The sequence below is a fragment of the Delphinus delphis genome, chromosome 14 (genome assembly GCF_949987515.2).
Source record: "Delphinus delphis chromosome 14, mDelDel1.2, whole genome shotgun sequence".
NCBI classification, from domain to species: Eukaryota; Metazoa; Chordata; class Mammalia; order Artiodactyla; family Delphinidae; genus Delphinus; species Delphinus delphis.
Window position 1 is genome coordinate 7,980,371 of NC_082696.1, and position 124,518 is coordinate 8,104,888.

At 45.3% G+C, this 124,518-nt stretch overlaps 5 protein-coding genes, 1 long non-coding RNA gene and 2 other non-coding genes across 13 annotated transcripts; 4 read left to right on the plus strand and 4 right to left on the minus strand.

Annotated features, from left to right (window-relative positions):
- Positions 1–22,878: 22,878 nt before the first annotated feature.
- Positions 22,879–42,086, minus strand: PNLDC1 (PARN like ribonuclease domain containing exonuclease 1). Of its 2 annotated transcripts, XM_060030478.1 has the most exons (19): positions 42,011–42,086; positions 41,551–41,608; positions 41,194–41,267; positions 39,187–39,226; positions 38,314–38,437; positions 38,043–38,131; positions 36,655–36,755; positions 34,822–34,898; positions 34,487–34,630; positions 33,854–33,923; positions 32,172–32,257; positions 30,655–30,710; positions 27,677–27,741; positions 27,190–27,243; positions 26,965–27,007; positions 24,876–24,975; positions 24,395–24,570; positions 24,193–24,291; positions 22,879–23,006 (listed from the first exon to the last, which is right to left on the minus strand). In XM_060030478.1, exons 1-19 carry the CDS (start codon positions 42,084–42,086, stop codon positions 22,943–22,945), a joined length of 1,596 nt encoding a protein of 531 aa, XP_059886461.1. In that variant the 3' UTR covers positions 22,879–22,942. The 2 variants fall into 2 exon arrangements, with proteins under 2 accessions (XP_059886461.1, XP_059886460.1); XM_060030477.1 differs by lacking the exon at positions 42,011–42,086 and having other exon boundaries at positions 41,551–41,834.
- Positions 42,087–43,654: 1,568 nt separating this feature from the next.
- MRPL18 (mitochondrial ribosomal protein L18) lies at positions 43,655–50,800 on the minus strand. 2 transcript variants are annotated; one of them, XM_060030481.1, is made up of 4 exons: positions 50,663–50,800; positions 49,953–50,139; positions 44,920–45,002; positions 43,655–44,254 (listed from the first exon to the last, which is right to left on the minus strand). In XM_060030481.1, exons 1-4 carry the CDS (start codon positions 50,712–50,714, stop codon positions 44,187–44,189), a joined length of 390 nt encoding a protein of 129 aa, XP_059886464.1. In that variant the 5' UTR covers positions 50,715–50,800; the 3' UTR covers positions 43,655–44,186. The 2 variants fall into 2 exon arrangements, with proteins under 2 accessions (XP_059886464.1, XP_059886463.1); XM_060030480.1 differs by having other exon boundaries at positions 43,659–44,254; positions 44,771–45,002.
- Positions 50,801–51,657: 857 nt separating this feature from the next.
- On the plus strand, positions 51,658–62,359 carry TCP1 (t-complex 1). The gene is made up of 12 exons (XM_060029688.1): positions 51,658–51,884; positions 53,024–53,109; positions 53,320–53,448; positions 54,670–54,767; positions 55,153–55,263; positions 55,571–55,752; positions 56,150–56,276; positions 59,857–60,032; positions 60,407–60,530; positions 60,842–61,034; positions 61,180–61,343; positions 62,065–62,359. The coding sequence occupies exons 1-12, from the start codon at positions 51,821–51,823 to the stop codon at positions 62,279–62,281; spliced, it is 1,671 nt and encodes a 556-aa protein (XP_059885671.1). The 5' UTR covers positions 51,658–51,820; the 3' UTR covers positions 62,282–62,359.
- Positions 54,935–55,072, plus strand: LOC132437473 (small nucleolar RNA SNORA29). The gene has a single exon (XR_009522056.1). It is a non-coding gene; the product is annotated as a small nucleolar RNA SNORA29 (small nucleolar RNA).
- LOC132437472 (small nucleolar RNA SNORA20) lies at positions 60,598–60,729 on the plus strand. Its single transcript, XR_009522055.1, has one exon. It is a non-coding gene; the product is annotated as a small nucleolar RNA SNORA20 (small nucleolar RNA).
- Positions 62,304–75,790, minus strand: ACAT2 (acetyl-CoA acetyltransferase 2). Its single transcript, XM_060029689.2, has 9 exons — positions 75,657–75,790; positions 74,838–74,972; positions 71,635–71,816; positions 69,554–69,671; positions 65,746–65,889; positions 64,466–64,588; positions 63,768–63,922; positions 63,088–63,198; positions 62,304–62,671 (listed from the first exon to the last, which is right to left on the minus strand). Exons 1-9 carry the CDS (start codon positions 75,709–75,711, stop codon positions 62,501–62,503), a joined length of 1,194 nt encoding a protein of 397 aa, XP_059885672.1. The 5' UTR covers positions 75,712–75,790; the 3' UTR covers positions 62,304–62,500.
- A 145-nt stretch (positions 75,791–75,935) lies between these two features.
- On the plus strand, positions 75,936–79,428 carry LOC132436807 (uncharacterized). Its single transcript, XR_009521890.1, has 3 exons — positions 75,936–76,428; positions 78,153–78,231; positions 78,972–79,428. It is a non-coding gene; the product is annotated as an uncharacterized lncRNA (long non-coding RNA).
- A 1,741-nt stretch (positions 79,429–81,169) lies between these two features.
- Positions 81,170–108,017, minus strand: WTAP (WT1 associated protein). 4 transcript variants are annotated; one of them, XM_060029691.1, is made up of 8 exons: positions 107,403–108,012; positions 100,777–100,814; positions 97,358–97,413; positions 94,059–94,117; positions 92,896–93,023; positions 88,984–89,162; positions 83,864–84,018; positions 81,170–82,448 (listed from the first exon to the last, which is right to left on the minus strand). In XM_060029691.1, exons 2-8 carry the CDS (start codon positions 100,804–100,806, stop codon positions 81,865–81,867), a joined length of 1,191 nt encoding a protein of 396 aa, XP_059885674.1. In that variant the 5' UTR covers positions 100,807–100,814; positions 107,403–108,012; the 3' UTR covers positions 81,170–81,864. The 4 variants fall into 4 exon arrangements, with proteins under 4 accessions (XP_059885674.1, XP_059885675.1, XP_059885676.1 ...); XM_060029692.1 differs by lacking the exon at positions 107,403–108,012 and adding an exon at positions 107,109–107,263; XM_060029694.1 differs by lacking the exons at positions 81,170–82,448; positions 83,864–84,018 and adding an exon at positions 87,537–88,766 and having other exon boundaries at positions 107,403–108,017.
- Between the last annotated feature and the right edge of the window lie 16,501 nt (positions 108,018–124,518).

A 124,518-nucleotide genomic window follows, 5' to 3' on the forward strand; every position in this document is an offset into this window, starting at 1 on the left:
CTCTTGCTGTGGAGCACAGGCTCTAGGCCCACGGGCTTCAGTAGTTGTGGCACGCGGGCTCAGTAGCTGTGGCACACAGGCTTAGTTGCTCTGTGGTGTGTAAGATCTTCCCGGACCAGGGCTCGAACCCGTGTCCCCTGCATTGGCAGGAGGATTCTTAACCACTGCGCCACCAGGGAAGTCCTATAGTCTGTTTAATCTTAACACAAAATGAGGGATTTAACTTTTATCATTGCCTTTTTTCTAATTATAAAACAATATTTGTGTTCATTGAAGAAAATTTGAAAAATTCAATAGGAAAAATAAATCACATAAAACCACTACTTAAAATTAACCTGATCTAACATTTTGGGATGTTTCTTTTTAGTCTTTTTTTCTCCGTCTCCCACACACTCTCTTTTAAAACTGAGATTGCATTTTATCATCTGTTTTGATTGCCTGCTTTTTTTTTTCGCTCAATATCATACTGTAAGCATTTTCTCTGTCAGCCTTTACTTTAAAAAACATGACTTTAATCATCGCTATTTGGATGTACCATAATTTATTTTTAATAATCCTCTAACTTCGGACATACCAGTTGCTTCTGATGTTTCACCATTATTTTTTCAAAATAACAAAACACTGTAATGAACTCTCTTGGATGCAAATCTTGTGCACATCTTTCATCATCTCCCCAGGACATATTTCTAAAAGTGGAATTGCTGGATCAAAGGGTATAAATATTTTTCAAGATTTTAAAACATTTTAACAAGTTGTCTTCCAAAAACGGTATCAATTATACTGACATCACGGTATGAGAATGCTTTTTTCACAGCATATATACTTTTTTGTCCCCATAACGTCTCCATTTAAAAACATTCCCAACTTTGATAGGTGATTAAAAAGGTATTTTGACTTAATTTGCATTTATTTGATCTCTCATGAGTTTGAATATTTTTCATGATAACAGTCCTTTGAATTTCTTCTTCGACATTATTTTTTCATGTTATTTTTTCATTTCTTTTACTGAGTTGCAAGAATTCTTCGTAAATATAATACTTTGTCAAATACGTTGGAAATTCTTTTCCCCAGAAACTGGGGTATTTGATAGAAGAAGTAAGAGGATACAGCTTGCAGTTTTCATAAAAACACTTCCTGACTGTTACAAGTCTGCCTGTCCTCTGTTGATAATTGAAGTTTAGAAGTTGAAGGAATCATGTAGATACTGCAATCCACTCTTTGTTTTACATGTCAGGAAGCTAGCTCATAACTAGCTCGAGATTACATATTTACTTAGCAGCCAAGCCAGAACCAGAATTTAGATTGCCCAGGTCCAAGTGGGCACTATGTCTCCTCCCCACTCCAGTCTTTTGTCAACAGTTCATCTATGTGTGAGGTTCACTCACCCAGGCATGTGGCTAGTGGAACTTTGGGGACATTTAACAATGGCCTTAATGTCACCAGAAGTGATTATCACAATCAATTTGACTGTTAGTAAAGATTTTTATTAAAAGCCTCAAGGACTGGACTCTTTGTTTATTAAAGAACGCTATTATTTATTAGAAGATGGATTTTTATTTATTAAAGCACCATCTCATCTACCCAATGCCAAACACTGAACAACAATAAAAACAGACAGGGATGAGCTGTTTTCAGTTTCTTCTCATCCGACTTTCTTCTACCAAGTGGAGTGACCACTTTGGTGATAGTAGTCATCTCCACTATCACAAACACCTCTATTAGAAAACAATAAAAGTGAGACGGTCCAGACAGCAGCATCATGCTTTTAGACAAGTCCCCCAAAAGGGAGTAAGATGTAATCTTGTTCTCTCACCCCTGCCCACACACAATACAAAGTGTGTTCTGAGATTCTGCTCCATCTCCTCGCTGTGGTCTCATAGACGACACCATTGCCTAGACACGCTTTCTCCCCTCTGGCTCTCTTGTCTCTTTGTAGTTTCTTCTCTGTCTCCTTTCCTGGGTCTGTTCTCACCCTCCCTTTGGGCCACCAGGCTCCATTCCTGGCCCTCCTCCCTTCTCACCCTCCCTGGGTGGCTTCATCCAATCCCCTCATTTCAACTGTTACCACATACTAATGAAACCCAAATCTACAGTTCTAAGTCAGACATCTCTCCGGAATATCAGACCCTATAACGAATAGCCCTGGATATCTCTAACTGGGCCTCACGTAACAGCACACCAACCTCAGCTGATCCAAAACAGAAATCAGCCCTTCGCTGCTGTTCCGTACTTCCTCTGGTATTTTCAGTCCGCCAAGCCAGAACACTGGAGGTTTTAGGAGGCACTACTCATCTTGTATGTTCCCTGCACCAGTCCCTAGAATCCGCCATTTCTCCAAGGAGCCCTGGTCCTTTGAGTAGAGATGAGTATATAGAAGCCAAGATCTGGATGTGGGGTGTACCTGTTGCTATTGAGGTGTCACTGCTCCCAGGCCCTCTCAGGGGACAGAGCTAAGGAGTATGTGTATATAAATATATATGTACAGGCATACATATATGCACTGACATCCATATTTCCATAACTTTCTACATATGTACTGATTACCAATGACTTCATACCAATATCTCCAACTTTGATCCAGCATCACTGAGTCCAGTTTAGTTTTCTTCCGCTCCGTATCTGCAGTTCCCATCTCTGATGGGAAGAAACCTGACTCCCATTATCCTCAAGGCATTTACCTGTTTGATCAATCCACGAATAGGGAAACAATCTCCTCTGTCCACCACTGCCCATCCTCCACCCCTACCCAGATGTCCTCCTCATTTTGTTGGGCCTTTCACCTCATGCCGCTGTCTCCTGCCCTGGGACATACTCCTGCCCCAGCAGAAGCTCTGAACTTGGCTCCAGGTCCCCTCCCCCGCCGCGCAGGTGCCCTCCTCGTCCTGCCACGTCACTGCTACCTCTCTCACCCCAGCTGGGCTGCACAGGCTCCACCACCTCACACAAGCCCCAGGCTATGAGCGAGGGTGTACTTAACACCCATCTCCCTCCCCGCAAACATCTAAAGAATTGTGGGCAGTAAGGCATCTGAATGCAAAAGAGATGTTTGAAAAAAGAGGTTGCACATTGTTCAAACTACATTGCAAGGGTGACTGTCTATTCTGCCTGTACTTAGCCTGCTTTGTCTCTGAGCCATGCTTTCACTCAGACTGACCATAGATGTGAGTCCTACACAGAGCAGCTTAGCCCCTCTGAACCTCAGGTCCTTCACATAGTTGGCATATAGTTTATTGGATTTCTGGAAGCCTGGGGTGTACAAGAAGCTAGAGACCGAAAAGCATTTTGCCAATACGAGTCTCGTGGAAACGCCAAACTGAGATCATAAATCAGCAAGCAGGGAAAACAAGAATGGTGGTTTCCACAGATGTTTAAGGATGTGGGCTGGCAGGTCTACTCGAAATTGCTACCTGCATTCACTTCTCAACGAAAGTTAAGAGGAGCAGACGAGCAGCGGAGGTGATATAAAAACAAGAAGAATGAAAGAAGGCAGAGTTGTGGGGCGTTTCAGCTTGAATGAGGTATAAGGCGGAGTCTTAAATGCTCTACGTACATGCTTGCTGAAGTTTTCTCTAAAGGTCTGAGAAGCAGGCATCCTCTTCCACATTCCCATTCAGTTGCCCACAGTGCTCCCATGATCCTGAGGTCCCAGTCTACCACGTCAGTCTTAAAAGGAAGGAAGGAAAGAAGGAAGGAAGGAGGGAGGGAGGAGGGGGAAAGAAAAGGAAAGGAAAGGAGAGAAAAGCCAACCAAATGAGTGTCCGGGGTTGGCCATCTGAAACCTTGTATGTTCCTAGGCAACAAAAAGGAGAGGCCTGACCCTAGGCTGGACCTTCCAGGTGTGCACCTCTAGAGGAAAAGGAAATTCTCCCCTCTGTGTGTGTGCAGTAACCTGGACAAACAGAAACCCACCTGTGAGATGGAATTTCCATGGCAGGTACGGGACCTGATGGGAACGTGCCAGCAGGAACATCTGTCCTGATTTTAAACACCTCATTCCCAGCTTCCTAACCCTGGTGCCATCTGCACAGAGAAGCAGGAACTCCTTGCTCCCTTTCCACTCGTCTCAGAAGTGGGGGGACTGGGGGTAACTTTCTCTCCTGGGGGACATTGGGCATCTTGATGGTCCCACTGAGAGGAGGAGGCTAGTGGCATCTAGTGGGCCGAGGCCAGTGATACTACTAAACGTCCCACAGTGCACAGAAGAGCTTCCCCCAGCAAAGCATTTCTGGCCTCACATGTCGCGGTGCCAAGGCTGAGGCAGCTAGAGGCAGGCTTGTTTCCACCCTCTCACTGCTGCCTACATAGCGATCGGACAAAATCCTGCACGTTCTCTCCCCAGTTTCCCCTCCCCACCCTGCCTGGGAAATATTGCCAAGATACATCAAAGAGTAGGAGATTCTTTTCAACAGAACCTTGCCACCCGTGGGCCATACACCTGTCTTTAGAAGCCACAGAAACCAATACTAATGCCGGTGCCCCCTGAGGAAAGGCAGAGGAACATCAATGCAGCCTCCAGCCAAGAGATTTCCCCAGAGGAATCAAATGCACTAACAATCCCTTCACACCCCAACACCTTTATCATTTATCACATCCCATTAGACAACCTTGAGCACCTCCAAGTCCACCATCAGATTCGTGAATGGATTCTAAGATTCTTGTCCCCTGTCACGAGTCAAAGAGAAAAAGTTAACACAGAAGTTTCAACCCCGAAGTTGAAAAACGACGTCTGGGGACAGCTAACGCAGCAAAGAAGCAAATTTTCCAAAACGAAGGCAGGAGGAGACAGAGGTTTTTGCCAACAAACACCAAACATCTAACACACTATGAAAACAACCAGCACAGAAGGAGTGGCCCGGGCAATAGCTTTTTGAAGAGGGAAAATCTTACTCTGGTTGTCAAGGTGCACCATTAGAAACTGGGGTGCTGACTCACTAGGTCCACTTGCTCAGGGAGAGTCAGAGGTGGCAGCAGGAAGGCTCGTCATTCACATCCTGGGGCACTGCTGCCCCATCAGCCTGCAGGGTCTCCGGTCCCAGCATGTCCTCCCAGGATGGCTGCAGCCTCCCTTCTCTGAAGAAATCAGAGCTGCTCTCCCACTGCTGAAAGTATTTGAGAAGCGCCGAGCAGATGGTCCCACGCTTATCAGCAGAAGCTGTGCTTCAAACGGCATCGTTCAGTGACACACGCAAGTGAAAATCTTCGCGCTGATCCACAATGGGAAGAAGCTGGTGACCACGTGAGGTGGTTGACCCCCTTGAACCACCAGTGCCGGCCAGGGCTGAGGAGGCAGATGGCCCAGAGACACGCTGCATGGAAGGGCAGAATCGCGAGTGCAGCAGAAAGACAGACCCAGCTCGAATTCCTGACTCAGCCTGTAACTAACCAAGTGATGTCTGCCAAGCTCTCGAAGACTCAGTTTTGTCCCCTGTAAAATGGAGCTAATCATGACCACCCAAAGTTGCGATGGTTAGGGACTTCCCTGGTGGTCCAGTGGCTAAGACTTTGCCCAATGCAGGGGGTGCAGGTTCGATCCCTGGTCGGGGAGCTAAGATCCCACACACAGCTAAGATCCCACATGCCTCGCGGCCAAAAAAACAAAACATAAAACAGAAGCCATATTGTAACAAATTCAATAAAGACTTTAAAAATGGTCCACATCAAAAGAAACTTAAAAAAAAAAAGTTGCAATGGTTAAATGAGGCATAGGTAGACACCTGTACAGCGAGGGACATTTTGTTAAGTAATTAAATATCCGTTCCCTTCCTACAACCCATTTGCAGAGCGTCTCATGCCCACATGAGACTGTAAGTGTGATGCAATGGAGGAGAGCGAGCGAGCGAGCCCAGAAGCTACGTCCCAGGCGTGGACGAGCATCAACGCCCAGCTTGCTTCTCAGCCTGGTTCAAAGACAATTCCTGGGAGCAGCTGTTTCTGTTAGGTGCAGATTCGCACCCAGGCAGTCAAGCTACTTCCCTGCCGCCACCCCCGTTCCCTTTGTCCACAGACCCGAGGTGAAGGCGCAAAGGCAAGCCGGAGGCTTCTGGATGGTCTGAGTAGCCAAGCCCTGTGGTCAAGACCCTCCCCCGCTTCATGGCAGCATTTATTTCTTCTTTTTTCAAACGTATTCCTTCATGGTTATTGTGTCAAAGTAGTCATGGACTCCCGGGACTGACTAAAATCAAAAGAGGGCAAGGATGCAATTTCAGATTCTGTGGGAAAGCCGACTTAGGAACCCACAGATGAAGCTTTCCTCGGACTATTTTCATAAGCAGGAAGACGAAAGGCGAGCCAAACTGGTCCTGTGGGAAACCTGACCTGGGGCTCTGTCCTCCGTTGGGAAGAGGAGAGGGGTGACCAGGGCACGTCCCTGAAGACCTTCAAGCCACAGGCAAAACAAGGTGAGGTCCAGGCATTTACTAGGTCGGCAGGTGCTGAGCAGCAAATCAAAATCGGGTGAACTCAGTGCGTTTTCATTACCTGGATTTGATGTTCCAAGGGAGGAAAGGTCAGCCCCCTGAAGACCTTTACATTTCCCAGGGGATCATCGAACCTGCAGGGAAAACCAGGACAGCCTAAGGCAAATGGCCAGGCCCAGGGGGAGAAGCAGCCAGAGGAGAGGGGATCAGACACGGGGAAGCAAACACAGATCGGGAATGAAGGAACAGGCTGGCTGAGAGAGTGCCAAGGTCACGGGCAGGAAGGAAGAGACCGGAAGGGAAGGAGGAGTGAGGGAAGGAGAGAGGGAAGCAGTTGGCTGCTTCTCAGAAGCTCAGGGACCGTCCAGATCTTATGAGCGTTTCACCCTGTCCCTTCGGGGGCTCTGAAACCCTGAGCCGAGGGACCAACGGGAAGGAAGCCTCCAACGTCATGATTTAAGTCAACAGAATAGAGGGCCTCACCGATCTGCTTCTCCCAGCTCCTAACAGAACAGAGGAGTCTGTCCATCCTGCAGAGGACAACAGGTCGCCCCATTTGGAAACTGGTAACGGTCAGCAGGTAAACCTGCTGGAGCGAGGCAGCAGGAAGTGATGCCTGGAGAGGTCGGGCGGGGTCCAGGCAGGGGGAGAGGACCCGGGGTGGCGGGTGGCCGCTCAGGGGGAGCCCGGAAGAGGTGGCGCTGTCTGCCCCCAGATCGAGTGGGCAGTGGAAGGCACTGATTGTTTTGTGAGTAATTGGCACCACTAACGAAAGCAGGAACTCTTGCAGATGGAGCCGGAATTTCACTGTGGGAGCTAATGATTTACACTTAGAGAAAATACGGCAACTCTGTAAAAATAAAACTGCTTTTGCATTTAAGCCACAAATAGGTTGTCTATTTCTGTGCTGGCTTGTCTTTGTGAGTAAACATCCTCCTCTTGAGAGGTAGGGAAAGCTTGGGCTGAGGGAGGTGTAGAGAGAATGGGTGACGGAGCCCACGGAGCCCCAGAAAATGAAGAGTCCCAAACGTCCAGGGTGGAAAGAGGTTCCATCTTTCGCCTCCACAAGTTCCCTACAGAAACAAGATCCCTCTTTCTCCCATCAAACAACAGGGAAACATGGTGGAGGAGGCCTGGGGAAGGACCTTATGGGACCAAGGAAGGAGGAAGCTTGGTAACCAAGGAGGCCGCAGAGTGGATCTATGTGTGGGAGAACCCATGAGTGGTAGACCCATTAGGTGGTGGAACCCATAAGTTGACCCCCACGTGGGAGAATTCCTTTCTTCCATCAAGAGTTTACTCTTCCGTTTTAAACCCTCTCAAGGCCACATATGCTTTGCTCAGGGTTAACCCCACGGACACCCAGTGAATTCCAGTCACGTCCTAGAATGTTCTCCTCATGTGGAAGGACCTCTACTTTACCCTAGACATTGAGCTCTTGGTTATGAGGAGACAGCCATCAAGTGCTTCCCAAAAGCCCAGCGCTCCCCTCAGTGTTAGAAAAACGGAGTTAGCATAGCAAGGGGGTAGGCCGCTCAGACTGAGAGAAGGGCAACGGTGGGGCAGTTGCGGGCGCTCAGGCCCGTAGGAAAAGGACAGAACTCAGAGTCAGGGCTGGAGACGGCAGGTCCTCGAAACGGTGGGCAAGTCACTTAGCAGCAATTGTCTTGGTTCACCATTTGGCCTCAGAACAGCTTCAGGTCTGCTAGAAATTTGGAGCGAGCTAGACTGGAGTGGTGAGTGAAGCTTTATCCCATCCATTTGATTGACAGGGTCTCAGAGCAGGGCTGGCCCCGCCCTCTGTCCTGCAGTCCTGCAAAAGGGACTTCAGATCTCACTGGCCAGATAAAAGTCCAAGATAAAGGCCTGAGAACAGAGCTCTGATCTGAATCCCATCAGCCTCGGGGACGCTTCACCCTGCATCTCCTCGCCTACCCTGGCCCCGCATCGGTTGGGTCTCTCCCAAGTAAGGATCTGTACTTTCAGGGCGCATTTCTAAAACGTCAAATCTTAAAGAGAAATGCATTTTCTACTCCCTGCCCTTTGTTTTCCTCCAACCAGACAGGACAGCGTGGCAGGGCCCGTGAGAACACCGTGGAGCAGAGTCTATAGCAGGTGCTGCATGGGGGGAAGCAGCCCCACAGGAATCTGTGGAAGCAGCCCTCCCGGGTGGACCTTGGGAGGAACCTGAACCCAGATTGGACCCAGCTGCGGGAGGCTAGGTCCCCAGCCCTGAGCCTCCCCAGACCTTCCCTCGGTATTTGGAATGTTCCAGAAAGACTCTTCCTGCCCAGCACCTTTGCAGGGAGAATGTAAAGTGACCCACAATGGGGTGAGCGGTCCTCCATCAAGTTGGCTCTCAGCACCGAGGGGCAGCGGGGACACTCACGGTGCGGTGGTCACCCGTGTAGACCCAGCACCGGGCAGTTTCCTTAACGGTAATAGATGGACCGTCTCCTGCTCTGAGTCAGCAGCAAATCGGCAGCACAGACACTTTGCCCTCTAGATTCCTCACCTAGATTGTAATCGTGTGCTCTCTCTTGTCCAAACATCATGAAAAAATCCACTTGTGAGAAAGAGTATTTCTGGAGCGTTGCCTTGGGACACGGAATCTGTCCATCACTCAGGATGTTCTAAATATTACCCTGGGCTCAGCCCTGCATTCTTGGCCAGCATTGTCTCGGCCCTTCATAAAACTGCAATTTCTAAATTACCCTTTGGAGATATTCATCAGCCAGCATTTAGAGGCTCTATAAGAAAAGAGACATAAAAGGATCAAAACCGTGTTCGTGTAGGAACTGGCGAGCACCCTTCCCGCCGTACCTCCAGAGCCTCCTGTTGGAGATTCCCGCGTCAGGAGCAGCTGAGTTTCTTCTGAGAAGCAGCCACTTTGTTTATGTCAATAGGACACAATAAAGAGTATAACTGGGGGGTTTTCTGTCCCTGCTAGGAAGCCTGAAGACACATCTTTGATCTGCCTTTGCAAATGCCCCACATGGCTTAAAAGAAGAATGTTAGAAATAACAAATTTAGTCAAAGGTCAGATTTGGGCACATTAAACTTGTGTTCATTGTCCTTTTTCTGCCAATGACTGTGGATTTTGGCAAACAATGTTTTTCTACCTACAGTTTCCTCAAGGAGACTGAAAAAATCAGTCACCTTCAAATGACAGAAACTTAAATGTTGGGACTACCACAAGTAGCGAACCTAAATAGCTGTGACTCTGGACCCACGCAGAAGAGTTCTCTAACTTCTGTGACAGCACCTACTCAATTATTTTATAGAGGCACTTGTTTATGTGTCTGTTTTCCCCCAAACACTTAGCTCCTCAAGGCAGAGGCCACGCCTTTCTCATTTGAGAAAAAGAGTTACTTGAATAAACCAATTATGTGTAAAGTTGGGACCACAATTTTAAGTATTGGTGGTTTATTAGTTGTTTCTTGAGTATTAGTCTAATTTCCCCAGCTGGACAGCACGTCATCTGGAGAAGGAACCACATGTACACTTCCTGAGAACACCAGGGGCTGAACACTGCTAGATGGCTTGACAAATACCCGGCTTCACGTAACTGAGAGTGAAACTCCTAAGCCCTCGGGTGACACTTTGCTGGACTAATCTGTCTCCGTTCATCACAACTAGCACCTCGCAAACCCTTCGGAATATATCACGATATCATGCTGCTGACTTCCATCTGTTTAGGGTATGAGAGGGTCCTCGGTCATCACTCCTGCCGTGTTTTAGAGGGACTTGCTACTCTCTTTTTAAAACCAGAGTGCCCTATCGTGGCCTACTGTGTCCTTGCTAGGTGATTTAGGTGGCAAGTAACAAAGGTGAAAGTGCATCCCACTAGCTTTGCTCCAGTTGTCTGAAAATAACACGTGCGACAGGCTCATTACCGGTAAGTCAACCTCCATACGTTGCCCTAATGAAGGACGCTCAGCGTCCGCGGCCGAGAAAACAATAGTTAAATATTTCTGGCAGCCATGGCTCCTTTAGACCTACCCAGCGGCCCTATGCTTGGTTATAAAAATCGTATCAGACAAAAATGAAAACGTCCAGCCTACAACAGTGTAAATTAGGCAAAATAACTAAAACCAACCTTAATTTGTCCCAACTTTAATCACCGTTCTGGGTAAAGAGGAAAGTACAGTCAACTCCCATTCCTTCCGACTTGACCGCTAGGTGTGTGGTTCTCCAAGACCTTGACCTTGTGCTTTCAGTGTTTGCTCCTTCCTCATTTCCGCAGACGGATCACCATGCCAGGGTGAGCCAGGGAAACAAGGTGGGGGGGACGCCCACTGAACTCATGTTCTTAGCAGAATGTGCTGAAGGAGAAGGAGGTTGTGCTATTGGCCAAAATGAGATTAGGGATTTTCAACATTTTCCTTTGAACATTCTTCCTGTGCTCTGCTGACAAGGATGTGTTAGGTCACCTCTGGTCACCATCCCTGAGTCAGAGAGGTGGGCTTTCAGACGCCCTCCGAGCCCCGAGATGGGTGGCGCAGAAGTGGTCCCTAAGAGATGAGAGGAAAGCAGTGGGTGATGGAGAAAGCAGAGGCCTCCGTGCACAAGGCAAAAATGAGTGACCCCTGGGACGTGCACTTCCACCCCTCAGAGAATCCCTGAAACCCCTGGGGAGAGGTCGGGGTGATGGGCAGAGACCTATCGATACAGGTCAAGCCAAGCACAACCTAGGTTAATTTTATCATTAATCTGAGTTGCGTTCCAATCCCTTAAATAGTTCTGATACCCTGGAATTGTAAAAGGAGTAACCTGAGGTGAAAGTTCTAGAAAGTTCTAGAACAGGAACATTCTAGGCTCAAGAGCCTTTCCTGAAAAGAGAAAGAGGGAGAGGGTAGGAAACTCAGGCATATTACCCACTGGGCATTTTTGGTGGATGGCTTTGTAATAGCAAATATGTGGTCCGTGTATCACCTGACCAGCCACAGAGAGGCTCTATTTTGTCCCCCCCAAGCTGGGATCAGGGTTTTCCCTGCGTGCCTTTATCAGTCCAAAGATGTCAAGTGTCCCACTCTGCTCTGGAGGATTGCGGAACCGAAGGCTGTCCACGCGGCAAGGGGCTGGCAGAGCAGGGCAGCGTCCCAGGCACAGATGGACAAGCGCCTCGCTGTGCCATGGACGACAGCTGAGCTTGGGGACAAGAAGCCGAGAGGGACGGCTCAGGGCTGAGTCCTGCCCAGGTGGCTTTCCCCTCCCCTGCTGTAATCCGGCGCCTGCCCCCACCTCTTTGGTCCGCATGGTCCTTCTTCCTCCCAGCCTGTTACCGTCTATCTAGTCACTGTCAGCGGAAAAATTGCTCTGCAAATAGGCACCTGATCTTTCTGTCTTGGGCAGACTGCAGCCTCTTGTTTCCCCCCGTAACTTCAGTCAATGATTGTACTGAGCAATGCGGGCTGGGGGCTGGGGAGGAGCCTTCAGGGCACAATGGTGAGAAGTTGGATTATCAGAAAACCCGTGGTCCCAGGGTTCCCCCAAGAGAGGGGCTGGGACTCTATCTCCAGTCTCTGCCTCCAGAAATGGACCAGCAAGGGGCTGCTTGTGGCCCTTCCACTTGACTCCCCAGCGGCAGCAGATAAGCCAAGGTGCACGATGGCTTATTGCACGCCCCCCTGCCCCCTGAAGGGCCCTTAGCCCTACCTCCTGCCCGCAGGTGCTGACTCTACTTCCCGAAGCAAGGGTAGGACGCTCCCTAAGGGCAGCAGGTTTTTCTGTGGATTATGACGTCTTGCCCTCTTTCATCCTCCTTCCCTACTTATGGGTATATTCATTTGCTAGGGCAGCCATAACAAAATACGACAGACTGGGGGGCTGGGACAACAGAAACTTACTTCTCACAGTCTTGGAGGCTGGAGGTCTGAGGTCAAGGTGTCGGCAGGGTCGGTTCCTCCTGAGACCTCTCTCCTTGGCGTGTAGACGGCCGTCTTCTCTCTGTGTCCTCACGTCCCTCTGTGTGTGTCTGTGTCCTAATCTCCTCTTCTTATAAGAACACCAGTCATCTTGGATTAGGGCCCACCCCAAGGACCTCATTCTAACTTAATCACCTCTTTAAAGAACTTGTCTCCAAATACAGTCACATCCTGAAGTGCTGGGGGTAGGGCTTCAACACCTGAATTGGGGGCGACACAATTCAGCTCACAACAGTAACCAATTAGGATAAGGCCCTAAACTGTCCCAGGACAGGACACAGAGGGGCTTCAGCAGTTAACCGTCTTGCTCCTATACTGTAGCCCCTGGGTCCCCAGCAGCACTCTGTCCCCCGACAGCCCCCAGCTATTGCCTATTCCCATCTGAGCAGCTCCAGGACGCGGCAGCAGCTACTCACGCAGTTCTTGTCCCTAAAATTAGCTGCCATTGGATGAGGTTTCCTGCGTCTTGACTCTTTCCAGGCAGAGACGGGCAGCCTAGGTTCCCCCCATCCCCCAACCTGAGACGTCTGTGGCATCACTGCTATGGATGTTATGGACAAGCAATAGTCCAACATCTTTAGGAAGTTTACTTGAATCTCCCTAGTTGAGGCCCCCTTGGGAGTGGTTGCTGGACAGTTCTGGATTTCTGCCCTTCCCCAGCTGAGGTCCATGCCGTGTGCATCACCCCATGTGAGAGGATTCTAGCAGGAGGATTCTTACCCTGAAATGTTGGGATCCTGGCCCAGGGGGGATCCGACTTGTGCATGATGCGTGACCGGGGCAGACGTACCAATGCATACCCAGGCTTGTGCTCTGGAGTTCCTAGGAGAAGAGGCTTGGACACATTAATACCTGTGACGTGCTGTCTTGAAGAGTCTACACCCAAATGTCCCTGGGGTCAATTGTCCCCCTCTGGATACAGCAAGCTCAAGGTGCTCAAATACAATCACCACATCCTGCCAGCTTGAACCAGGAGCGTGCCTTCCGGAAGTCCACAATCATAGTTTGATGCCTCCAGAACCATGAACATTTATCAGGAGGAAAAACCACCCTGGAACACGGCTCTGAAGCCCTTCTATTCTACTCTAGTTCGCAGTAAAGTGTTGAGGTTCCCGGAGACAAAAGCTTTACTAACACCCTCAGCTCAGGGCCATCCCCCCTGCATCCGCCCCCATCTCCTGCCCTGGCTGAAGTGGGACAGAGCTGCCTAGTTCCACAGAGTTCTCAGCTTTGGGGATGGGGGCTCTCAGCCATGAATCCTTACCAGACTTCCAGCAGGAATATCTGCTGACCTCTTTGAGTCCCAAATGTTCTCAAGCCTTTCCTGAGGAGGACAGTCAGCGATCTACACACGAGACCTGCAGGAATGGACATCCATAGCTTCGGTGCTGCAGCTCAGTCCATGCTGAATCCTGAAATAATAGTTAGCTAAGACAACCGCATCTCAGACCGTCTGCGTCCGTTTTGGTTCCAGTGAGCAGTTACGTGAGGGGACCACGGCCGGTCCTTACCGCAAAGATGGCCCATACACATCCTCCTGCAACCAGTTTCTAAGGGCCAACTTGACTTAGGAAATCTAATTTGATGTAGGGTTCAAGTCTCACTATCAGACAGACTCTGATACACAAAACCTTCCCTGTGGAGGACATCTTTTTTTGTATTTTTTGTGTTAAAATACAGATAACATGAAATTTACCATTTTAACCATCTTTAAGTGCACAGGTCACTGACATTAAGTACATTCATGTTGTTGTGCAACCATCACCACGTTCCATCTCCAGGACGTTTTCCATCTTCCCAAACTGAAACTCTGCCCATTACACAAAGACTCCCCACTTGCCCTTTTCCCCAGGCGCTGGCAACCACCCTTCTACTTTCTGTCTCTATGGGTTTAACTGCTCTAGGGGCCTCATATAAGTGGAATCATAGAGTATTTGTCCTTCTGTGTCCACACAATGTCCACCTTAGCACGACGTCTTCAAGGGTCATCCATGTTGTAGCATGTGTCAGAACTTCATTCCTTTTATTATTTTTTAAAATATTTATTTATCTATTTGGCTGCCCCAGGTCTTAGTTGCAGCACGTGGGATCTTTTAGTTGCATCATGTGGGATCTAGTTCCCTGACCAGGGATCGAACCCGGGCCCCCTGCATTGGGAGCGCAGAGTCTTAGCCACTGGACCACCAGGGAAGTCCCAGAACTTCATTCCTTTTAAAGGCTGGCTAATAGTCTATTGTATGGTATGGAAGGTGTATGTAGCCCATTTTGTTTCTCCATCCATCCAATGGTGGACACTTGGGTTTTTGGAGGACGTCCTTTTTTAAGAGTGCTACGTTACAGATCAATGCCCAGATACCCTTCTTTCCATCTAGTTTTCAGGAACGTTTCTGCAATCAATAGCTTGGTATACTTCACTTAAAACTACACGGGAGGTACTTTGCATATACTTCCGGCCCTGGACTCCACACGTGCCGAGGGACCTGTATCAGGGCTCTTAACTGCAAACCACAGAACTAGACTCCAGCTAATTTGAGTAGAAAGGGGATTTATTAAAAGCACATTTGCTAGCTCACAGAATCTCCAGGAGGACAGAAAAATCCAGGCTAAGTAAGGACACCCAAAACAACTGTGTGATGCTCAAATCGTGCAGCAGAATGAGTCCATCAAGACACCGCCGCATCCTTCGCTAAAGCCACAGGCGATCCGGTTGCTGCCTCAGCCCTGCAGGCGCCCAGTCCCGCTGCCCTGGGGCCCCCTGAACACCACCCCCACCAGAGAGGGTCCTCAGTGTTCCTTCTTCTTGTCACCAGCTGCCAGGCAAAGCCAAGACCAGAAAAATCTGGTCAACTGTGCCAAGGTCAACTGCCTCGATTCACGGGAAGGGAGCCTGGGAAAGTGAGACTCTCATGAGGTGGGGAACGCCCCCAGGGTGGGCAGGGGTCCGGATTCTGCGGGTCCAAAAAGAGAAACAAAGATCCAGGTCAGGCTTAATGGCCTCTCCAGTCTGAACTGTATCCTCATCACAGGGAGCGGGTGTCCCAGACTGTCCTATACTGCCTTAGGCCTGATGAAGTGGGGCCCCTGCCCTGAGCCCCGCACCTAAAGGCCCCCAGCGACCCTTCCCTATCCAGTCCCACCCACCAACGTTCACGGACCCGGTCCCTGGGTCCGCCTGCAGCCGGAGGTCATCCTCTGGGTACCCAGGACCCTGGAGCACCAGGGCACCGATGGCATTAACTACAATCACCATACCGTGCAACCATCACCACTATCTAGTTCCAGAACTCTTTCACCTTCCCAGACTGAAACTCTGTGCCCATTAGACACTAACTCCATCCCTCCGTCCTCCGTGCCCTGACCTCTAATCTGCTCTCTCTATGAGTTTCACTGCCCTGCGTACCTTCTGTAAGTGGAGTCATACAGTATTCGTCCGTGTCTGGCTTATTTCACTTACCATGTTTTCAAGGTCCATCCGGGTTGTACCACGTGTCAGAATGTCCTTTTCAAGGCTGAATCATATTCACGTATGGACAGACCTCATGGTGTTTATCCATGTGGCAGTCGACGGACACTTGGTTGTTCCCACCTTTTGGCTACTGTGAATAATACTGCAAACATGGGTGCAGAGTCCCTGCTTTCAATTTGGGGGGTATATACCTAGGCGTGGGATGGCTGGATCAAATGGGAATCCCATATTTAAGTATTTGGGGACCTGCCCATTTGTTCTCCACAGCAACTGCACCATTTTACATTCCTACCAGCAATGTACGAGACTTCAGTTTCTCCACACCCTCACCAGCACTTGTTATTTTGTAGTTTTCTCTTTTTAATAATCGCTATCCTGGGGGCTTCCCTGGTGGCGCAGTGGTTAAGAATCTGCCTGCCAATGCAAGGGACACGGGTTTGAGCCCTGGTCCGGGAAGATCCCACATGGCGCGGAGCAACAAAGCCTGTGCGCCACAACTACTGAGCCTGCGCTCTAGAGCCTGCAAGCCACAACTACTGAGCCCACGTGCCACAACTGCTGAAGCCCGAGCACCTGGAGCCCGTGCTCCGCAACAAGAGAAGCCACGGCAACGAGAAGCCTGCGCACCGCAACAAAGAGTAGCCCCCGCTTGCCGCAACTAGAGAAAGCTCGCACGCAGCAACGAAGACTTAACGCAGCCAAAAATAAAATAAATAAATAAGTAAGTAAATGAAAGCTATCCTAGTGGGTATGGAGGGTAGCTTGTTTTATAACATTTAAATATTTAGATGTAGAGGGTGTGGGCTTCCATTGGTACTTTTATCTGAGCCTCAAAATTACTAGGGCTGGGCCTGTTCTTACCAGTATAAATTTATTAGAGAGGTGTACTAGTTTCCTGGGGCTGCCATAACAAATTATCACAATATGGGTGACTTAAACAACAGAAATTTATTTTCTCATCGTTCTGGAGGCCAGAAGTTTGAAATCAAGGTGTCAGCAGGGCCTGCTCCCTCCTCAGGCTCTAAGGGAGGAAGCTTCCTGGCCTCTTCCAGCTTCTGGTGGCTGCTAGCACCCCTTGGCTTGTGGCAGCTTCACTCCACTCTCTGCCTCTGTCTTCACGGCCTCCTTCCCTGTGTCTGTGTGTCCTTTTCTGTCTCTTATAAGGACACCCCCATGGATTTATTGTTATGCTTTAATCTAGTATAACCTCAGCTCGACCCTCAGTTACATCTGCAAAGACCTTATTTCCAAATAAGTTCTCATCCTGAGGTTCTGGGTGGTTGTGAATTCGGGAGGGACACTGTTCAATCCACTGTAAGAGGTAATTCCCTTCCCAGTGTTCCATTCCACTAGCGACACGGAGCCAGCCCATCACGATGGTGCCACAGAGGTGAGGGGTAGCTCAGGTGGCCCCAAGTCCACAGTCAAGAGCAGCCCAGACAGGCTCCGTGTGCAGTGAATCAGGCAGAGGTAGAGGCACTCTGCCTCCGGTACTGAGAAATACATCCGTCTTTAACTTTCTAGAACAAAGCTTAAACTCCCGTAACCACTTTGTTCTGGAAAAATCCTTAATCTTGGCACCCCAATGTTACTCATCTCTTCTACCTTAAATTGTTTCTTTCAGGTAAGCAGGCAATTAAGATTTTCAGTTCAGTCACTTCAAAGTCCCACCCAGTCTTTCTCTCCCTTCCCCTCTGCAGAGTAAAGACAGCACTGCACGTAAGGGCAGCTTTGGGACCTTGTGGTGTCAGGGGGCTGTGTGAGCCCAGGGCCTCTGAGAGGCAAACAAGAAGGTAGGATTAACGTACAAGGACAGCATGGGGGGAAATGCCTGTGTAGAGGAAACGGGAAGGGAGCAACGGCTGGGAGAGTTGCCAGACCACAATCAAGGCAAGTCTGACCCTGAGTGAAGGGACGGGAAGTTGGTGGACATGTCCTGACCTCCTGCAGAAGGCTCAGCAGGGCCAGTGGGGCATCCCTGAGCCCAAGCTGGCTGTCAGGGGAGTCCCATTTGCCCCAGCATCCTGCAGATCAGCCTTGGCTGGGAGCGGGCCCAGGGAAGTGAGGCCTCGGGCGCACATGTAGGGGGAGTCCCTGCGCTGGACACAGCGCTCCTCGCAGCTGTCACCTGAGCTGCTGGTCTGGGAGCCTCCGCAGCGCCCTCCTGGCCTGGCTCTGGAGTGCCTCCCTGCCGCATCCCACCTCTAGCCCCAGCGGAAATGTAAGCGCTTGTTCTCACCCTGCACAACGAAGCAGGGGCTCATCCAGGCTGCTACGGGACACCCGGCCCACCATGGTCACCCCCGGGTCTGTGCAGGACGCCCAAGGGCCCCTGCAGCCAGGAGGAAGCAGCAGCGTGGGACCACCTCTCCTGCAGGTCCCACACCCTCTGGGCTACCCTCCCCTTGGGGTCCGTCTCAGGCATCCCCCTGTCTGGTGCCCCTCGCCTTCCCAGGCCCCGTGCCAGCTCTGCTAGGACTTCCTGACCAGCACTAGCCCCTGAGTGTCTGCAGTCTGTCTTCAGATCGACACTCCAGGCTGTAGTCCTCCAGCCCAGACCTACTGACATTCGCAAGCCCCGCCTTCAAGTACCCAGGAAACCTCCTCCTCGCTGTCTGAGCCATCATTTTCTAAACTGTTTTAAACTCCAGCCTGGGCAGTGATGTCCGTCCCAGGCAGGGGAAGAGAGAGTCACAGGTGATAAGCTCTTCCGAGAACAAAAATACATCAAATCATATTTCAAAGAATAGCATCTCACACTAGGGAGAAATGGAGCTCTAAATGGCTCTACGGGCGGGCAGGAAGGAGCCCTTTGGGGTTCCTTAGCTTTTGGTACCATCAAGTGGTGGTTGAGGTTTTTACAGAATGGACGTCATCTAATGAATATTTTCATTCTTCTGTTTCCCTGCTTCTATAGGACATTGGATTTTTATCTCTTCAACGGTTACTTAAGGGAAAATTTTCCCAAAAGACAAGGGAAGGTCCCTTTACCTTGGCAAACCCAAAATTAGTTAAATAGGCTATTTTTAAAAGTCGGTGACTGAGATATTCTGAATTTCTAAGAGGCAGCACTCAAAAGGGATTTTTTTTTTTTTTTTTTTTTTTTTGCGGTACGCGGGCTTCTCACTGTTGTGGCCTCTCCCGTCGCAGAGCACAGGCTCCTGACGCGCAGGCTCAGCGGCCATGGCTCACGGGCCCAGCCGCTCCGTGGCATGTGGGATCTTCCCGGACCGGGGCACGAACCCGTGTCCCCTGCATCGGCAGGCGGACTCTCAACCACTGCGCCACCAGGGAAGCCCAAGTTCACCTCTTTAATTAACTGTGATCACTCATATGCTCAGTTATAGGTACTGACTTTTTAATAGTACATTTCCTTTTTTTTTTTTTTTTTATGGTGCGCTGTACAGCTTGCAGGATCTTAGTTCCCCAACCAGGGACTGAACCGGGGCCCCAGCAGTGACAGCAACGAATCCTAACCACTGGACTGTCAGGGAACTCCTTCTTTGCTTTTCTTTTCTTTTTTTAAAGTACATTTCCATGTAGAAGGGATACATGCTGTTCTACAAAATTTTCAGAATACAGGAAAGTATGAGATAGAACGTTAAAATCACCCCAATCTCCCCTACAGATATCGTTCTACTGTATCTCCTCAGTCTTCACAGGGTCACAGAATGTGATGCATATGTACCGCTTTGCCCGCACACGGACAGTCACAGGCTTTAGATGGAAGAGGGCACAGAGATCATCGATTACGTCTGCCTCCAGCCTGTTTACTAGTGACGCAGGCCAACCACCACCATTGCCCCAAACTTCACCACGAAACGGTCCAAGTTATTTATTAAAGTTTTAAGGATTTAGAAAATCATTACCCCAGTTCTCTGGCCATAAAAATAGACATCATGGGCTTCCCTGGTGGCGCAGTGGTTGAGAGTCCGCCTGCCGATGCAGGGGACACGGGTTCGTGCCCCGGTCCGGGAAGATCCCACATGCCGCGGAGCGGCTGGGCCCGTGAGCCATGGCCGCTGAGCCTGCGCGTCCGGAGCCTGTGCTCCGCAGCGGGAGAGGCCACAATAGTGAGAGGCCCGCGTACCGCAAAAAAAAAAAAAAATAGACATCATATGATACCAGATAGCTCTGCTCTCATGGAGAAAAGAAAGAGCCTTTGGATAGAAGGTACCCATCCACGCAGGGAGCCAGGGGTCCTCCCACGGCACTGGGGCCGCAGGAGCTGGGGGAGAGGCAGGGGGAGCGGCTGAGGGCGCCCAACAGACTTGTACTCCACCCGGGGGCTCCGGCCAAGTTCCAAGAACTGGTGCTGAGCCAGTTCTTCAGATGTCGGCCACGCGGTCTTGTTTTTAGAACCTGCCTAAACCCACCATGTATATTCACGGCGGACGAGTGGGGCATTAAAGCACGGAGGGTATGGAACAGGCTCCCGACCCCCACAGGTGGCGCGGCAGGAGGACAGCACGCGTGGCCCAGGGAGCGCCCCCCACGTGTCTCTGAGGCCTCGGTTCAGGGAAACGGTTTAAACTACAAACAAACGAGATTCAAAATTCTGGGAGCAAGGACTAGAGTCACATCACTGGTATACGATCAGGACGCAGAGGACCGTAGAAGCTCCCGGGGCGGAGTCTGGGGGCTGCCACGTGTCCCTTTTCTGTACCACTGAGGCAGAGCCACGTGGATTATGCAAAACGATGAGGCCTGTGCCACTTGCCATGTGCCTCCGAGCAGCACCGAAGAATCCGAACTCGTTCCCACAGTGCTAAGAGTCGTCATAGGGGCAGAAGGAGCCCAACCTCTGACGGGGCATCGGGGCGGCAAAGCTCCAGAACCTGGAGGAGACGCCAGTTGAACTGAGTCGAGAGGGGCGAGGGCCGTGAGCCGCGCGGAGGGAAGGGGCTGAGGGACGGTAGGCGTGGAGCAGCTGGGGAGGCCAAGGGCTCCGGGACTTGGGTGCAGAACCCACGGAAGGGCTTCGGGCAGGAGAGGGGAGGGGACCAGATCTGCCCTCAGATCCCTCTTATGTCCCTCTTATGTGAGGCCGTAGGAAGGAGGTGGGCAGGGTCCCAGGAGGCTCTGAGCTTGTCCCAGACGGAGGTGGTGTGAAGGGGGCCCGGATGAGGCCAGCAGTGGCGGGATGGCAAGGAAGAGAGAGGCTGAAGGGGGGACACCCGGTGGAGACAGGGCAGGGTCTGGGAAGAGTGCCCCAGTCCTGCCCTGGAGCCAACAGCGGGGGACCAGAGGGATGGCCACCACCTTCCTCAAACAAGGCCGTCAGGGAAGAAACATAGCTCCGCTCCGCTCCGGCCCGGATGCACTGGGCCCAGAGAGACACCAGCCGGGGCACAAGCTTCAGTCACAGCAGGACACGCGGACAGCACCCAGTCCCTCAGCACCGAATAGCTGCGGAGACCACGGACGGCAGAGGGCGGGCCGAGCTGTGTGGCTGTGAGCAACTCAGCGGCGAAGGGAAACGTGGCTGGAAGGCGGGGGGACAGCCAGAGCCGCAGGGAGAGGGGCACAGAGCGGAGTACGGGAGGCTGGTGTCTGTTCCTTGCTTTGGTTCTTTCATTTAATGACGGAGAAAGGGCTGCACGAGAGGCACCGACACGAAGAACTAGAGGAGATGAGGAGAGAGCAGGGTGAGGGACCCGGGCCCACGGGGTGGGAGCTGGTATGAGATGGGCGCTCTGCTACTCAGCACCTCCGACCATGCGGGGAACCTCAGGGGAAGTGAGTAGACAGAATCCGATCCCAGTCATGGGCTTTCAGCAGCTCAGATGTCACCCCCACCCGCCTCCTCGGGGAGGGACAGTGGACGGTGCGGTCAGCCAGAGTCCCTGTGGGTGGACGGCAGGATGCTACCAACAGCACGGAGGCCCCGCTGAGCGTGCACATAGCAGGGACTCGAGAACAACCTATGAACAGTTTAAGAGTTTAATGAATAAATGAATAATGTCTGATAAAATTACTATAGGGTCTCTCGCCCCAGAACGAAGACAGCTCAGTGCTCAGGCCCTGCCCCAACCCCGGGAAGTCAAAATGGTCACTGTATACGCTCAGCTGAGAAGCCCGTTTTCACTTTTCAGGTTTGCTTACTTAATGCAGGGCTCACATCCATGAGATGGGGCCCCAAAAGCCCACAAAAAAGCCTCCCCCCCAAAAAAAAAACTTTTCCTTAGCGTGCACAAAGGAACATCCAATGGGAAGACAGACAAAACAACAATCCCACTAGGAGGCTGTTTGGACAAACGGGTAAGACCTCCCTCCCCTCACCGAGAGCAGGGTTTCATTGGTCTGACCACAAGAGCTGCCCCGAGCATCGCAGGGACAGCAGCCCATCGGTCGCCGTGTCACTCACACCCCGGGACAGGCGTGTGACTTCTGGGGTGGCTCCCAAACTCTCCTTCTGGGTGGCTGCCAGTACTAACACTTCTGTTTTATACAGAAAAAACTTCTTCCACAAGGAATTTAAGAAGGCTTTGCTGAATCCTTAAGTTCAAGGCTGAACACAGCCCAGCCAAGTTCAACCCCTCACAGAGAAGAGCTCCTGACGAAGCCGAGTGAAGTGCCCGCACTGCCCAGGAAAGAAAACCATCCGATTCTACCTCGAGCTCAGGGTTCACACCCGTGGTACAAGCCACTTTGTTTCTAAGGTGAGCTGCTTCATGGTTTATGGCAGTTACCCAAAACATGGACCAACACCGGCGCCCATGACACCTGGTTTTATTTTTCCCTTTACTAGAGCTTCGGCCGTTTCTCAGGCCTAAACCCCTGCCTATCAGCTATTGCTTTCTCTCTCAGCAATAACGGAGTCTTCTGCCCACCTGGTGTCCAGCTCCTATCGTCCCAGTTGTCCGTTCAGAAGACACTCTGGAACATTAGCTCAAATTCCCAGAGGTGTGGCTTCTCCCCAGTCATTTATAGAAAGAAAAGTTTTGGCCACATACAAAGGATTTATCATTGATAATATTTACAGAATTTCACATTCAACACATAACAAAACTCCTCGTAAGGACCGCGCAGATCCATATGCAAGTAGGATGTGATTTGAACAAACAGAAGCCAGGACGGCAGCCCCGGGATCGCGCGGAGACGGGACGGGACTGCAGGCGGCCTTGCTGCGCTCAGGGGCGAGCTCCTCCCAGGAGAAACGCGATAAAGGCCCAGGTGGTGACTACGCCACAGACCCTGCAAGACAATGACACCGGTCAGCGGCCTGGATGGCTCGGGAGGCCCCGCGTGCGCCCAGCAGGTGTGAGAGCACCAGCGCAGGCTGGCCCCTCTTCCTTCCCGGCTACGTTCGCCCGGGTGTTATTTCCTTTCCATCCCTCTCCCGGCGCCAACATCCTCTCGAGGCTAGAATGGCTCTGGGACACAGAGGGCACCTTCCCCAGTGATTTATGTTGGAGGTTGAGGGGGAGAAGACTGCCTAGCAGCCAAGCTTTCTTCTTCAACGATGTGGTTTTCGACGGGTCTGGCTCCTAACAGGAAACCAAAATCCTTCAAGCTCATTTAACAGCAGCTCTGTCTTCCCAGTTGCTCAGACCAAAACCCTGGGTTTAAACTTGACCCTGCTCCCGTCTGTCTGATCCCACCTTCAGCACCCCCGACTCCCCCGACCTGCCACCAGGCGGTCCAAGCCGCAGCCGCACAGTGTGACCAGGTGACCTGGCTTCCTGACGTCCCCCTGCCCTGTGTCCCCCAACGTCTCCACGCAGAGCCCTGCGCCACGGAACCTCCGGCGGCCGACCCAGCTTCTCCCGCAGCCCTCAGCCGCGCCCTCTGCTGGCCGCAACCCGCCGGCTTCCGTAGCCTTGCCTGCTGCTCCTTGTTTCGTCTGGTAGCTTTGTCACTGCCCCTCCACACGCCAGGAGCACCGCGCCCCCAAGAGGGCCCCTCCCCGCTGCCTCCTCTGCCTGGACACCGTCCCCCGCCCCGCGTCGCCGTGCCTGGCTCACTCCCCACCAGCGACACCCCCCACCCCCGCCCTGGGCCTTCTATGAGGGCCCCGATCTTCTCCTTTAAAGAGCAACCTGCCCCCAGGCCAGCCCTCCCGCTTCCCGACCCTGCTCGTTTCTAACACTCATCACCTAACAGACCGTGCAGGTCACTCGTTTATTACCCCCACTCCAGTGCGAGCTCCACGAGAACAGGGGGTTTTGTTTCATCCACGAATGAAGCCCTGGAACCTAGGACAGTGCCGAAGACAGCACGTGCTCGATCAACGTCTGCTGAGCGTCACTGAACGACGTTTGGTCCAGCGTGCTGGTCAACGACCCCTTGCCCAGCGCACGCCGGCTAGCGAGCTGTGCTCGACTCACACCCAGCTGGGACCACCGGCAAGTCCAAAGCAGCCTCAGTCCCGGTCACTTACTGTAACAGGCAGCTGACGTTTGGGGAGTGTCTCCAGTAGCGGTACACGGAGACCTGCAGGGTGGGGTGGCACCTGTACTCCTTCAGGATGCTCCGGGTGCTGCCGAAAGAAGGGCTCGGTCAGGCGCGCAAGCACCACAGCTGCTCCGAGCGGCTGGAGTGGCTGCGGTTGGAGGGCGGGGGCTGAGAGCCGAGGCACCTACTCCTTAAACTTATTGGTCAGAAGCAGGAAGTGGCTCCCCACCAGTCTTCTGACGTCAAACTTGCAGAGGTTCTGAAACTCGCGGTAGACTTGCTGCTCGCTGACCCCGGGCCACCTCCTGACGGTGACAATGAGGATGGGAGGGCGGATACTGGGGTAATCTGGACCCGAAAAATTCTAGAAGACAGGGAGGAGAACAGATTTTCCACAGTTCCTACTGACTGACTACCTACCCAGCTGGAAAATCCTGCGAAAGAAACTAGGACAGGCCCTGCGAGCAGTGGGGAGGAGAGGAGAGGAGGAAGGAACGAGCGAGCTCACCTTGGCTCAGGCAGGAAAACACAGGAGACAGTCACAGGCTTAGTGGGGCATGAGCGCCCTCTCTGGCCACGTTTGGTGGCCGTCAGAAGCCCCTGATAGCCCCCAGAGCCCCAGGCTGCCTCCAGCCTCTGAATGGGGGGAGCAAAATGAAGTCTACTTACGATCTTGGGGACCCCGGCTCGGATAAGATTCACCTGGTTCACATAGGGAGCCAGCACGTCGAGGTACAGCGGGAAGGAGGGCTTGGGGATGGGAAGAACCCTACGAGGACAGAAAACCCCAAAGCCTTCAGGCCCACGGGGGGTGTCCCACGTCCTCGGCCGCAGCTGAGGTTCTGGTGACAACGGGCAAGGTGCTGCCCGAGACCCCCCTCCCTCCTCCCCTCACAGGCTCTGGGACTTCTGTTGATGGGCCTCCCCCACACGACCAGCGAGCTCTCACCACGGCCCGAGCCAAGGGAGAACTTCCAGGGGTCACCACCTGTTGGTGGCCGTCTGGTAAAGGCCCCTAGGCTCACCTACATCAGCCACAGGCTCAGGGGATGAGCGAGGCCCCTGTGCAGGGGAAGGTCCACTCCATCGCCCCTCGACGAGACTGCAAATGGCCGTCCCTCGCCCCACAGCCTTGTCCTGACTCAGCCTCGCCTCCACCCAGACACCACCACGTACCTGAGCACAGGCCCGCGAGAAAGCACAGCCCTTGGCACCAGGCAGGCCTGGCTGCTACGGAGCTTCTCTAAACCTAGGAGGGTTTCTAGGTTTTGAGGATTAAAAGAAATTGGGGCTTCCCTGGTGGCGCAGTGGTTAAGAATCCACCTGCCAATGCAGGGGACACGTGTTCGAGACCTGGTCCGGGAAGATCCCACATGCTGCGGAGCAACTAAGCCCGTGCGCCACAACTACTGAGCCTGCGCTCTAGAGCCCACGAGCCACAACTACTGAGTCCACATGCCACAACTACTGAGCCCGTGCACCTAGAGCCCGTGCTCCGCAACAAGAGAAGCCACCGCAATGAGAAGCCCGCGCACCGCAACGAAGAGTAGCCCCCGCTCGCCGCAACTAAAGAAAGTGCGTGCACAGCAACGAAGACCCAACACAGCCAAAAATAAATAATTAATTAAAAAAAATTTTTAATTAAAAAAAAGAAATTAAGGACACAAGGTCCAGGTACTAAGGCACCAATAGGCTCCACTGTCTCAGCTGCCCTCACAGTCAGAGCACAGGGAAGAAGGAGACGGGGTGGGGGTTTCTTACTGAAGCTATAAGCCTTGCATCAATGTGTCATAGGCTATTTCTGTGTATAATACCCTTTACCAAAAGAGACAAATTAGGCAGTACCCACATTAACAGGGTAGAGTTTGAAAATGTTTAAGTCAGTCCCAAAGAACAGTTTTGATCAGCTCCTTCCCCTGGCCTGCTAAATCCTACTTTTATTTTTTTAAAAGAAATACCCCCTTGAATTTATGGCACGAGGTGTCTCATGTTGGATTTTTTTTTTGTTTGTTTCTGTTACTTGATTTTGGCCGTGCTGCACAGCATGTGGGATCTTAGTTCCCTAACCAGGGATCGAACCCGTGCCCCCTGCATTGGAAGCACAGAGTCTCAACCACTGGACCGCCAGGGAAGTCCCTAAATCCTACTTAACACATGCACGCAGCAAGGATGGAGCCACAGAATGCCCAGTTCACGTGTGCAGCTGTTGCCTACGAGCCCAGCACCGCAGGCATCCAGGATGGCGACGCCCCGAGAAAATGCATTTAAGATTGCAGTTTGAGGCTTTAAGAACCTTTCCCCTGTGTGCCTTATTCCAAGTCACTGCCCTCCTCCCCAGCCTGACTGTGTGAACCCCGAGGACGGATCACTTGTTGGCCTATACGCTTTGCCCTCCCACCTCACTGCAGTTTACTAGACACGAGGAAACAGGAGGGTAACAGACGGAGCAAGCATACCACCCCGGGAACACTGGGGCGGGTGCGGAGTCCAAGCCTCACCCACTGTCTTGGCGTCCTGACAGTGACTTTTCCCCAGGCCGACACAAGAGGCAGGGGGGCCAGGACCAGCCCCAGGGTGGGAGGAAGGCTGGGAAAGGCTGCCTATGGAGGAGGGCTGCTTCCATAAATGTGTCATTTACACAATGACACTTGCATCCTCCTTCTTTGGGAGAGTGTGGGAGCCCCGAGGTCTTGGTTTACAGTGAGGGCTCAACAAATCCTGACCACTGATGAGATCACAGGATGAAGGGAACACTCACCCGTGCGCTCTCCATAGGAGCAAGTGGGCCACTTTCAAAAGAACTGGAAAAGAAGAAGCTAGAAATGTGACAGACGTCAAGGCGCAATCTGATCGCGTTTTCAAAATATGCAAACTCAGGCCTTATTTCCACATGTGCCACCCACCTGGAAGTAAAGGCGGTGGGGGGGGGGGGATGACTGAAAATAAGACAGGGGTCTCCCTTTAAAAGGGCAGCAACTCTCACCTGATCCGCACAGGAAGGCATCGTATGCTGCTTCATGGGGATACTTTGTCTCAACTGAAGTGTTTTCCCAGAAGCAGGAGAGACGTTAAGCAGAGATTAGAACACAGCCCAGGAAAGGACTCTCCCCCAACCCCGCCCCAGTTCCACACCCACGTCGGCTGTGCACACACAGCCAACTAGCGGTTGTTCCTGCAGAGACCACGCACCCTTCTCTCAGCCACACCCCACTGTGACCTAGGACCTCCCCACGGCAGCAAGAGCGCCCAAGGGAGGTGGAAGCACAGGGCTTCCGGACAGACGGACGCCCCCGCGACCTCCGACGCCTTCCGGGACGGCTCCTTTCGATCGGGCGGTTATAATATGGACACAGCACGGGAAAAGCCCCACCCGGCCCTCCCACACCTGCCACGCGGAGACCCGGCTTGAGCTCCAGCACCTCAAAGCCGTGCCAACCTCGGAGGAGCACAGCTCAGGCAAACATACGTACCGTATTTTTCACATTTGCTTGCGTGAATAATCACTGGCCCAGAATTCTTGGTGGGATTCAAGTCACTATTAGAGAAGAAAGATCGATAGAAAACGTTCGCTGACAATCCTTTCTCGTTCTCCCCTCATCCTCTTAACAAATAAAAATGTCCTCAGTACTGGGACTCCTTGAAAATCACAACGAAACACAGCTCTAATATAAAATAAGACAGACAAACAAAACAAAACACGGATCCAGGCATGGGCAGACAGGTCTTGGTAACCAGGCAACGGGACAGATGAAAGAACGGCAGAGCCAGAGGCTCCAACCGCGTCATTCTGAGCGTTTACCAGACGCAGGACCCCAGCCCGGGCATCAGGATCAACCCTATGCTGGCTCTGCCCCCGGGAGCTTGCTGTTCGGCGCGTCCTACAAATGCGACGCCCGAGGCGTGAGCAGTGCACGCCTGGCTATCGAGGGACAGGCCTTCGGGAGGGAAGGCTTCCTGAAGTCGGTGGTCCTACAGGAGAGTCCTGAACCCCAGGGACTCACCTGGTTGAGGAAATGGGGCAGCGCCAGACACTTCAAGCCAAGAGAAGAGCACGCAGAGACAGCGAGGGAGAGGGCGAAGCCCGCAGTGATGGGCAGGGGCCGGGAAAGAGCTCGAACGTTACGGGGGGGCTTCAGGAACCAGAGGAAGGCTCTGACCAGAAAAATGGTCAAGTTCACATTTTAAAAGACCACTCAAGTGGCAGCCCGGCAGATAAAGTAGGTCAGGCCACCAAGCTAACCGGGGAGGAGCTACTACCACCATTGGAATAAAAAATAAAGGCCTCAGGGAAGGCAATGCTCCTGGGGATGCAGAAAAAGGAACCGGTTTCCAGGACGTTTAGGGAGTAAAACCAACAGGCCTTGACTAGAAGACGCTGGTGGCCCAGCTCTGGGTCTCCTTCCAGGTCTCAGCTCTGGCACGTGGGTGAACGCGGCTGGCATTCGACAGGGAAACCGTCCCTTCATCTGTTTTCCAACAGAATCTATCGGTACCTCTCTATATGCTTCATATCTCTGAACCCTGATTTCCTCATGTGCTCCTAAGCCGCGAGGCGGCCATCGCTCTGGGGGCCTGCTCTCAAGGTGACTCACGAAGCTCGTGAGAGGCAAAGCTGGGATTTACACCCAGCAAGTCTCGATGAAGGGCCTGCGGACTGAAAACAAGATTCTCTCTCACACCTGCACACGAGCCATCGGCACAGCGCCTGGCGCCGTCGGGATGTGGCAGAAGTTGCTCCAGACACGGGAGCGGGTTTGACGGGCAGAGAGACGGGCCAAGCAGAAGGTGCCTGCGGCCACGTGGTGCAGGAACAACCAGAAGGTGGTCAGGACGCGAGGAGTCTGGAGCCGCGGTGGCACAGACGTGGTGGTCGCCGAGGCTGGGGGGGGTGGATTCGGTCACCCAGGGGCACGGTAACGAGGAAGAAGAGGACAGTGGGGACCCTGGAAAGATGTAAGGGACCGAGTGGAAGAACGAGAGCCTGAGAGGAAGAGATTAAAACACTCACCAGAAAATAAGAGGAAGCCGGGAGAGGGCGCAACGGCAGGGAAGGGGGCCAAGGGGCCCAGGGTGTCAGACGCCAGACAGAAGTTAACACTGAGCACGAGCGCCTGCCACGCCCTGTTCCAAACGCCTGTGCGCATCTTCCCATCAGCTGGGCCCCGATACCCAGACCGAGTTCCGTGGAGGGGAGGCAACCTGACCTCAGTGGGCCCAGGAGAAGGCGAGGCCTCTGAAGAGGCCTGTTGTAGACAGAACAAGGACAGTGGTGGCAAGAGGGGAGACCGAGGGGAGCTTCACGTTTTCTGAGTTAGAAGAAAGATGCTGATGCTGAGGGAGAGGCTGAGGACACGGCGGGGGTCAGGGGGGCACGAAGGGCAGGGGGGCTGCTGAGCGGAGGGAAGGTGCAGGGCCAGGAGGACGGACAGGCCCTGGGAGGGCAGCCCTTCGTGCCTTGGCCCCATACACAGCAGGCGTTCCCGTGTGCGGGCTGACGGGAGACAGTGGCGAAGAGGTTAACACCGCGCAAGTGTCTGCAGGGGGCTGAGACACTCCCGCCTCTAGCCTCTTGTTTTCTTAGAAATGAAGGCCAGGAGGGCCGTGTGAGAAAGGAAGAGATGAAGCCTAAGGGGCCAGAGGAGACGATCACGTCGGAAATCACTGATGCCATGAGCCGAAAAGAGCATCTATGGGAGACTCAAGAGGCCAGTGCGGCTCCGGACAGGCATCTTCAGGGGCCCCCGTGCCAGTGGCCGGATGACAGTGAGCCACGGAGACACAGCTTCTTTCCAAAAAGGTCTCACCTTCAACTGCTCCCGACGCCACCCTCTCCCCGCTCTGGTTTGCTGGTCCCCCCAGTTGGGGACAAAGGAGTGGGCAGAGAAGCCCCCATCCACTCCAGGCCTTCCAGGCAACACACTCCTGCCAGCACATGCCCGCAGCGTGGCTGGGACATGAGGGAAGACAGGGTCGCTGTTCCTGTAGGAAGGGCAGGAACTCACCCGGTACTAGGACCGTTCACTCACTCCAGTGTTTAATGTGCACCTACTATGCCTCGCACTGCTGTAGGCCTGAGAGGAACATCAAGGTCCAAAAGAAGAACAAAATCTGTTCCCATGGAGCTAATCACTCCAATAATCAAACAGATCACAGGAAAAATAAAACCCTGGCCAACAGAAAACACCAGATAATTAAACAGCTGTAGGTATCTGACCAGGCCCCTTCCCCTCCAGAAGGGGGTTTTGCAATCTCAGCACCAGTAACATTTGGGGCTGGAGAATTCTTTGGGTTGGGGGCTGTCCTGTGCATCCTGGCCTCTACTCACTAGGTACCCCTGAACTCTAACGACCAAAAACATCTCACTGTTGCCAAATGTGCCCTGGGGAGCAAAATCGCCCCAAGTGAGAACCCCTGATCTATAAGCAGCTCCGAAAAACAGCTTTCTTACCTGTTTAGGACTTCATAAACTTCTAAAAGACTTGAAACCCTTGGGAAATTCAGTTCCTATAATTTGGAAAACAAATTAGGGAGAATAAGACATTTGTGGTTATGTTTATTATCTGCTTCAGGAATTACCACATGGCCATTAAAATGACCTGGAAAATGCAAACTCCTATAAACTCCTCTCTTTACATACACCTATATTTATTCCTTAATTCGGATGTCAGGGTACCTAGTGTCCTTGGGTTTTCTATAAGGGACCCGGCAACCCAGCCTAAGAAAACTGCCACAAACACAACACAGCAACTTCCTTCAAAGACAAGTGTTTTAGGGGTTTGAGAAACACAGGACTCCAAGGCACAAGACCGCGGCCAAGGACACATTACGGAGGGCACTAGGTACTCTAAGGGACTGCCAGGTCCCCAAGGCCTAGAGTTCACCTCATCTCACGTGCAGTGGAGACTGATTTGCACTAGTTGCCTCAGATCAGCCCCCGCGTCCTTCCCGCTTCGCCCTAGAACTCCGTTCCGTGGAGATGGGCAGCGTCACAGAACACCGTCAGCTAGAAATATGTGAGGTACGACTAATACGTGTGTCTCTGGGCAAAGATGTACCAAGTAGCCCAGTGCCGTTTTTGTGGTTTCCTTACCAAACAGTTCATTCTGATCAGCTTAAAGCTTTATCTACAACACTGATCTGCCTCCCCTTGCTTGGTTCCTCAGTTTTAACTTCTAAGCCAGCTGGGTGCTTCCGTCCTCCACACCACCTCAGCTGCAGAACAGAAGTCACCCGGCAGCTGCAGAAATGCCACTCCCGGCCCCTCTACACCAGAGAAGCTGAAGGTGGGGTCTGGGTGTCAGCGTTTACCCTCCCAGGTGATTCTAATGTGTCTGGGTTGAAATCCCACGGCCCTAACGCTCAGTAAAGATAAAATTTCTCAAGTGGGATCCCTGCCCCCAACCCTGATGCTCTTTAAGCATGTTGCAAACACTCACTGTGTAGACACCAAGCTCTAGAACAAGTTGTTCTGCTGTGCTATCTAAATAAGCCCGTGAACTACACACCAGGAAGTCAAAAGGTGAGAACTTGAATGAAGGAAAGAAAAAAAAAATCACACATAAGCTAGCATCACTCAGAGGTGGCAGAATAAAAAAAGAAAACCAGGGCTTCCCTGGTGGCGCAGTGGTTGAGAGTCCGCCTGCCGATGCAGGAGACACGGGTTCGTGCCCCGGTCCGGGAAGATTCCACATGCTGCGGAGCGGCTGGGCCCGTGAGCCATGGCCGCTGAGCCTGCGCGTCTGGAGCCTGTGCTCCGCAACGGAAGAGGCCACAACAGTGAGAGGCCCGCGTACCGCAAAAAAAAAAAAAAAAAAAGAAAACCAATACTGGTTGTAAAATACGAGAAAAGGGTTCAAAGAAACGTTCAAGGAACACACGCTCTCGTTCTTTTGAAAAGAACGAGAAAGCTAAGTGTTAGTGGGACAAACGAAGCTTTCCTTTCCCCAGAGCAGTTTAACTTATTACCTTCCAGATATCCTTGGCCACACTTTTGGTGTCAATGAGAACAGGAAATAGGTTGTGGATATTCACCTTAAATTCTTCATAGCTTTCTGAAGGGAAAGACCCAGACAGTCAGAAGTGAGTTCATTGGTAAAAATGGGAAGAAATTCTCCAGTCTAGCTCGTCACCCACACTGGCTAATAAAGCAAATAAAACAAAATAGGAATTGAAAACATCCTTACTCCTAATCATCAAGGATTTCTGAATCTCAAACCAACCTGACATCACCATTTGTAACAGCAAAAGCTAAACGGTTTTCCTAAATTCAGGCCAACATTAGTTAACGCAATTTGCAAAGTTCTAGCCAATGGAAAAGGGAGAACGAGGTATGACTGGAAAGGCAGATGTGAAGTCTGTAAATAACTGTTCAAAGAAAAATCCAGTAAGTTAAAAATTATAAGTGCCTTGATAAAAATTACCTATTAATTCACGTATTTATCAAAATTATACCTGCATATAGTTGTCTGCAAAACAAACCAACCCAAACCCCTCTGCTAGCCCTCTTCTCACTGCCCTCCCATTTCCTAGTCCCCAAAGGCAACGACCTTCCATTTTTTCTTTCAGAGTTTATTCCCACATCTCTAAATAACATGCTTACGCTGCTCGGTGATTTCCCGGTTTGGGGCCCTCACTAACTGTTGACTCCCACGAGGTAAGAAAATAATCACCCCTTCTACCTCGTACGCCTCACCATTGAGAGCACCTGTGCATTACTCACCAAGGGGCCAGGTGGTCTCCTCCAATGACTTCCTTTCTGGCACAGCTTTTGTTCCAGCAATTTTTTTGTTTGGTTGTTTGCTTAGTCTTTTGGTGAGTGATTATCTTACCCTTAATTCTCCCCAAGTTCTCTCAAGATGCTCAAACTGAGGTGTTTTTTTTTTATCAATTCATTTCCTCGAGAACTCTCTCCTAGAACCTTCTCACCCCTTTCAATCTACACTGGTGTTCTCAGTACATCGTTAGTTCATTTAATCCCCAAACAACTCTGATATCCATACTGTTGATATCATTTCCCCCGTTTTACAGACATGGAAACAGAACAGGCACGTTTAAGTAACTTGCTTGAGATCGCACATAACAATGGTGGGATGAGGCCTCAACATGACATCTGAATGCGTGCTTTTAACTGCTGTGTCACACTTCTGTGTGTCCAATGGCATCAGTCATGGAAAAGACTGGGACAGGCATAAGTCAGTACCACGTGGCCATTAAATGATTTTAGGTTAATGACATAAATAAATGCTTTTGGCAAGTGAAGAAAAGCCAAAATCAAAATCATATACGCAGTGTGGTCAATATGTAAAAAGCCACAACAGAGGGAAAAGCAAAAAGTGTCAGGATTATAGCTGTGACTACACGTCCTCTGCCCGTCTCTGATTTTGCTAAGTCGTATGCAATAAGACCGAACAACTTCCGTAACAGAGGGTAAGAGTATCAATTCAAACGTAAGTTTTTCTCCTGGAGAAAGTCCCCCAGCTCCAGGAAAATGGTAACAGGCACAGATGTACGCGACCTCTCCAGAAACCTGTGAGGCCCTGGGGATGGCTGTGTGTGTAGGGGCTCCCTCAGGGGCACGATTCTGGGCCAATCCCCTTGCCAGATGGCAAGCTAAGATCAGAGGAAGGAGAAGGATGGTCTGTCCCTACCTGGGAGAGGTCTGAAGAACTTCTCATGGAGATGCAGCAGATCCATCATCATATTATGTCCCACTAAGGGCTACTTGGAGGAAATCGACAGGTGAGAGAAATGAAATTTTAAAAATAAAACAGACGCCATAGACTAACTGCTGTCTCCGGCAAAGGGTGTAGCTTTAGAACCCACTGCATTCTGACGACATGGTAATCCCATCCCCACCTGCATTCCACTCCCATGAAAGGTAGCCTGACTGCTTAAAGGCCAGAAAAGCAAAGCAGCGAGTCAGAGGGACTCGAGGCCTGGGCTGCACTGGGAATCTAAGCTGTGAAGGAGACATGTGCAGTCCCCAAGTAGTTTTAGGTCAGTTAGTACTGAAATGCCCATGTGTCTGAAAGGAGCAAAGAACTAGTAATATTTCATAGGGACAGTCTTTCCCCAAATTAATCTGTCATGATTTTGTGAAAGCAAGGTTAGATCCATAAAGCCGGTTAACAAAAAGGAAGTCACTTATCTTAAGGAATCTTAAGGACCCATTGAAGGACCCTTTTAGTTGAAGGACCCTTTAGTTGAAGGACCCATTAGTACCTACAGCCAAAATTACAAAAGACTGCTAAAGACCAAGGAAAGAGATATTTTTTCCCTACCTTCTGGGCTTTCACCAGCATCTGGAAAAACACAGAAAAACCCCTCGCAGAGAGAAGAATCTTCTCCTGCCAACAGCTTTCTCGATCGCAAGAGGTGTTCTCAAGATACCAGCGATGCCGTTTACTCACTTTCTTCACTGTCACCTGAAAGGAGAAGTAGAGACAAGGTCCCCGTATCCTGGGTTCCTGGGAATGGGGCCAAAAAAGTGGTCCTTCATCTCAAAAGGGAGGAGAGGGAGGGGGGGAGAAGAAGCCTTTCACAGAGGCCAGATTTGGCCAAACGAGAGAGAAATGATAGAGCCACCGAGGCTGCCCCCCTCCAGGTGGGAACTCACCCCCTGGCCTCTCATCACCGTCCAGATGTCGGGGAGGGCCTTCCTCAGCACAAGCTGGACCTCGAAGGCCTGGAAGCCTGCAGCAAGGAAACAAGACTTGCACAGAACCACTGCAGACCCTGGAACGGCAGTCCACCCTCCCCTCAAGAGAAGCCCGAGAGGAAAAGCGGCTGAGAGATGGACAGATCAAGTGGAAAGACAGCTCTTAGGTATGCGCAAGCCCACAAGGCCAAGCGACAGGGATGGCACGGCACGATCTAGGGCAGCTTTCTTGAAGTTTCTGATCTCGGGGCCACTCTTAAATTGAGGACCCCAAAGAGTCTTTGTGTGTGTGGGGGTACGGGTCTTGATATTCATCATGTTAGAAATTAAAACTATACATGAAATTCAAAATCGCCAAGTTTTAAAAATAATAAACCCATTACACTTTTGCCCATGATTTTGTAACATCATGTGGTGATTATTTGGAGAGCGCTGGTTTCCTGAGTTATACACATCGTCCAAGTGTTCACATATCATACAATACCATCAAAAGGCACTTGTACGTATGGCCACTGAGCTCATTAGAAAGGTCTCATAAAGTTGTCAAGCTTATGGTGACAGATGCAAGCTTTCCAAAATTCCAGTCTTTTATTGAAAGCTCAAATTTCATCTCTAGCAAATACTGTGAGTGAGTCTCCCTGAAGACAAGGCTTACTTTTTTCACTTGAGAAAGTGATTGAAAATACCCACATTGAAACAACCAGTCAGTTCCTTCAAGTAAAAATTATATTCCTTAAGGGAATTCCCTGGCAGTTCAGTGGTTAGGACTCAGCGTTTTCACTGGCGAGGGAGGGCCTGGCGTTCAATCCCTGGTCGGGGAACTAAGATCCCACAAGCCATGCGGCATGGCCCAAAAAAAAGAAAAAAAATATATATATATATTTATATATACATATATATATTTATATATATATATACACACATACACACACACACACATATATATGCCTTTAAATAAATAAGTAAATAAAAGGGAGCTAATTCAGCTCTCAACACAAAAACCTGCACAAGTGCTTTTGCTCAAGACAACCACTGTACTTCGGTAGCAGCAGCAATGTTTCATGAACATTTATTTTTTCTGTACTTATTTTGATACACAGAATATTTTAAAAGATGAGCAATCAAATGTTGAGATTTAATAAAATTAATAATTATTATTTCACTAAAAAGAATTATTTCACTGAATTCCAAGTAAAACTGGAATTTTTAAAAACTGGAAGCAGTAACAAAGAATACGACTACCAGCGTGGTCGGACGCGCCTCCCTTCGCCTGTGCTGGGGCACCAGCCGCTCTGCCCACCGCTGCTGCAGGACCATCAGTGCAAACGGCACAGTGGTAATGGCAAGCGATAGCCGAGTGATATTCTGACAAGAGTTATGACCTTGTGAACCCCTTGCAAAGGGTCTCAGAGACCCCTGGGGTCCACCGACCAGGGCTGAGAACCGCTATTCTAGGGCAGGTTCATTGTGATCCCACATTGTCCCGTTGGGGGAAATTCAGAGAAATTCAGAGATTAACAACAGTAAAGCAAGAGTCCACAGGGCACCAAGAATTGGATAAGAAGGATGGCTCTGAATGGAACTTCACTCCCTCAACCTTAAAATTCAGAATCGGTTGAAAACCCTTCAACCTCCGAATTGAGGTCAGGGCTCTATCTAACCACAAGGACCGTGTGTCTGCTGAGCTGCCGCCCTGGATCCACCAGGGGACAAGGGATGCTCCCCCACCCTCCAGCACGTGACAGCGGCCGGTTCCGCAGCTCCCAGGCCGGGGAGCCACCTCCTGCCTACCGGTGATACCAGGGAGGGTCATCCAGTCGCCTTCCTCTGCCAGGTCCAGCCAGCGCGTCACCTCGTCAATCACCACCTTGATTTGGTCTTTATCCAGAGAACTGAAAACGGGCACAGTGAAGCGGGAATGCTGGGGAAGACCACAGAACCACGAGACAGCGCTAACGGGGGAGAGGCTTCTGAAGGCTCCTGCTTTAACACTGTGATCTCGGCAAGAAGACCCCAAAGAGACCACTTCTTTTCTGAGTCTTGTTTTGCAACAGGAAGCCAATCACTTGGCCTCTACCCTCTGGTCTGTCCTCAGGAGCCCTTCTGCCCCTCCCTCGGACGGGCCTATGGGCAGGAGGACGCTGGGATGCAGCCCACACTGAACAACACCATCAGCCCTATCTTCTCAATTCTGCTCTCAGAGGTGAAAAATCACCATCTGCTGAAGCATGGAAAAGACAGCAACTTTGGTAAGTACACCTTCTCCTGCGTTAGAAATATAAGGACATGATGTTATGTTGAGAAAAGGAAAGACTTTTCTCCAACACTTGAAGATAACAGAAGATTAAAAATTCAATTTGTTTTTCCCTTCCAAAAGGTATTTTTATATAAAACCACAAACAGACATTAAAAAAAAAAATTCCCGCATTACATAATTATCTGGACCAGATAATCGTAACATTCCAGAACTAAAAGCTGTCTAATTTAACCCCTTCTTGAGACAGGCAAAGAGTCTCAAGCTCAAAGAGCTTAGAGGACTGGTTCAAAACCAGAAAGCTAGCGGACAGCAGGGCCTGTGTGGGCCCGGGCGGCCTGCCCCTTCTAGCACACCACGCGGCTGTGCAGGCCTGGCCCCAGCCCTACAGTACAACTGGGTTTCAAGTACAACAAGAGGCACTGGAGGCCAAAGAAAAAAGGCAGAGATCCTGCCCTGGGGAACACAGCAGCGTCAGGCACGTGGGGCAACGTGCCCAAGCCAAGGCATGTGACTACCTGGTCAAGGCTACCTGTGATTTACCTTGAAAAATCCCTAAGATCACGTGGGAGGCCAACATAACATCTCACAGGGAGGCCAACAGAGCCATCTTCCCCTCCAGCCCTGGAATGGGGTGCCTGCCTCTTTGAGTACCAAATTAACAGTCAGTTCTTTCTCCCCTTCATTGTTAAACACTAAAATCACACGCGACACAGCGAGAGATTTCTTATCTCAGGCCTGAGAACCGTATCACCAGCACTTCAGGCTGTTGCGTTTGGCTGAGCGTGAGTCCAGGAAGCTATGCCAGCTAAAGGTGATGGTGTGAGGTCAGCCTGTCCTGGAGACAGCACGTCTACGCACAGGAAAGCCAGAAACACACCAGCAGCAAAGAAACCCACAAAGCACCCGGAGAAGCAGGCCTTACCTGCGAACTCTCCAGTTCCCAGTCAGGATGCTGTGTTTAATTTTCTTCTCCTGTTCTTCGTTCATATATGGGATTCCATTCTTGAGAAACTGAAGAAAGGAACAGACAAGGAAACTAGTCAGAGGCATCCTCTGTGCTGGCAGCAGAGTGGAAAGAAACCTTCCTTGTCCGCGTTTTGAGGACAAGTCAGAAAGGGGACAGGAAATGGATTCAGACCAGGTGGGCTAGATAGCCTTTCAACCCTTCCTGGTCCCCTCCTCCAGTGCTGTACCTTGTTATAATCGAAGCCATGCTCATTCAAAAACTGAACACTAGAAGCCTGGAAAGAGAACTCTGAATCCAAAATCCCAAACGTTGTAGGGAAGAGAAAGAAGTTACACGAATGGGCTTCATACCTAGAAAAAAAATACACATAAGGAGAAAAAGACGAAAACCAGTTTTAGAATTCTGGCTCACACCACAGGCTTCGGAGTGGGCTCTTCCCTCCACTTGAGAAGTACAGTTGACCCCTGAACAACACGGCGGTTAGGGGCGCCCACCGTTCATGCAGTCAAAATCCGTGTATAATTTACAGCCTGCCCTGTGTCTACACATGGGTACCGTCATTTTAGTGAAAAAAATCTGAGTATAAGTGGACCCATGCAGCTCAAACCCCGTGTTGTTCAAGGGTCCACTGTACTTGAATGTCAGCTATATCTCAAGCACTATGACTGGCATGGGGGTGGCCAATGAAAAAAGGCAGAGATCCTGCCCCTGGGGAACAAAGTCTGACGCCCTATTTGAGACAGTGGGGCTGCCATTCAGCATCCTTTCTGACTGCTGCCGCCTGGGAGGTACATCACCTTCATTATAACACTGTTAATTGCAATCCTGAAGGCACACACAGGAGACAAGGAAATGGGGAAAGGAGCACCAAAGGTACAGGGGTGCTGGGAAAGGCCCCCAGAGATGGTGCTGCTTTGAGCAACCTGAAGGACCAGCGGGCATCGGCAGGGGAGGGGGGTGGCGGGCACAGAAGCCGGAGGGTATACAGAGCACCCGGGGCCAAAGTGCTTCAGGGCCTGACGCAGAATTTGAAGGGGGAGCAGGTGGAGAAGGTAAGTGGGCAAGAGCCATGTGTTTTGCCAAAGGTCTTTATACATACTTGTTTGACTCGCCTTCAATACTGGAAAACATAGACAATCCTAGAAGAATGATGGTAGAGAGAATGAATACCAAAAGAAAAGCTACCAGAAGTTAACTACAGAAAAACTTCTGAACAGTACTTTGCACCCAAAGTTATTGTACGAGCTTTAGGATAACTTCTAAAAAAGAAAGAAATGAAGAGAAGAGTCAAAACATGAGAACTGTCAAATTGTCATTCACACGGAGATTACTGAAATATAATCGTGAATGGCTGTTCAAACACAGAATGTTAAAATGACACTTCTATGGTTTTAAAACCAGTAAGAGGAAACACTAAGGAAAAAAAAGAGAAAAAAGGGATAATAAAAGAAAAAAAAGAGAAAACACTAAGATCTATGAAGATGTATACATTTAATTGCTTTAGAATGTCTGTACCGCTAAAAAGACCACACACAAAGTGAAAAACACTTTGAAGTGGGGAAAACCAAAACAAACGCATCTAAGTGCTGTTTCCCATACTTTCAAAGAGGTCTCACAATTAAGAAAAACAATCACAACAGAATAATAGCAAAGGACAAGGACACAGAGCAAAACACACACATACACACACACACACACACACACACACACACACGGGTGTTCACCATCATTCACAGGAAAAGAATCAGTAAAATGTCTCATGACCTGTTTTTTAAATAAAGTTTTATTGAAATACAGCTATGCTCATTCATTTGTGTATTAACTACAGCTGATTTCTCATTAACAAGGGCAGCACTGAGTAGTTGTAACAGAGACGGTATGGCCTGCAAAACCTAAAATATTTAGTTTAGCCCTTTACAGAAACAGTTTGTTGATCCTGTATTAAAAATGTAAATCAGAACGGTAATTTTAGATCATTTTTCCTCTACCAGGTGGGCAAAAAATTAAGACTGGTAATACTCAGTGTGAGTGAGGGAAACAGACACATTCCCTGTTAGTGTAAGTCTCTGTAAACTTCTCAGATGGTTGGTAGGAAGAGCAATAGTTAGACAACAAATCAATACTTTAATGCACATACTCCACTGCTACAAGTATACCAAACACATACATTCACAAATACACAGTAACATATAAACACTAAGACAGTCAATGCAGCCCTGTGGTAACTAAAGTACTCATCATTAGGAGAGGGAGCCAACAGATACATTCAGTTTGGAGTGCTATGCATCCGTTAGAAACGAACAGGAGGGCTTCTCTGGTGGCGCAGTGGTTGAGAGTCCGCCTGCCGATGCAGGGGACATGGGTTCATGCCCCGGTCCGGGAAGATCCCACATGCCGCGGAGCGGCTGGGCCCGTGAGCCATGGCTGCTGAGCCTGAGCGTCCGGAGCCTGTGCTCGCAACAGGAGAGGCCACAACAGTGAGAGGCCCGCATACCGCAAAAAAAAAAAAAAAAAAAAACGAACAGGAAATCTGTATAAGCTGATATAGAAAGATCTCTAAACCCCAGTCGTGGGGAAGAAAAAAAACGATGCAGAACATGTTTATAGTATGATCTTGTATATGATTTTTCTTTAAAGAAAACATACAAATTTTTCCCTGAAAGATGGTACAAGATCCTTAATGTTGATTTAGGCATGGAGATCACGTTTCTGCTTATTCTGAAGTGTTAGGTCTCGCAGGCATGACATGGCCAAAAACCAAATGAGCACTCAAAACGATAGCCAGTATCTCACAAAGGCGCCAAAACTGTTTTCCCAGTAGGAAACACAAAGACAATTTTAAAAAAGGAAGAGGGCTTCCCTGGTGGCGCAGTGGTTGGGGGTCCACCTCAGGGGGTGCGGGCTCGTGCCCCGGTCCGGGAGAATCCCACGTGCTGCGGAGCGGCTGGGCCCGTGAGCCGTGGCCGCTGGGCCTGTGCATCTGGGGCCCGTGCTCCGCGGCGGGAGAGGCCGCAGCGGTGAGAGGCCCGGGCACGGCAAAAAAAAAAAAAAGGAAGAAAGTCTCTATTTCAGTAACTTATAAGAAACAGCGGAAGATTAGACTCACCAATCTGACAGACGGTGAACTGCTGAACACTCTGACGGGTCTTGAGATACCACTCTGATGGCAAGTCAAACAGACTGTGAAAAAACAGGCATCTCAGCGCAGAGGCCAGCAAGGCAGCACAGCCTCCATGCTGGATCAGCACGTCTCAACCAGGCGCAGCACTTTCCTTGTGACAACTAGAGAACCAGCGTTTCGTGGACAAGGGCCAGGTCCCCAAACCCCACACAAAATGCTGTCCTGCCCGCCCAATGCCAACAGGGTGCCTGTCGGGAAACAATGCTGGCCGGCCAGGGTGTCGTCCAGGAGCGCGCGGCCGACAACCTCTCCAGCTCAGCTCTAAGGCAGTTTTAGCTTTACCTGATCTGCTGGGGCCCGGACGGGTTAGAACGAAGGCCAGTGAACTCTATGTCTAGACCTGCAGGGGAGGCAAGAAAGACAAGAGTCCCCAGGCGCAGGCCATCGCAAGGCTCTTTGTGCTGTAAACGCTGCTGGTGGCAAAAGTTCTGGCTCACCTTCTTGCTGCTCAAGAGGCCAGGAGAGGTCAAGAAGGGAGAACAGAGGAAGCTAAAGCAAGGACAAGCCAGGCCACCCCGTTCCACCTGGACCAAACTGGGGCCAAGGCTGTACCTGCTGCCTAACATGCCCCCCCAGGCCCGAGAAGGCACACACCCCGTCCTTCGGAGGGGCCCTGTTTGAGCCTCCTGCAGCCTGGCAACCACCCAGCCGGGCCTCACCTCTCCGCCCTCTGCCGCCCGAACCACACCCTCCCGCCGGCCAGGGGGCTGCGGCGACGAGGCCCGGAATCCCGGCGCCTTACCCACGAAGTCCGCGCCCAGGACGAGCTCCTGCAACAGAGGGAGGCTCTGCTCGAACTCATCGGCGCCCACGTCCATGGCCACGCAGCTCCGCCGAGGGCGCCCAGTGCGGCCACGTGCTGCCACGCGCTTCCGCCGCGCCGCCGTCTTAAAGGGCTCGCAGCGGGGAAAACCGCTGCCCCAGCACACCGCCACCAGCCCCGCCACCAGCCCCGGGGGCCTCTGACAGGCGGAGGGCGGCGCCGGCCACCTGCCCACCCACGGGCGTTTGATCTTACACTCGGGCCCCTACGGTGAAGGGAAGCTTAGTTAGACTCCGCCCTGGCGCTCAAAGGCCATTTACCTTGCTTCGCAGCAATTTCTTCGCAATCCCTACAAGGGGAGAATATCATTTAGGTAGAATGTGAAGAGGAATGGTAGGAAAAAGAAGAGCCTGAGACAGTAGGAACGGACCAGTAAACAGCACCTGAAGGAACTGCAGTAGATCAGGTACTGCAGCTACGGTGCAGGGATAGAGGGACCGCACCTTGTCGGTTTTCCAAATCCGCACTTCTTCCCAACTTGGCCATCGCCGCCAACATGGGTCTGTCCCATCTCCTCCCCAACAACCCGCCTTCTCCCTCTCTATTTTGCATCACTGCTGCCTTTGTAATACCTTGCATCAAACTTGCCACACAAAGCCTCAAAAATTGCCCATCAAACTGAAGTTCTTGGTACAGAGATGATCTACATCATACGCCTAGAAAAAATCCCTATCTATGGCGTCCCTTACAGGTGAACCCTATTTTTGTCACTGTCAATTTCCAAAGCCACACTACTCCAGTCCGTGGTCTCCTTTGCATCCTTCCCTGAATTCTAGACTTGTCTGAACAGCCTTCTAGGACTGTGGTCTTCAAAGTGAGATGCTCCAATCTTGAAGAAGAGGGAAGAAAATATTAGAACTACACTATGTATTTGTAAATGTGTCCACTGGGGTATCTGTTGATCAAAAGTGGACTACTAAGCCATTGCGCTCTGAAGGCCTCTCAGAGTGAATCAAACTTTTAAAAAATGTTGGTGCATACGTATTTCTTGTTAAAATAATAATACACTGAATACTCAGATTAACAGTATTGATGTTATTTCACTTCTGTATAAATATACAATTGAGAGTGCACATTTCAAATGTGGGGGGAAATGCTCTAGAAGCCACTTTAACTGCTTACTGGTTCTTCCTCTTCGCATTTGTCTTAAATAGCCAAAATCACTTAACACCTTACTTTGATTTAGCCACTCATTTAAGAGACCCGCCGTGATTCCCATCTACCCCACTTCAATTTTAAATTAACCTGAATGTACTTCAAGCTTCATCTCCTACCTAACAAATTTTCACTTGATGGCAAACTTAGCATACACTAACCCTGTCCATTTCCTTTCCTCACTGCATTCCTTTCTTCTTTCAAACCTGGTTCTGTTAGGATCCAGGAGCCCAACTGAGGTTAGGATTTGCCCCTTTTATCTTCACATGACTGTTTCTAATAAATTGACTGATATTGACATCTCTTATTAAAAAAACACCTCCACACCCTGAGCGGCAACCCAGCCACGGTGACAAATGCATAAACCTATGTGTACCCATGCCACAGTGAGCTCGAAGGCAGAGAAAATGTCATATAACCAGAAAATAAGAGTTCACAATATACCTTTATTCTTTAACTTATAAACATTTTTCCTCAAAAGTTAATTATAGGCTTCCCTGGTGGCGCAGTGGTCGAGAGTCCGCCTGCCGATGCAGGGGACACGGGTTCGTGCCTCGGTCCAGGAAGATCCCACATGCCGCGGAGCAGCTGGGCCCGTGAGCCATGGCCGCTGAGCCTGCGCGTCCAGTGCTCCGCAACGGGAGGGGCCACAACAGTGAGAGGCCCGCGTACGGCAAAAAAAAAAAAATAGTTAATTATAATTGGCAACAGCTCTTCTCAAATACTTCTCTCACGTCAGAGAGAGGAGAAGAATTTAGCCCTGGATTTAAAACAAACACACACAAGGGGAGAAGAGGACAACCTTAACTACTAATAACGTTCCACTGTTAGGTTACTGTACAGGACGCCCAAGCCGGCGGCTCGTCTAGAGACTCTCTCCTGATGAACGAACAGCTGACAGCTTTACATTGACAAGTATCAAGCAACGCTTCCGCTTCATTCATAGATTCTCCGAGGCTCCTGCAGCACCACACCACCTTCCGTCATGGCACTCTGCAGTCGCTTCATCTGGTTTTGAAGATCAGGAAAAAAGGAAAAGATTAAGTCAACACCACAAGCTGACAATAGTTCACTTCCCAAGAGAAAGAGAAATAAACAACTGATTTATCCTTGCTAACTTCCCAGCCTACACTGGTTTTTCAGAAAGTGACCTTAATAATGACACAGATAAGAAAAAAGAGGATGTAGAGATGTCAAGGATTAGCAGCATTTTAAAATATTCTATAGACAAGATGTTACTATATGAATAGGGAAGCAGAGTGGTCAACATTATGGCTATGAAATCGGTCACGTGGGTTTGAACCCTGCCCCGTGCCACAAGGACTGGGCCAGCCAGCCTCAGCTGACCTACAGAACATGAGTCCTGACACGCTATAGGCTGCTGTGAGGTAATGCACATCAGGACACTCACCTCAGGCTCTGACACTTGGGAAGAACTTAATAAATGGAACTATTATTATGTACATATCTAGTGTCAAGAATTAACACAATACCTTTTAACTAAGTACATGAAAACAAAAATACCGAGTCTGAGGCTGCCTCCCAAGGAGTTGGTTGGTAGACCATGAAGTTGATTCCTGCTTCCAAGCACCGCTCTGCCAGCACCCGTCCTACGCTCTCACAAGCCACCACATTTCTGGTGCTATAAAGGTGTTTTTTAATGGCCCATTCACGAGTGGATGCCGAAACCACAGTCTGGCCATTGCGATGCTCAACAAGCGCGTCTATGTGATGCTGACTCCTTATAACTCGCAACCTAAATGAGGTGAGAGAATAAAATCATAAAAGAATTCTAAAGATAAATGACTTCAGGTGAATAAATGCCGAAATAGTTCTCAAGAATGTAATGTCTGGTTCATTTACTTCAGCATACTTAACCTGGCTTTTACTCGGGAAAGGTGTTTTCCCCTTGCTTTTATGAGAATATCATCAGCAATAAACCAAACATTTCTACTTAGCCTCAAATATCCAGGAGAAATTTGGTATTTCTGACTGCTGAGATTTACACAGCATCTACTTCAAAAAAGGATTTGAAGAGGCAAAGCTAAGTTGCTGACCCTACACTGGATAAAAATATACTTACTACATGCTTTTTTTTTTTTTTAAAGGAAGGAAATATTTTATTTATTTTTTGGCCACGCCATGTGTCATGTGGGATCTTAGTTCCCTGACCAGGGATCGAACCCGTGCCCTCTGCATTGGGAGTGTGGAGTCTTAACCACCCCCAGAGAAGTCCCCTTACTATATGCTTTTATTTTCTAGCTAACGATTTAAATATAAGAACAGAAATCATAAGTGTACTATAAGACAACATAGGAGAAGTTTTAAGTAATGTCAAAGTAAGATAAACCTATTTAACTATATCAAGCTATTTAACATGACCTCTAACTACATCATATGGCTTTTGTTTAAAAAAAAATTAACAAAGTTTTCTGCATGCTAAGAAAAACAAAAAAACAAAACAGTAAAGTCAAAAGGCAAGCAATTAAACAAAAAATACTTTTAAATCATATATTGTGCTAATTTCCATAATATGTAAAAAGCCTCCTATAATCAATAAGGAAATGACCAGTAACTTAATAGGCAGAGGATGGACAGACTGTTCACAGAAAAGAAAAATATTAATAACTCTTAAACCCATGAAAATATGCCCAATCTCACTGCTAAATTGCATGGACAAGACAATTCATTTCAACACTGTTTGAAATCATAAAAGATAATCATCAATAGGCAGTCAGTTAATTAAAACAGCCATGCAACGGTATTTTATTTTTAAAATCTTTATTGGAGTATAATTGCTTTGTAATGTTGTGTTAGTTTCTGCTGTATAACAAAGCGAATGAGCTATACGTATCTCCCTCCCACCCTCCCTATCCCACCCCTCTAGGTGGTCACAAAGCAATGAGCTGATCTCCCTGTGCTATGCAGCTGCTTCCCACTAGCTATCTATTTCACATTTGGTAGTGTATATGTCAATGCTACTCTCTCACTTCGTCCCAGCTTACCCTTCCCCCTCCCCATGTCCTCAAGTCCATTCTCTATGTCTGCATCTTTATTCCTGTCCTGCCCCTAGGTTCATCAGAACCTTCTTTTTTTAGATTCCGTATATATGTTAGCATATGATATTTTTTTTCTCTTTCTGACTTACTTCACTCTGTATGACAGACTCTAGGTCCATCCACCTCACTACAAATAACTCAATTTCGTTTCTTTTTATGGCTGAGTAATATTCCATTGTATATATATGTGCCACATCTTCTTTATCCATTCATCTGTTGATGGACACTTAGGTTGCTTCCATGTCCTGGCTATTGTAAATAGAGCTGCAGTGAACATTGTGGTACATGACTCTTTGAATTATGGTTTTCTCAGGTATATGCCCAGTAGTGGGAATGCTGGGTCATATGGTAGTTCTATTTTTAGTTTTTTAAGGAACCTCCATACTGTTCTCCATAGTGGCTGTATCAATTTACATTCCCACCAACAGTGCAAGAGGGTTCCCTTTTCTCCACACTCTCTCCAGCATTTATTGTTTGTAGATTTTTTGATGATGGCCATTCTGGCCATCCGTGTGAGGTGATACCTCATTGTAGTTTTGATTTGCATTTCTCTAATGATTAGTGATGTTGAGCATCCTTTCATGTGTTTGTTGGCAATCTGTATATCTGTATATCTTCTTTGGAGAAATGTCTGTTTAGGTCTCCTGCCCATTTTTGGATTGGCTTGTTTTTTTTGATATTGAGCTGCATGAGCTGCTTGTACATTTTGGAGATTAATCCTTTGTCAGTTGCTCCGTTTGCAAATATTTTCTCCCATTCTGAGGGCTGTCTTTTTTTCTTGTTTACGGTTTCCTTTGCTGTGCAAAAGCTTTTAAGTTTCATTAGGTCCCATTTTGTTTTTATTTCCATTTCCCTAGGAGATGGGTCAAAAAGGATCTTACTGTGATTTATGTCATAGAGTGTTCACGCACATATGGTCACCTTATCTTTGATAAAGGAGGCAAGAATATACAATGGAGAAAAGACAGACTCTTCAATACATGGTGCTGGGAAAACTGGACAGCTAGCTACATGTAAAAGAATGAAATTAGAACACTTCCTAACACAGTACACAAAAATAAACTCTAAATGGATTAAAGACCTAAACGTAAGGCTACGGTATTTTACACAGTTACTTCAAACAGTTATTTTACATAATTAAGAACAAAGTAGCAATTTATGATGCTGCTGTTGCTAACATTTACTGAACACTTACTGTGCCAGGGAGTCCTAATTGTTTACAGGTATAGCTCATGTCTCAAACTAATTCCATTATTCTTTCTTTCTTATTTTTTTTCTTTTTTGGGCTGCAGAAACTGACACAGAAAGGTTAAGTAACTTAGCAAGGTTACAACTAATGAATGGTAAGTAATGAAGCTAGGTAGGATTTAAGTCCAGGGGTCTGGCTCCAGAGCCAATGTTCCCACCAACACAAAATATTTCCAAGATGTATTTTTAAGTGTGTGTGTGTGTGTGTGTGTGTGTGTGTGTTGGGGGGGGTGAAGGAGGTGGGTGGGGGAATGCAGAACAATATATATGATGTGGTAAGATTTATAATGAAAAAAATACAAGTTCATACTTATCTGCATAGACTAGCTCTAGAAGGATACACAGAAACTATAGTCCCTTTTGGATTTTACAACATTTGTATACATTACACATTTAGAAATTAAGTTCATGATAAAGAAAGCACTGAAATCAAACATTATACTAAGATTCTTAGTGTGAAATAGCATAAAAAGCACTAGATTTAGAAATGTGGGTTCTACTCCTAGTTTCGCTGGTAGCCCTAGTAACAATCACAATCTCTTAATCCAGGGGTCAACACACTCTTTCTGTAAGGGATCGGATAGTAAATATTTTATGGTTTGCAGGCCATATTGTAAGCAGAGAGGGTAGTGGGTCCCTGGAGAAAGAGAACTAGCATGTCTTTCTCCACATAAGAGAAGCCATTTTTGGCCTAAGCCATTTTGTGCTCTAAGCTTGGCCACAGTGCCTGCTCTTGAACAGGTCTCAGTAATTAATGATCTTAAGGGAAGTAAGGGAATGCAGGAACAAAGGAAAAGCAGTCAAGAAACAATAGTCTAGTGGTAAAACAGAGTCCTAGTTCCTCCTCAAGGGAAATATATAACAATCTGATACCGTCTTTAAGTTTCTCCATCCTCAGGTGGAGGATGGAAATGACTATGTTGACACCTGTGACTTCAATCAACTAACGCTAGGACTCTGTCGACCCTGGCCCCAATTCTATGCTGAATTCTCCTCTGTTCAAGCCCCTTCATGAATATGCTTGTACCCTTAGCTTAAAGCTCCCGCAGTTTTGCTGTTCCGCGTGACCCTGCTTTGGGGAAGATCCCCGGGGTTCTCCTTACTTGCTGCAAGTAATACATCCTTCCTTCTCCTGATCTTTGGCTTGCTTGTGTCTTCTGGCTTGACATCCACCGAGAGGTGAACCTAGTTTTCAGGTAACAACATGGGTCAACTGCTCAACTCAGCCACAGTAATTCCAGAACAGCCAGGTAAGAATGAGTGGTGGCTGGGTGCACATAAAACTTTCTTTGTGGATAATGAACTTTAAATTTTACACAATTTTCACATTACAAAATATTCTTTGCATTTTTTAAAATCTTTTTAAAAAATGTAACAATATTTAGCCTGCAAGCCAGCTTTGGCCCAGGAGCCATAGTTTGCTGATCCTTGTCTTAAACCATTGGCACAACAAAGGAGTAGGACTCATTATCTCCAAGGTCACTTCCAATTTTATACTGATAATACTGTGAATGGAGAGATAGGGAAAAAAGGGGGGAAACAGATCTCCAATTATTTAAATAATCCAAATATTAAGTAAAAGTGATAATTTGGGTATTTCAAAAAAAATTCAGGATTCAAGATTCAGATTATTTCGACGATGAACTGCCTGCCCCCTTTCTTTGACCCCCTCCTGTCTCCCTAAGGCTCAATTCCCCTGCTCCTGTAAAACGGGGGAAATTACTGCACCTGCTTCAAAAAGTACTTTTAAGGATTAAATGAGAAAATGCATATAAAGCACCTAGCATAGTTCCTGGCAAAGACAAAGCATTCAGTAACTGGCCATCTTTATAACAAAGAAGAGACTCCTAACGTTCTTCCTGTCTCTACCACCGGCCCCCTTAAAAATTTGTTCTCCTCAAAGGAACCAGAATGATCTTCCATTCGGGCTCAAATTTTAAATGCCCTCATAGTTTCCCACCGTAGTGAGAATAGCGTCTAAAGCGCTTACTTGATTTACAGAGCTAATGATGTGTCTCCTACCCACCTCTCGGCCCTCTGAGCTCCAGGTCCACAGGCCTTTCGGTGCCCCAAACGCGCCAAGCTCATTCCCACCCTAGCTGTTTCCCTTGCTGGGAACGCTCTTCCTGGCAGATAGTTCGGCTTCTTCCTATTTTCTGAGGGGTCTTAGTCAACCAGTTCCCCATTCTAACTTTATCCTCTTTCAGTTTCCTCCATGACACCTACGTATTTATTGTTTGCCGCCCCCCTCCACTAACCCCTCCTAGACCCACCGCAAGGCAGCTTCCTGAGAGGAGAGTCGCCAGCAGTTACCGGGCACGTTCCTCAAATGAACTGATGAAAACAATTTGCAGAGCAGCATGCATGCTCTGTGGTCAATACCTAGCAGAGTTAATTACCTGTGCCAGAACTCGCGGGAGGGCCACACTGTCCCCCAGCCCCGCTCTTTTCTGGCTACAGCTAAGAGCTCCAGATTCCGGGGGTTCCGGTTGGTGAACTCCGGGGCAACAGCTTCATTTCCTCCGGGGTCCGCTTCAGGCTTCACCGCTGGCTTGGAACTGGTCGACAGCACTGCCACCCGACACCCTAAGAACGTAAACAACCATACGTATCTCTAAAAAATGACGAAACGGGGCTTCCCAGGCGGCGCAGTAGTTGAGAATCCGCCTGCCGATGCAGGGGACGCGGGTTCGTGCCCCGGTCAGGGAAGATCCCACATGCCGCGGAGCGGCTGGGCCCGTGAGCCATGGCCGCTGAGCCTGCGCGTCCGGAGCCTGTGCTCCGCAACGGGAGAGGCCACAACAGTGAGAGGCCCGCGTACCGCAAAAAAAAAAAAAAAGTGACGAAACGGACAAAACAAAAATATGATCTAACTTGTCTCCATCCTCTCCCCCTCAGTCTTCGCGCCCTGGAAGGGGGACAAAAGGTATGTTCGGTCACGGGGTGTAGTCATCACAGACCCTGGTCCTTAATTTTCTACTAGTGTCATCACGATGCTGTTAGCTCGTTTACTTTTCGATGGTATATGTTGAATGCAAAAGACGACCTGCATGTGCACATTGTGCTGACCCGGGGGAGTAATCTGAGAGACGTGGGAAGATGAAATTACCGGGGTTCCTGCAAACCGACAACAGCTCCCAGAACCCCGACCGAAGCGCCATTGCTGAGGGGAATCGTAGCCAAAACCTCGGAAAGACCTCGCCTCCTCTCCTCACCGACGTCCCAGCGTCTCGCCGGCCGCAGCCATATTAACTTAGGAAAAGACCTTAGGAAAACGTAAGGGCATCGACGCCTCGAACCCGAACAAGCCCCCGCCGCTGAATGGCGGATAGGGCAATCCGTCATCTCCGCTCTTCCAATCAGCGCTTACGCTGGGGCGCACGCAGGCGCCGGATTCAACCAACCACCTCGCAGCAACGCGCTTGGTGGTTGGTTCACGGTCCGTTAAGTCGGGCCGAGCTCATCGGGGGCGTCCCGCGTCCAACACACTGCCTGCATTTCGTTGCGTCATTTGGGCCCTGGGGTCGCAAAGCATAGACCGATCATTGTCGGACACACACACACGGAGACACACACGCACAGGCCATTTGGGCTCTGGGAGAACGGGGCAGCGCGAGATGCAGTTTTCAGAAACGGTGGTTGTCGCTTTCCCACATGACCCATGAAGCTTATACCCGTGAGCCCGGGAACAAAGCCTGCTACTTGTCGCGTGCTCTCCTAGCTAGCTCATACATTTAAGTAAAACAAGAACGCCGATTTATACACCCCCAAGACTCGCTCAGAACCCCGGCTCTACCTTACACGGCTCTACCCCGCCTCCCCGTTCCGTCACAGAACTCCGCCCTACCGACCACCTTTTCTAGAAGGCACTAGAATGTGCAAACGCGCACGCGCAATTTGTGCGTAGTAGGGAAAACTTCGGCCCGGCGCCCTCTTCCTCCAGCGGTCCGAGATACTGACTTCCGCCCTCCTACCTTCGCGCCCTTCTCATTCGCTCTCTAATTGAGCGAAAGTGCTGGATCCGCCCCCTTCAGGGTCCTCACTTCCTGCGCGTTCACGATTCTCCACCCTCCTCCCCATTTTTCTTTCCCGCCCTGCCCCGCGGCCCGGCCAGGGAGCTGGGAGGAGTGGAATTCCCAGTAGCTCTCGCGGCGTAGCGCAGGCCAGCTCCACGGAGTCGCCGCTGCTGTGGCCGTCGCCCGGCCCAGGAACAAGACGCTTGCTGCCCGCGGTGTGAGTGAAACTCGACGTGTGCCCTGCCGCGAAGATGGAGGGGCCCTTGTCCGTGTTCGGGGACCGCAGCACTGGGGAGGCGATCCGCTCCCAGAACGGTAAGGGCGGGCGAGGCCTGCGGCGGGCCCGCGGCGGTGCGCCACCCTCCCCTGCCTCGCTGGGGCAGTGGCTGCCGTGCTCACGCCTTCCCTTCTCTCCCCAGAAAGAGCCCCCCGGGTGGCACGGGCGGCGTCTCCGACCCGCGGCGGGTCTCGGCGCTTCGGGGCGGCAGCGCCCTCTTCCCGGAGCGCGGCATTCCCGAGGGCGCAGCGCGGTTTTAACTAGAGCTGCCCGGATGCTGCGGTCGTGAGGCTGGCGAGGCGCGCCCCGACCTGGAGGGCGGGCTCCGCGCACCGACACGTGCCGCCGTGCCTCGAGTCCCAGAGAGCCGGGTGCCCTGCGCCCTTTTGTCTTGATGCTAATCAGGAAGGGTGTCCACCGCAATCTCTGGGTCTCCTTTTAGGGCCATTCACCAGGAAGAACTGGCTTTAACGGCTCGTTTTACTGAGGGGCGAATGGCCATCAGCCACTCTTCAAGACGACTTGCCCGTGGTCCCCCTGCCGATTCAGTCCGTACCCCACCTGTCGCTGACCACTTCTTGTAACAAAGCTAGCTGACGAAGTTTTTGTTGAATGTTAAATGATAAACACATTTTATCTAGTAGATTTTAACCGCTTAAAGCATTGTTGAGATGGTTTACACTTCAGAAGTCACGAATGCCAGTCCCTCGTACTGTCATTTGATAGATTCCTATTTTTGTCATAAGCAAATTTGAAGTATAGTCAGAACCTTTGGATTACCGCTTTTTTGATTCACAAAGTTTTGTTAATTTTAATAGAACTTTTTTTTTCTTAAACCTGCCAGAGTCTGAAGGAAAAGGCTGATACGTATTTATTTCTGTTCTGTGTGGAGTGGAAGAATCTGAAATGTCGAAGAGTAGATTATGTTTTAATTTTATGAGACAATAAAGTGGGTACTCTCTACAACACTTGGCGTCCCCTTGGCTGTTGAATTCAGACTCTGTGTTACTAGCCACTCCCCTCCCCGTATTAGACTTTTAATAGCTAATTTTCAAATTGGGACGGATTTGTAGATTTGAAAAATTCAGAGGCTGTTGCATGTCACTTACTTCTTTTAGGCTGAAATGATTGTCCTTGGAATCAAGGATTTTCTAATTTCTTTCTTTCATTTCTGCAGTCATGGCTGCAGCTTCGATTGCCAATATTGTGAAAAGTTCTCTTGGTCCAGTTGGCTTGGATAAAATGTTAGTGGATGATATTGGTGTAAGTATATCTAAACATCGTGTTAGTGACTTTAAGGGAAAAAAACGGTTCATAAACACCTTGCTTTGTAAATTCTTTGTTTTTATCAGGATGCTAGTGTTGAAAGGTATACCGAAGGTGAATGTATTATAATGGGGTTGTTCTAACTTAGGGGATATTCTGTTTCTGTGGGTGATTATGTCAGTTTTTCTTTCCCGGGAAATTTCTTAGGATGTAACCATTACTAATGATGGTGCGACCATCCTGAAGTTACTGGAGGTGGAACACCCTGCAGCCAGAGTTCTTTGCGAGCTTGCTGACCTGCAAGACAAAGAAGTGGGAGACGGAACTACCTCCGTGGTAGGTAAAGACTAATGGACTAATGGCTAAATACTAGTATACCTTTTAAAATCAAACTTTCAGAAAGTGAAGCCAGAGGTAAGTCATTTGTTTTGGGGGTAGTGGTTCAGAAACAAAATTTGAAGACTTGTGGTTATAGCTAGTTTGTACAATTCAAGTAGAAAAGAAACTTAAGAGATAATTTAATATAATCCTCACTTTAAATGTTTTTGCGAGTTTTACGAATTTTTTCTCAGCTATTATTCATGCATCACGCAGAATTTTTTTTAATGGTTTCTTTTTAAAGGAAAAAAAAGTGTCTTTTTTTTCTCCTCCCCTCACAGCCTGAGGCCCAGGAATTCCTAAAACCTTACCAGTTTTTTAAAAACAACATGTTTTTATATTTTAAAGGCTAACAAGTGATCTCATGAGTTCAAATGGGAGTTTGAGAAAGTTTGTAAACACGATCAGTAACATGATTTAAACTCCTTGAAGATCACCCAGCACCCTGATGTAGTAGAAACACTATTATTTGGTGAGGAGCAAATAATAATTTGCTGTAAAGAAACAAGCAGTGGTTTGTGGTAGAAGATGGTTGTTTCTAGATTAAACTTTAAGCCATGGAAGAATGAAATCTATCTCTTCTAAAATAATGATAATGGTCTTTGTTCAGTAACTTGTTTATGATAACGTAGTTTTTAAAGTATAACTATAATTTCCCCCAAAAGATGCAGACTAAATTTTTTCAAAGTTTTTTTTAATTAAAAAATAATTTTTGGTGTACTTAGAAGGATGATTTTTAAAATAATAACGTAAAATAGTACAGATCAAGAATTCCCTGGCGGTTCAGTGGTTAGGACTCCGCACTTTCACTGCCGAGGGCCTGGGTTCAATCCCTGGTTGGGGAACTAATATCCTGCAAGCTGTGCACAGCCAAATAAATAAATAAATAGTACAGATAATCTGAGTGGTCAGGCTCTTCATTTAGCTTATGTTGAGCACTTCATCTTGAAGAGTAATGGATGTGTCTCCTATTGTTGTACTGACTCTTATCTGGCTTTAGCTATTTGCGTATACAATACCGTGTAGGGGTGTCTTTTTCTGGTTTCTAATAAGCAGTTATGCATTTCACCACTGTTACCGTTCTGGTTCTTAATATCTGATGCGTGTTAGTGTTGTTTGTACATATGTGTTGCACGTAATGAAAGGCTATTGTGAGAGTAATGGATGTTTTCTCTGCAGGTTATTATTGCAGCAGAACTTCTAAAAAATGCAGATGAACTTGTCAAACAGAAAATTCATCCCACATCAGTTATTAGTGGCTATCGACTTGCTTGCAAGTAAGATTGTTTACATTCAGAGAAAATTTTATATATTATTTAATGTAATAGTTGCCAACAGTCTGTTCTTTAAATGTTTCAATTAATGACTAAATCTTACTTTGAAAAAGTTGTATTTTAGCATTTAAGTAAATATTTGAAGTAGGAAGTTGGGCCAGTATCCTTTTCTTCCCATTTGACTACCACGTTATCTTCTAATAATAGATTTAGTGGCTATGCTTATGGGATAGATTAAAATTGCCGTGATCTGAAGAGGGAGGATTATTTGTGTCCTCCTCCTATATGAAATGGCTGAACAGAAAATTGATGCCTCTGACATCCTGACACAATGATAAAGCAAAAATTTTGAGTAGTGAATTTGTTTTCTTCCCCACACTTCAAACAGGGAAGCAGTGCGTTATATCAGTGAGAATCTAATTATTAACACTGATGAACTTGGAAAGGATTGCCTGATCAATGCTGCTAAGACATCGATGTCTTCCAAAATCATTGGAATGTATCCTTCTGATGGTCCAGTAAAGTGTAGGCTTTTTTAAAAGTAAGACGCTGTGTTAGTTTTTCTGCCAGATGATGCTGTATGGAAATTGCCTGTTCCCTCCTTTTCTAGGGGGAAAAGTAATACAAAGTATGTGTAAAAGTAGTATGCAGATAGTGATAAATAGTACTCTAACATTTTGGTGGCGTATATAATGGTTGTTTCTTTGATGAGATTGCTAAAAGGAAGTGCCTTTGAATTACCCTTGATTTTCATGTGCACCCGCTGTCCATCCCGAGTCTGTTGTTCTCCTTAACTGTTGGCTTAGAAGTGGAGATTTCTTTGCTAATATGGTGGTAGACGCTGTACTTGCTGTTAAATACACGGATGTCAGAGGCCAGCCTCGCTATCCAGTCAATTCCATTAATATTCTGAAAGCCCATGGGAGAAGTCAGATGGAGAGTATGCTCATCAATGGCTATGCACTCAACTGTGTGGTGGGATCCCAGGGTAAGGCTTATGGTTTGATTTGGTCGTGTAACGAGAATACTAAAGGATAAAGTTAGCTGTTTGTGGACTGTATAACTACATTTTCAGGTGAACTATCCAGGATGTGCATTTACTGTTCTTTAGTGAAGCCCAGAGAAAAAGGAAATGGTCCATAATGTTGCCAATTCCTCTTTTGTAATTTAATTACATATAACTTAAGAAAAATGCAAATTAAAAGAAAACACGTGTGTTTAATGCCATTTAAGTGTTTGTTTCTAAGGGTAAAAGTAATAAAAGCCAAATTCGTTTACATACAACAATTTAAAATCTCTGCAGATCTCTAAGGATAGGTGTGTTTTATAAAAGGTAACAATGTTATAGTTACTGTAAAGGTACTTAACGTTATGTTCAATTTTAGGCATGCCCAAGAGAATAGTGAATGCAAAAATTGCTTGCCTTGACTTCAGCCTGCAGAAAACAAAAATGAAGCTTGGTGTACAAGTGGTTATTACAGACCCTGAAAAACTGGACCAGATTAGACAGAGGTATGTTGAGAGATTCATTTTTGACCTTGGACAGGGGATGTTTGTAAAGTACCCTTTTTTAGAGCAGGTGACAGTAAACTAAAAAGAATGAGTGGTAGGTCTAATAGGTAGCAGGGTATGATGATTAGGCAAGTAGTTTTTTTGTTTTCAAGTGAGTGTCTTGGAGGACTTTAAATATTAACGTTTTTAACCAAAGTTTTAACTGAAGTCAAACTATATTTTACCCAAACTGTTTGGAAAATTAGAAAACATGGTGATGATTTAAGAGAGATTTGAGTGATACATGAAAATCAACGTTCTGTGGAATTTTGGTTTTATGAGTATATTGATGCATCCAGGAATGTGTTTCCTCAAGTGGTACAAGAACCAAACAGTATAGTGTTGATTCTGCCAGGTACCAGGTAGTTCATACGTCCATATCTATTGACTGGCATGCTAGAGAGCTAGTCGGGAAGAGGTACTCCCTTTTTTTTCCTTTGTTTTTTGGCCGAACCATGCGGCACACGGGATCTTAGTTCCCCAACCAGGGATCGCATCCCCTGCTGTGGAAGCACGAAGTCTTAATTGCTGGACCACCAGGGAAGTCCCAAGATGTACTCTTAACTATCTGCATGTGTATTCTTTCCATCACAGGTCAGCCCCTCTAGAATAAGTATTCAGAGCCTGTTGCCTTCTGCTTTTAGAGTCTTGCTTCCTCTATTATTCTTTCTCAACTGCATCTTCAACTGCTAATTCTACTCTTCGTTCCTTTCTGGATTCCACTTGTACCTCTCTTATCCCTAAATAAAAGCCTCTTGTGCCCCCAGGTGTTCCAATTACTCTGTCCTTCCTCAGTTCTTCATAGCCAGATGTCACGAGTGATTTACACAAAAACCTTCCTGGTGTTCTATTTCTCATACCCTCTTCAACTGTGTTCTCCACTGGAGGACCGCTTGCTCAGGTCACTAGTGATCACGGCTGTGAAATTCATTAGACATGTTCAATTTCCGCTTGACCTTTATCAAGCCTTTGACTGCTTGAAAGACTTTCCGAGGATAGAGCAGTTTTGTGATACTACCTCATCTATTCCTGTGCCTGCGTGGCCAACGTCTCTGTGCTGGAGACTCCCAAATCTATTTCTCTGAGCTTTAATTGATTGAATGCTTCTTAAGCATCTCAAAGTCATTATGTCTAAAATTGAACTTGTGATGATACCCCCAAATCTGCTCTTTGCCATTTTAGTTAGGGACCCCTCTATTCAGGCAGAAGACTGGGAAATGTCTGTAACTCCTTTTTACTTAATACTCTTTCCCTTTCTAATCTGTCATCAAGACCACTTGATTTCTATCTATAAATTAAATCTCAAATTCACCTACTTTTCCATTTCCATTTTCTTGCCCCAGACTATTGGAGAGGCACCCAAGCTGGTCGTCTTGGTTTCAGTCTTGTTCCCGCCCAGGCTATTCTTCTCACAGCAGCCAAGTGGATCTCATTGCTTGCAAGGCCAGAACCTTTTGGAGGCTTCCCCTTCACTCTAGGATAGGTTTTGTGTTGTTTTTTTTTTTTTTTTTTTTTTGGCGGTACGCGGGCCTCTCACTGTTGTGGCCTCTCCCGCTGCGGAGCACAGGCTCCAGACGCGCAGGCTCAGCGGCCATGGCTCACGGGCCCAGCCGCTCCGCGGCATGTGGGATCTTCCTGGACCGGGGCATGAACCTGTGTCCCCTGCGTCGGCAGGCGGACTCACCACTGCGCCACCAAGGAAGCTCTAGGATAGGTTTTTAAATTCCTTATATAACTCTTTTTATTGTGCTCTACCACGGCTGAAACTAGAATCCACCAAAGCTCTACTTCCGCAGGCCCCTAAGAGTTTTCCTTCGTCTGCCCAAAATATATTCTGTGCCTACTTGTTTTTGTTTTTGTTTTCGTTTTTGTGGTACGCGGGCCTCACTGTTGTGGCCTCTCCCGTTGTGGAGCACAGGCTCCGGATGTGCAGGCTCAGCGGCCATGGTTCACGGGCCCAGCCGCTCCGCAACATGTGGGATCTTCCCGGACTGGGGCACGAACCCGTGTCCCCTGCATCGGCAGGCGGACTCTCAACCACTGCGCCACCAGGGAAGCCCGTGCCTACTTGTTTTGACTGGTTAATTTTTTAGTTTATTTTTTAGTTGATAAATCTCTCAAAAGAAGCTTTTCTTTCCCCCTCAATCTGAATTATTCTCTGCTGTGAGCTCCTATACTTTGTCTTCCTGGGGCTTAAGCACAGTTTCTAGCTATATTTCTGTGTCTGCAATTGTAAGCTCTGTGAAGGTAGAGGGTGAATCATTTCCTTTGCTTTGTAGCCCCCATCTTTAGTATCATGTTTGACGTGCAGTATTTGTTTAGTGTATATACAGAGTTTTATTTTGAGGTTCACCTTTAACTCATTTTATTAAGATCCTTTGATCTCATCTACTATTCTTTGAATGAGTAAAATGGTCTCAGCTGTCTCTGTATTGGCTATTTTTCAAATCTGTGTATGTTTCCCATAGTTTGGGATTTCCATTTCCTTCTGGCAGTTTCACCTGAGTATCCCAGGGGCTTCAGACTCATCTTGTTGAAACAGGAACTCTGTCATCTTGCAGCCCAACCTTTTAGCATTTATTTCACTCCAGGAGTCAGTGGCTGAACCTCCCAGTTACCCAAGCCATAAACTTTGACTTATCTGCTCAGGCCATCTATTCTCAGATAGATTCACCTCCAGTTATCACCTTGTTGTCTTCATTCCTTCATCTTTTGAAAACACAGACTGATAACGTTACTTTCACTTAAAAATATTAAACACCTTCTCAGTTCACACTAACATCCCTACAAGACTAACAAGAACCTACAAGGTTCTTCACTTTTTGATCCCACCTGCAGTTTCAACTCTGGACCCCTGTATTAACTCCAGACCTTTAGCTTTCCTTGTCCCACCTGCCAGGCTGGATGCATGGCTCTCATGCACTTGTAGTCTCTGTACTGCACTGAGTAACATTAGCCCTGGAGTTTGGTTGTCCCAGATCCTTGAAGGCAGGGACGCTGCTTCCTTTCTAACCACAGTTCTTGGTTAAGAGCTCAAATTGGGGTGGGGGAGAGCTAACTGGTAGTTTTTAATCCCTTTTCTGTAAATTGGACCGATTTAAATTCTGGTCATAGAAGGGAGAGAATAAATTTTTTTTTTTTTGGCTGCATTGGGTCTTTGTTGCTGTGCGCGGGCTTTCTCTAGTTGTGGCAAGCGGGGGCTTCTTATTGTGGGGGCTTCTCTTGTTGCAGAGCGCGGGCTCTAGGTGCACAGGCTTCAGTAGTTGCGGCTTGCGGGCTCTAGAGCGCAGGCTCAGTAGTTGTGGCGCACAGGCTTAGTTGCTCCGCAGCATATGGGATCTTCCCAGACCAGGGCTCGAACCCGTGTCCCCTGCATTGGCAAGTGGATTCTTAACCACTGTGCCACCAGGGAAGTCCCTAGTTAATATAATTTAATCTGCAATTATTTTGTGAAAAATACTTAATGGAAGTTCGAGCTGTATTTAACATAACAAACACAGCAGATAACTTTAGGTTACTACTCAAATACTTGTCTTTGTAGAGAGTCAGATATCACCAAGGAGCGAATCCAGAAGATCCTGGCAACTGGTGCCAATGTTATTCTAACCACTGGTGGAATTGACGACATGTGTCTGAAGTATTTTGTGGAGACTGGTGCTATGGCAGTTCGAAGAGTTTTAAAAAGGGACCTTAAACGCGTTGCTAAAGCTTCCGGAGGTGAGTCTCCTGCCGGCTCTCGGATACTGTTACTACCCAGGACCGTGTCCCTTTACATTGGATGTTAACAATAAGCAGCTCCAGAAACGTAACAGTTTTTACTTTTTACTCCCTTAGTGCTTTGTGCTACAGATAATGTGTATAGAGGCGTGTTTTTATGTAACTGGGCAAGTTCTTTTACTTGCTCCACCTCAAAGTGACATGGTTCCATCTTAGGATAAAAGGACAGTTGGTTGCCTGATGCTTAACTGTAAACCTTAACCTTACCTTTATATGACACCTCTATCATAAATACATGTGTCTGAATCTAAGGCAGGATTTGAAAATACTCATGAAAGAACAGTGTTTACAGATCTTTGTAATTACTTTAATAGCAACTATTCTGTCGACCCTGGCCAATTTGGAAGGTGAAGAAACTTTTGAAGCTTCAATGTTGGGACAAGCAGAAGAGGTGGTACAGGAGAGAATTTGCGATGATGAACTGATCTTGATTAAAAAGTAAGAGCTACTTTCTAAATTATAAAGCTCTACAGATTTTATTTATTAATGAGTGAAAATAGGTTACCTTCCCATTTATTTGCTGCTATATAGTCTGTCAGTGATATAAGCAGTTATACGCATGGGATAAAATAATGTTGGGCCATTGTAAATTGAGGTGAAGTAACCATTTCATCTCTTCTCCATGGTCTAGACATTGCTTCCGTGTCTAAATGTCCTGTGTAAGCAGGATTTAATCAAGGCACTTAGACTGAATTTCTGCATGGATTTATTAAAGCATTGATTTGAGAATTTCCCTGTTTTTGAAATAGCACTAAGGCTCGTACCTCTGCGTCGGTCATCTTACGCGGCGCAAACGATTTCATGTGTGACGAGATGGAGCGCTCTTTACATGATGCGCTTTGTGTGGTGAAGAGAGTTTTGGAGTCGAAATCTGTGGTTCCTGGTGGCGGCGCCGTAGAGGCGGCCCTGTCCATATACCTCGAAAACTACGCAACCAGCATGGTAAGAGCATCTGGAAGCCCGTTTTCATTTCTGGAAGGGCACGGCACTTTGTTCACATGAATACGTCTCTTCTGCGACCTTAGCTGCCGCTGTGGGTGTTAATTTTCTTCCTTCTGTGAAGACACCTCATTGTCTTTGTTCTCAGGGCTCCCGGGAGCAGCTCGCTATTGCCGAGTTCGCAAGGTCTCTTCTTGTTATTCCCAACACTCTGGCCGTTAATGCTGCCCAAGACTCCATAGATCTGGTTGCAAAATTAAGAGCTTTTCATAATGAGGCTCAGGTTAACCCAGAACGCAAAAATCTCAAATGGTAAGCATACTTGACATTTTTCATTGTCACCTGTATGTCATATATGGTAGTTTGGTTTTTGTTTTAAACTCACGAAGGATGATGACTAGTGATTATTAGCATTGGTGTGTGTCTTAGTTATCAGATCGGATTCCTCACCTTTCCCTGCTGCTGTGGGTAGAGTCATTTACCTACAGTAGGAAGGTTCCAGAGAGGAAATTATTTTTGGGTGGTCCATACCTGTTTTTAAGCAACCTCCTTTTAAGATATTAAATGATGTTTAGAAACAATTTCTTTACTACCATCGAGGCTTTCTACACCTCTTTCAGTGCTGAATTTGTTTATCCATAATCAATTACTTTAGACTTATAGGGATCTACTGTAAGGTCCCAGCGTTTCCCAAGGTTAACATTTGAATGGAATAGCTGGCACTAATGAGACTACCACCTAGTCAACTTTTTAAATATTTATTTGGCTGCGCCTAGTAAATATTAAATATTTATTTGGCTGCGCTTAGTTGCGACGTATAGGATCTTCAGTTGCAGCAGGCGGGCTCTTATTTGTGGCATGTGGGATCTAATTCCCTGGCCAGGGATTGAACCCAGGCCCACTGCATTGGGAATGTGGAGTCTTAACCACTGGACCACCAGGGAAGTCCCCCTAGTCAACTTTTAAAGGAGTGGAATAGGATGGGTGTGAACTATGAAAGAGGCCATTTAATAGGTTTTTTTCTAAATTGCAGGATTGGTCTTGACTTGGTCAATGGTAAACCCCGAGACAACAAACAAGCAGGGGTGTTTGAACCAACCATAGTTAAAGTTAAAAGTTTGAAATTTGCAACTGAAGCTGCAATTACCATTCTTCGAATTGATGATCTTATTAAATTACACCCAGAAAGCAAAGATGATAAGCATGGAGGTTACGAAGATGCTGTTCACTCTGGAGCCCTTGATGACTGATGTCTTTTATTTATGACAATGTTAGATGCATTTATCTTGTTGTACCTCGAGTATTACACATTAAAGTGCAAAAAGCTGTCAAGTCTTGGGATTCTTATGAAGTGGGAGATAGTTTCCATCCTCACTTTGGTCCTCTGATTTCACTAACTTAGTATTTTATTAGTTTAAAAAGAAACGAGGTTCACGTTTAGTTTAAGCATAATTAATGGTTAAGCAGTTTCATCCTCTCAGAACACACATTGCTATTCCCATCCCACCCCCAATGCACAGGGCAGCAACCCCACGATGTCCACCCTTGCGCTCCATCGTGTGCAACAGGGTAACGAGAATCCGGCAGCCAGATGCTCCAAGAGGATGGCCCAGGGCTATAGCTCCTCCTTCAGTGTTGACCTAAGGGGTACATAAGATTCGTATCATTTATTTTTCTCTGGACATAAAGTTAGAATCCCAGACTTGTCTTTTTCCTCTTAATGTCATACCAGTTAACTACCCTTTCAAATTCAGTTTTTAGTTCAAGTTGCTTAGGAAGTGATTTGTACCCTTGTGGCATCCATTCTGACTACCTTAGTTTAAGACTGAAAATACCCTCTTCCTGTGGGAAGTGAACTAATGCACACAAGTTTTTTTGCCTTAGGAAGCAATAAAATAAGTGAACTCCCAAGTCCATCAGGAACTTACCTAGCACCCACCCCTTACTGTATGGCCAGTACCTGGGACACATCCTGTGTTTTGCTGTTTACAGTGTTAAGATCGCATTGTGAATGTTCATTTGCAAGCTCTCGTCAGGACTGCGTGCTCAGGTTTACCTTCTCTGGGTTTAATCCAAGTTCTTTAGCTATTGCAACAGACACGGCTGCAAAGGCTTCATTGATTTCAAATACGTCAACATCCTCCAGCGACCAGCCTGCTTTTGCAACCTAAAGGAAAGGTTAATGGAAGAGAGCTAAAATCTCAAGTGGAACCATTCTTCATTGTAGGTGTAGAAGCAGAATATACTGTATGATATTGAAGGATCTCTTGAAAATGCCACTCTGAGTTCCAAGCGGTAACACATTTTGCCTTGGTGACACCAATTCTAAAAGGTTTAAGGATAAAACCCCTTGGAAATTCTATACTGTCTTCAAATTTGAACCGCTTAACACGTGGCCGTGAGGTTATAGAGCAGAACTAGTTGCCCTATAAAGCAGATGAGCCAAATGCGGCCTGCTCTTCGCGGAAGGGAAAGAACACTATAGATATAAGTAAGTGAATAAGCTCAGTTACGGCTAACGGGAGGATGTCTCCTTTTGAGACAATGCAAGTGAAGCCTGATAGGAATAAATATGAAAATAAAATCAAGCTCAGTCTCGGCATTTTGGAGTGGGAAGGATCTGAGCGAAGGTTTGAAGGAGGTAGAAGTTAATAAGCATTTACAAGTTACTGGTCTGGTCCCAAAGAGGCTTTAGCAACAAAAAGGACAGGTGCTAACATTGGAAATTAAACTCACAGCTTGCTTTATTGCTGGAATTGGTCCTATTCCCATAATGGAAGGCTCCACACCTGCTTGTGACCAGGAAACTATCTGTGCTAGGGATGTAAGCCCACGGCTATCAGCTTCTGACTTCTTCATAAGAACCACAGCTGCAGCACCATCATTTATTCCTGTAAAATATGAATGTCTTAATTTCCACAACAGTGCTCACTAAGTTACATACCTGTGTCTACTTTCTCCAACACCTGAAGACATGGGTTAAGTTAATACCTTTTGACAAGATGATATAACAGACACAGAACATTCCAATGGGATAAAGAGTGGAAAGGTTAAAGCAGTGGGGGAGGGGAGATTAATGAAAAGAAATGGAAGAAATAGCCCAGACCTCATAGGAGGTAATGGGAGTTCCGGGTTTTGGAAAAGGACAGAGGTGGTAGATAAAATCTGGAGTTCCCTAATTTGCTTTTTCACTTGGTGTCTCGTTAGGATACTGCAAGGAAACCAAATCCACTTTGCAGTGTGTTGTACAGGTTAAGTCATAAATCTAAATATGAAGAAACATGATCAAAACTACATTTTCTCCTAAAGCAACGAAAACAAGGTTTTAGAGTAATTTGTGTATAAATAATTGATGAAATGAAATTAAAAAGGTATTAACTTAGTAGACCTAGCAGAAGATAATACTCCCACAACTGCCCTTCAGAAAATCTAACCTGAAGCATTAGCTGGGGTGACGGTTCCTGTTCCATCTGTAAGGAAGCAAGGCTTTAGCTTAGACATGGCTTCCATGTTGCTCCCATGGCGAGGAAACTCATCTGTTTTAACTTCAGTAAGACCTGAGAAAAGGGAAAATCGTTACCCAAGATTAGTACAGTTCCTCAGACGTGATATAGAAGGATTCACATTTGGAAGAAAAGGTTTATTATAAAATACTTTTATTCCAATAGGAAAGTACACACTAGTACAAATTATTGTAAAGACATGTTTTCCATATCCAGACAGCCCTTTCTGAGGAAGGCAGTTACAGGGACTTCTTTGCTTAAAAGGTTGCTAAGATTTGGGGTATATAGGTCTTGGCTGGTTACAACTGACTGGATCTAGGGTGTCAAAGCCAGTCTCATAAAGGCTGGGCATAATCGATGTCAGTCATCAGTAACAGAACTTGACTAGAGCGTTCCATGTTAGAGAATAGCTAAGTGACCCCAGAAGATCCACCCTCAAATATGAAACACACACAGAAGCAACAGGAAGTAATGGACATTTGCTTCGGAGGAGATTGAGCCTGTAGGCATAGAAAGGTCGGCTGCTTTCTCCAATTTCTCCTAAAACGCTCCATCTACACAGCCATGTGGAGACCCTGGGCGAAAAGTGTCTGGATGCTGACACAGCCTCCCATGTCTCCTTCCCTGCCTCACATTCAGATCTATCCTGAATATATCTTTGCAACCTGAAAGACAACTGAGACACGATGTATAAACATTCCTATATGTTATTCTTTTGAATATTAATAATTTACTTATAAATAGCCCCGTTGATGTTTAAACCATTATGACTGGGCTTCCCTGGTGGCGCAGTGGTTAAGAATCCCCCTGCCAATGCAGGAAACACGGGTTCGAGCCCTGGTCCGGGAAGATCCAACATGCCACGGAGCAACTAAACCCGTGTGCCACAACTACTGAGCCTGAGCTCTAGAGCCCGTGAGCGATGACTACTGAGCCCATGTGCCACAACTACTGAAGTTCGCCTGCCGCAACTACTGAGCCTGTGGTCTAGAGCCTGCGAGCTACAACTGCTGAAGCCTGTGTGCCTAGAGCCCGTGCTCCACAATGAGAGAAGCCACCACAATGAGAAGCCCGTGCACCGCAACAAAGAGTAGCCCCCGATCGCCGCAACTAGAGAAAGCCCGTGCGCAGCAACAAAGACCCAACGTAGCCAAAAATATAAGTAAGTAAATTTATATATATAAAAACACCTTTATGACTTACACACCCACCTTTTTTAGAAGATACAAAAACCGGTACAATCTCTTTGTCAAAATGGCCAGCTTTCTGTGCGCTTTCTGTCCTGTTCTGGGACACAACTGCAACCTTGTCCTGATCTTCTCTACTCACTTGCCATTTGTTGGCTACATTTTCAGCTGTGAAAGAAAAACAATAAAGCAAAAACCAAACATTTTTAGGAACTGGCTTTTGGTAGCTCAAGTTTTTCACCTTCAAACAAGCACTGAGGCCCAACAATGGCAAGCTCGCTGGTGGACTGAGACAGTGCTCTGCGGCAATCTTGCCTCCCACTGAACGTGGAAACGTTGCAGTGATTCTTAAGAAGCCATTTCCTTTCTTTGCTTCCTTCCTTCTCTTTTCCTTTCTATAAAATAACTTTCGGAAATTTCATTTATGTGGCTTCACCAGTTCATATTTTTTGCCCCATTTGCTTTATCATTCTCTCTGAACCATTTGATGGAAAGTTGTAGACACCATGCCCCTATATCTCTAAATTTTAATTTCACTGTATATTTTCCCCCCACAAAGGCCATTTTCTTACACAACCACAGCTACCAAAATCAGGAAATTTAACAGTGATAAAATACTATTATCTAATTCTTAGTCCATATTCAAGTTTCACCTATTGACCCAATGATGCCCTTTAGAGCTAATTTATTTGTTCAGTCCAGTAATGTCCAGTCCAGGATCACGCACTGCATTTCACCGTCCATCTCTTTAGTTTCTTTTTATTTGGAACACCTCCTTAGACTTTGTGTTTTGTTTTTTATTTTAAAGTTTATGATGTGCTATGTGAGGCTCAGTAGTTCTAGGAAACCATGTTTTTATTTTTATTATTATTTTTTTTGGCCACGCAGCATGTGGGAATCTTAGTTCCCCCGCCAGGGATGGAACCCGCACCCTGCACTGGAAGCGAGGAGTCCCAACCACTGGACCACCAGGGAAGTCCCTGTCTCTGTGTTTCTTAACCTTGATATTTCTGAAGGGCAGGGGCTAGTTATTTTGTCAGATGTCATCAATTTGGGTTTGTTTGGCTCATGTTTCCTCAAGATTAGATTATGTGTGAAAGCACTGAACGATGATTATATACTATCTTCTCACTGAATCATTTATTTATTTATTTATTTATTTATTTATTTATGGCTGTGTTGGGTCTTCGTTGCTTTGCGAGGGCTTTCTCTAGTTGCGGCGAGCGGGGGCTACTCTTCATTGGGATGCACGGGCTTCTAACTGTGGTGGCCTCTCTTTGTTGCAGCGCACAGGCTAGGCACACGGGCTTCAGTAGTTGTGGCTCACGGGTTCTAGAGCGCAAGCTCAGTAGTTGTGGCGCACGGGCTTAGTTGCTCCGTGGCATGTGGGATCTTCCCGGACCAGGGCTCGAACCCATGTCCCCTGCATTGGCAGGGGGATTCCTAACCACTGCACCACGAGGGAAGTCCCTCACTGAATCTTATCAGGATACAAGTGGGAGTTTATCTCAGGTGATGTTAGCTTTGCTCACTTGATTAGAGTAGCATCCACCATATTTCTACACTGTAAAGTTAGTGTAGTGTATTTTGTGTGCAATAGCACTATATCTTAAAAAACAATGTACATAACTTAATTAAAAAATACCTTATTGCTAAAAAATGCTAACCATCATCTGAGCCTTCAGCAAGTTCTAGCAGTAACATCAAAGATCTTTCTGTTTCCTGCTTCGTCAAAATTGTTTTGGGTATTCTAGGTCCAGGCTTTTCATATCACCATAACAAATATAAAAATGAAAAAGTTGGAATATTGCAAAAGTTACCAAAATGTGACCCAGAGACCTGCGGTGAGCAAATGCTGTTGGGAAAATGGCACTGACAGAATTGCTTGACACAGCGTGGCCACAAACGTTCAATTTGTAAAAACACAGTATCTGTGAAGCGCAACAGAAACTTGTTTGAAATTTGTTTCTAAGATGATTAGTTTGGGTCTAGAGTAGCCCTTACCCTGGGCCCTACCCTAAACTGTGGCCTTTCTTAGATGTCAATGGAGTGTCCAGTGGGTTCAGTAAAGTCTCTACTGTTGTTGGTCAAAACTTCTGTGTCCCCCAGCAATCTAAAATCTCCATTCAGGGACTTCCCTGGTGGTCCAGTGGTTAAGACTCCAGGCTTCCACTGCAGGGGGCATGGGTTCAATCCCTGGTCGGGGAACTAAGATCCTGCATGCCACATTGAGCAGCCAAAAAAAAAAAAAAAATCTCCATTCATGTTCCTAGAAGCTGCTTCTACTAGGCCTTGTAGAGCGTTGCCCTGAACATCCATAGCTAAACATTTGGCCAAACCTTAAGGGGACCCTTAGCAGATTTCTGGAGCTCCTCTTCTTCTCTCCAGTGCTCTGCCCCACAAACCTAGCCATCTGAGCAGCCCCAGACTCTGATCTCTACCTCTCCAGTTCTTTGAAGCCACTTTTCCCCAGATGAAAAGTTAGGAAAGCAGCCCCAGGTAGAGATCTAGTTATAGTGGGTCTTTCCCTTCTTTCAAGAAGCTCAGTTTTGCATGATTGTTGGCCGTTTGAAAACGGTTGATATATTCTGACCAGTCTTATACTTGTTTATAGTAGGAGGTCTAGTCTTTACTAATTACTACATCATGGCCTGAGCCATTATCTTTTCTTTTTAAGCAACAGAAATTTATTTTCCCACAATTCAGGAGGGTAGGCGCCCAAAATCAAGGCACCGGCAGCCTTGTTTTCTCCTGAGGGCCCTCTCCTTGGAAACCTTCTCACTATATCTTCACATGGTCTTCTGTGCCCACATCTCTGGTATTCCTCTTTTGATAAGGATACGAGTCAGATTGAATTAGGGCCCAGGCTGAAAGCCTCATTTCAACTTAATTACCCCTTAAAAGGCCCCACCTCCAAGTACAGGTCACATTCTGAGGTCCTGGGGGTTAGGGAATAGGAATTTTGGAAGAACACAATTCAGTCCATGACACCTCGGAAAGGGCTGGGGAGCTAAATGTTTAATGACCATCTCCGGTGATGTTGAGGCAGTTAGCTTGGACTGTGGCACTCTGAGAAACTGACACGTTAGGCCCTAGTACAGCACACATTGCCCGCGATGCCCAGCCATCTCTGCTGCGGCTGTCAGTCCCACAGCGACAGAGACGCCCTGAACTTCTCACTGTCCCCGCCTCTCCAAGCCCTCCCTCCCTTCCAGGCACTCACACACACTGTTCCCTCTGCCTGGAACCTCGCCCTTCCCCTCCTTATCTTTTCTTTTCACAGAACCAGAGCCGCTGCCAGGCATCTGAGCAAGATGCTTAACCTCTCAGGGTTGGTTTCTTTAACTCAAAACTTAAAATGTTCTTAAGTTTTACATTATGTGCAGTAAAGACAGGAGTTCTTTTGATCTTCCAGTTGCTTTGCCAGTACACCTAAACCACAGGAGCCTTCTAGACGGATGAAGACCTGACTGCGTAGTGCAACGAAGAGTTAGGTACCAGAAGTACTAGTTTATCTCTGATGTTGCTTTTGCCACAAAGCCACTATTTGTGAGCTCTGTTCTGTCATATGGTAAAGTGAGAGTTTGATCCAGAAGAACTCTGAGGCACCTCCCACTACTAACATTCCCTGACAATCAAGGAGTCACAAAGGACAGAGGGAATACGTCCCCACTTCGGTTCATCAAATGGGAACTATCCCTGTCATCAGGGATACAAAATGATTAGGACACAGTCCCTGCCCTGAAAGAGGAAAGCACCTGCAAAGCCGATTATTATAGGATCTGTTTTAAACTTTTTACGGTTAGTATGTTTTCAGCCATGTTTGCCTTACCTGTAATGCCCATATGATAGTTGTGAAATGCATCTATAAGCCCATCACAGAGCATACTGTCAGTTAGCGGTGTATCCCCCATCCGGACTCCTGTCCTCAAGTGAACCAAGTGAGGAGCCTGAAAACAACAATACAAATAGATTAGGCTTGGTTGTAACTAGTCCTCTCCTTAGGATCCCACTCAGAACTATCCAGGGGGCTTCCCTGGTAGCGCAGTGGTTGAGAATCCACCTGCCAATGCAGGGGACACAGGTTCGAGCCCTGGTCCAGGAAGATCCCACATGCCACGGAGCAACTAAGCCCGTGCACCACAACTACTGAGCCCGCCTGCCAACTACTGAAGCCTGCACGCCTAGAGCCCATGCTCTGCAACAAAAGAAGCCACTGCAATGAGAAGCCTGTGCACTTCAACGAAAAGTAGCCCCTGCTCGCCACAATAGAGAAAGCCCGCGCGCAGCAACGAAGACCCAATGCAGCCAAAAATAAATACGTTTAAAAAAACCCAAAACAGCTATCCAGTGATTCCTCAGTCTTCACCTAGTCCCCCTTGTGACCCTTCTCCCCTGTTCCAGTCCATGTTCCTCCCCACCCAGGGCCCAGGGCCTGAAGACCCCTGGAATCAACAGGCTACTCCACCCTTCCTACTCCTGGAGACCCATTGCTCTCCTCCCCACCCATTTCCAGTCTTCTGTCAAACAAACCTACGCATTCTGTGTCCTATTTCCTTAAAAAGCTCTTTATTCTTTCCAAAGAAGCAACTAGTTGCCTATTAAATGAAGAGCTCATCAAAGGGCTTAAGTGATGGGAACAATGTGTTACTTATTTTGATGGGACACAATGCCTACAGTGAGAATAACCAGGTTGCTTAATTAACTGATAGGGAGAGATTTCTCAGTAGGGGATCCTCTTAACTCCTACCAACTCGATAGCAGCTATCAGAGAATGGAAAGACTCAAGAGTCAGAAGATCTCTATTGGAGTCCAGGCTCTGGGCCTCAGTTTCCTTACCTGTAAACTGGGAATAATACCAAGACTAAGGGCTGTTACGTCTGCGTGTTTACAAGCACAGCTATTAGTACGGTCCCATCAGAATCACTCCGATTACGTTTGCTACTTTCACCCTGCCTCCTCCAGAGCCTCCGCAAATGTGGGGCTGAGTCGACCTCTGCCTGCGGGATCCCCAGGTGAGACCCTGAACTCCTGCAGGAAGCTAGGGGATATATTTTTTCCTTTTCACCACTGTGCCGATTTGAGGGATGGAACTTGGTGAAACCAGTCCCACCTGGCAAGCCTACTGGAGAAAGGCACTACTCGGTGGTCCTCTTTTCCATATTCTATATTTACCAAAGGTCAACAAAATGTGGTCCCTGGAATATTCCTTGTCCTGTGCAGGAAGGTAAGTGGCATCATCTGTTTTCAACTTTTACTCACAATGAGAAAGAAATTTAAAGCGAAGTATATCAACTGACTAATGTTACAGGTTTAATTCAGAAAATACTTTACGCTTCAGTAACACTTAATTTTATTTATTTATTTATTTACTTTTGGCCACATTGGGTCTTCATTGCTGTGTGCGGGCTTTCTCTAGTTGTGGCGAGTGGGGGGCTACTCTTCGTTGCAGTGCGTGGGCTTCAGTAGTTGTGGTGCACGGGCTCTGTAGTTGTGGCTCGTGGGCTCTGTAGTTGTGGCTCACGGGCTCTAGAGCACAGGCTTGGTAGTTGTGGTGCACGGGCTTAGCTGCTCCGTGGCATGTGGGATCTTCCTGGACCAGGGCTCGAACCCGTGTCCCCTGCATTGGCAGGCAGATTCTCAACCACTGCGCCACCAGGGAAGCCCCAGTAACATTTTAGAAAAACATATATTCTGTTCCAGTCACACTGGTTGATAGGCTTTTTCTTCAACCTGGATTTCCCATCCAATTTAAAGAATAATTAATAATCAGGCAGGGATCAAGGTTCAATGCGTTTTTTACTTGTCCCCTGTTTGGTTCCAGCTCTGATACCATTGGTCTACCCTGCTATGGCAGTGGACAAGAGTTTATCAGTGAGAGGTCAGCGAGAGCCATCTCTTCAGAGGCCTTACCTTGCTCATGTTTTCCATGCCTCCTGCGACCACAATGCTGGAGTCTCCTACCACTATGGACTGGGCTGCAAGGCACACGGCTTTTAGGCCTGACCCACAGATCATTTGGCAGCTCCATGCTGGAACAGAGTAGGGGATTCCGGCACCCACACTGGCTTTTCGAACAGGATTCTGCCCACAACCTGGAGGAAGGAACAGAGAGGCCTCCCAGCAATCAAAGAGAAAGATAAAATGTTGGGATGAAAGTGAATGCAAAATCAGGAGATTGCCAGCTGGGTCTCTTGCCACTTCCCAGCCAAGGCAAGAGTTCCTGGCAGAGGCAAAGACCTGTGCGGACCTCACACCCATCCCAGTCTGACCCTTCAATACATATTGTCTTGTGCTGTTCTACAGATATTTTATTAATATAAGCTTTCGGGGCTTCCCTGGAGGTCCAGTGGTTAAGACTCCACGCTTCCAATGCAGGGGGCGCAGGTTCGATCCCTGGTCGGGGAACTAAGATCCCACGTGCCATGTGCCAAAAAATAAAGTGAAACAAAAAATTAAAAAATTTATGAACATCGGCTTTCTTCTCCACAAAGAAGTTATTAATACTGTAAGAAGGAACTGTCTTCCTGATCTTTCTCTAGGGCTTGAATAAGCACACACTCCCTTATAAACAGAGGGCAGAACTTCGGCATTATTCCTGTTTCTAACTACGGTTATTTGCTTCCTTGATCATGGCTTAAGACACCTGGGCAGATAAGAGGGTTACTTAAAAGAGGAAACCTCTGCTAAGAAGCACTTCTTTCCTTGCTTAATATCCATCACACCATGATTAACTGGTTACGTAACGAGATATGTACAAAATCAGAACTGACAATACCTTTCTATAATTCAGCTGTGGGCCCTTCCTTCAGGGAATGGGAAAGAAATACATCACATACTTAAGTTGGCAGAGAAGGGGGTGGAGTGGAAAGTTTCAAATATCTTCAGTCACCATTATCTGTTATCAACAGGTCAGTGTTTATACAGTGGCCGCTCTATTGCAAATTTCAGGTATACCCATACCGAACACCTCTCCTCAGTGAGTTTGTTGGAAAAGAACTAGCAAATGGGTCACTGAGAAAAATTTAGGGATTATATTCATGACGGTGTTATTAATCTGGGATTAGGCTGGGAGCCTAAAGTTTGAGATTGAAAATAGACGCAGGAAAAATTATTATTTTAAAATATTTATTTGGCTGTGTCGGGTCTTAGTTGCAGCACGCGGGATCTTCGTTATGGTATGCGGGATCTTTAGTTGCGGCATGTGGGATCTAGTTCCCTGACCAGGGATCAAACCCAGGCCCCCTGCATTGGGAGTGCAGTCTCAGCCACTGGACCACGAGGGAAGTCCCAGGAAAAATTATTTAAAAAACAGTATCAAAATGTTCTCAGGGACTTCCCTGGTGGTGCAGTGGTTAAGAATCCGCCTGCCAGTGCAGGGGACACGGGTTTGAGCCCTGGTCTGGGAAGATCCCACATGCCGCGGAGCAACTAAGCCCATGCTCCGCAACAAGAGAAACCACCGCAATGAGAAGCCCGCGCACCGCAACGAAGAGCAGCCCCCGCTCGCCGTGACTAGAGAAAGCCCGCGCGCAGCAACGAAGACCCAACGCAGCCAAAAATAAATAAATGAATAAATAAATGTTCTCTGAATTAAATTCATAGGATACTAGTTAATAAAGAAGACATTAATATTATTTAAGGTTCCTGCTTTTTAAGCTACAATGAATTACATCTGTATTTAAGTAAATAACTCCTTTATAAAAATGTTATGTATTTATTCATAACCCCCATCTTCAGCTACTTAGAGTAGTGGTGAACATAATTAACTAATGGTCTAGCATTTAGCAGAAAGTGAGGTCCATGAGACTGAGGATTCCTATCTGATATGAACCCTGTTTATCCCCAGCTGATAGAACAGTGCCTGGAGCGCAGCAGGTGTTCAGTAAACATTAGTTACATGACCCTGGAGGGTACCTGCGTAGGAGGTAGGACAGATGTGGGTTGTGATCCTGGATAATTACTCAATCTCTCAAACTTTCATTTACTCGTTCGTAAAATGGAGAGAATACGATCCAATAGACTTCCTGAGAGGATTAATGAAAGCACTAAACACGGGGTTTTTAAAGGCCCAGCACTTAGCAGGCCCTCAATAAACACAGCTGCTATTTTTATTCTAATTGTATGGAGATACCACACAGGTGAGAGGTGAGGTGAGGTGAGATATGGAAGAGAGAAACCAGGAGTGGAGGACCCTATGGCAACAGAGTAAGTAAGTCGTGGGTCTGGGAAGAAGAAAGGAGGGAGTGGCCCAAAGGCAGCCACCTTTGGGCCACCAGTAAAGTTACTCATATGCTTTAAAGCCCTGGAGAGTCAGGAGAAAGTGGCGTGCTTCGACTTTAAGGCTGCCCAAAAGGACAAGGTGAGAAAGGAGAATTAGGAAGAGGAACTACAAAACTACAAAGTAAAGGCACAGAAAAATGGGCCTGGTCTCAGATAAGGTAAGGACAAAAGGTGGCCGTAAGTGAGCGTGACCAACTATCACTAGGGGTAATTAGAATTTATGCTACTGAGTGAGCGTGATACTAGTTAAGAATAATTAGGAATTGTCAGTGGTCGTGGGTCTGTGAACCTAGTGGGAATGAGAAGTGAGCTGGGACACTGGTGATTCACCTCCGCCAGCCCTCCAGGGGTGATGCGCCCGTCTGGCAGTCTGGCAGCAACACACCTTGCCGGCTCGGAAGTGAGCCCTATGCGGGCAAGGACTAACCTGTGTTGGAGCTCTATCCCCAGCACCTAGCACAGGGCAGGGCACAGAGGAACTCAATACATTGTTACTGAATGTGTGACACTTTAGGGAAATACGGAAGGCCCTGCATACTCTCCCATGTGTCAGGCTGACCCTGCTTCTAAAGAAAGAAAAGGCAGTGGAGGACGGTGATCTAGGATAATGTAGGAAAAGTATATTAAAGACGCTTAGTGTTAAGCTGGAGAGAAGCACTGTTGGGGCTTGACAGAGGGGCGACAGGAGGTATTCCAACAGAGGGAACTCCGTAAGCAAATTTACGGAGGCAAGAAAACAAGTTTCTGAGTGTTGGTGGGGGGCCGGGGGAGGGGAGTGTTACTGGGCTGCTTCCAACAACCTGACCTCTCTGCTGGGGTCACTGTGGAGTTACCTGCTGCCAAAACGTGTCCAAATATGACCTCTGATACCTCTTCGGGAGCCACAGCGGCCCTTTTCAGGACCTCTCTGATGACAGTTGAGCCCAGGTCATAGACAGGAACGGTGGATAAGGCACCATTGAAGGAGCCTAGAACAGAAGGGAAGGCGAGGGCGATGGAGAGCGCGCCCAGGGCGGCGGGGGACCGGCGGCCCGGTGCTTTCCCCCTGCGCAGGCGCCCACCGCATCTCGTCTGGACACAGAGAGGAGCGTGGGTGCCTTGCAGCAGCCGAACCCCGGGGAGGCGGCCCCCAGGCCGTGCGGGGAAGCCGCGGACCCGCGAGAAACCTACACATCCACTCCCCAAATCCGAGCGGATGGGCGCGGCCCACGCTTTCCTAACAAGAGGGGTCCACACTCCCGCGAGTCCAGGGCCTTTGAAATCTATACAACACTAAGGACATTTGGGCAATTCTCTGTAATCCTCCTTTGACTAACGCGACCTCTGCCCAACGCCCCGGCACCCACCATCCAGTGGCCCCGCCCCTGAGGCCACAGGGCCGAGGTGGCGTCTCCTGAGGCTGGCCAATCAGGGGTCTCCCCAGCCAATGGGAGAGCCGGGATGCGCAGTGGCCCTACCCAAGAATCCAATCAGAACACTCGGAGTGGAGTGGACCTCACCGCGCGACGAGGGGGCGGGGAAGGCAGGCGGGCCAAGGAAGGCGCGAGGTGCCGGGTGCCGAGGGTCCCGGAGGTCCCGGGGGTCCCCGCGACCGGGCCGGGACGGGCCGAGCTCGCGCCTCAAACCCCATGCCGGGTCCGCCGACCGCTCACCTATGATGGTCCGCGCCGCCGAGACGATAACCACGGGGTCTGAGTCTGCACTCATCCTGCCGCACTACTGCCTCTCGAGCTACGGTTGGCCCAGTGCAGCCGGCTAGTGAGCAAGATCCAGCCCCGCCTCTGACATGCCGCTCTGGGGGCGGAGCCTCAGAGCGCCCCGCCCACCGCCTCCGCGGGCGCCGGTGCGCAGACGCGAGGGCGGAGCTGGGCCGGGCAGGGGGCGGGACTGTGGAGTTGGGACTCACAGGCGCGCAGCCCGCCAGCCGTTCAGACGATTATCTGAACCCCCCGGTGTTGTCGTTTCTGTCTTGACGTTTTTGTTTTGGGGGGATAAGGTTGTCTTTTTTGAATTTAATGTTTTTGGAGTCAGTGAAAAGTGGGGTGACCAGAGTATCCCGCGTTCAGCCCGGGCTCTCGATCTCGGCAGCGAGAATTTGGTGCGAATCCTCCCAACTGCAGGCCCGCGGGCCATTCTCTTTGTGCGCTTTTGCTCTCGTGGCTTTTTAAAGTTCCCCTTTGTTTTGCCTGGGCGCCAATAATCAGTCATTCGTTTACTTGGGGGTTAACTTGGTTCTCTGTGCAAACAGTGGGAGGAGTCCGTACCCTTCCGTGGGGCTGGCCACACTTGCCAAGTTCTTGTACCGGAAGATCAGCTGTAGCGACGAGTGTGTGAGAGCCAGAGAGTCTCAGTGTCTCACAGATCAAAAGGATTTCCTCTGGTTGACTGCGGACAATCTGGAAGGCGAGGAGCAAGTAATCACAGGTTGGATGACTCTTCTGCTTAAAACCTTTTCCAACTTCATATCCCCTACTGGGCAAAGTTCAAAATCTTTCAGAGTTCTCTATAGGAACCTCAATACCTGGCCCACTTGGCAGCCTCAGCTCTGGCTGTTTCCCCCGGACACACCCCACGATCTAGTCTTCCAGAGAGAGGTCGTGCTTTGTCTGATTCTCTCTAGGCCCTGGGACAGTGTTGGACACACAGTAGGGACTTAATACTTATCAAATAGATGTTAATGCATTTTCATGATATTATCCAAGAGCTTTAACCATCCCCAAGGGCTGCATATAGAGAGGTTGGAGTTTGCCATAGATACGGAGTTTTACAAATATTTCAGTAATAATTAAGATTGAATAATCATTAATTGTCAATATTGACAAGATGTATTTGAGTAAAGGGTAAGTACTTGGGTGGGGTAATCAGTGATGGCTGGAATTTCAAAGCTGAATAGACTTATTCTGTTTAAACCATTAAAATAGACTTGATATTTTTTACCTCTCCATAAACCCAGTTATAGTGATTGATTCCTAACATTCATTTTACTCCAAATAATTAGTCTTAGCCCTGGCCAGTGGTTTCAGAATGTCCACATGACCTAATCTTGGCCACAAAAATGGAAATTTGCTGGGTGGCTCTAGGAAAGGTATTCTTACTTCTAAGAGATACAAAGATGGATCCTTTTTCCCTCTGGACATTGTGGTGTCTGGGTGTGATACCTGGAACTGCTGCACCCACCTTTTGAGCCAGCATGATTGCAAGGCCAACACACTGAGGACAGCAGAACAGAGATGGGAAGAACTCTGGCCTTCTGAGGACATCTTCGAGACCAATCTAGAATCCACTCAACCTCTGATCTTCCAACTATGTGAGACAGGCTTTCGTTATTGCTTAAGCCAGCCTGAGTTAGGTATTGTTCTGTTAAATGTAACTGAAATCATCCTCATTCATCCAGGCTGACTTCCCGGTAGAAAGCTGAGATTTTCAGATGTTTGGTGAATCAAAGAGAATAGCCTAATATGCTAGGAAAGAAAGAGTTTCTGGGCGGGCAGTGCAGCTTGTTGAGAACACTGGAGCAAGAGGACTTACTTACAGGGTTGTGGAAGGAAGACTGTTGACAAGAGTGGGGAATCCTTCTGAAGAGCTTTCAAGTAGATTGAAAACTCCTTAGGGCCAGAGAACCCCCATTAAGACTTTGCAGAGACACGCGGACGGGCCAGATAAACCAGAGAAGATAACTAGAGCATAGCCCCTGTGGTGAAGGAAATGCTTGGATAATGGTGGTCAGGAGAAATCCTTAGGGTCTGGAGTAGTAATAGAATCAGTAGTCTTCTGTCTGGGATGTGTTCCCTGTTCCGGAACATGAGCCTCCAAGGAACTTAAGGAACTTGTCACTCGACTTCATGCTGTATCTCAGTGTCCCCTTACATCTCTGGCCACTCTTCAGTCTCCTTTGTGGAAGCCTTCCTATCTCCTGCATTTGATGCCTCTTATTAGCATGTTCTACATATCTTTTACTTACCATGTTAAAATTCCTAGTTTCATCTGTCTCGTCTACTAGACTCTATAAGCTTTGCAAAGTGATCTTGTTCTACTGCCTTATGCAGAGCTCCTAGCACATAATTACATAGGAATGAATACTAATATATTCTTTATGCCCAATGCCTTACACATCTGAATGACTATGACTGTATTCTTCTGGATGCAAGGAATGTACTCACTTCTTACCTGGAGGCTCCATTCAGAACCAACCTAACAGCAAAAACTGCAGACAATTGCTTGCTTTTGGTGAGTGGCTGCTCAACACCTGGCCTCGAGGGAGTCCTCGTGCCTATTCCAAGCTACATATGGGCCAGATAGGGACTCAGAATAAAGAAGAGGTGAAAGAGGGGGACAGTCCTTTTAAAAACTACATCTCCCTCATGATCCAGCTTCAAAGGGAATGAAATGACATTACCCAGCGTTGTAAGAAGTGTTCACTATAATCAAGGAATAAGTGAACTCCCAAGGAAGCGTCATCAGAGAAGAGCAGTAGGCAATGAGTGGGTACAGGGGACAAACCACTATTAGTGAGAAATAAGGAACATCTGAGAGAAAATTGTCAGAAAGAATGGCTTTGCATTATGTTTGCAAAAGTGTCCCAGAAACTAGGTGCTCAGTTGCATCCAATACAGCTGAGAGGCCAGGATAACTAAAGTCTAGTGAGCCCTATGTAACAAGCACTTGGACATATTTTTCTTGTTAAAATGGTCCCAGCAGTAAGTATCCACTGAATCTTATGTGAAGAGATGGGAACTGGTACATCCTCTAATAGTGCCAGACATTATTAGAAATAGTCTCAATCCTTTTGTCCACAAACTGGTATCATTTCCTTCAAGGGCTAAACTAACCACTTCTGAGAGATTATGCTTACCTAAACCCTCTTACCTTAGCAAGCTAGCATCTTGAGCTCCGTACTTGGAATCTTTGTAATCTGCATTTTTTCCATCACTGCATTGCGATTTCGTGATTCTTATCGTTTAATTTAGCACAGCAACCGTCCAGACGGCTTGTGAGATGTCATCCTTAGAAGCTCACGTACATTTTTCCCTCCTCCTCAAGATGAAGGGAGGCAGAATGGCGCAGTGTCCAAGTCAGCTCTTGGCACCTGGCCTGGTTCAGCTGCCAGCTTTGAGGTTGGTATTGTCCAGGGAGCTTTAATGACAGCACCCTGGAGGGCAGCTCCAACGTTTACCAACCGTTTGCTTTTTATGTAACCCTTTTAAGTGCATTTCCTATTCTGTATGTGGGGATAACAAGTGCCTGTTTCATGGGGTGATGATAAAAATGATTATGCATATAAAATACCTGTCAGTTTCCAGCATGTAAGTACTCAATAGACGTCAAAAAACGTTAAGGCATTTTTTTGCTACCTTCACAGTAAACTCTGAACTAATGCTCCAGTAGAGACATTGGAACTTTCTTATAATCTTGGGCTTTATCCAAGTTGACGCCCATAAAATTACCCCTTTGGCAGTACTCAGCAAGCTTTCCGCCAAAAGCTGCATTTCTCCATTTCCAGGATTCATCAAAAGAATGCTTAGGCACTTGCACTTGTCCAGCGTAAGGAGTAACAGACACACTTGTAACTCGAATTGAAGTAAATACAGGCAGCTTTTCACTCTTCCATCAAGGGTATTACAATCCATTCAATTAAAGCTACTGTCTTTCATCCTTCGGTGGGAACTACCCAAACAATAAAAATTTATATTTGGAGTAGTGTGACCTAGGCAGACAGTTTGTTATCAGGACTGGAACTTCAAGACAATAGTACTGGCGAACATCTACTAGCAGTCACTACATGCTTGGCACCGTTGAGAGGCTTCACACGTATTAACTTATTGCTCTTTACAGGGCAAAACTTGAGCCAGAGAGAGAGGAAGTAGTTTGCCCAAGCCATGAAGTAGACACACAGTAAAGCCAGGATCCAAACCCATTCAAATCTAGGTCACTCTCTCAACCTAGATTATGATTTACCATCTCTTATCATAGTCATACCAGCAAATAAAGCATCCAATTCCAGAAATGAAGAATACTGACTCTGCACAGTCTTAAGTCCTCACTGCCCAAGTCATTCATCCATTAATGCAGATTCAACAGAAATCTGAAAATTGGTAATGACACATAACAGGCCTATTAAATTTAGTCATAAAATTTTATCACCAGTTGAAGAGTTTTTTTGCACACACCAACGATTACATAACACCAAAAGGAAGAGAAATTCCATCTTTGTTTAAATTGAGCAAGTTAAAAGGATATACATAACAAAAACTAAAGCTAAAGCCCATGGTACTTAATAAAACCAAGGGAATATTTAGTATTTTATTACACACCAAAATGTTTATAAGCAAATTTAGTTAAAATTGTGTAGCATCTTTTTATTTGAAGACTGCACAAAAGGTTAATCAAAAGGTAAGAAGTGCAGTATTTTACATACACCATGAAGACCAGATACACTTGTATGCCAGTTAAACAAGCAGAAACATAGGAGTTATTTTCAAGTAAGTTGTGACTCAGTTTCAAATGTCATTATCTCCACTTTTGAGGTTCCCTGGTTATATTACAAGTAATATCTAAAATGAGAAAGTATTTTGCTTTCAGCAAAAATTGTATTTCATCTCAACCACATATGTGAAAAGTTATTCTAAAGCCGTTCAATTCCATAGACCTTGATACTTAATGTTTAACATGACAGGAAAAGAAGCAAATTTTGTCTTATCTGTTTAGAACATTTCACCTTCATTCTAACGCCCTACACCCTTACTATGTAACATTAGCAGATATTATTAGTACAAATCAGAAGTGGCCAATATTTTAACACAAACATCACTGACTACAGAGATACCTAATTACCTGAAATCATTTCACAAAAACAAAGTCTACTTTTCCAATTAAAACCTAACGAATACTTAGGTGACTATTTTCTTCTTTATATTTTTTGTATTTTCAAGTATTTTAACAATTATTTTTACAAGTCAGGAAAAAACATTAAAGTGTAGTCCTAAACTCCAAGTTCATTTTCCAAAACAAGGGATAAATTAAAAAAAAATTAAGTTCACGATTAAATTTATGCATGGACTTAAGTTTCACCTTTGTGGTATGTTGAATAATAAGTAGACATTCAGCAAGCCAATGAAAAGAAATGACAAATGCTAAACACACATAAAGAAACAAAAAACAACTAATGTAAGGAGTTACAATAAAAATCTTTATTTAAGTTTGGTCAGTACAGGTGAGATATACTGGAGTCACAGAGCAATATGCATTAACAGGATACAACAATTCATAAAAACTGAGTAACTATGCACACAGTTTCTTAAACATTCAGTCACCTAAAGAGAAAATGCACAGATGTATGGTGGAAAAAACTGTATCTAACACTGAAACTACTATAGGACTCCTTCAACAAGTCCAACTTTCAGTGATAAAACTACTGTACTGGGCAGACCTGGCAGTCATAAACCCACAGCTATGCTAACAAGTCTGAACGGTGCGTAAGTACAATAACAGCATGAATAAGAATGCCCTTACACAGCACAGGTTCTAGGATAGACACAGATTTAAACAGACATCATTGTGTTACACTTTAAGGGAAGGTTTCCATTTACAACTTCACATTAACTCATATAAAAATAACTTGACCCTACACAAAATGTCCTTTTAGCAACATTCAAAGTAATTAACTGTTACAGTTTCCAAAGTGGCAGAGGTATTGAAGCAAAAAGAAAAAAAAAAGGAAAAAAAAGGAAAAAAAGAAAAAGGGAAAGGAAAAAAAAAACACCCACAAAAAAGGCAAATTGTGACAAAAGTATGCGTTAATTTTCTGGACAGTATCCTCTCCCAAATTAAATGACACTGTATAAAAATTTGCTGGAAAAATTTTTACAAAACTGAACCCTGTACATTTACACTTGAGTCCAAGCCATTTTGAACGTGGCGGGAACCCGCAGTTCGGTTACCTTTCCCACTCACTGTTTTCTCCTCTTGAGGGTCATGATTGGAGTCTGTGTCATTTGAGTGGTGTGTGACAGAGTTTTCACTGCCCGTGGGAGAGTCTACACTTTCATACCCCGCACTGAGTTGGTTTACGTAACTACTACCTCCTCTGCCAGTTCTCTCCTCCGAGCTGTTGGAGGCCTTATTACCATTCCCTGGTGAAGAAGGGAAGTCATCTTCGGCTGTGTCCCCCTCCCTGTGAAATCCAGACCCAGACGTCCTCTGCCGGGAGGAACTGCCATTACTTGGTCCGTTGGCCAGACGACTGCAGTCTTTACCTGTGGCCTCTGCCTGTCCTACAGGCTCAGAAGATGTAGTCCTGCTGGTACTCGGGCCTGGGGCTTGAGACTGCTGCTGTTGGTACTGAGCCAACTGCTGGCGCGTCTCCTTCAGTTGTTGCTGAAGAACTAGAATGGTACTCTGCATACCCTCTACTTCTTCGTCGAGTTGAATGATGAAGTCATTCAGTTCTGTGCAAAGGAGAGTCAAACCTACTTTAATATCTCTTTTAACATATTTAAAAATATTTCTTAGTGCCTGCACAAAGCCAGGCAATCAGTAAATGTTTAAGTAAACAAATACAATTATAAAATCACAAGAGTACTTTAAAATTTTGCTTGGAATGTTAAAATAGCCATTCAACAATGAGTTTGTTTTGGGGAGGAAGGCAAAAGCTTAAAATAAATATATTAAAGCAACTAAATTTAAATTTATTCAAACTACCTAGCCACATAAAACTGGTCACAGCCCACAGAAGCTGCTCCACGTCTGCTGAGCTGGGGCCTCATGTCCAGCCCCTTACTCCTCATCCTCCGAGCCAATGTCTCAGCTCCACAGCAGGTTAGCCCCTGGGGAAGTGCAGTCCTCTACTCTAATACTCCAAAGAAGCCTATGCAGTCATCAAGGATTATCCCCCATCCAAGAACAAAATTCAGAGAAAATAACTCTTGAAAACTGATAAAAATACAGATGTCTATTAAGTTCTAAAAAGGCCTTGGGGGTGGAGGGGGAGTTCATTTACTACTATACAAAACCTCCTATTTACTATATTTATAAATAGTGAGAGCTAAGAACCATCACTTTGAAAAGGCAGTTTTAAAGATATTGCTTGACTAGCGACCTTCTTTGCAATTAACTACAGTTTGCAATTAATCTCATCTCCAGAGCTTGGGTATTCTTCTTACTACTAATCTTCCTCACAAAGGAGAAATAGCATGGATGAAACTATACTTGCCCAGCGAAAAAAGAGATGGTGGCTGACAAGTTGCGTTTGTCTTAGCAAAGAACTATTACATCTTATTCACTAAATAGGATCTTAAAAGGTAAAATCAACTATATACTTTTATTTATTTATTATTTTCTATTTTTTGCCGTGCCGTGCGGCTTGCAGGGACTTAAGTTCCCTGACCAGGGATGGAACCCGGACCCGGCAATGAAAGCACCGAGTCCTAACCACTGGACCACCAGGGAATTTCCACAATCAGTTATATATATTTTCAGATCCCTGGAAATAGCCAAATACTTCCAAGATTTACACTTACAGAAATTGGTTGAATGAAGATATTCCCTCTTTTAAGCACTGAATATAAATTTATATAGCTACATAATACAACAGCCTTTCTATCTTTTGCCAAATCCCACCCCTAAAAAACAAAAACTTCTTATGAAATTTGCACAATAAACAATTCAGGGGCTGGGGGGGGAGGCTGAGGGGACCGCTAAGATTAAATGGCTTTGTTTGCTGACTCAATTGGAAATATTTCACTTATAATTTTATAGAACCATTGGCAGAGATGAGCATATACACTCTAATCTATAATACTCATGCCTGGCAGTATTTTAAAGCCAGTGCAAACTTAACCAAACTTTTCAAAAAACCCCTTACCATCCTGACTGCTTTTAAGCTCCTCACTATATTTCTTCTGTAAAGCCAATTCTGCTTCAAGTTGTGCAATACGTCCCTGGGACAGCTGCCTTCCAAGCTCTTGATTCTCCTGGATAAGCATTCGACACTTCGCCATTAACTTTTTGCCTGTTTGGCTGTAAAGGAAAGAGCCATTCATCACAAAATGAAGACAAAACTCTCTACAACCTTCTTTGCTTGCAATTAATACAACGATAGATGTAACACATACAGAACATAACACTATGTCACAGCAGATGCCTCCCTACAATTACCATCTTCTTTTTGGAATACATCCATCTTGTACATTTCAGTATTTTGCCAATACAGCAGCAAAAATTTTAAAAACCTAAAGAAGAAGTACCTAAATGGCCACTTTTTGTTTCTATTAATAACTGATTCTGAAATCTATTTTTATCCCAAATTATAATTTGAAATAGAAACAGGCCAGTTAATTAACACACATTTTAGATATACAGTATTAGTAAAGCACTAAGGTACTTAGCTTTATGGAACAGAAAAGTTCTTGAAAGGGTAAATGTAACATCAACCTCAAATGTAAACTTCTTTAAAATACCTAATATATAAAAATCAGCACCTATAAATATATAAATGAATGAGAGTATATTTATTCCTGCTAGATCAGCATTTTTAAGGATGCCTCTTAATAGGCAGTTCTCACAAGAATGTTTATTTACCGCATTAAGTGAGGCCTGTTCAGTTACTGTTTTTAAAAAGCCTTCAGACTATTCCTATTCACCAATCCCTCATTTAATTTCATATGATATATATACTTTTGAGCTGTCTTAAACTGGGATGAAAGTTTTTGAAATTTTAATATTGGTATGTGGTGAAGATTTTATCCATGTTGAAAAGATTACTCTTACGACACAAAAATAAGGTTGGAGTTACTTATCATCAATAATGCAAATATGTAAGTGTGTGCCAAATTAGGAGTGCCATACTTTCAACAAATTAGTTACCAAGTGCTAGTGCAATGTACTATAGACCTCTGTGCATATACACAGTAATTGCAAAAATGCAATCAATGTTCATCCCCTATATTACTATTAAGGATGAGATGAATTTGAAGTTGTATATCAGGCAAATGAAAGCCCTATTAAAGGAGTTAAAAGAAGAAAACAATAGAAAGTGTCAGCAAAAAAATTCTTTAACCAGTAAGGTCATTCTGAACTTTACTCCATCACAAGAATATCAAACTGTCCCTATCCAAGTTTCAAAGGTAACATCACAATTATATACTTAAATTAGAACTCTTTAAAAGTGATTCTTTCTATTCTTATTAATGAGGCTAAAGAAAAGCAGTGAAGTTTTATTGAGACACTGTTACTGGGGCTTTTGGTTGCATTTTTGCAATTGCTGTACACACACTTTTTAAATGTTTTAAGATGGGAGCACTTTGTAAATGTTTCTCATTCTTTGGCTCAGTGTTGCAAGGTTCTTTTATCAAGAGCACATGTTCTAACCCAATATGATTCAAGCAAAAGTTTTTAATACATTTTCCTTACACAAATCTCTGGTAAAACCTGGGGTACCACTGTGCAAAGGAGCCTCAGATGAAAACCATGAGTTAGCATGTGGTAAGGGTTTTTTCTCTACATGGCAACTTTATTAGCTGATATTTCTGTTCATTGTTATTACAGCTCCAGATATCCCCCATTTCCTATAAGCACCCTCAGACTTTAGTCTCTAGGGAACAAGAGTTTACAAATCAAATGAGGAATAAGAAACACGCACCATCATCTAAGACAGGGGCATTCCTTCCACTTTACTGCCTATGCTCCCACAACACTGCTTTCTTGCAAAGTATATAGCATCAGTGTTTACCAACCTGAGAAATCTTTTATATGAATTTTTTAAAACACAGACAATAGTAAAATCAATACATTGTGACCTGACTTAACCTCATATAAAGTATCACAAATTCTAATGCAAAAAAAATTCATTTATGAAGTCATGCCTTTTTATAAATGCCTGTTCTAAAATAATCCTACCACTTCTAAATTTAGTGATCACTTTAAAACAAATCTTCAAAAAACTGCTGTTCTTTAAACATTCTGTAATTTTACTATGTCATGTAAAATTTGTGTTGTGTTCATCATATCACAAAAGATGGTAAGAATCCAATTACAAGTAACTTGTCTTTGGAATCATTTTACCAAAAAAAAAAAAAAACTAACTCATTCCTAAAAATCAAATAACCCACAAAGAAAATACAATAGGAAATAATTTAAGAGAATGATTTATAAAAAAGAACGGACACTGTACACTGCTTTGTCATCAAGGGGAAGGGAGACAGGGTATTCTGAAGAGGTGTACACACAAGTACCTAAATGTTTAAATACAAACTGAAAACTGTCAAAACACTGCAATATATCCCCCTAACTACTCTAAAATATATACACTGTCACATGTATGAAATATTTTAACTAAAGTGGACAACATAATTCATGAGATCTTTCTTAAAACAGAATAAAAAAGTGGAAAACAAAACAAAACCCACATAACCCATTCTATTTGAATTATTCCAGACAGAGTATTGATTGAGGACTATTTGTTTCAAATTAATGATGTATTTATACCACCTGATGAACTCTGGCTTATAGCCTACTTTTTACAAAATAAAAACCCATTTATAGGTAATTAAAGTAAATTATGATTTACTAATACAATGAAAATATTATATAACCATTAAAAATGGTAAGTAATTTAAATATAGTAAAAAATGGGAAAATGCCCAAGGATAAAGTGGGGTGGGGAAAGCCCTGGCACAAATCACCTGTATGTATGTATACATGTCACATTTGTTTAAAATCTATATATATATATATATAAAATTACTGTATATGCACACAAATTATCTTAATGATACCCAAGAAATTTAAAAGTGCTTACTACTCCTGCGGAATTGAACAGGGAAGGGCAAGGTCACACCCAGGAGTAAAACTCACTTTTCACCTCCACTTTTCTTTACACTGTTTCAATTTTATACATTAGCACGTGTTACCTTATTAATTAAAAAAAAGTTTTTAACAGTAAGAAGAAAAAACCCACTTCAAGGTGACTGTTACCTAAGTGGCAAAGAAAGATGCTTGGCTAAATTTGAGTACGTTAATGATACCTTTTATGAATTATTTCCTGACCTACTGAGAATACATAGGTCTTCCCTACTGTGATCTTAAATGGCATAACATATACACAAAAGCCTTAAATCGGGCACAAGAAGCCAATTTCAAACAGATTTGGTTACTTACCCTCCAACCCCCACAAGCAGTGAGAATTTTAGAAGCGATTTCTTGCCGTGAAGTCACACAAACCACTTCTCCAGCCCACCCTCTGCCCCACAACCAGTTCCCTAAAGCACACACATACAAGATACTTACAATTTATTTGAATGATTAAGAGAGAACTTAAGTCACCCTTGTTAAAACTGCACTTAAACGTTGGGGCAATCTGGAACATTTATCTTCCACTCATCTTAGACTCCATTATCACCAAGTGAAAATTCGAATTGGTGACTTATAGAATGATCTGACGAAAAAATTCACCTCCAGGATTGGATGGAAGCATGAAGAAAATAATGCCTCATTTATCTAAATGATCAAATGAATTTGCTAGAAATGATCACTATACCTTGTTTTTTTTTTTTTTTTTTTCCAATTCACAAAATGTCTCACTTAGGCCAGCCCACAGTTCCAATACATTCTGTCCCCAATCTTCTGGCAGGCACCCTGTGAAGCTGTCCCACATTAATGTCTACTGCAATATCCTGGGACAAGGTGTCAAAAAGCAACAAGTGTCAAGTCTCCTTGTCTTTTATGATACCAGCTGGAAAAAAGTAGGTCTTTAAAAAATGAGACACAGAGCCTTTTCCTTCACTTTGAAGAGCACAGCAACAATTTTTTCGAAATCAATCTGCTCTCACAGCCCCCCCAAAACCAAAATGTTAAAAGTACAACAAAATCATCATAGTAATCCTTGAACTTAAAAAACAAAACAAAACCAAAAACAAAACAAAAAAAAAAAACCAACTATTTCAAGGCACATTTAATTTAATATCAAGAGTGCAATACAAAAGGCCCAAATACAATGAAGGAACACATTCCCCCATTAACACCAACGACAATGCTCTTTCAACATGTGCCTGTTGAATGGAATGGGGATTTAATAAATTTCACTACTGAAAAAAATAACGCAGTGAGTCTCATCACAGCTAATATCCTTATACAATCTAGTTGTGAAATGAATGTTTATAATGCTTCAAACAGTTTAGACCTGAAGTTTGATACCACACCTTCATTATTTGTACAGTCCTCAGTAAGATTATCTACAGTATTAGCAACCATTCAAAGAACAAACCATTGAGTAAAACCACATTGATTTAAGGCTCAATCAAGTAATATGGAGCCCCAAACTAAATGGTTAAATATATGAACTACTTGTACTGACATCTATTATTTAATTCTCTCATGACTATTAAGTTGGTTCTTAGCAAATAAACCCTTTAAAGGCAAAATTCACCTCATTTGAGTTTGACCCAGAAGTTCAACAACAATCACGAAGTCCACAGTCTTATTGGCAAAACTGATATACAGTGTCTCTAAGTCACTATGCTCAAGGTTAAGAGCGATGCATATTCCATCTTTACATTTACTGGAATTTTACATGTTCAATTCATGATTTTAAATCTCTAGGTTTTCATTCCTCCAAACTGTCTGAAGACACAGTGTGCCACAGACTTAAGACTTCTGTTTCTCCCTCTATTTTCTTCAAACAGAAACACTTCTCAAGTGTCTACATGTTCTAGAAGGGGAATTTTTCGGAGGTGGCCACTTCTTCGGAATAGTCCGACGCCATCAGGCCTCTGAAGCAAGGGGAGGGGGAAGAGAAAAAAGCTGAAACACAAGGTTCATCTGGTAAGTTTTACATTACCCATTACAAGCTGGATAGTATAAGAATGTGGCTTTTTGGCTCAAAAAGTCTGAGTCTTGGTGTGGAAACGAGTACTTGGCTGTCCCACCACAGCTTTCTCGTAGTGGGACTGTCAGGGAAGTCTTGACTGGGGAGTATGATTTGTTTACCTATCAGGCGTAAACTTCCAGGCACTCAGTTCATTTTGGGCTTGTTCCAGTTTGTCTTTAGTCTGTTCCAGTTCACCTTTCATTTTTAGGAAAAACAAGTTGATCGCTGGGTCTACCATTGTTGATCTCAGTTGGGCAACGCTAGGCTGCTGGACTTGCTTGAGGTACTGGATTTGAGTCTGTGCAAAGCAAAAAAACACCAATTACTACCAAATCCAAGGAAACATACTTAAGAAGAGATAAAATCCCTTTCATTCACTGGATTTACCAACTTGTTTGTTAAGTCCTTTCCCCCCTTGATCATAAAATCCTCTAAAAAAAGTACAAATTAAAAACAACTATTTGGGAATTCCTTGGTTAGGAGGGTCTAGTGGTTAAGAGTCAGTACTCTCACTGCTGGGGCATGGCTTCGATCCCTGGTCAGGGAACTAAGATCCCGCACGCTCTGCAGCCAAAAAAGAAGAAACCACCCCCCCCCACGAAACTATTTAAGGTTATCCATGTAGAAATAAAGGCCATTTGATTGCACTCCGTATTTAGAAACTTCAAATATAAGGAGACTAACACGTTGGCAACCAAAACAGTACAAAAATCAACCAATCAATCACTGTTATATTTACTAAAAATGCTGATGCCCACTGGGGAAAAAAAGCAAAGTTTAAAATATTGCTTATGTAAGTAAATCTGTGCTTATGGGAAATTAGTCTATACACAAGTTCCCTAAAAATACACCAGGTTACAAGGTTATAATTTAAAACATATTTGCATTTCTAAATTTAAAAATGTATAGTACTTACATATTTACATGAGTTGGCATTACAGCTTTATAAACAGCACCTTAACCCAAAATTAAGCATTTTTTCCCCCTCCAAGTAGATTTGACTCACAGCATTGTAAGGCTGGAAGGTGACTGACCTGGTCCAAACTGCTTATTTTTGAGAGATTAAATAAGCCAACTGTCCAAGGATAGTTAGTTCAGTGCCAGTACTAAAACCAGAATTCTTGTTCTCAAGCCTCCTGACTCCCAATCTAGGGCTTTTCCCACCATACCAAAACCCTCTGCTTACATAGGAAACCTTCAACTTCAACTCTGGTTGTACTATTTACTAGCACACTAAAAATACATTTCTAAAATATGAGATACAGTGTATCATCATTAAATGCATCACTTTCTTCACACCCAAAGTAGATCTGGTTCAAGATCCTGCTCCACACTAAACCTTAAACAGGACTGAAACTAGGGCTTCCCTGGTGGTGCAGTGGTTAAGAGTCCGCCTGCCGATGCAGGGGACACGGGTTCGTGCCCCAGTCCGGGAGGCTCCCACACGCCGCGGAGCGGATGGGCCCGGGAGCCATGGCCGCTAAGCCTGCGCGTCCAGAGCCTGTGCTCCGCAATGGGAGAGGCCACAACAGTGAGAGGCCCACGTACCGCAAAAAAAAAAAAAAAAAGGACTGAAACTAACATTTCCTAAGCAGCTAATTTCTACCATAAAACATACAAATATAGTAGGATACATTTAGTTAGTATTTCACTGAGCAAACAGAACTATTTTTTCCTCTTTTAGCTTAAGGAATTTTAAAAGTAGCTCATTTTAAACCAAAAAGTACACCTATTTATTCAATATAATGCAAGCTGCTGAGGTAATCTAACAGGAATAAAGCATGCCATGTAACATATAGCATGTACCACTATCACTAAAGAAAACACTGCCTCTCTTACACGAACATAGTTACTAGTATTTAGATTACACAGTGAACGGCCCTCATCTGCTACACATAAGCTTGCCATTTCCTTGTGTTTGCTCCTGCTGCCCTCTCTGCAAAACTTCACTGTGTTCTAACTGAAAGAGCAGTGAGTTCTTCGGCTGGCCTGTGCAGAGAAGAGCTGTAAAAAAATGTGGCTGGAAAAAGTTAGGTTCTACTTGAAAAAACTCTTAAATATAGGTTGAGATGACAAAAAGGGTGATGAGGCATCACCAAAGGCCCTGATTAGGCATAATATGATCAAAACTGCCAGTGTATATGGAATGGCTGCAGAATCACTGAGATGAGTCAACAGCACATACTATCTAGGCAAGTGTTAAGAAGTATCTGGACTAGAATGTCAAGAATAGGATTCAAGAGATAAAAAGAAATCAAGATGCATTGGTTTTATGAGACATTATCATCAGCACCATCCATTCACACTCTACCTACCAGGTGCTAGCACTCTGAAGGGAAGATTCATCCTTTGCATGTGTAAGCATCTGGCACAGTGCCATGTTAACAGGGAAACCTAAAACTATTAATGAGTAAATGGTAGAACCTAGAGTCCTAAATATCACAAAAAGAAAGAATTAAATGGTTTTGAGACTAGGCACTTGAGAAGTAGTACTCATGCCATTAGACGTGAAAATCCTAAGCAAAAAAAAAATTGAATGGGATGGGTGGGTGTTACAGAAAAGAAACGAAAACAAAAACCCTATATTCAAAATGTTGGTAAGACTTCTTGGAACCAGGTATCTAGGTTTAAAAAAAAAAAAAAAGCCAAAGGTGGGAATGGTCAATAGTTGAAGTTAGGGAAAGTAAAGGCATATGAGTGCTGAGAAAGAGAAATTTCTTAATACGTTCATTAGTGACTTTACAGAAAAAATATCAGTGGCAGTGCAGATGGAAACTAAATTGGTAGAAACAAAAGGAATGGTGAGAAGATAGAGAAAATAACAGAGGCTACTCTTTAACAGGTAAAAAAGTCATTTTGAAGAAGTGAATGGGACTTCCCTGGAAGTCCAGTGATTAAGACTCTGCACTTCCAACGCAGGGCACAGGGGGCGTGGGATCAATCCCTGGTCGGGGAACTAAGATCCCACATGCCGCACAGCACAGCAAAAAAAAAAAAAGAAGGAAAAGGGACTAAAGACTTTTGTGGGAATGTGGACAACAGACAGCGTCTGCACAAGAAGAATAAGGATTGTGATTAAGCCCTAAAGAACATTTTATTGGTGAGTGAAGAAACAGAACTGTGACCCACAGATTATTAGTCTCCAGTGACCAGAATATTGCCTTATGCATTAGATCTTAATAACTATCAAATGGAGATTACACAAAAAAATTCAGGAAAATTTCAGCTTTTAAGATGAGAAACAACAGGGAATTCCCTGGCGGTCCAGAGGTTAGAACTCAGCACTTTCACTGCAGGGGCCTGGGTTTGAGCCCTGGTCAGGGAACTAAGATCTCGCAAGCCGCGCAGTGCAGTCCAAAAACAAAAAAACCAAAGAAAGAAAGAAAGAAAGAAAAAAAAAACTACTAGGAACAACAGGAATAGAGCTGCCCCTATCTTATATAACTGACATATACAAACACTAAAAGAAAGGGCTAAGACTGTCAAAGACAGCATAAAACTGACTCTAAATTCAACCCCAGAGCTAAAGGATCAAATATATCATTAGATTTCAGATCTATGTACACATGGCAAATAGTACGAATGAAAGATTAACAATTAAAAGACATGGTAGAAGCTGATGATACTAAGAAAAATAACTTTATGCAGAAACGGGTAAAGACAGCAGAGGAGAAACTAATCAGACGGCTTGCTTAGTAAAGACTAAATGCTGCTTATACCCTCAGATATCAGTTACTTAAAGATATCTGAACCAATATACTAATTCTTATAAATCATGGAGATTTCAGAGAATAATTTAAGATTTTTGACTTCTTGGCCACAGAAAAATTACTTTAAATCCAATAATGAAAGGTTATCTATCAAAATTTTACATTTAGCACATTTAAGCTCAAAGTATTTCTACCTTAACAAAATGTGCATCTATAATTCCTATTAAGTAACAAAATTAGCTTAATGTGAATTAATACATGTCATCATGTGACCCAAACCCCAATTCCTCAAAAAGACTTCAAAACATTTGAAATACTTACAGTACACTCCTGCATCTCTTGCTCCTTGGTTGCTAGTCGCATTACAAGAATGTTTTCCCTGCGTGCAGACTCTTGCTGTTGTTGCTTTAGTTTTTCTTCAGATTCCCTTAAGCCAGTTACATCATTAGCTGATGATTAAAGGAAAAAAAACCCCAACATCATGAAATACAATTTTCAAGATCAAAGTGAACTAACCAAAAGAAAGTTCTGATTGCCTTTGAACAGATGATAAAAACCACGGTAACAAGTTTAAATCTTTACTTTCTATTCTACCAATGCTTCTGTAACAATGAAATCTGTTCCTGATCATGAGTGCTCTTTTAGGAGTTAGTGCTGTTATACGGGTCCACAGCCACTTAATGCTAGACGGGATTACGTTGTTATGGTCTAATCTGTTGCCAACAAACACCAGGAAACTTCGTTATTTGCATCTGTTTATACTATGAAGTATTCAGAAAGTCCTGATTAGTACCGTTTTTAACCTATTCAATATAAACATGCCCGTAACTGCAGAGACAATTATTACTTTAAGTTTTCATAATGTTCACAACTTCTATGGATTATACTATAATCATAAAATAATTGAGATTTTAGGATATTAAGCTTTCTGAACTTGGAAAAGTGTACTGGTTTTTATACTCACAAATATTATGTTACTCTAACTCAGTGAAAAGTGACAAAGACTAAATTGGTCTGAAGACTAAATTGTATTATTTTTAGCAGATGTTGAAAAATCCATAAATACATAGCTGTATCCTATTGTTACAATTTAAGCTATCATAAATTTAATACTGGTTGCTTCTCTCTTCTAGAGTAATAACTCATGCTTCACTTGAAATTTCTCTGTGGAAGGGACACATCAAGGAAAGTTTCAAGTAGTTGTGAATTTCCCTATCTATGCTCTCTCGGAACCTTCAGTTAAAAGAGAAGTGCTATTCTAAGATTATTGCATGTTGGTCTTCTCCAATGACTGCAAACTCTTCAAGAAGAGACAGCATGTCTCATTCACCTATTTCTTAGCACCCAGCATAGTGCCTGGACAGAGTTCCTCAATAAAATGCTTGAATAAAAATTACTTAGTAAAACCAGTTATCCTGTGCTTATAACAACAATCTAAAAGGCAATAGTCACATAGTTTTTAGAAAGCTAAAACTCAAACTTACAGTTAAGATCTGTGTACTTGCCCTCCAAAGCTTGTACATATGCTTCATATTGTTTCCACCTAGTACAAAAATAAATCCATATTAGTTATGTTTAAATTGCTTTTATTAAATATACTAGAAAACCACATCCATAAGCTTTAAATAATACTGAGAATTCCACTGCATGAATTTTAATGTCTCTTCCATTTTGAGATAACCAGAAATCTAGTTTAACCCATAATAAATGAGTCACTTCAAAATTATTCCTTCTCAACTTACAGGAGTTAGGTAAATGGAAATACAGAGAAAAGTGTTCCCTGCTGAAAATACACCAAGCAGTGTTCCCGTGGGTCAGATCACATACCATACAGGACTTTGTATCACTGATGTTCAGCATGTTGCCTGGATTATGGAAGCTGACTGAAAAACTTAACCGTACTTTTCAGATATGCTCTCCACCTCAAACAAAAGGCATTTAAAAAACATGCCTAGGGACTTCCCTGGTGGTGCAGTGGTTAAGAATCCGAATGCAGGGGACATCAGTTCGAGCCCTGCTCCGGGAAGATCCCACATGCTGCGGAGCAACTAAGCCCGTGTGCCACAACTACTGAGCCCACGCTCCAGAGCCCGCATGCCGCAATTACCGAAGCCTGCGTGCCTAGAGCCTGTGCTCTGCAACAAGAGAAGCCACTGCAATGAGAAGCCTGCCCACCGCAAAAAAGAGCAGCCGCTGCTCGCCACAACTAGAAGAAAGCCCGTGCGCAGCAACGAAGACCCAACGCAGCCAAAAATCAATAAAGTTAAATAAAATTTAAAAAACATTAAAAAAAAATTTTTAAGTGCCTGATTATAAGGGACTGAAGGTTATCTCGGCTCTTACGTGAAAATACCACGTGATTCTCTCAAAGTAACAACAACAAAAAAAAAGTGTGGGGGGGAGAGAACATACTATTTTTCAAAAGCATATCTAATTAGCAGAAACAACTTCCATACATGCCATATGCCATCAGGACCTTTCTTCATTATATTCCTCTACCCTCAAAATATAGGCCATATTAGCTGCTCTTGGCAATTACTGCAGTTAACAAACTTTCCCCAGTCTTACATTTAAGCAACTGCTCCTGGAAAGTAAGCTGTCTGCCACCTTGCTTACTTAAGAGCTGTTTTCAAGGTGCTCTTCAGTTACAGCTAATTAAAATTTACTTTGATTTTAGAAAATATTTTTATAATCTTAAAACCTCTGACAAGTTTGCTGTGAGATTTATTAACATTACAACACAATGAACAAAAATATTCCATAATATCAAGCTAATCCATTCTACATAAAGACTAGGCCAAGGGCATGCTCATTTTTACGGCCTCTACAACCTAGGACACAAAGAGGAGTTCATTCAACATTTTGGGATGAATAAAGATGTTTTGTGGAGGTTATATAAGAACTATTTATTTTAGAGGAAACGAGAAATATAAAAGCTCAGGGACTTCCCTGGTGGCGCAGTGGTTAAGAATCCGCCTGCCGATACAGGGGACACGGGTTCGAGCGCTGGTCCAGGAAGATCCCACATGCAGCAGAGCAACTAAGCCTGTGTGCCACAACTACTGAGCCTGCGCTCTAGAGCCCGCGAGCCACAACTACTGAAGCCCGAGTGCCTAAAGCCCATGCTCCACAACAAGAGAAGCCACTGCAATGAGAAGCCCGCGCACCACAATGAAGAGCAGCCCCTGCTCGCCGCAACTAGAGAAAGCCCACGTGCAGCAACGAAGACCCAATGCAGCCTTAATTAAAAACAAACAAAAAATATATATATAAAAGCTCAAACCACAAACATCCTCATCAAGTAGAAAAAAGAGACTAAGTAGCAGTTAATTTAAAATCACAAAGAGAATTAATGAGGAAAAAACCTACTTAAAAGTCATAAATGAGAAGTCCCTAAATAAATTAAACTACCTCAAGAATATAAATTGCACATGATTTTTAAAACCTTAAAGGTAATTTAACATAAAAAATTGTTCCTGATTTTTAAATTAAGATTATAGTACCGATTTCTCCCCCAACAGTTAAATCAAGAGACGGCACATACTAACCAGAGGAATTATCTAAGAAAGGATAAAAGGCAAGGAGTGTACCATATCAGAGGTACAAAGAGAACATCAACAGTATATCACAAGCGTCTACATCAGCAGGAAAGGGCAAAAGTATTTTAAAATACTAAGTATTTAAATTTTATGTGCAGGAAAATGAAGGTATGCAATAGAAAAACTTCTATGCATGAGATTACGGTAAAGGAAAATAAAGAGCATGTCTGCAATAGAGTGTAGCTAGTTAAGTAAACAATGGTGGGAAATTATTGGGCTCTAGGAAACAATGGAGCATGTCATCTGTGTTTCCCTATCTTATAAAACCACCTTTTCTCTCCCCAACTTCCACTCTGTTAAATTTACTCAGTTCCTCAAGTAAAAATTCCTTGAAATTTCTAGAGGAAAAAAGTTCAATGAACTTGCAGGTTGCTCTGAAATATTCATTTTATTTTTATCTAAAAGTTACCTCGTAAAAAACTTACCATAGTGATAAAATGCAAAAAGAATATATTTAAGTTATAAAATACAAAACATGCGTGATCCCATTTTCTGATTTCTTACATTTGAAAAACGAATAATATAATGCTGTACTTGACAATCTGCTTTAGTAAGACATTTTAAGATAACCACAGAAATTCAGAGCTGGAAGTCATCTTTAAAAGTAATTTAATCCAACTGCTTTAACTTGCAGATAATAAAATGAAAGATATATAAAGTTAAATGAGTTGACCAAGGTCACAGTTATGAGAAAGAGTAACTCTGCTTCACCAGTAAATAATATATTTCTTCCACAACGAGAAGAATATCCTTAAGGAGTACAACTTTTCCATGTTACGCAGAAAAGTAAAAAAATTAACTACATCAAAACAAGTCTATTCATTTGGTAAACTGAAAGCTTCCTGAGAACAGGGTCTTTCCCCATAGCAAGTTATACACATGAAGTACAAATGCTTTTCAAGTTAAAGTTCTGAATATTTGCCCTCTACAAGAAAAAAAGTCAAGTTACCTATCAGTCTAGAAGTTACCCAAGCTAGTGCTTTAGTTCTTTGAAGTGTTATGCTTTCCCCAATGTTTATATAATGAAGAAATAGGCCGTAGAAAAGAGGTTCAAAAAATATATTAAATGATTTGAGGATGTATTAACATTAAAAACAAAACAATACCTCACATAAACACTATAGTACAGAATCACAACATAATGTTCTATAGAAAGATTTTTATTTGGTAAAAGAACATTTTACCTGAGAATTAATTCATCTCGTGCCATAACTTTGAAGTCTGTTTCACTCAGTCGAACCTATAAAGAGAATTATGATACAAACTAAGTGCTCTTTCTTAAGGTTTTAAATATTAAATACCACTGGCACTTATATTCTTATTTTTATGAAGACAGGATCATACTTTTAATCCCTCAACTGCTGGTTTCTGTTATTAGGAATCCCCTTTTTACCAAAGACACACAAAGCTCCTCCCAAAAGGAAGCCTGTACTGAAATGTCTGAAACTTAAATGGCTCAGTACATACTACGACGTTTTTTAAAAAAAAGTCTTGGGCTTCCCTGGTGGCGCAGTGGTTGAGAATCTGCCTGCTAATGCAGGGTACACAGGTTCGAGCCCCGGTCTGGGAAGATCCCACATGCCGCGGAGCAACTAGGCCCGTGAGCCACAACTACTGAGCCTGTGCATCTGGAGCCTGTGCTACACAACGAGAGGCCACGATAGTGAGAGGCCCGCGCACCGCGATGAAGAGTGGCCCCCACTTGCCAGAACTAGAGAATGCCCTCGCACAGAAACGAAGACCCAACACAGCAAAAATAAATTAATTAATAAACTCCTACCAACATCTAAAAAAAAAAAAAAAAAGTCTTATTTTTTGGAACGAAGTTTTTAAAAGGTGGACTATTTGTTATCTTTAAAACAGGTATCATTATTAGGAAAATGCAAATTAAAACCCAATAAGCTATCATTACACCCTATTAGAATGGCTAAATAAAAAAATAGTGGTAACACCAAATACTGAGTGAAGATGCAGAGAAACTGAGCCTTCATACATTGCTAGTGAGAAAGTAAAATGGTACAGCTGCTCTGGAAAATAGTGTGGCGAATCCTTTTAAAACTAAAAATGGATGTTCCATGCAACTCAACAGTTGCACTCTTAAGCACATATTCCAAAGAAATGAAAATTTATTTTCACACAGAAACTTGTACACAAATGCTCACAGCAGCTTTATTTGTAATAGCCAAAAATTGGAAACTACCCAGATTTCTTTCAACAGGTGAATAGTAAACTATGATACCATGAAATACAGCAATACAAGAAACAGACAACTGACATATGCAATCACTTGGATAAAGCTGAAGGATATTATGCAGTGTGAAAAAACTCAAAGGATATGTAATACAGCATAATTTCACATATACGACATTTGTGAAATAGCATAATTTTAGAAATGAAGAACTGATTAGTTGTTGCCAGGGGTTAAGTTAAGAATGGAGTGGGAGAGGATGGATGTGGCTATAAAAAATGGCGTAAGAGAGACTTGTGGTAATGGTTCAGGTAACTATTTTGGTTGTGGTGCTGTTTACATTAAGTTACAAGTGATAACACTGCATAGAGCCACACACAGAATGCACGCACAACCAGGGAAGTCTGAATATGCTCTGTGGATTGTACCAATGTCAAGTTCCTGGTTTTGATATTCTTATGCAAGATGTCTGACAGTTATGCAAGATGTTAACGCTGAAGGAGGCTGGGTAAAGAGTGCACAGAACCTCCCTGTACATTTCTTTTTTTATAAAGTTTTTTTTTTTTTTTTTTTTGCGGTACGCAGGCTTCTCACCGCTGTGACCTCTTCCTGTTGCGGAGCACAGGCTCCGGACGCGCAAGCCCAGCGGCCATGGCTCACAGGCCCAGCCACTCCATTGCATGCGGGATCCTCCCGGACCGGGGCACGAACCCGTGTCCCCTGCATCGGCAGGCAGACTCTCAATCACTGCGCCACCAGGGAAGTCCTAAAGTTTTTTGTTTTTTTTTAAATTTATTTATTTTTGGCTGCGTTGGCTCTTTGTTGCTGCACATGGGCTTTCTCTAGTTGCAGTGAGCAGGGGCTACTCTTCGTTTCTGTGTGCTGGCTTCTCATTGCGGTGGCTTCTCTTGTTGCAGAGCACAGGCTCTAGGCATGCAGGCTTCAGTAGTGGCACGAGGGCTCAGTAGTTGTGGCGCACGGGCTTAGTTGCTCTGCAGCACGTGGGATCTTCCTGGACCAGGGCTTGAACCCATGTCCTCTGCATTGACAGACGGATTCGTAACCACTGGGCCACCAGGGAAGCCCTTTCTTTTTTTTTTTTTGCTGCACTGGCTTTCATTGCAGCGCGGTCTTTCTCTAGTTGCGGCGACTGGGGGCTACTCTTCCTTGTGGTGCATGGGCTTCTCATTGCGGTGGTTTCTCTTGTTGCAGAGCATGGGCTCTAGGTGCACAGGCTTCAGTAGCTGTGGCACATGGGCTCAGTAGTTGTGGCTCGTGAACTCTAGAGTGCAGGCTCAGTAGTTGTGGCGCACGGGCTTAGTTGCTCCACGGCATGTGGGATCTTCCCAGAACAGGGCTCGAACCTGTGTCCCCTGCATTGGCAGGCGGATTCTTAACCACTGCGCCACCAGGGAAGCCCCCTCCCTGTACATTTCTTTACAACTTCCTATGAATCAGTAATTTTTTCAAAATAAAAAGTTCTTTAAAGTGGGCATAATATTCTAATGAGATGAAATTGTTTTGCAAATTGAGAAATATTAAATGTTTTCTCTATACCAAAAGAAGATTGTAAAGCTGAGGCACCTCTCCTACTTTAATATAAAATTAAGTCTTATTAATTTCCCTTATAAGATATTAAAACATTTTTCTTTATAAAAATGTTTCAAATTGTAGCATTTACCAGTAACATGTTACTATCAGAAAACAGAAAAGGGAAAATCATTATACCAGAATATATTAAAAGCCTAACAGAAAGCACCCAGTAATTCTCAAGACTGTTAAAGCACTTGACCCCAAAACTTAGGACAGAAATTTCCGTAACATTTACTATTTAAATTGTCCACTTAAATATTCACTGGTTAATAAGCACATACCCCTACTTTCCCAACTGAATTATAAATACCCCTTAGAAACTGTTATTCTTTTGTAACCTCTTTTGTGTGTGTGTCATAGTGACTAAACTGAAGAAAAAATGGGGAAAATGAGACTAGAAAATAAAACTTCAGAGGAAATGGTAGAATCTAAGAACCAACTAGCTGTAAACTGTTTTGAAAAATATGGAAGTGGTTCTGCATTACAACCAAAGGGATTTAAGTTAGGAAAAAAAAGAAAATAAGTAACTTATAGGATCTTGTAAAATAATCTCTTATTTTGACATTATTTGTAGTTATATAGCTGGGAATATTCATATGATAAAGGCTACAAGTTGACCATGGGGATGTCATTATTACAAAAGTTTTCCAAAGGCTGAAAATATTCTAAAATATATTACATATTAGATACAACGTCTCGCACATTATACACCCATGATGCTATTAATATAAGGCAAGGGAATAAACAAAAGCAAACAATATGGATAGTGCCTTCAACTCTATTAGTCAAAAGAAGTGCTTAGAAACTGCTGAAAAAACAAACCTTTTTAGGAAGAGGTTCCTCGTTGGTCATCTTGAATCCTAGAAAAAAGGAATAAAGAGAGGAAAGTCAACTGATTTTCTTCCAGTTAAGGTAGGAAGAAAAAAAGACTGGCTTTTTCAAACGAATTTATTACTGAACTCAGTTATGACCAAATCATTCGGTTATTTTTTTAAATTAAAATAAACCTTTTAGGAACGAAATTGAGTTATTTGCAGTGAAGTGGATGGACCTAGAATCTGTCATACAGAGTGAAGTAAGTCAGAAAGAAAAACAAATACCGTATGCTAACGCATATATATGGAATTTAAAAAAGCGGTGCTGATGAACCTACTGGCAGGGTAGGAATAAAGACGCAGACGTAGAGAACGGACTTGAGGGCACTGGGTGGGGTGGGGGGGAAGCTGGGATGAAGTAAGAAAGTAGCACTGATATATATACACTAGCAAATGTAAAATGGATGGCTAGTGGGAAGCTGCTGCATAGCACAGGGAGATCAGCTCAGTGCTTTGTGACCACCTAGAGGGATGCTCAAGAGGGAGGGTGGGAGGGATGCTCAAGAGGGAGGGTGGGAGGGATGCTCAAGAGGGAGGGTGGAAGGGATGCTCAAAAGGGAAGGGATATGGGGATAAAATGTATACATATAGCTGATTCACTCTGTTGCACGGCAGAAACTAACAACATTGTAAAGCATTTATACTCCGATAAAGTTGTGAAAAAAATTATATACCTCTTAGACTAGTTTTAGATTTACAGAAAGGCTGCAAAGATATTACAGGGTTCCCATATACTCTGCACCCAGTTTCTCCTTTGTTAACATCTTACATTACTATTGTTATTAGGTTTTTTTTTAAACTCTCTTATAAAAAAGTTGATCATTCTTTGTAATGTTGCCACAAAGGATTGAAAGAAATATAATCAACCACTGGACCACCAGGGACGTCCCAAAGAAATACAATTTTTCAATGCATTCTTACAATTGCCCTGTGAAAGACAAATCTGGCAGCAGAAGTAATAGGTTTGTGCTGAAGTCCGATACTGGCCTCAGGCAGTATCTCAGGCATCTTGTTGAAAGGACAGAGGAAGGGTAAGACCAGTTGCTAAGCCTTTCCTTTTACAGAATTAACATTGTTATAGTAAGGTCAAATCTATCATCCTCATGATAATTCATCACTACACAATGCAGGTATGAAGGTATTTACACCTTAATAAAAATATCCCTACATTATTTAACTTCATGTCACAGAATAATTTGTATCTCAAAATTAGCTTCTTTTATAAATTTACATAAAATTCACTTAATCCTGTTGAAAAAGATTAATGACAGAAATACTCTCATTAACTTTATTATGCTTACTGAAAAGACTTGTGCTATTTCCTAATATTCAAATTTAACAAAGAGAAGCTAATTTAAAGTTATTCCTAGGTATCCTTTCTAGCAGCAAAGTCATAAATCTTCCCTTACATCTTAAACTTTCTTTTTAGTTTATTTTACCTGCCCATACTTACTACAAATTCCAAACAATTAAATAAGTAGCCAGTAAATAAGTCACAGAGATATAATGTACAACACAGTGACTATAGGTAATAATACTGTATTACGTAGATTTGAAAGCTGCTGAAAGAGTCAAAATCTTCATCACAAGAAGAAAAGTTTTGTAACTATGTATGGTGACAGATGGTAACTAGATTTATGTGGTGATCCTTTTGCAATGTATACAAACATCAAATCCCTATGTTGTACACCTGAAAATAACATGTCAATTATACGCAATAAAAATAACTTAATCAAAGAATTTACAGTGTAAAACTGAGTTTTAAAAGCTACTTGACTTCTTGATGAATATCTGAGATTCCTCAAAAGGAGATGATTTTCAATACCATTTTTTATATTACATACAATCCCAATTCAAATATTCTAATCATACTGTCACTAAACCCTGATTTTCAGATTAGGTACACTGAGTTGAAAAAATCAGTACATTTTAAGGAAAAAAATTATATATTGATCATATCATAAATTAACTGCCTTAATTCTTCCCTCTTTGATAATCTTATCATTGGATGTAAAACAAAAACCTGAGCATATATCATTAGTTTCTGAGCTGATGGAGTTGATCAAGTCTCTATGACCAAACAACACCTATGAAGACATGACCATATTTCTATGTTTTAAAAATCGGTATTTTTTCTCTGAATTGGCCCCTGCCTACTTTAGCCCCCTTATCACCCAGTTTATAATCTCTGTTGCAAGTTACAGACAGCTGCTTAGTGACTGATTATCCTAACGTGACTCTAGAGTGAATCCAAGCACTTGGAAACAAACGCTCACCATGTTCACCTCCAGAGGCCTGACTACTTATATTTGAAAATGGTTTTAATGGGCATTCACTCCACTAGACTGCAACCTCTTGGAATCCACAACTCAAGTTTAACATTTTCTTTGAACTTCCCATTTGTCCAATGCTAAATAGTAGGTAAATATCAATAACGTACTAATAACGTATTAAAATGGTACAAGAAAATTTGAGCCATTTGAACTTTTAACATACTTAAATAGTATATAAATGTGTACCTATATGTCAGTCTTCTGGTTAAATCCTTCTAAAGGCTTCCCATCTCAAAACTGTGCATGTGGTACATATACACAATGGAATATTTCTCAGCCATAAAAAAGAATGTAATAATGCCATATGCAGCATGCGGGCTTCTTAGTTGTGGCATGTGGGATCTAGTTCCCCCGACCAGGGATCGAACCCTGGCCCCCTGCATAGGGAGCCCGGAGTCCTACCCACTGTACCATCAGGGGACTCTCCTGTTTTTGTCTTTAAGCCCCACTGCAGAATTCTTGGTGACCTCCAATTCTCAGAATTCTAAACAGCAAGTTATTTACATCTTTAACACTGGCTTATGTTCTCTCTCCTTTTAAAAAGCTTGACGCTGGGTAGATTCTAATTACACACTGCTTAAAGAATACCTACATTTTCTTTATAAAAATAGATGTTTAAATTTGTAATGTAAGTCAGGGATAAATCCAGGTTTTGTATATGTTTGCGTTTCACATGTTGACTCTCAATCACAAGTCACTCCACATGTTATGGAATATGTGACTTGAGAAATCAAAGCATAAGCATTTAGTAAGAAATTCCTCCCTTATCTTTAGCAGATGAAAAGTCAATCTTTGCTTGAGATTTCATGATATGCCACAACAGTTAAATGGACAGTGTGACAAAAGGCAAATTAGAAACAGGCTTAAAATTTGAAAGCATCAACATTCAACTATTTAATCAAAATAGAACCTGGTTCTCAATTCTGACTCTCCCACTGCACATGTGCTGTGAAATTTATTACTCCCCAAGGCAATTTTTTTTTAGCACAACTGACAAGCACAATACCATCTAAAGTTAATTCTACATTCATAAAGACAATGGATATTCCAGGTTCTTAGAACAAGCTATTTTCATATCAGAAAAACAGAATGACTGAAATATCATTTGGAGTTGAACCCTGAGTCTTGAAGGGAAAAAATGAATATATACCCAGTGCTATGAATCACTTATTTAATAACCACAACTTCTACAGTCGAAGTTACTTTCCATTTTCCAGATGATGAAAAGGGTTATGAATCATTAGGTGATTAGCTCAGATTAAAACAGCTACTTATTAAAAAATGGGGGGGGGTAGAGAATGCTAGAGAATTAGCATTAGCTAGAGAATGCTAGAATTCTAGAATGCTAGAATTCTCTAGCATTAGCAAGAGAATGCAGAAAAGCAAAATAGAAAAAAAGCAAAAATTGACCAATTTGGCTACCTTTTAGCAAGTTTAAGAGGACTGGCTAAAACATGGTTTTATGTTTTATGTAAAGTTTTGTTATCCATGTGGATAATTCAGAGGTAATATAGCTCTTAAGTTTAGACCGTCAGAACCACCATCTACTCCTAATGCCTTTACACTGAGAAACACCTTATGATGGAGAGTTCGGTTTTGGTACGCTAGGAGCCTAGCATCCCAGATCTCAGTACTTCTCTGGCTCTTAGCATTATGATCCCAAGTTATGCAACTCAGTTCTCCCTTAACAGAGAAACAAGTACCAGCCAACACTTCAGTAAGAAATCACCTACCTTGCTGAAACTCATCACAACTAAACGTAAGAAACTAATAATCTGACACTGTATTAGCCTAGGCACTATAGTAGAAGTGTACTTGTTAGGAACTGGAAGACCAATTTTTCTTGACTATGTATATCAGTCATGTGATCTTGAGCAAGTCACTTTCTCTAGATTGCAGTCTCCAAATCAGCAAAAAGAGGATACCAGTTTTGCCTGCCCCACAAAGTGCTACAAATGTCAGTGTTTTAAGTGCCATAAAAATACTATACAAACAAAAGATATTTCAAATAAAATACTAACATTAACATAAAAGAGAATTTTAATGTGTATTTAGGAAAGATTAAAGTAAATTCCACCAACTACATTTTCTAGAGTTGAGAATGTTTATTTATAGCACTGAATCTAGCCTGATACACCGCCTTAATATCTAATGGGATATACTGTCATAGGAATATTGAAAAGTTTTGCTCTAGTAAGCTTAGTAATAGAAAATACTTAGATGCAGAAAAATGGAAGGTAATAAAAACAAGAATAAAACCAAGTACTATCTACATCTTGCTTTGCAAAAGCAAAGCAACAGAAAATTTTAAAGAGCAAGAAAAATATTTTTTTTCAAGAGCAAGATAATGTACAATTGAATGAAAATGATCAAGACCTCTAAACAAAGAATATTTTCAAGGGAATTCTATATTACACCTATACATACATACAAGAGTGTAACGGACTCTGAAAGCTGTAACGTACTGTACAAATACAATTATTACAACTCTCATCTCCATGCCACAAGGCTGCTACGGATTTTCTGTATTATACCAACCCATTTCTGACAAATACTCAAAATTCAATCAGGAAAGCTATATATTATGAAGTTCTATAAATTACATGAGCTAAGTAAAAAATAGCAGTGCCTGGGATACACTTTTATCAGTACTTTTGTCCTTTGGGAGTTAGAAATTTAGGTAGTTTGCCTAAGTTCCGCCACTGAGAAGTGAAAATACTGATCTCTTAGCTATAGCTATCTGCTTAAGATAACGTAAAATCTGAACGCACTCTAGGAATACAGCCACCAAAACCCTTGAAATTGAACCTCCTCTTTATCACAAGCCCCAATTTCTTTCCCAATTTCTAATGCACCGCAATTTCTTTCCCCAACTTGCCTAATCAGATGCTACTAAATGTCATGTGTACATATATAACATTTAGGCATCTTGAAAAGATTTTCACGGTAGCTTTATACGGGGTTTTAAATGTCTACAACATGTTTATCTGTCACAGAAGTCTTAATGGTCAAAGTTTTTAAATAAAAAACCCGGTCGATAATCACTTTGTTGTACACCTGAAACTAACAACATTGTAAATCGACTATACTTCAAAAACAAAACAAAACAAAAACCCGGTAGGATTTGTGGTGACAGACGCGTGACTTCCACGTATCCTCCTCAGCAATGGAATTAACTAAATTCTGAGAAGGAAAACTACATGGACAACTCAGGACTGTAACATGATCATGAAAGTATTTCTTTATCTTTTTAAATCTCGGACAAAAGAATCGTTTCTTGCTTTATAAACACGGTTATTAAGGATTTTAACACAGTCCTCTAGGATCAAATATCCAACTGACTTCATCAAAACAAACTTGGACTTTTCCTATGTGCTCCCATGAAATATGGTTTAAAAAATTAATAACAGCCTTACAGGGATCCGAGGTGAGACTCTAAAATTTCACGAAAACCTCTAATTCAATAAATAATTTTTCTCTTTTTAATTCAGAACGCATGCCATCATTTAAAAATGGAAGTCCACAAGACAACGCAGCTGCAATATTAAGCTACTGCGCGACGTGCGATTTGGTCAACGAACGCTGCTTTCCTTCCCCTGCTGAACTCATTCGTGCCGCCAGTCCTCGCGCTCCGGCCGAGGTGGGAGCCGGCGACACCGGGGCGGGGACTGGACGCGCACCGAGAAGGCGGCCTCCGATTGTCGCCCGCCCCGCGGGAGCGCCCACCTAGCCCCCGGGACCCTGAGGACGGAGGTAAAATGGCCTCGGGGTGGCGGAAGTGTCCCTGCAGGCGGAAAGGCGGCGCGGCTAACGGGAGGCCGGCGGGCCCGGGAACCCCGAGTCGCCCCCTGTGCTCCGTCCGCCCCTTCCCGGGCCGGGCGGCCGCGCCTCAGCCCTGGGGACCCCGAGATCCTCGCCGCCGCTCCGGCGAGCGGCCCGCACCTACCTCTCCTGACGGAGGCCGCGCCGGCGCCGCCCAGTCACATAGGCTGACCCCGCGCTGCCCGCTCGCTGTCCAGGCCGCCCGACCCCGCTGCCGCCGGCCCCCGCGCTCCTCCTCCCGCCACAGCCCCGGCTCTCCCCTTTATTTGCAGGTCTCGCTGCCACAAAATGGCGCTGAGGGAGGAAGCGAGGTCCCGTCGCCCCACCCCCTTCCCGCTCCTCCCGCCGCCCCGCCCCGCGACGCCGCCGGCGCCCGCCCGCTTCTCCGCCCCGCCATGTTAGCGCCCGGCCCACTCACCGACCAGTTGTCTCACGGACACGGCCACAGCTTCCCGCCCGCCGGGCCCAGCCGCGGGGAGGAAAGGCGAAAGGAGGGCGCCCGCTGAGGGCCTCGAGTCGCTACAGGAGGAGCTGCGCCTGGGTGGCACGCCCCGCGGCCGCTGAAGCGCTGCGACCTCGGCGGGGGCGGGGAGGGAAGCGGGCCTCAGGGAGTGGTGAGCCGCGAGGTCGCAGGTCAGCCGCGGGGCATCACGGGAAGGGCGGCGGGGGTCGCGATTGGCGGCGCCGGGTGGACGCGCTCCCCGGGCGGACAAGCTCGCCGGGCCACCTGCGGCTGCGGCGCTGCCTCTGGCGGAGGAATCTGGGCGAAGGCGGCGTGTGATTGGCTGTCCTTTGGTACAGCACCCATCTGTGATGCTTCCGCGCGCTGTCGGCAAGGTGCAACCGTAGGAGCAACGCCGTGGGCGGGGAGTGCGAGCAATTGAGGCTTCGTGAGCCCTTGCTGTTTGAAGTTCTGAGAATTTGGAAACCGATGCTCTTTCTTCCGTCAGGAAGTGCTGCTTCCTGGACGCTTGGTTCGTCCCCGCCTTGAAATCTCGAGGTGAAACCGGGGAGCTATTGTCTAGTACGTGGAGGTTTTACCTATGTCAGCAGCTCTAGGGGCACCTTGCTAACGCAGAAGCGAGGGGAAGGCGAACCTTGTGAGGTTTTAATGGAACCGATAATATAAGGTTTTTAATTCGAATATACGCCCTTACGCAAGGCTGTGTGTCATCCGGACCGTCGCGTAAGACCGATGGTGTTACCTGGTAGACGTGAAACAAGTCTCATACTTCCTACAGGGGTCAGGTAATCTTTTGATTGGGCTGCCCTTATCCAATTTTACCAAAACCGTTTATCCCCAAAGGAGGTGTTCTGGAATGAGGTGATTTATGGGGATGAGATTAAACTATACTCCAGATGGTCAAAGACCAAAATCCGAAGAGAAAAATGGGCAAGGACATGAACAGACATTTGACACAAAAGACCAGCAATGGTCCGAAACGTAGAAGTCTGTTCGTCCTCACTTATAATGGAAATGCACATTGAAATTACACGGCAGTGGAGAAACAGTGCTCGTAAATTTCCTGGTGGGAATGGGAAAATGATTCAGGCCCTGTGGAGTACCAAAATTATATATGCACTTATTCTTACGTCTTGCAATTTCACTTCTAACCCTAACCTTATTCTGAAAATACACCTTCACTTATAGAAGCAACATGTAGGCAGGGTTACTTGTTGTAGTGTCATAGCAAAAGTTATGAAATAACTCAAATGTCCATTAATAGGGAACTGGTTAGACACCGTACATCCATAACATGAAATACAATGCAACCCCCACCCCCAAAAAAAGAATGAGGATGCTGTTTATATGTTGCTTTGAAATGCGTCCCAGGCTATGTGGAAAATTGGAAGCATATCCTAGAAACAATAAAAATGGTTACCTATAGAGAGTGGTGGGGAAAGGTGGAGGCGAAAGAAATAAAAGCAAGACTTCTCTGACTTTGAACTTTTGAAGGTTTATATAGCCAAAAAGTACATTGAAAAGGAAACAAACCCAAAGTTGATAGCAAATTAAAATAAACTTAACTGTAAGTCACATTGGTAATGCAACTATCTTGTTACACAGAGAAAGGAATTAATTCCCCAGGGCTTTTGGACATAGTACTCTAAGAATTATCTGTGGTGAGATATATTCTAAGGTTGAGAAAGAACTGCAAAGGAATCTTCAGCTTCGCTCAGTGGTTTATAATTAATGGTAATTTTGTTGCTGCGGTTTGAAAGTATGTATATTGTAGGATAATACAAATATTTTCTTTTTTTTTTTTTTTTTTTTTTGCGGTACGCGGGCCTCTCACTGTTGTGGCCTCTCACGTTGCGGAGCACAGGCTCCGGACGCGCAGGCTCAGCGGCCATGGCTCACGGGCCCAGCCGCTCCGCGGCATGTGGGATCTTCCCGGACCGGGGCACGAACCCGTGTCCCCTGCATCGGCAGGCAGACTCTCAACCACTGCGCCACCAGGGAAGCCCTATTTTCATTTTTAATGTACAAGACTTTAAGTGTAAGAGAAAATGATGTACAAATATAAGATCAAGGAAGTTCAGAAAAAACCTGTACTACATTTAAATTGGATATATCAATTTGAGCATATGATTTAAAAAGTATATTTACTGCTTCTGTGCACCGAAAGGGCCTAGAAGCACTAGGATGATGACCAATTGTCCCAGTTTCCCCGGGACTGAGGGGATTTCCCCAGATGCTGCACTTTGTGTTAAAACTGAAAGTGTCCCAGGCAAACAGGATGGTTGGTCGCCTTACGGTAACAATAAGCACATTTGCCATGCCTTGGTTTCTAAATTCCATTTCCACTAAATAGAACCAGAGCTCCTTGGAGAATTGGCTGATTCCTGTTCTTGAGCAGAGAACGTGCAAGATGAATCAGACATTTTGTTGTGCCTGAATGTGAAGGTAGTGCTTAGGTTAATAAAGATAGGTCAACAGGACTTAGGAGAATAGGCAAAACTTATCTATAGGGATAGAAGTCAAATCTGGGCTTGGCTAGGAGTGGAAAACAGCAGGAATCGGTTGGAAAGGAACATGGGGGAACTTTTTGGGTTGACGAAAATATTGTAAATCATGATTAGAATGGTGGTTACCCAGTACATACATTCGTCAGTATTCATCAAACCGTACCACTAATGAGTGCGTTTAATGTAAATTATACCTCAGATTTGTTACACCTCATATAACTTTTACCCTCATGTGTATGTAAATGAACCTCAGTAACGCGTGAAGACCAACCCAATGAGAAAAGCAAAGGCTATTTCTTCAGAGCTTGCTATAGGAAGAGAGTCAACCATGATCACTTGCATTTTGGCAGAGACTCAAAGGCAAGCAGAGGAGTGGGAAGGCTTCACAGTGGAAAAAATAAGGGCTTCAGCTGTGCCCTGTTGGAGGCTGTTGGCACAGAGGAGCTGGAGGTGGCTAACAAAAAGCAAGGCATTCTATGCGGTTGGATAGGGCTGCATATTCGGCTTTCTCTCGTTGGTTCCAAGTTGGAAGTGGGGACAAAAATTAGAGAAGCAGTCAGATTTTAATCAAGTCCTGGCCGTTTTGAGCTGATTGTTATACTCATTGTTTATCTTCCTGGATTGTTACTTGTGATAGCAATCTGACTTCCTCCAAGTGTGACTTACAGCAGGCTGGCTTCCGGGGCTCCTTATAGCAGCTGAGGGGATTGGTTTCCTGGGCACGCTGCTGCAGGTTGTGGGTCAGAATTCTTGTTCCTTTTGTGGTCTGGCCAAGTCCTTTTGTATATTCAGTCTTCAGAAGTAAATTTTTATTTTTATTTATTTATTTATTTTGGCCATGCCCCGTGGCATGTGGGATCTTAGCTCCCCAACCAGGGATCAAACCCTCGCCCCCTGCAGTGGAAGCGTGGAGCCTTCACCACTGGACCCCCAGGGAAGTCCCCAGAAGTAAATTTTTAAAAGACACAGGAACCAGCTTGAAGGGTCTCCCACAGGCCAAACTTAAGGCAAATTTTAGCATCAAAAAGCAAATGACTACAATTGACTATAGATACTGAATAGTTAAAAATCTGTGACTCTCCAGTTACACTTGATGAGAGACGAAGGGGGACTGTTTTTCCATCACTGGAAATGGCTATCACACCAGCTTCTTACTCTGAAAATTAGTTATTAAAAGGAAAAATATCGTTTGCTCTGCCTTCCTTAAAAAAGGAAAACTGTGGTTCACTCTGGGTGGTTGAGGAAAAACTCTTCTTTACAATAGGGTGCTAGCGGGCTTCCCTGGTGGCGCAGTGGTTGAGAGTCCGCCTGCCGATGCAGGGGACGCGGGTTCGTGCCCTGGTCCGGGAAGATCCCACATGCCGCGGAGCGGCTGAGCCTGCGCGTTCGCGTCCGGAGCCTGTGCTCCGCAACGGGAGAGGCCACAACAGTGAGAGGCCCGCGTACCGCAAAAAAAAAAAAAAAAAAAATTGTCATATACCCAAGAGATATTCACTAGATACCTGCCATTATTGTATTAAGTACAGTCTTGAAAGAGATTTTATCTCCCAAATAGTAGCTATATATTTGGATTTCAATCATTCTGAATCCTTGGTGGTAGCACGGAGCAGAGATACTAGAGGTGTAGGGAACTCAGACTCACCTGTTCTTGGAAACAGGCTTGTCCAATTACTAGGAAGTCCTTTCACTAGGAAAAATAAAGGTGATCCTTGGAGATGACTTCCGTGTCTTGATCTCCATTCCTTGTAAATAACAGTGCTTTCTGAAAAGGAATCAGTGTGCCAGCATTGAGTAAGCAACACCATCCCCCTTCCAACCTCCACCAGGGTACCATGGCACAACTGCTGGGAGCCTCGTGCTTCTTGCTCTTGGTCCCCTCATTGTGTTTGGGTCATCAGCCCGTGAGGTGAATTATGGATGCCATGAGCCAGTGTTTCTTAGTAGGAATGCTATTGGTATTTTGAGTAAGACAGATCTTTTTGTGTGTGTAAAAGTGTACTGTGCATCTTAGGACATTTAACATCCCTAGACTAACTCACTAAATGCCAGTAGCCCCTTTCTTTTTGTGTGACAACCAAAAGTGCCCCCTCTATATTTCCAGTACCTCTGGAGGGGCAGGATGCCCCTGCTGAGAACCCTAGTCAATTGTGGACATTGTGGTCTTTACCAAATAGTGGCGCCCGGTCTTCTCGCAGGCAGAATTGGCCAGTTGACCAGTTCTGGCCAGGACCAGCGGATATCTCCTGGGGCTTCTGAGAAAGAGTTTCCTCCCTGACAAGAGACATGCGCATGAGGAGAAAGTGCTTTTTTCCCCCCTCCCTTCTTGTCTCTTAACTGGCTGGGAGGGGCTGTGATCCTTGCATCTGTAGAAACCATCTTATGACCATGACTACCAGGTGGGAAAACAGAAGCCAGCCAGCTAAGAATGCAGAGTAGAGGGTGGAAAGTCCCTGGGTCCTAGATGACATTGGTAAGCTTCCAAACTAACCCAGGGACTGCCAGCTGTTGGGCTTTTTATGAAGTAAAATAGAAATGTTCTTATATTTGAAACCACTGTCCATAGGATTCCTGTTACCCATTGCCAAACACATCGTGACTTACACAGAGAAAAAGCATATTTACATGATAAACAAGTTAAAGAAAATGGAAAATTACCAACAAAGCTAGGTTTTTCTAAGGAATATATATATATGTATAAAATAAAGGAATTTACCTGCAGAGAGTTAACTGTTCAAAGTCTTAAGATATGAATTGTGTTTCCTTTACTGAACCCACGCATCAAAATAATTGTCCTTCCTGCAGCATTTTGCTTTATTGTTGCTTTGACATTACTTTATGACTACAGCCCTCATTGTTCAGCAGTGCGATAAAGCAGACATTTCAATTCCATCATTCACTTCCAGAAAATCAGACTTTACAAGACACAGACTTAGGTACATTAAAAATATAAGGAGCTTGGATATTCAGAACTTTTCAAAATACTATTCTGCTTGCTCTGATGCTCACAAACTGTGTTTAACCTATGGGAGCAACAGGTAAATTCTGTTGGGTCGAACACTCAGTGAAACCTCTTCTAATTTTTAAAAAGGAAAGCTGTATGTTCCCCACACATTAAAGACCTACTAGCTCAGGAGACGGTCCATCTGGAAACCATATGCCCGATTCCCCAAGACAAACTGCAGATCTGTGCTTCTGCCAGAGAAGTGCACTGGACTCTGGGCAGTTGTTCTAATACTGACCGTGCTGACCACCTGCTACAGATGTCTGTTAGGAACAATTGCAGACTTATTTTCATTGCTCTTTCCTGCCTTTATTAACCTCCTAACTATTTTCCTCTGTCCCACTCATCTGTGTCTGGTGCTGCCAGCCAAGTCCAGGCCTTCATCTTTTCTCCTAGTTGGTTCCCTGCCGCCCATCAAAACCATCTTGCACACAGGAAGCAAGCCCTTTTCTAATGTAACTGAGCAAGGGCTCATGTGGCCGCAGTGCAGAAAGCCCAACTCATAGTGGGTGTTTGCAGCAAAGTAAGGGCTTATTTGCAGGGTATCAGGCAAGAGAGCGGGAGACAAGCCTCAGGTCCACTCTGTCTTGGACTTTGAGTTAGGGATGTTTTAAAGGGGAAGAACAAAGAAACTGGGATTAATCATCGTTTTGTGACATTTCTGACGAGACGTGATGGGGCGCATTCAGGGTGGTATGGCCGTGGATTTGTGACATTTCCTAATCGTGGTTTTAGGAGCCAGGATGTCTGCGGTTTACCATTCCCTGGCCAGGTGGTCCGTGGCTCTGGGGTCTGTGAGCTCAACTTGCCCCAGAGAAACAACCCGAGTTTGTACGTTAATGATAAGATCTACTACAACTTTAGTACATTAACGACGTTATCGATACAGCAATCTCAGGCATCTGACTCTGGTTGGTTAGTGTTCAGTTAGCACAGGATGGAGATTGGAGGAGACAAGAAAGGAATTGAGGTCAGAGGAGACAAGCAAGGCAATAAAGTTTGGGATAGAGAGATTAATCATGAACTCAGCAGGGGAACTCAGTTTTAGGGAGACTCGGTTTCACTAATACAATTCCGGGAGAGTTCCACCTCTGGAGAAACGGAGTAGACAGACTTTTCCATGTTACTCTGTCTAAGCACAACTTAAGCTGGAAAAACCAACAGGTGCTGACAAAACATGCTGCCCCAACAAAAGCCTGCCGCCTGTAACCAAAGGACCAGGGAAGGGGCAGCCCAGCAAGACAGCAACCACTGTCTCCATCATTTACTCCTGCAAAGGCTCTTGATCTAAACCCCAGTGAGCCTGGATGTGATTAATTGGAGAAGACACCAGGGCTGGATTGCCCCACAACCTTGGCACTGGAATCAGAGTCATTTGGTACAACTTTTCAACAAATTGCAAAAGAGAAAGTGCTTTATAGTACTCTGGGAAAGAGCACCACCTAGTGATGAACCAAAAGCAAAAAAATGTAAACGTAAATACTGTGCTTCCAAGCCCTCGGTCAAAGCCAAGTCAATGTGGGTTGTTAAATCACTACCCGATCCCAACCTGGGGAGGCAGGCGGGGGTGTGCAGTCAGGAGAAGGGACTGATGAAGCCCAGATGGAATGTGCTAGAATGTTGCAGTTCAAAGCTGGGCTCATCCCTCTTGGGATGGGAAAAGTCTGTATGAGATGTGTCACCCAGTGTGGGGCTCAGAGAAATCCAAGGTGTGGCTGGGTTTCTGGAGAGGAAAAAAAATACGGGGGAAGGTATAGGCAGAAAGAGAGGTGGGAAACTATGGCCAACATTTTGCTGGATGTTTCCATACGTTGTTTCATTAGTCCTCACAACCAGACATCTAGAGGAGTAAAGGCTTGTATTTGTCCCATTTGACAGATGGGACAACTGAGGCACAGAGATTCAATAACAGCACAGATAAGGAGGGGTAATCAACTCGGATGAAGTTAAGCTGATTTCAGAGTCCACTCAAATGTACACAACAGGCTTCCCTTAAGGACATATGCAAAAATAGAAACCTTTGGCAAAATAATGGTCCAACAACGGCGAAGCGTGTGACCTAGAATACGTTTAATTTCATCAGACTGATACTTAGATAAAATGTCCTGTATTTGGGACATCCTTATTTTCTGCCCGCAGACCTTTGAACTGCAATAAGTCTCCCTCTCAGCAGAAGAAACCTTAGATACAGAGGAAGGGGATTTTGGTTTTGGTCCTGGGAAATAAATGCTGAATATAGCCAAGCAATCCAATAAGTTTGAGTAGTGCTTCTGCCCCAGACAGAGGAATAGCCAAACGGTAATGACGGCAGGTTTGGAGGCAAGGTAAGAGGGGCTGCAGTGTCCCCAGAGTCTTTCCTAATAAGGAAAACCAGGCTGTCCAAGGCCACGTGCAGAAGTTAGATGTGTCTTGGCAAACAAGTGTTTTCAGAGGCCCATTCTGGGAGCAGGGCTCAGCAGTGATGTAGGACTGAGGGGGAGCCATGTGGTGGTACCTGCTAGTTACATTCCCAGTAAGACCACAGGCAGAAGCCCCGATGCAGAGAAAGGGACCAAGCTGCTAGAAGAAGGGACAGGTGAGGGCCAGGAAGTGTTTGCAGGCCTCAGACATTGGAAAAAGGGAATGAGTAATACATACAGGATCAACGCGAGCAGACACATGTGCTTGTTGTGGGAAGGAATCTTACTAGAAGGCATTAAAATGAGGTAAGTATTTAATAAGTTTTTAAAGGATAAACCACGGTATGGCGTTGACCAAGGCATTTTTCTAAGCTCCACTACGTACTTGACTTCAGCCTTGGCCTTTGAAAAACTGGAGTCAAGTGCTATCTTCACTGTCATTTGGGCCATCCCTGACCTCGTGCTGGAGAAGTGATTGTGTAACAGCTAAGGTTACCACCATATTCAACTGGAGTAATGACGTCAGCCATATAATCAAGGCGTGTTGTTCAGATTAATTTGAAACTCTAGAGAGTTCCTAGATATAGCATGGGGTGACAATCTTCCTATGTTCTGTGTTCACTGAAATTCTATCAGTTAGTTGTATAAATGCATATTCATTATACAAGAACTTTAAAGGAGCTAAATACATCTCCCTTATTAAATATCATTATTTAAATTCTTATAAACATTTATTGACTCAAAAGAATACAACAGTCTTCTTAAAGTTACCTACTTAATATTGTTATAACTTTCAACCTATCTTCAAATGTATTTAACCTTTTAAAAGTTCTTAATAATTATCTTTGTACATAAGATGCATGCTTAAAATTAACTTTCACAATCACCATTAAATATTATGGTATTTAACCCTTGCAGTAATAAGTACACACTTATACTTCAATTGACAATGACAGTTGTCATGAGGTATAGCAATGACCTCATCACTAATCTAGCAGCTGACATGCTGAGAAATTATTATAATATGAAGTATTTAACATTACTTTAAATTTAAATTTGAACAACTGCTGAATGTTTTAATAAGAGAATAGTTTAATTTATTTTGAATAAAACTTCAGATTTATTCTTGAATTTCAAAGGTTCCTTCTGTGATGGTGCTATTTGTTGTTGACCAAGCATTGATCATAACAATTGGCTATTAGGCATTCAACTAAAGTGTGCATTGATTGCATTTCTAAAGTCTTTAGAAAGTGACTAATAGAATTATCATCATATTTCTTGGTATCCTGTGAATATTCATCGACATCTTAACACTTATTACAATTACCAGTTATAGAATCCTTAATATATGTATTTGTGTGTGTGACAGACACCTGTTAAATACCCACCAAGCCCATTTCCTCCTCTTCCTTGGCACGGAGGTCAGCTACATGGTCCTGCTTCTCTTACAGTCAGATGCGGTGCGTGGCTGAGCAGAGAATGGTGTGTGGGCAGAGGGGATGTATAGCACTTCCAGGCTGGGCCCATTACCACCTTTCTCATTCTCTTTGCCATCTGCCCGCCGGTGGAGCAGAAGGCAGGAGCATGCACGCTGGCCTGTGTGATGTAAGCCCTGGAGAAGTGGGAGTCTGTCTGTCAGAACAGCTAGTGCTACTCTTACTAATAGTCTTCTAAAGAAATTTCAAGAAATGTTTGAAAATAACTCAGGAAGCCATTAAATGTCTAGAAGCATCTAAGTTATAACTTTGCACACTCCTTTATAAATTCAAAGGTCACGTCTGGGCTGATTGGGGATGGGTACTCTTAGGCAAGATGCTGGCATGAGCAAAGTTCCTCCTCTAAAATTGCACCAAAATGACTCATGGGACAGACTTATGGGGAAAAAAACCTCCAGATTAGTGCTGGAAATCTGGAGGCCACTCAAAGGCCAGAAATATGGGAGGATTTCTGGTAGATGTAGCATTGATGTGTTACCATCACAGTGAGTAACAGTGACTCATAGTATGTGGTCATGAAGTGACTTTCTTTTTGTCCCCAACTGTGTCATTATATTGGCCTGGTGGACTTGTTTTTTTCCTTGCCCCTGGACCAAAATGCTGGCCCCATGACCATTTTAAAAAAAATTCTTAGGTAATAAAAAGTCATAAAATCACTTGAAGTCAGAACATAGGCACTATTGTAAATGTCCAGTCCTGTGTCATAAAACTTCTGATTTAAAGTTGGGACTTTGCCTCCTTCAGCACAGGCCTGTAGGAAGCCAGCAGCCCGCAGTGAAAGAAAGGTGGGAAGCCGGTGGGTGTTAGGTTTCCCTCCTTGTTCTTGCGTTTCTCCTCTTCTAGCAAGCGCATTGTGGCTTCAGACTTCTCCAGGGATCGAGCTGCGGGAATGTGGAGGTTCTGGTACTGTTCGTGGTGGTGGAGTGGGGGGATTCGTGGGGGGGGGGGTGTCTTACCTGACCACCACTGTCTTGCCTGGCCGTTGTTTAAAGTGGACTCTTTATCTCCTGGTTTTGGAGACCATCCTGATGCTGATTTCTCACTTGGAGTTCAGTCTGAAAACCGAGGGACTGCATCGTGTTCCAGGGACACAAGAAAAGAAACCCAAATCTCTGCCTTGGACTTGAAAAGTTGAGGCTGAATCTAAAAGAAAACCAGGCCAATGGAAACTCAAAATTTAACAAAATGGACATTATGTCCCAAAGACCAGACCTTTAAACACAACTTCCAAAGTGCGATCACAGAGATATTTGTTCTTCATTTAGCACAAATAGATGAAAATCTTCTTCCATGTGATCAGAAAAGTTGGAGTCACGCAGACATAGAAAAAAAACTTATGGTTACTAAAGGGAAAGGGTGGGGAGGATAAATTAGGAGTTTGGGATGAACAGATACACACTACTATATATAAAATAGATAAACAACAAGGACCTATTGTATAGCACAGGAAACTATACTCAATATCTTGTAATAACGTATAATGGAAAAGAATCTGAAAAAGTTATATATTTGTGTGTGTGTGTATATATATATATATTTATTTACATATGTAACTGAATCACTTTGCTGTATACCTGAAACAAACACAATATTGTAAATCAGTTATACTTCTGGGGACTTCCCTGGTGGTCCAGTGGTTAAGAATCCGCCCTCCAGTGCAGGGGATGCGCGTTCGATCCCTGTTTGGGGAGCTAAGATCCCACATGCCGCGGGGCAACTAAGCCCGTGTGCCGCAACTACCGAGCCCGTGCGCTGTGGAGCCCACGCGCCACGACTAGAGAGAAGCCTGCGTGCTGCAATGAATATCCCGTGTCCCGCAACTAAGACCCGACACAGCCAAATAAATTAATTAATTTAAAAAAAAGTTGGAGTCAGAATAAAATGTCACACAGTTACCTTAAACAATGTATTTTATTTATTATTATTTTATTTATTAATTTATTTATTTTTGGCTGCGTTGGGTCTTTGTTGCTGCACGCAGGCTTTCTCTAGTTGCGGTGAGCGGGGGCTACTCTTCGTTGTGGTGCACGGGCTTCTCATTGCGGTGGCTTCTCTTGTTGCGGAGCACAGGATCTAGGCATGCGGGCTTCAGTAGTTGTGGTGCACGGGCTCAGTAGTTGTGGCTCGCGGGCTCTAGAGCAGAGGCTCAGTAGCTGTGGCGCACCGACTTAGTTGCTCTGCGGCATGTGGGATCTTCCCGGACCAGGGCTCGAACCCGTGTCCCCTGCATTGGCAGGCGGATTCTTAACCACTGCACCACCAGGGAAGTCCCAACAATGCATTTTAATTTAAACAAGCAAATGCATATTCATTCAATACTTTTCGAATGAAGAGACAGAATTGATGCGTGGCCTGTGATTTCCATTTTCAGTTCTCTGAAGTGGAGTGGGAACTTAGACACCTAAACAGCAATCTGATCCTTTATCTGTTTCATGATTTTCCCGATGTTGTGTACTTGTTTTGCCCACATCTAATTGAACAGCGATTGTTTTTAGTGGCTCACCTTTATTGTCTTCGTAAAGCATTCGATTTAGTTTTCATTAAAATAACTTCCTTTCTTTTCACACTCATTTTGTCAGTTTACAGAATACTTAATTAAATTACATAATTTCAATAACTAGTAAATAAGTAAGACTAGAAGTGAATCTGTTTTGGGAGCAAATACACCTCACTCCTGGTAAAGCGACTGAAACTGTTGGGGGCAGTGGTGAGTGCTCTGGCCTGATCATTTGTGGGCCATGGGCATCCGTCCCAATGCTCTACAGACGAACAGGAGAATGTCTGTTAATCTAGCAAGTTGTTGAAATAGACTGTCTATTAAAAAGCTTCTACTGTATTTCTTCTGCCTGAACCAGCATGGTATAGTGGAAAAAGCATGGATCTTGTGGTCAAACAGACCTAGGTTTAAATCTTGTATTGTTTCTAGTTCAGTGACTTTAGGAAAATTACTTATAATGTCTCTGAATCTCAATTTCTTTATTTGTAACAATTGGTAAACTATTCATGAGAGTTCAACAAAATCAATTAGGGGAATTGCCTAGTGGCGCAGTGGTTAAGAATCCACCTACCAATGCAGGGGGCACGGGTTCGATCCCTGGTCAGGGAAGTAAGATCCCACATGCCACGGGGTGTGGCAAAAAAAAAACCATAAACAAAACCAATTAGTAAAGATTCTGGTAAGTAGGTGCTCAGTAAACAATAGCTGCTGCTGCTGCTGTTGTTGTTATTTTTTTATTATTATGTGTGGTTGTTTACCTGTTGGTCTTCACCTAACCAAAAATCTGGTTTTGTTGTGCCAGTTAGATGTCTTCCATTTCATCCCTAGCTGGGCTGGCCACACTGCGAAATGAATCTGATTCCTGGGTCTGCAGCCAGCTGGCATTGTCATCCTCCTCTGGACTTCCATGACTCAGCTACTGTGACTGACTATGTGGTGGTTACAGACAGTGGGGGAGAAGGACTCTCACCATCTTCCCGTCCCGCGTGCCGGTACATCAGAAGGACCCCCGCTGGTAAATGTTGCTGCACCACTGGCTGCCCGTGAGCCCCCCGAGGATACGCTATGTGGAGTGGAATAGGCTGGCTTCTGGACACACAAGTCCAGCTAGTGGGATTAACTGGTTTCTTGTCTGGAAAGACCTAATGGGTCCACCCCTAATGGCACTCAACATAGCATGGGGTGACAGATCTGTACTGTGACTGCTGACCCCTGGCTAGGCCACCAGAATGTTTCTTTTATTTATTTAGTGCTATTTGGGGCTGTGCCATGCAGCAGAATGTTTCTTTTGAAGCCAGGCCTTCCCCTCCCCGTGGAGGTGGCTCTGGGTTTGTGAAAAACAGGGGTGGCCTTGCCTTCCTTATAGCTGGACAGGATACTGCTGCCATTGACTCCCTTTCCGTTGACCCAGTAAGTGCTTGGCTCCCAAACTTGCCCACATCCTGGCAGATGACTGTTGTGAGCATGCTAGGTATCTTACCTTGATACTCCTTGGCTGCGGGTGTCTGGACTGTATTGTGGTATCTGGTTGCAGGGCCCCCTACGTACCTGACCCCAGGGATATCGCGGAAGAGGAGTGGACCAGGATCATAAGGGCCGTGCAGGGCACGTAGGGGTGGAGCGTGTGGCCAGGCCACTCAGGATGGCGGTTCTCTTGCTCTCGTCCATCCCCTGCTCTACCAGGGCCTGCTTCACCTACACCTACTCACATGACTGACCTTCCTACTACTAGCCCCAGGCCCCCGCTGGTGATTATCTTATCAAAGGGGTGGTGAGGGGCCTGCCCTTCTGCTGGTTTCCCTGGTAACTAATGAGCCCACCTGAAGTCAATTCCCGCTACAACTGGTCATCTCCCCTTCCTCCTGGGGGTGAAGGCTGCCTCCATGTCCTGCCCAGCACCGTGGGGTGTTGCTCCAGGACCTTGCTTCCCTCCCCCTTCCATTAAACCATTGATGTCAAGAAAGAAAGGAAGAGAGAGGGAGGGAGGGGGAGAGAGAGAGAGAAAGAGAAAGAGAAAGGGAAGAAAGAACGAAAGGGAAAGAGAAAGAAAATCTGGTTCACTGTCCTGTTTTCCCACTTTGCCCAATGCCCCAATGTTTTGCTCACAGCTGCTCAAATAATGCCTCCCAAAGGACGTTAGTCATTTTTCACAACTGTGTTTACCCTTTTGATTGAGAAACTTGTGGGTGATGATGTATGGTTGTTTTTTTTTGCAGGTACATACATTCTTTCCCAGATTGTTGGCATCGTTTAGCCTAACTTTGCTCCAATTTATAGGTTTTCTGCAACTATGTTTTTCTTAGTAACAGTTACTAAAAACTTCTTTAATCTCCCTTAGAAGTTATTTGTCTTGCTACTAATTGGAAGTTCATCAGACCAAGCTTCAGGCCAGGACTGTATTGAGGCTGAGAAGACTTGAACATGGAAGGGCTGGGGTAGCATCACATGCAACGGGCCAACTGTGCCCAGAGCATCACCCACCTGGCGCCTGGACCTCTCTGATCTCCTTCTGAGCCCTTCTTGGTCCCTCATTCTATTCCTCAACCTTGCTTTTCGTGATCTGGCATCTCTTTGCCGACTAACTCACTTGGTTTGACGTTTTTGTTAATAGTTTTACCTCTAGGACAGTGGTTCTCAACTGGGATGACTTGGCACCCAAGAAACATTTGGCCACGCTTGAGGCATTTTTATTGTCACGAGTGGAGGTGGGTGAGGGCTACCGGCATCTAGTGTGGAGTGGCCGGGCGGCAGGTGAATAGCCTACAATATACAGGACAGCCCTCACAGCGGGAGGGTTATCTGGTCCAAAGTGTCAGCAGCGCTGAGGTTGAGGTTGAACCCCCTGCTCTCTAGGTTCTGGCCTTTGACCCCAGTCTCCAGTCTTTGAGTGGCCTCAGGCCTTCCTGTCAGCACCCCCAGACACCACTATCCTTCCTGGGTGACAGGCTCCGCAGGACTATGACGGAGCTCCCGAGGGTGAGGGCACTGGCTCGTTCTACCCCGAGCTCACAGCAAGCTCAGCAGCCAGAGGACAGTCCGTGCAGGTTGTTTAATGAGCAACAGTAGAACGTGAAGTTTAAAGCACTCGTTGAAATCCATTCTCAACTACCCTCCGACTCAATTAATAGTGGCAGCTGCTACCGAAAGCAAGATTATGAAATCCCCGAAGCCTGGCGCAGAGGTGGAAAGGCTCTTGTTCTGGGCGCGCTGGGCAGGTTTGGTCGCTTTTCCCATCAGGAAATACAGAAGAGGGACTGAGGAGAAATAAGAGCTGCCTCGGGCTTTAACAGTGTCGGGCTTGATCCTTCCCAGTTTTGCTCCCCCCTCACGCCCTTGGAGAAAGGGGATCAGGGGGTGAATGCAGCTTGTTCATTGAGGGTGAACTTGGACACCAGAGCCCACTTCTCTTTTTTGGCCACGCCGCTTGGCATGTGGGATCTTAGTTCCCCGACCAGCGATTGAACTGTGCCCCCTGCAGTGGAAGCCTGGAGTCCTAACCACTGGACCGCCAGGGAAGTCCTCAGAGCCCACTTTTCGTCACCACGTTTCTGAAGGTGTGGGCACCAGCTGGTCTTAAAGGGAGCGTGGTGAGGAAGCATGAACCAGGCCGCCCTGGATGCTGCATGACTGGTCAAAGGAGCATTCACCCGGAACAGGGGCCGGGGGCCAACAGCCTGGGCAGGGGTGGGGGGGTCTGTGGCTGAGAGCCAGTCGGGGTGAGGCTGAAACAGACATGTCTCCTTTACGAAAACTCGCCATATGTGGGGACCGTTAAAATGCAGTTGAGTCAGGCCAAGAGAGACCGCACTTCTCCCTCGGCCCCTTGTGGCTGGAGCTGGCGTCGCTAGGACCTGGGGCCAGGTGACACCTAGGTGGGAGCCCTCCGAGAAGGGCCATCCCTCCGGAGTGCAGACTCCCCTTCCTCTCCCTGCAGGTGGGTGCAGCCAGCCTCTGAAGGAGAGGGGAGGGCCAGCGGGAGTCCCAGGTGGGAAGGAGACTCTGTGATTGCGATGATGAACTCCACAATGGCTGACATTTTGATAACCAGATTGGCTTCCAGAAACTACTGACCTGCTGTGTTAGTTTGCTTGGGTTGCCGTAGCAACACACCACAGACCGGGTGGCTTAAACAGCAGAGGTTTATTTCCTCACAGTACTGGAGGCTGGGAGTCTGAGATCAAGGTGCTGGCAGAGTTGGTTTCTTCTTAGGTCTCTCGCCTTGGCTTGTAGATGGCCTGCTGCTTGCTGTGTCTTCACGTGGCCTGTGTCCTCATCCCTTTTTATAAGGACACCAGTCACACTAGTTTAGGGCTCACCCCAGTGGTCTTGTTTTACCTTAACTACCTTTTTAAAGGCTCTGTCTCCATACGTTTGTTTTCTAAGCCTGGGAGTCTGTTTCTGTTTTGTAAGTTCATTTGTATCATTTTTTTTAGATTCCACATATAAGTGATGTCATATGATATTTGTCTTTCTCTGTCTGACTTGCTTAGTATGGCGGGGCAGGGAGGGATAGACTGGGAGTTTGGGGTTAACATAAACACACTACTATATATAAAATAGATAACCGACAAGGACCTACTGTGTAGCACAGGGAACTCTACTCAATATTCTGTAATAACCTATATGGGAAAAGAATCTGAAAAAGAATGGATAAATGTATATGTATAACTGAATCACTTTGCTGTACACCTGAAAGTAACAACATTGTACATCAACTATACTCCAATATAAAATAAAAATTAAATTAAAAATAAATTAAAAAAAATTTAAGAGTGCCTGATAAAAAAAAAGTCTCTGTCTCCAAATACGGCCACATTCTAAGGTACTGGAGGTTAGGACTTCAACACATGCATCTGGGTGGGGACACAATACAGCCCGTGAGAGCTGAATTAAGTTCTAAACTGGTCTGGGATAAAACTAAGATACCTGCCCAAGGGGGACCGGAGTGCTCGGGGCGAATGTGGAGAGCAGGAGATCGGCTGGTTTGTGCATCACTGAGAGGCTACTCTTCAAGCGCAATGAAAGAGTAACTGATCAGCCTCCTTTCATAGTCAGCCAGAGCACCTTATGCCAACGAAAAGCTGACTAGTTCCTTAAACTAAATTAATATCTTAAGGTTAAAAATACCTGCAGGCTTATTGTACGCAATTTTATCCAATTACCCACCAAAG

What these genes read in the sequence shown, in the direction of transcription:
- PNLDC1 (XM_060030477.1), bottom strand. Translation starts at nt 41,834, where the DNA reads ATGTTAGGCAGCAGGTACAGCCTTGGCCCCAGTTTGGTCCAGGTGGAA. An exon ending in TCCGGGCCCCAGCAGATCAG is followed by an intron (nt 41,268 to 41,550) that starts GTAAAGCTAAAA and finishes GTTTTTTCACAG; the next exon opens with TCTGTTTGACTTGCCATCAG. An exon ending in TGGCCAAGGATATCTGGAAG is followed by an intron (nt 30,711 to 32,171) that starts GTAATAAGTTAA and finishes TCCAAATTATAG; the next exon opens with GAACTGAATTTCCCAAGGGT.
- MRPL18 (XM_060030480.1), bottom strand. Translation starts at nt 50,714, where the DNA reads ATGGCGCTTCGGTCGGGGTTCTGGGAGCTGTTGTCGGTTTGCAGGAAC. An exon ending in GTCGGTTTGCAGGAACCCCG is followed by an intron (nt 50,140 to 50,662) that starts GTAATTTCATCT and finishes TTACGTTCTTAG; the next exon opens with GGTGTCGGGTGGCAGTGCTG. An exon ending in GGGAGGCAGCCTCAGACTCG is followed by an intron (nt 44,255 to 44,770) that starts GTATTTTTGTTT and finishes CTTCAAAACCAG; the next exon opens with ATGAAGCGACTGCAGAGTGC.
- TCP1 (XM_060029688.1), top strand. Translation starts at nt 51,821, where the DNA reads ATGGAGGGGCCCTTGTCCGTGTTCGGGGACCGCAGCACTGGGGAGGCG. An exon ending in CTGTGTGGTGGGATCCCAGG is followed by an intron (nt 55,753 to 56,149) that starts GTAAGGCTTATG and finishes GTTCAATTTTAG; the next exon opens with GCATGCCCAAGAGAATAGTG. An exon ending in CGTTGCTAAAGCTTCCGGAG is followed by an intron (nt 60,033 to 60,406) that starts GTGAGTCTCCTG and finishes TTACTTTAATAG; the next exon opens with CAACTATTCTGTCGACCCTG.
- ACAT2 (XM_060029689.2), bottom strand. Translation starts at nt 75,711, where the DNA reads ATGAGTGCAGACTCAGACCCCGTGGTTATCGTCTCGGCGGCGCGGACC. An exon ending in TGGACACGTTTTGGCAGCAG is followed by an intron (nt 71,817 to 74,837) that starts GTAACTCCACAG and finishes TCCTTCCTCCAG; the next exon opens with GTTGTGGGCAGAATCCTGTT. An exon ending in TTTTGTATCTTCTAAAAAAG is followed by an intron (nt 64,589 to 65,745) that starts GTGGGTGTGTAA and finishes CCCTTTTCTCAG; the next exon opens with GTCTTACTGAAGTTAAAACA.
- WTAP (XM_060029691.1), bottom strand. Translation starts at nt 100,806, where the DNA reads ATGACCAACGAGGAACCTCTTCCTAAAAAG. An exon ending in AGGAACCTCTTCCTAAAAAG is followed by an intron (nt 97,414 to 100,776) that starts GTTTGTTTTTTC and finishes TTCTCTTTATAG; the next exon opens with GTTCGACTGAGTGAAACAGA. An exon ending in AAGAGATGCAGGAGTGTACT is followed by an intron (nt 89,163 to 92,895) that starts GTAAGTATTTCA and finishes TGCTTTGCACAG; the next exon opens with ACTCAAATCCAGTACCTCAA.